Source organism: Terrapene carolina, unplaced genomic scaffold (assembly GCF_002925995.2).
Source record: "Terrapene carolina triunguis isolate 2854851 unplaced genomic scaffold, T_m_triunguis-2.0 Scaffold33723, whole genome shotgun sequence".
Classification (NCBI taxonomy): domain Eukaryota; kingdom Metazoa; phylum Chordata; order Testudines; family Emydidae; genus Terrapene; species Terrapene triunguis.
In genome coordinates this window covers 2096378-2240556 of record NW_020698074.1, presented here as the reverse complement: position 1 = coordinate 2240556, position 144179 = coordinate 2096378, and the positions used below count along the sequence as shown (strand labels likewise).

Genomic DNA, 144179 nt, shown 5'->3' with positions numbered 1-144179 from the left:
CTGCCTGAAGTTATTATAGATTCATAGTTTCAACTTTTTTGTAAATGCCATGAAACAAAACTGTCAATTTATGTCAATGTAATCACATTCATTAACAGAAAAAGATTGTGTCAAGTCAATTTCTATGGTTGCAGTACATATTGCAGTCTCCCACTGTTTGCTTATAATAATTCCCGCACCACCCAATCAAAAACTTTCTGCAATTTCATTTCTCGCCAGGGAAAGAAGATAACTTTAACTCATTTAAACAAGTGTAAAATTTCTCTTATCCCCTGCTGGATTTGTAAAAGGGTCTCTAAATGACTAGCTGCAGAAGAGAGGAATTTGCATCCCAGAACAGACCAATGGTCCACATAATCCAGTTTCCTGGCTCTGAAAGTGACCACTGCTGGATGCATCAGAGGAAGGTATAAAACCTCACGAGGATTTAATTGATGTGGACTTTAAATATATTATAGACAGAGAAAGTTCCTTTCTGATCCATGGATGGAGGTCAATTTGTGTTCTGATTATAAGGATTGTTAGCCTGTGTAATTGTATTTTACTGGAAACAAAAATCCTCCCTTCTGAGAAATTTGCATGTGTTACATGTTGAGTCAGAAGCTGGCAGTAGGAAAAAGAAGTACACATTTGTATGGAGATTGTACGGGGAATATATAGTCACCTTCCTGTTAGAGGAACATTGTATTTTCATTCTGGGTAAATCAAGAGATCCACCACACTGTGCAGTCATTTTAATCTTACCCCAAAGGTTCCTGCAACAGGGGTCTAGCACTAACAAAGGCAGGATTTTGGGCCAGGTACTGAAAATACCATCAATCCAGCTCACTGATATCAAAACATGGGGACTTTTGAGTCCTTAAATGTTACTCTGATTCTGCATTTTGTCTGCTTTAGCTTTGTTTTTTTTTTGCTGTTGCTTGGGGCAGGGGGAGACTGTGAAGGCAGTAGACTTGCTTCCCAGTGCATCACTGTGCATGTGGCATTCTTCTCTGGAGATGCAAATGAGCCGTGCGGCTCTGTTCTCCTTTGAACCATATCTCCTGCATCCAACTTTGTGAGAGACTCCCCCTTTGTTGGTCTTTCAGTCCTTTGTGGCCACAGTTGCAGTCTGTGAAGACAAGGTTTTCTCATTCATTAATTTTCTTGTTCTTGTTACCATGGTGTATTTTACTTGGCAGGCATGAAGTGCTGTTAGCAAGTGCATTGAAGTCAAATTGATCAGAATGCCTCGGAGAGTGTCCCTGAAAAGTAATTTTCATTTTTTTTTCACAAATGAAAGAGCACTAGGGAAAGATTATTTCCTGCTGTGCATTACCTGCTGTCATCTCAGTAAGCAAAAGGTTGCAGCTAACCCACCTCTAGAGGCTGGACTGTGGAGGGAGCAGGAGCTCTAGGATGGTGTTTTGAATCAGAGGTGCCCCAAGCATGCTCAAAGCCGCAATGGCAATCCAAACCCATTAGTATAAGTGGGCTTGATTCTATGACATCACTCCTCAGTTTACGAGCCCATTAATAGGGAAGATGGGGAAGGAAAGAAGACAACTTGTCATGCCGTGACACTGTAGGGTCTGGATACCACCTGAATTATGACTCTGGTCACAAATGTTAAAGGTCACAGAAGTTGACAAAGCTGCAGTCTCGTGCAAACTCCAGCTAGCTTGAGACATTTTTAAAATAAACCTAATAAATTATTAACACTGCTAAAAGCAGAATTCCTGTTATAGTTTTCTCTCCCACGCTGCCACATTCTCTCTTTGATCAGTTTGAGAAGAGCCATAATGTTTCTTTCTATTTATTATGCATGGCTGTAGACAAAGAACAGTTATATCCTCTCAGGCTGAATTACTTGTCTTTTGATTTAGTGGAAATCAACAAAACATGAGAGAACAGAAGTAAAGGCTGTAGGTGAGAGCACGGTGTGTGTGTGTATGTGTGTGTGTGTCTTCTCTTGCAGGCTACACCCAAACTGAATATAAAATGGCAACCACCTGATGGAGAATTCTAGGAAGATAAGAGGTGAGGGATGCAAAAACAAAGATAAGAAGTGAGGGATGCCACCTCTTGATGTAATGCTGTTCACTAGCTTTCAGAGAGGACCATACTAAGGGACTCAACCACATATGGATCCTGAATTTTTTTTTTCAGTAGATTACGAAATATGGTGTGTATGTAATGTCTGGTGCATATGAACGTACTGTGTATGAATGGAATATTCCTTCTCAAATTAGGAAAAATTTTCACCAGGAAATGTATTCTGGCTGTGTGTGAGTGTTGTGGGGTATGCCCGGAAGCTGTCACTTTCATGAGAGGTTCCTGCTTTTTACACTCGTGTCTTGGATTTCAGTTAAATCAGGGCTATGAAACAGCAAATATATGCAAACTGTCTATCTTAAATGGCCTGACTGGTGACTACTTTCTTGAACTTGATGGGTCAAATTTTCAAAAAGCCCCTAACCTCTAGCCCCCATTTATGGCTGCTCAAATTGCTTGTGTCTGCCATGTTAGTGAATGACCAAAATGAACAGAGAGTACCAATGGGCCTGATTTTCCTTTCACTTACACCAGTTTTACACCAGTATGGTTGATTTCAGTGGCGTCACTCCTGGTTTACACTGGTCTAAATGAGAAGACTCAAGTTCTATGTGCCTAAAACCTATTTGTGCTCAGTGGAACATATCCTAAGCTTGGTGCCCACCTCAAGTACCCAGGCACTGACTGGGCAGTTGTGGGACAGGCAAGGAATCCTCCCACCAAACCATCAAATAGCTGCCGTGTGGCGGCTACTTGTAGCCCAATAGCAGGAATAGCTCTGCACTTCCTGTATAGGAGAGGACCAGAGGATTAGCACGGCAGCTGATCCTGTGCCCTGCACTACCCCTTGCAAGTTGTTATGCCGACACTTCACTGGGTGCACACCCCCATTTCCGCATTCTCCTTGGAAAGTGGAATTGCATCAGTTCTTCCATCTGGGGACCATTCACAGACCCCGAGGCAAGGCTAGGATTTGCCCCGGTTTATGTATGTAACTGGGTATTCTGAATTGGTCTCATGGTATTCTTTTTATGTCCTGGCTGGTGTCTGCAACTCCTCCTGATTTAGTATCATTTGCATTGTTTTCTAATATGTCATTTACTCCCTTTGCTAAATCAATAACTATCTACTTATCCAACTAAACTTTTCAATCTTCTTACATGGCTCCCATCGGTACAGCCCAGTATCTGAGTTCCTAACTCTTCACCCAACATGTATCATTGTGGCACCTCCCTAGGCACTTCCGCCCCTCCCCCAACTTCATATACTGCCTTTGTTGATGGCTCACCGACCAGGTTTTAGTCTATGTGACAGTGTTCACATCCAAAGCAATTTGAATGAATTTAGAGAGTAAGATTTTGTGAGATGGTAATAAACGCTTTATGAAATCCTACTATATTAGAGCTACTTTTCCCCGCCTTTGTCCACCCATTTTGTAATTCTATTTACCCCCACCCCATGTTTGTCTGGCAAGGGCTTTCCTTTATAAACCCATTCTCGTGGTTGTATTAACTTCTAGAAATGTAGTGATATTCTTCCTCTTAATATTTATTCCAAGGCAGTGAAGTAGTGAGGGCTGTTGTATATACACACACATTATTTTTTTAATAAATATGCAGAATATATTGCTAAGCAAGCTCCCAATCCTGTAAAGCAACCATAAATTATGTTAATAATACACACACAAACAGTCCCATTGAAGCCAATAGGAGGTACTCATGTGAGAGAGGATTTCTCTTGTAAGTGTTTCAGGATTGGGCCTTAATGTACAGGGTAGTGAACCTAAGTTATGACACCATTCAGTATTAGTAAGCAAGGTGAATTTGGAGAAGATAGTGAAGAGAGAATGCTGGATAGTCATCCAATTGATACTATTTAAAACAATTATTCAGGGGTCTCATGAAGTCAGGTGGTCTTAAAATATATCCTGCAGCCCTCCTCTCTCAGCTTTTCAGCTATCCTGTGCCTACAAGCAATTTAGATTATTCTGACATGGAAGGTATGGTACAACTACAAGCACCTGGTATTATATTGTGCATTTACTTTTGATGTTTAAAAATCTGTAAATATATATGCAACTAGGGTGCTGACCTCAGGTCCCTGACAAGTTGCCAGCATCGCCCTTAATGACACAGAGTTTGGTCTTTTTGGTATGGAGCCCAATTCTGCAGTCCCTATTTTGGGCCAAATTCTTTTGGAAGTGAACAGTGATAGGCCCTGAAGAACAGCTTCTTCAGTTTTTCATGAAAAGACAGTTCTCGAATATTTCAAGTCGTGCTGGACCAAACTCATACCTGATGTAATTCCACTAATTTCAGTACGGGTTATTTTGGCCTGTTATGTATCCAATAAAGCTGCAAATCCTTGTGAAAAGTAGCAGTGGGGAAATTTTCCATTTTAGGTGTTATTATTTTAAACACCATTTAAAGAAATCTACTGCTGGTGGAAAATATGAGCCTGATAGCCCTGCAGAATGAAATTCTTAATTTATCCATTGGATGGGTTCAGTATGGACAGTGGCAGTATAAACTTGCCCTCCTGATGTACCATACTAACCTGGAAAGATGAATTTTAGGGGGTAAGTTCTGTCTTCATGCTCATTCAGATCTTGGCTTCTCTGGCTGTGTGGAAATTGCAGGTAAATTTTTTCATTTGATTCCTGTTGGTTACTAGATTTAGAACATCGCCTGGGTCTATTGGTCTGCATGTTCCGGGGGCCACTGGGCCTTAATTGGATGCCAACGGAAACTAAGAAAGATCACTAGAAGCCAGGTAACTTATTCTACTGCATCAGGTTATGAGTAATTTCTGTCAAAGCAAAGGGGAGTTACATTTATCTTGTGGTAGGGGACAATGGGGACTCAAAAATTACCAGTGGAAACCAAAAGAGACCAGGTGAGTAATTGTTACAGAGTCCATGGGAATTACAGATAGGAGTGATAGTTAATGACAGTTATTAGCAGCGGTTACACTCTATGATGGATTCATCCTATGCCCAAGGTTGCTTTTTAATCAAAACTATTTTTGAATGACCCAGGTTGAGAATGTATTTTAAATCAATAAATGTGTGTGATGTATGTATGTGTACTGTACATGCAGTTATGCCCCGTGCAACTCAATTGAAGTCAATTATATTGCATATAATTTGATGTAGAATTGTATACAAAATATATGTAGCAAATACATTTTTAGATAAAACCAATTTTTTTCTCAGTTACACCGGTATACCCCTATTGATTTTAATGGAGCTGTACTGGCATAACTGTGAAGAGAATTTGGCCTATATATATATATATATATATATCTGTGTGCAGTATATAGGCCAAATTCTCTTTTCTCTTTTTGTGTGTATATACACAAACCAAATTCTGCACTGATTTACTCTGTAATCCCATTCACTTCGAAGATTTTAAAGGGTGCAAGCACTAAATCTGCTTTATAGCTTGATTATAATTGAATGACTCAAAATGATAAATTAAAACTATTCAATCTTTGTGCAAAATGCCTAAAAATCCCCAGCCCTAGAGCGTTCCTTCCCTGAGATCTTGTATGTCAAGATTGAGTCTAGAACAAATATTTATGCCTCCATTATAATTTTAAACAACCGAAAATGCGCTTAACAGTAGGAATCCTGCCACTAAACAGTAGAAGACCATATTGTTGTATTAAATAAGAAGAGACTGAGTTTGGTTCTCCGAAAGGATCCACTGAATCAGACACTTGGGACTTTTTCAAGTTGAGTTGCTGGCTTTGAATGTTGTGGATATTTTGGTCATTTGAGATCTCATTTTAGCTGCATTAATTTTTCATTTCCCTTTGTATCCCTTTCTCTTTCTTTTGCGTAAAGGAGCCTAAAGAAAAGGTCACAAGAAGGCCTGACTCATGTTTTCCAGGAGGTGGACTGGATTAGTGACAGAGCAACAAAAGACTTCTACTAATGGACCATTCTATTTGGAAATACTTGAAAATTAGAAAAGGGGGAAGATATCTGTGCTTTTCAATGGCTGAATCCGAAATGATAGATTTCTGTCATGCCTGGATTGCTAGCATGAGTACGTACCATACTATACAGATGTCATGTTGCTAATACACTTTCTTTTCAGAACTGAGGCATACTATATACTTGCTTTCTGTTTACTGCTGATAGATGAAAATTAAGTCTTCAAATCAAGGTCTGTCTTGCATTTCATATGACCTTACCCCTCGGATGGTTTCGTTTATGAATTTCAACAGGCTGTACTCTGATTATTATTATTTGAGGCTGCCAAGACACTTAAACATTCAGGGCTGCAATTGCTTATCACAATGAAAAAGGGCTGTGTTCAGCTTCCATTTCTTTAGTGCTGTGTTGTGGATCACAATGACAGGTGTTTGAATATGAGACTTAGGGGAACAAAAGGCAGTGTTTACTTGTGGTAGGTCACTGAGAATGGGAAACGGGGCACTGAGAATACACAGTGTTGGAGGGATGAGGAGATCTTGCTATGTTGTCCTATAAGTATGTGGAAAATTCAAGTGTATTTTAGGAGTCGATGGGGGGCACAAATGTTTTCTAAAACTGAAAATTTAACCATCAGCATAAACAAGGTCATAAAAATGCTCTTTATATTGAAGGCCATATTTTCAACATCTAGCCACCATTTTCCTGCATGCAGATCATTTGTATATGTTATTTTTGTGCATATAAATCATAGAACATACCTGTGCAAAACCAATTTGCCCTCAAGTTACATACACAGAAATGGTTTTTTGCATGCACAAGTGACAGTGCACACAAATGATTTTCACAAGCATAGTTGTGTGAGCACAAACTCAGGCCACATTTTTGGTTTTCAGAGGTTCTGTTTGTTGCCACACAGACTCCACTGGCTTAAATCAAGCCATGCCTGGTTTACATCAGGGTGACCAAGAGTATAATCTGGTTTATAGAATCTTTACTACTGATGATAATGCATGAACTAGAAAAGATGCAATTTAACTTTCAAAATCTAGGTTGACTGTGCAGTGATGATGGCAGGAGAAGTGGGGCTGGTTCTCCAGGGCTTCTTCCCCGTGTGTCATGCTTTACATCAGTTATAAGAGGGTGTAAAATGTCACCACATCAGAAGGACAATGATTTATAACCCATTGGCACAGGTGTAAATGAAAACGCATACTGCAAGGCAGTGGAAAATTAGCCCTGCTACATTTTTAATTGAAATCTGATCTCGAATCTCAGAGAAGCAATAATTATGGAAACCCCCGCTGCAATTTTCATAGTCACTTTTCAGAGGCACTGTGCAGTAAGGTGGGGTTTAAAGTAAAGAGCTTTCTTTTCAATAGCTTTAACAAGGTAAGATCATGATAGCAAGAATACACGGAGGTTACAATGAACCAGGAAAATTCAAAGTACAGCCTTTAAAATAAAAATCTATAAAATATGCAGGGCCTGATTCCCTCTTGCATGTGCCAGTGTAGTAGATTGGGACTAACACCTCTAGAGTCAACAGAGCTCACCCATGTAAAACTGCTGTGTACCAGAGACCTGTTCTTATGATTCATGATTTTGAAGCCTGGCCAGTTCTATAATTCTCCAGCCCTTGCAAAGGCAAACAGCCTGCCCCTGCCCATCCTTTGATCTTCCAGCCTATTATTTGTTTAGAGTCTTTGCCCTATTAGTTGACTTACTTTGGTATTAATCTGGCATAATTATTCAGAGCCATATCTGATTATAAGAAATGGTAAGCGCTAAACAAGAGAATGCTTTTGTAAACAACGGAACAGTTTTTTCCATTACATCAACAACGAAGTCAAATGGGGTGCTAGAAAAAAGCAATTTGCAGGATAACTGTAAAAGATGATATTGTTACCTAGAGAAGGGGCAACAGCATTAATTAGACACTGATCTGGAAAGTTATGGATCATTTCCAGCGGACAACAAAGGTGCCTTCTACGATGCACTCACTTGAGACATATCAGTAGCTGCCTTAGTAGTATATAGCTCAGCCCTCCCATCGGGCTAGGTGGCTAGCACGGCCGTTCCCCAGAAGGAAGAGAAAATTATGAGGGAAACGAATCAAAGTCATTGAAGGTGCTAGTAGGAGTGTTGGTGGCCCTGTATACACTTTCTTTTGAATTATACAGTTATGGGCACTAGTCTTTAAAACTTTCCCTCATTTTCAATGAGAGAAAATTATGAGGGAAATAAATTGAAGATATTGTGCCATTCTCCCTGTCTGTCATATCCATCTAGGGCCTAATCCTGAAGTCGGCAAAGAATGGGAGTGTGAGAGACACATATGAGGATTAGTGTCATGTTTACTCCCCATCCTGCTTGGCACGTGTTACCTCAGGTCCATATTAACAGCTATCCTTGTCAGCATGCATACATAATATTTTGTTTTTTTATGAAAATGGTGACTGTGGATCAGAGTTTAACCCCAGGATTTGATATCAGGAAGTTTGCTCATGTTCACAGCTGTTTTCTCCCACATCACACCAAGTTCTTCCCTTTTTGGCAAAGATGAGATTGCTCAGGGACACAGACAGTGGCAGGATTTGTTACCCCCTGTTACACACCTTTCTTTCTGATTTTGTACACCCTTGCTGGTGTGCAAAATCTCTAAGTGTGCCTCTGAGCATCCCTTTGCATAGGCTGATGCACAGTCACCCCCCCAGCTCATTTTTGATCCAAAATTTCCATGGGATTATGTTTTCCTACAAGCTTTCCTTTTCCACCCAGCACATTGACATTGATTTGATTCCCGGGGGCTGATTCTGCTTTCGCAGGCTTTTTACACTACTGTAATTCCACTTGGCCATTATCCTTGGCTAACAAAAAGAGACTGGAGGCTGCCCATCACACGTGGCTTAGGAAGATACTACAGAAAGATGAAATAATAAATGCAAGAGGAAGGGAGCTGACAGAACAGCACGTGTTAGAAAATATCATAAAAGAAAGAAGGCTCAGGTGGTTGGGACATGTAACCTGTATGGAAGATGGGAGACATGCTAAGCAAACATCAAATTGGGTACATGAGGGAGGAAAGAAAAAGAAAGGAAGGCCAAAGAAGACCTGCCAGCAGCCAGTGGCACAGGATATTGAATGTGCTGCATCATGTGGGAAGAAGTAGCACAACTAGCGAGTGACCATAATCAGTGGGGGAACTGGACTGCCTGATGTGTCAGCGGCACAGGATGAACTAGTGTCTAAGGGTAATTCCACTGATTTTAGTGGAGTGACTCATGATTTACATCACTATGAGATCAGAATCTGGCCCCCATACACTGGCTGACTAATAATGGGTTTCAAGGTTAGGATTAACTTTGTTTAGACAATTGAAAACTGTAACTAATGCTGCAAACACTCAGGCAAAGTTTTTTCAAAAAAATAAATGCCACGTCTATAGCTAGGAATCATTTCCGCCCCTTGTTCCTGGATAGCACAATTGTTCCCTTTTGTTTCTCTGTATGCTCAGTAACGTTAGTACATAGGTACTTGTAATGAGAGGTTTCCCAAATATTTTCAATGATTTTTATTTTTCAAGTTAATGGCAATGATTTTCAGTAATGGTTTAACTTTCATATCTGAAGGGTACTCAGAAGGATGCCCTGTAGCCTTTGTCATTTTGGATCTTTTATTTGAGTAATTGACATGGAGAAGGGCTTTGAATAACTTTTTGAAGAAAGAAAATGTGTGTATGAGTGTGTGTGTGTGTGTGTGTGTAAAACTCCTAAAAATCTTTGTTGACTTTGACATAATGCTCCTAGAATGCAGCTTTCGCCAACACAAATTGTAAAAAGCAAGGAAACAAGCAGTTAAGACCTGCTCCAGAGCCCAATGATCTTTGGATTAGGCCCTTCATGCCCATCATTCTCCATCTCACTTGCCCCCCACTTCTCAAATTCAACTCCCTTCCACCACTCACAGGCCATGCATCATTTGTAAAGAACACACTCTTTTTACTGTACAGCAGGCTGGGAACATGGTGTTTTATTCAGCTACATAACAAACAGAGTGGGTGAACCCCACACTAACTAAACAGTGAGTTAGGGAGGGGTGGAGAATGGCTCCAACCCATAATACTCCAAGTCACCCAGTTAAGCCCTGGAGGACTACTTTACTACAATATCTTCATCCTCATCCTATCAGTAAAGTATCTACTGGAGTAGGATTGGAAATGTTTGTGATGATTTGGTCATTTCCCTGTGGAAAGTTGTGGGCTAGGAGCAGATGGGAAGGCCATGGGCCAAATCTTACTAATGCTATAGATTGAAGTCAAGAAAGGTGCTAGTAGAAATGTCGGTGTCCCTGTGATATAGTACTCTTTCTTTTGCATTATTTAGTTATAGGCACTAAATTTTAAAATCTCCCCTAATTTGAAATGGTTTCTGTCCAGGAATTTCTCCCATAAGTCTCCAGATGTTGTCAGATTCTCTTCCATTCAGTTCAATCTCTCTTCCACCCCATTCTTTCTTTCTTCCTAATTCCTTTCCTTAATTCCTTTTTTTGGACTCTGCTTTATTGACTCCATGTATTATAGGCCTGATTCTACTCACAATGGGAATCTTTCAATTGATTTTAATCAGAGCTGGATCACGGCCTATATAGCAAGGCCCTGATCCTGTAGTAAGCTCTGTGTAGGAGGACCCCTCTGCCCATACAGAGCTCCACTGATTTCATTGGGACTCTGTTCATGTGCAGCTAATTGCAAGATTGGGGAAATAATTCATAAAATGTGGAATCATATTTGTTTGAGTCCTTTGTGTATATATATTTATTTGAGATTTTGCACTATATCCTGGGCAAATAATAACCTACTGCCAGTATTGTTATGTTCCCATCTGTTTCATTGGTGATGTTGGTGATCAATGCCTGGGTTCTGTTTAAGTCTGTATAAATAAAGCAGTGGCCTTTATGCTCAGCTTTGCTGTGGTTCTCCTTTAATGAAAGATATGTACCAAGTGGGAGGAGGCGGAGGTGGGCCAATACAAAAAAGTGCCTTTCATAAGCACAAAAATTCTTCAGGTCTTTTTTGAGATGCAATTCAATAACTTAGCTTTGACCTTGGGAAAACAAAAAGCTCTGCCATGGCAGAACAGAAGTGCTTCTCTGCATGTCCCCCACATAGCTGAGAAAACACATGAATGGAAAGCAGTATATTTTAATCCATTTTTTGGTTGCATTATTGTGTGTATCGGAAGGCTTGTTTGTTCACTGATGGCTATTTTGGTGTAAAAAGAGTAACGCTGTACTCGATAAAAAGAGAAGTAAGACCAGATTAGCAAACCTTGTTCTTCTGAAAGGATATCTGTGCGATTTCTGTGTTCTGAAGGTCCATTATCAAGCTCTTTTCTTCTATGAATTTAAATTCAGACCATCCACTACTTTTTAATATCAACCTTTGCTGTATACTATTGAATCTATTTAAAATCTATTTTAAAAATCTTCAATTATTCACATACATACACTGATATATATGTATGCATGTGTATAAAATAATAGAATTAACACACACTTAAAGCAGAGCTAACTTTATAAATAGAGATCTATTAACTGTAAGCAACATTTAACATTATACATCATTGTAAGAGAAAACACTTGAAAGAAGCGAAATTCAAAGTTAAGGCTATAAGTTATGTTTGAAAATCAGAATTGGTCAGTAACTAAAATAAGTTAAAAAATCCTAAATCTAAAAGTATGGAAATACAGCTCTTATGCAGCACTTTATCTCTTATAGAGCACTTTACAAAGGTGGCATTATTGTTCCCGTATTAGAGATGAGAAAACTGAGGCATGGTTTAAGTGAATGACTCAAAATGAGTCAGTGACAGAGGCAGGAATAGGACCGAGGTCTTCATTGGATGTCATGATCCTTGAAGGTGTGGCAGTCCCTCAGGTAATTTAGGTAAGTCCGATGGTGGGCTTTGAAAATCAGGCATGAAGTCTTGAATTTAACCCAGTATTCAACAGGGGACTAGTGAAGAGAATGGAGCACTGGACTGATGTGTTCTCAGTGGTCTGTATTAACAGAGCAGACAGGCTGCTGAGTCGTGAACCAACTGTAGCTTTCATAGGACTGGCGATTTCATATTTAAGGACAGAGAATTTCAGTAAGCAAGGCTGACAGTCAGGAATGTGTGTGTAAGCAGGGGGATTTGTCCCACCATAGTAGGAGAATTTCTATATGTACACAGTACCCTGGCTGAACTGAGTGATAAAAGGATCTGAGTCCCCACCCTGATTCACTTCACCCTGGTACCTGCCTGCCTTGACTTTCCCTCCCAGCCTTATGTGAACAGGACTCGCATCACACAGGGCGGACTGAGCCCAGGGGTTCCTGGGTGTTTACTACAATCTTTCCATGGGCAACGCTGGGCAGGGACGAGGGTGCCCCTACTGCAGGATATGCCTAACTTACTCATTCCCCTTTTAACCTGTGATCACTGCAATTCACTTAAACACATATACAGTTTATTTACACCAAAACCCGTTTCTTTGCAGATCAAAGAACACTTCACAGCGTAAGCACTGGGAGGAAATGGCTTGGGGGAGGTTCAATGCAGCTGTCTCCACAGTGTAATAAACGTTTACAGTTACAACAAATTTACAAATCTGGTCTCTTCTTCCTGGACCTGGATGTGCTGCTGTGAGGCTGCTGGCATGACACTGCCCCAGGATAGGTCTGGGCTCTATGTGACAGAATCCATTCTCCACCTTCGGTTCTGGCCCTCCTCTTAGGCCAGGTCCTTCTCTGGCTCTCTCGACTGGTGACATCCCCCTAGGGTGACCAGATGTCCCGATTTTATAGGGACAGTCCTGATTTTTGGGTCTTTTTCTTATATAGGCTCCTATTACCCCCCACTCCCATCCCAGTTTTTCACATTTGCTGTCTGGTCACCCTACATCCCCCTCTGGGGCTGGCACTTAATGCCCTCTCGACAGTCTTTGGGAAAGGGGCCCATCTCTTTCTCTCTCCCTAGAGCAGCGGACACAACCCTGCTGTGAGAATGGGAGACTTCCCCCCCCCCCACTCTCTCCATTCTTCTCTGGCTCTAGCTGCTGCACTGGTTCCTTGGCTGTGGAATGCTGCTCGGGCTGCTGCATTCTCGGCTCTGGTAGCCCTAGCTCACGTGAAGGACCAGCCCTGGGTGCTTGACTCCCCTGTTGGCCTGTCTGCCCTGTCAATCTGCCTGATTTGGAGCACTGGCCTCTCCTTGTTGGCCCCGGGACCTGTCAATCCCTGGATCCTGACTCCCCTTCGTCCCTTCCCCTTTCTCCTGGTATTGGGAGTGGGCCAACCCTCCCCCCAAGTTTCAATAAGGGACCAGCGGCCCCTTTACATGTGGATCCTGTGTCTAGATTTGACTCTGACAAGAGTGGCTGCTTCTTACAGGTCATAGATGGAAAAGGACACTTACAGTCCATGGCTATCTCTGTATATGAGGAAATAATAAGGAGTCCAGGTGGACACCAGAGCTGCAAACTGTCTCAGTGATCTGAGGGCAGATGCCTTCAGTGAAGTGACGTTACAGAGGTGGCAAGTTCTTCAAAGTACTTCTCCCTCCCCTCCAGCATCAGCTCAGTCTTTCCAGGAGCTAGCTACAGCTAGTTGCTCATTGTCCAACTGCTGTACAGATGCTGTAGGGCTGGGTGACATTTTGTGTATTGCTGATATTTTAGTCCCTGCTGTTTCATGGTCATCCTTAGTAGCTTCATATGGAAGTGGCACTCGCTGAGGTACTGTTTGGCAGATATTGCCTCTTTTGTTCTTATTATACCAATTTGTGAGAGTATTAAAAAACAATGTGCCAAATGGTTTGAACCCCACGGGTGACTCACCACTGGATGCCTACAATCTGTGCATTGTGGTAGCAAGCCCGAATGCTTCACTTCTTGACAACCCAGAAACAAAATGGGCCGGGGAACCTACTGCACTAACTAAATCTGGAGAGCTCTCTCTGTCTACCATATTAATTATTTCTGAAAACTGTGACTTCTTTCCCTTTAATCTTAGTCTCCTGAAGTTCAAATGTCTTTAGCTAATAATGTGTGCGATGTATCATGAGTCATATCCCATATGCTGCACAATAATATCACACATGAATGCAATATTGTACGCTGGCATATCTGAAGAAGACATCATTTTCTGAAAGTTGATTCTGCCCTGTTGCAGCAGAGCATTCCTTATCTGAATGTGGTAGCCATCTTCAGAGACATACTTCGAACGTATGTCGCCACAACAGGTTGGGTATTTTGAATTACAACAGAATAATTTTTCCTTGAGGCCAGCAGGATTATAATTAGTTTAATGTCTACTAAATGACAGCCAGTGTCTGAACTAATCACTAATTGCTAAGCAACTGTGGATGCTTTAGGGCTTGGACTGTACCAAATCATGCGGAAATCGTGTTATTTAATTTTGTATTGCAAATATGGGGGCGGGATAGCTCAGTGGTTTGAGCATTGGCTGCTAAACCCAGGGTTGTGAGTTCAATTCTTGAGGGGGCCATTTAGGGATCTGGGGCAAAAATCTGTCTGGGGATTGGTCCTGCTTTGAGCAGCAGGTTGGACTAGATGATCTCCTGAGGTCCCTTCCAGCCCTGATATTCTATATGAGTCTGAGTTTATTATGAACTCCTCCAATTTCCTCATGATTGATGCTTCACCTCAACCCAGCTATGTGTGCTCCAGATAACGGCTAAGCAGTATAATTATGCAAAAAAATTATTGCGCCAAATATTGAACTTTGATTAGAATGCAAAAAGATGTATTAAAATGGCCTTTATTTAACAGAAATTGAAAAAAAGAAAAGCCATATCTGAAAGCGTCACACACATTGTGTGGGGATCACTTGTCGGTCTGGGAGGTGAATGGTATTTTATATCTCCAGCTTTGAAAGCGTACTCTTTAGACTGTGTAAAAGTGCTTTGTGGGGGTGGGGGAGGGGTTAATTTATCTGCAAGTCTCATGGCTAAAGTCAGACCTGCTGATCTGAAAATGTATTGCAAATTGCAGATTCTAATAGGCCCAGTTCTGCAGCTGCTCATTGTGCTGAACGCCAATTGAAGTGAATGGAAATTTTGTGCATGGAGAAGCAGCAGATTTAGTCCCTATAGATTCTTTCCCCCCAGCCCATAGTCAACAAATATATAAGAATAGACCTGGGAGGCACTGTGACTTGAGGACACATCTTTCTGAGGCACAATTCTGCTCCTTCTTCTCCTGTGCTTCCAGGTGCTAATGATTTACTGCTAGGCTGTACCAGCAATTAATTACTGAGGTCCCCCACCCTTCTTGCTCAGCTGCTCTGAACAGCCCCGTGGGTGGTAGAGCCAAGATTCTACCCACTCTCACGGTGTGGGAAGTATCAACAGAGCAGAAGCTCGGCTTTGCACTAGACCTGGGTCCAGGTAGGCTCAACAAGGGCATAAAGAGGCCTCTGCCGAGTAAGACAAGACACAGTCTAGCCCGAAGTGCACTGCAATACTCCCTAACCCTAGCCTGGTAGTGTATAGATAGAGAGTGGTATCCCTTTAAATAGTGTGTGAGCCTTTTTATGGTGCTCACTGCATTCTGTGTGTTAGACACTGCCAGAAAACAGCCATAGCAGTGGGTAGGCCTTTCATGTTTGTATATATTTAGTAAATGTGGTTATTTATTTGGAACCTTACTGTGTGAGTTCGTCACATGATTTTCCTTCTGCAAGGAACAAAAGACACAATAGGCGAAGAGGCTGGGGTTCTAATCCAGAAATACAGTGGGGGAGAGAGTGCTTGCAAAGGCCTAGTGAAAGTAAACTGCATCTTGCACCCACTGGGTCTGTGGGTAAACTGCTCATTTAGAAAGAAAACAATATTACCTTATTCCTACTCTACAGAGGTCCTGTGGAGCCCTTGTTGTGTCCTGTATGCGTCATTGGTAACCTTTGTGCATGTATGTGCACTTCCTTTGCTATGAAGTTTTTGAGCTTAGCAAAAACTAAAGACAGCCCATATAAAATATACTGTGCAAGGATCATATTTTGGCCAAATCAAAACTCAAAGGGCTCTGAATTAGGGCTATTTTAGAGCCAAATCTCAGTGTTCCATTGTTGGAGAGCTATTCCAAAGGAAAGTTTCACAGTTCCTTTTATTTGTAAAGTTTTCTTTTTCTCCTCCTGCCCGAGTGACTTGGCTTTTTCATTTGTTTGGGGACAGTTTCAGAAATTTCTGCCTGACTGAAAGGGGATGGTGGGAACAGATGCTGTTATGCGATGTATAGCAGTGTCTGCTGCTCCTTTTGTAATACTACTGAGTGCTTGGGGCCTGATCCAAAGAAGTCGATGGAAAGTATTGGGAGGAAGTCGTTTGTTTAAAGTGTGCATGGAGAAAGGCTTATTGGATGGAAGGGAAGTTAAGGCTATAGTATGTGGCGTATGGCAGTCATGGTAATGCTAAGGACTGGCGATCGATGGGAATGGAGATGTTAGGTGGCTTAATTTTCCATTTCCTCACTTTGGCCTGGTCTACACTGGGGAGAAGGGGTGGGATCGATCTAAGATATGCAACTTCAGCTACAAGAATAGCGTAGCTGAAGTCGACGTATCTTAGGTTGACTTAGAATCACTTACTTCGCATCCTCGCGGCGCGGGACCGATGGCCGCCACTCCCCTGTCGACTCCGCTTCCGCCTCTTGCTGTGGTGGAGTTCCGGAGTCGACGGCAGAGCGATCGGGGATCGACCCCGATAGATCAATCACTACCCGCCAATCTTGAGCATTTCTTTGAGGTGTATTGGGAAAACACTGTTTAGAGCTGGTTCAAAACTTCCCAGGAACCATTTTTTTAAAAAAATTGGAATATAGCTTTTCAATGAAATAGAAAACTTCATGGAAGGCTTTCATTGTTGTTGAAAATGTTCAGGCTTTAACTGAAAACTTGAAAGGTGAATATTTTCAGTTTAAAGCTCGCAAACAATTTTTTTCACACTTTGATTATAAACACAACATTTGAAGAAAAAATTAAATGAAAAAGCCATTTTTGTTGAAATTTTTCATGTGGGTAAAAAAGCTTCTTTCCCAGACAGCTCTAGAATTGCTAGACCCATTTTACAGATGAAAAATCTGAAGCAGAAAGAAAATTGCTTGCCCAAGATAAGAGAAAGTCTGTAGCAGGGCCAGGAATGGAACTTTCCAGACTAATTCTCCCAAGTGATGGTTAAGAGGAATTCCCAGTGAGTTCCTTATATTCTGTGGTTGAAGAATAGTGCCCCAGAATGCCTAACTCCCAGTCTGATCCCTTAACCACAAGACCAATATTAAGTGCACATGCACAGTGCTTTTAAAAACACGTTAAAGAATGGGATAGCATTGCCCATGTTATTCTTTATCATGCTAATATATACATCAGTGGTACACCCTCAGCTCAAATTCTGCATTGCATTTTGGTTGCCTGTTCTTCAAAAGGATGGAATCAACATAGAAAAGGTCCAGCCAGAATGAATGACAGTGCTTAAGAGCATGATGGGAAGACTAGGTTTCCATATAAGGAGGTGGGAAAGGAAACTGCCATATGAGGAGAGATTAAACAAACTGGTATATTTTAGTTCGGTGAGAGGGGATGAGACGGGGTGCATAAAAGCAACAGAGTTTAGTGTCAGCTAATGCATCTTTGAGCCTGGCAGAGTTGGAGGCTGCAAATAAACAGCCTCAAAAAGTATGTAGGCTTTTCCAAAGTCTAGCTGGGGTAGAGACGCCTCTTCACATACCTGCATAGAGTCATGACTGACAGGTCTGGTAGCTGTCGCCAGCATTCTTCTCAAGAAACCTTGTGGATGATAGGTGCTTGTTTATTACACCTCTGTTTGCTTAATATTGATATAAATAATGTGATGAGGAAGGAATACATGGCCAGAGGTTTCTGACTAAATGTTTTAAGACAATAAAGAAGATGGGATTATTAATATAAACCCGCCTCTTCTCCTCATCTGTTCTTTCATTTTATCTTGTAACTCGTTTGCTACTTCTCTTCTTCTAGTCCACTGCAATTTCCCCCTCAATTTTTCTTAATATTAGCCAAGATCTGTTACCTGTCACCTGCTACTTAGTGTTGAATCAGGCTCCTGACACTGCTTTACCCCTTTCAATTAATCACCATGCTTTGATGATCCTTTTTAATCCCTGCTAACCCCAAGGCAATTTCAATCTGCTGTTTTGAGAGGTGATTAATGACTTTCTGTTCCTTCAGCCAGCAGGACAGACAAAAGAGAAATGAAGCAACCCAGCACAGATTTTCCTTCTAACTTTCTTTACACCTCAATCATTTCAAGAAGAGAAGAGTAATGGATTTTTCACTGTTCTTCAAGGAACACCAGCCATGTTGGTGCCCAGTGTTAATTACATTAAATATGTAAATGAATTAATAGCATCAAAAGAGACTTTTTCTGTCATCAAGTGGGCCGGTGGCAAGGCTAGATTCCTTTAGTAACTGCTCGCAGTGCTGAACATCCTCTTCTTTCCTTTAAAGTCTGGCATTTTCCCTGACTTTAATCTGATCCCGTCACAGAGTTGCATCACTGCAATGGTGTGAGCATTTGCCTATAGATGTGCGGCTGTGGATTTAATCTAATCTATGGTATTTTATAGACTGCTAATTACTGCAACATGCCACTGCTGATAGTAATACTTTCTGCTTCTATGATGCCTTACATCTGAGATTCTCAAAGCACTTTACAGACCTAAATGAATTTAGCCTTTACATACATTAATGAATTTTATTACTCTCATTCATCCACTCCCAGCACTCAATGGCTTGTATGAATCTGGTTCTACACTGCAGTAATATACAGTGATTATGAAATTCTGCTTTATTCATATGCAATGTGATTGAGTCACATGTTGTTCCTCCTCCTCCTTGGGACAGAATCAAGATTCCACACTCCTCTTGTCTTCCCTTCTTGAGTAATGATCTGCCAGACTTTATTGCTCACACTTGACTGCGATTTGACACATCATTTTGCCTTTTATGTGTCCCAAGTTGCCTCATACATTTTCTACCACAATTTGAGCCACATCCATTCATCACTGTTTGTTTGATCATGTAAATGTCAACCGTGCCTTCCTTCTCAGTACAACCCGCAAGCCCAGGGTCTATTAATTCAACTCATTCTGTAGACCTCTAGGGAGGTCTATGTAAAGTTGGGTCCCTTCCTTGAATATTCACCAGTTAGTTATGAAATTTGCTGCAGTGTCCTGACTTATGAGTATTGCACACATACAGCAGTGTGCACTATTTATAGCTCTTGTATTTTGTGGGCCAGTAAACCAACTCATTTGGTTTACTGGCCCACAAAATACTCATTTGACAGCATATGAGATTGCCAAATAATCCACTAGTGAAATTCTGGGTTTGTTTATTTGCATCTAATCAATACATTTATTGCTGTGGTATGTATTTACAAGTAAGTATACTGTCGTCTTGGCTACATGTTATAAGGAAGAAAACAGGCTGAGTAAGGATCTCAGAGTTTTTGTATGACTGTATGCTCTTGCAGTACTGTCTATGGTATCTTGATTACATACATACCTGGTTTCTGTTCCTGACTGTGTCTAGCATGGCTGGAGGTATCGTGTATGATGGTCAGCAGTGTGACTTTAATAAAGCAGTGAACCATGCGGGAAGCACTGTCTGCCTCACCTTACTCTAGCTCTCAAACCGTAATTGTATAATTCACTCTGCATCTCAGTACTCTGACTGCTTCGCCTTTCCCCACTCCCCACAGGAGGGGAAGGTGCATATCGTAGTTGTGTCTGCACTGTAGTAATTTGGCTGGTATAATTCCATGATATGTCCCAGAAGCTACCACCCCACGTCAGGTGTTACTCTAGCCCAGGGGTTCTCAAACTTCTGTACCGGTGACCCCTTTCACATAGCAAGCCTCTGAGTGTGACTCCCCTTATAAATTAAAAACACTTTTTTTATATATGTATTTAACACCATTATAAATGCTGGAGGCAAAGCGGGGTTTGGGGTGGAGGCTGACAGCTTGAGACCTCCCCATGTAATAACCTCACAACCCACTGAGGGGTACTGATCTCCAGTTTGAGATCCCCTGCTCTGGCCACTCTGTCAGGCACGCCTGTGATTGGAATTCTGCCGGGGGCTGATCAGGACAATGCCCAAGTAAGGTGACACTGGGTGGAAGGAAGAAATCTTTGAAGAACTAGCTAGGATTCTCCCCTCCCATCTACAGCTTGCTAGGGAACCCTACATCCCAGATCAGGTTCTGGACATAATTAGCCTCATTCACATTTACAAAAAGAGCCTCTTTTACACCACCCAGGCACTGCAAATGGACTTGAAAGCAAGTGTCCCATGACACTCATTATAAGGCCCCTTTATAATGAAGTGTAAAGGGATCCTAGTGTAAATGAGAATTTGGCCCAATGGTCTGTGCATTCATCACCTCTGTACTTGATTACTGTGGTTGTGGGATTCTGGGACTGAAATGTGGGTGCAACAGTGAATCTCCAGCTTGCCGCAGAATGCAGCTTTCTGCCTTGTCATGCACTTCACCTCTCTGCTATGCTCCCGCCACAGACTCTCAGCTCAGTTTCACTGTCAGTCAGCTTTGGTCCTGATCTTCTTAGCCATCAATTCCTAGCTACATCAATTACCACCTCCTCATCCACAACTTGCCTAGCCAGCCGAAGTTCCTCTCTGAAAGCTTACAAAGCCCTGCACGACACGCGTGAGAGTCGAAGATAGATTATTCTCAGTCAAAGGGTTGTGGAACAAGCTTCCAGAAGAGAGAGACCAGTCCAGAACCTGGCTGCTTTCAGGCTGCAAGGCCCTCTTCTTCGATGGAGCAATTCCACCAGAACGAGCACGATGAAGATTGATGGGTGCTACAGAAAAGCCCGAGATGGACAGATAAAATGTCCTGGAAAGATTCCCTTTTAAAGGGCCATGTCTTTGGATCAATCATACGTCAGATTTGAAGGACAAAGTCTAGGTTTTGCCTGCGCACGGTGTGCTTTGGAAGCACAACCTATAGCCCTTACTGTGACCTCTTTGCACTTTGCTGTTTGAGTAATGTGGCCATACTACTGCTCCAAAAGGGCCGCTGAGGAGTCCCCCAGTTTGGGTGAGTATCCAGCAGGTATAGCTGGATCTATAGAGTCTCTTCTGGATATGGTGGCATAAGCAGCATGTTTGAGCACATGTGGCCAGAGCACACTGCAGTAGAGTAATTCCTGTCTGGCATAATGGCGCTGTGGGCCCTGAGGCTGCTCTAAGTTACCCTGGAAGCCAAACCAGCTGACAACAGACCTAGGGATTGGGGCATGTGATCGGGGAGCCCCTCTTGCTCCCTGCCACCCTCAGTTATACTGAGCAGAGCTCTTGCATGGAGCAAGATCTAGTTCAAAGAAAAATGTGTTGCAACAGTAGGCTTAGACACATTTCGCTGCTGAGGACTGCTTGGTCAACTGCATAAAGATGAAAAGCGCGAGGGGGGAGGGGGATGGTGCCACCTTCAATAGTTATGTAATCTCAAGACATGGATTTGTTGAGCTCCAATTTGCAAGCATTGTACAACATTGCTTGCTAGTGAATGAATTTGAATGGTTCAGTAACTGCAGAATTGGCTTGCCAAGACCCGGGCGTCTGCTCTGGCATCTGGTCTGACAGCTGATGCGTTACAATCATCTGTGGAGCGTGCTGGTGGTGTTATATAGCAGGAGTGGTGGGGCAGGCAGCTTTTCAAGGAAGAATAAACCCAGTGGGCTAGAGTGTGCAACCCTTCCTGATGTCAGTGGGGCTAATCATGTGAGTAAATACTCTCCAATGTGAGTTAGGATTATTCAGCCCAACCCACTGAGAGCTGAGACAAAATATCAGTGCTGTACAGCATGGCTTTGCTTATAGTTGGCTCTGACTGGGAACAGGAGCAGTAAATGTGGATTTATTTCTGCACATTAGTAGGTGCTATTAAAAAGCAGCCCATACCACATGCTAGTGTTTGACTTTGCCATGGTTTTGTTGGATTATTTCCAACAAAACCCAGGAAATCCTGCAGAAAAGTCACATACCAGAGGGTAGCAAAGGCTGCTTTGTTTTTTAATGGCATGCAGTCTCGGTCGGCCTTTTAGGTGCAGCCCTGGAACTTGCTGTAGTGGCACAGGTGCTCATTACAGGCCAGATTTTGTCCATCGCTGACACAGTTGCATGAAGCATTGGGGGCCTGGAGTGTGCAAAGCTCTTCCCAGTCTGGCATGGCCTGCCCAACAGCCTGTCCCAGTTGCAGTCTCTGTATTTGAACGGAGTGCAGGGACTGCTCTTCTGTGTGCTCTTGTGGTTTCCATCACCTCCACGAGGAGGGGAGAGGAGCCTGGCCTTACCCTGCCCTGGCACTGGCTCATAGAACAGGCCAGGCATGCTCACAAGGTGTTGTGGTAGCAGGCGCGCTCCTCTGGGTTCCTCAGAGATTTGAGCAGAATTCTCCCCCTCCCGCTGTGTGCCTAGAAACCCCATCCCTTTCCCTCCTGGGCCGAATGATTTGCCTGAACCCGAATGAAGGGCCATTCACTTTGGCTGTTCAGCTCTTCATTGAAGTGACTGTCTGCAGGGTGTAACGTAACGGGTAGCTGTGGGAGCGCAGTGTCCTCTTCTTTGTACTGCAGTATGATGGGCTTTGCAAGCCCCGTATGGACCCCTGTGGTGGGTGTTAGGCCAGAAGGAAAGGGCTGAAAAGAAGCTGGCTAGGAAGAGATGTACAGTAATGGCCCTCACGTGGCAAGAGAAACTGGGCAGGAATCCAGAGATGAGTAGGTCTGCTGCCTGATCAAACCTCCCTGCAGGGGGAAGGTAGGACCTGACAGGGGACTATGTGGCTGGACCTAGGACATGCTGATGGTCGTACGCCAGGCCACTGTAGAGGATATGTTACCTGACAAGACAGAATGGGGATGGAGAGCTAAACCCAGAGGGCGGATGGACAAATAAGCCCAGAGGGGCTGAGAATTAAGCTGATCTGGGGCAAAAAGTCCTTTACAATGTGTGTTTTGGACTGAGACGCCAGTCTCTGCTAGGGAATGAATTTTTATGGTGATCTGGCTGGAGCGCTGAGCCCCATAAATCACCAGAGTGGGTGGAAACACACAGTAGGAGAAACTGAGGCAGAGAGCCTGCAGCGCTGTGTCTCAACGCCAGGAGGCATACAGAGGGTGGTGGTCTGATCCTAAACAGTAATACCAAGATACCACAACACTGTAGAGACTCTTTATAAGAGGCAGTCCTGCTCTAAAGAGCTTAAAAGCTAAATCAACAGGGCAATGCAGGAGAGAAAGGGGATAGTTTTTATTCCCATTTAGATGAGGGGCACAGAGGTTAAGGGCAAGATTTGTAAAAGTATTTAGGTGCCTAATGCTGGAGATAGCTGCTTAGGCCCCAGTGCAAACAATGGTAGATGGGTGCCTAGGTGCTTTGGAAAATTCCATTAGGCACCTAGCTGTATCTTTAGGTGCCTAAATACTTTTCAAAATCTGGTCCTAACTGAGTGGCCCAAGGTCACACAGAGAGTCTGACAGAGCTGGAAATTGCTCCCAGATCTCCTGGGACCTAGCCCAGTGACTAAACCCCCAGACCCATCCTTCCCCATTTATGAGCAATCTTAAATGGTAAGGGCCCGATTCAGCCACCTGCAGCTGGTACACAGCACCTGACAGGAATGAGGCCTAAGTGGCTAGTCCAGTTAGCACTATATTAATTTGAATGGCTGTTTATAAGATACGTACCATGTGTAATATTTATGTCCTTAGAGTGTCACCCTAGCCTCTCCCATCCTGGTATAAAATGACACACCTTGTGGCTGTTTCTAAGCATCAAGGGATGTCATGTGATGCCAGTATGTGTGAATAACAGCCTGCTTGTATCTAATTTTACAAACCATCCATTCTGGTCAAAGAATTCTGCTTCGTTGGTGCCCATGTGGGCCAGCCAGGTCTGATTAACCTCACTGTATGCAATTAAAAACCAAACACAACACTTCCCACATACCCCTTCCAAATGAATGTAAAGTAGTGAATGCTAGTACATCACATCCCTTTCCAGTGACTGGCTTTGCAAACATGTGCTTCAACCGATGCTCATTGCTGTTGTGCTGGAGTTTAGTCACTTCACATTGTAATCTGATGAGGCACCACCCAGAAAATTAAGGCGCAAAAAACAAAACTCCCGCCCTTCCTGCCTGGGCATTTCTTGTCATTTCACATTGTGCTGCACTACTGGGGCCAAGGACATTCTCAGGGTACTTCAACAGGACCACTGCAGTGACACAGAAATCGCCAAAGGAGATACATCTTTAGCCTAAAAAAAATCCACAAAGAGGAATTCCTCGCAGTGACTTTAGTTACCATCCACAAGGCGCACAGCCCTTGGCAAGGGGGCAAGAGGAACGCGTACTGGGCAGGCCTTGGAAATGTGGGCTGTTTCCAAAGTGTAACGAATCATCACAGTTTTTTTGCTCAGACATGCAACCCTCTCCTGCTGCTTGGCCCCGTTTCAGATCAGCCCTTTGCCCCTACTCAGCTTTCTGGCCAGGGGCTGGTAGGGAAAGCATGCAGGACCTGTGTTTCAAGGAAATCGAGATTCAAGATTGAGTCGGTTTAGGGACGAGACTGAGTATTTAACAGGGCAGCTGCGATGCAGGCTTGCGTAAGCAAAAGGACGCGCCATCAAGGGAGAAGTGTGAGTGTCAATGCAACCAAAACACGAATGGATGGTGGGCTAATGGTGAATCAGGGCAGGCCCAGATGTTTAATATTAGTCATGATAAATGGCCCATGGCAGACAGACACAAGAAGTGGCGGGTCTGCATATGGCTGTGTAATGTGTCATTAAGAAGGCCACACTGTAAAGTTGTGGGCCTGCCTGTTGCCATTTTAACTGTCAGTTTTATTTGACTGTTGTTCCTGTGGGGACAAATCTAGCGCTTTCTCCAATGGATGCAGCCGACCCCAGCAGCGGAACTGTCATGCAGTCATTGCCGGTGGGGAGGGCAGACAGGATTTGGCAGCGCCACTCAGCAATATGCACTGCCTGTATGGCATATAGCTCTGTGCTAGGGTGTCTCCGGCAAGCCAACATAGCAAAGGGGGTAGGTGGGTGGGAAATTACTACTGTGATGGGGATAGTAGGGGAAGAGTGGGTGCCAAAGAGCTGATGCTACAACTGGGTGTGTGTATATGTGGGCGGACGAGGGGGGGGGGGGGGGGGGGGGGCGGGGTAGGGGTGTTGTCACTTCATCATCAGTGCTGTGTCGGAGACTTTGGGGGCCTTGATTAATTTAATGTTGGCAACTGAGATATATATTTAGGCAGACTATCCCAATTGTTTGTTATGGCCTCTCATTGCAGCTTGTTTCAATGCTAAAATAACCCTTGTTTATTTATATGCCACTTTCCTTTGATCACCAGGTATCAGTGACCTGGCAGGATACTTACTTAGCTGTACCAATGGGCTGTTTCTGTCTCATTTATGTAGATTTTCATATTGTGCCGTTACCATAGCATCTGTGCATTGGACACTTTTTAAAAAGAATCCATCTAGCCCCAAGTGAAGAGAGATATTTTGAGTGTCTTGTTCTAGTGAGAAAGCTCAGTTCAAGAGGTGAGTTTTACATATTGATCTGACTGTGGTTCTAGGGTTGGGGTACAGTACTTTTTATATGGTAAAATAACCTAATTGTGATTAGCTAGAGGCATTTTGGAAATGGAGCGTGTTTTGTTATGACTATGCCTACAATATTGTATGTTTGCAGTGCAGATGTGCATTTATATGGTAGACACTTTGTCTAATGCAGAGCGCACCCTATATCTATTTATCTTGCCATCTCAGGGTGCCACTTACCTGAGTCTCTAGAATCATAGAATATTAGGAGTGGAAGGGACCTCAGGAGGTCATCTAGCCCAACTCCCTGCTCAAAGTAGGACCAATTCCCAGACAGATTTTTACCCTAGCTCCCTAAATGGCTTCATCAAGGATCAAACTCACAACTCTGGGTTTAGGAGGCCAATGCTCAAACCACTGAGCTATCCCTCCTCACCTCTCCCAAAAACATTAAGAAAACCAGTCAATAAGGCTGGATGATAAAGGGGCTAAGCGCTTGCCATCCATTTGATGCTTGTGAGTACAAAGGACTAATAGCGTAAGACACATTGTTACATGCTGACTTGCAGCAACCCTGCTGTTCCAGCTCTGGGCCTCTTGTGAGCAAAGTCTGCCAAGTGTTTGTTCCCCAAGCATACTACTGATTTCTATATAAAGAATGGCTTTAAAAATAAACACTTGTGTGCCTCTTAACTTAGATTATCTTATTTTTGCCATGGAAAAAACTAAATGTGAGGAATTTGTTGACATATAGTCCCACTGGAAAATATTTAGGAGCCAGGCACTATGTGCTTTACAAAACGTATTGCACACATCTTGATGATGATTTGTAACTTCATACAAAATGTATAAAATGAACTGGTTTGGTTGGTTTATGATTATAAATAAGCTAGTGAAATATAGAATAATATACACGGTAATATCTTTCATACCACCATCTATTCCAGCTAGAATGAAAACTGACTTTTTGTGCATTTTTAATATTTTCCCCACTTTCACTGATGTGCAAAAACACTTGTTTAAGCATGAGACAAACTTAAGGAAAATATCTAAATGGAAAGACATACTATCTTGCATATGTGAATAAGCATACGGACAACCACAGTGTATCAGACCTGTGTTCCAGCCAGTCCGGTATTCTGTCTCTGACGGTGGCCAGGACTAGCTGCTTCAGAAAGTGTTGCAAGAAACCATGGTGTAGTCAGACTGATGGGTTTGGACTGTAAAACAGCGGTCTGAAAGAGCTAACTTTGACTATCCCAAATCGGCACGGATAAAACAAAACCTTTATTCTACACGGCACCATCCTGTATATACTACTATTTTACAGAAGAACTGTTTTAGAAATGTTTCAAAGGAGAAACTCCAGTTGGGACAGGAGCAAGCCCTATAGGGTTTCAATGAAAGTATTCAACAGGTCCTGTTGCTGATGCCTGCAGTAAGTGCTCCGATAACATCTCTGTAATGATAAAATACCCAATGCAATGAAGAGATTGATACACGTGTTCTCCATTCTCCTTCCAGCCAGCCGCTGCATGTTCTTTATTAAGCAAAATATAAAATTAGATATGAACAACCCTTATCTCCTAAAATACAATTTATCTGAGCAAGTGCCAGATAGGCCAGCCGCAGTGATGAACTGGACTTTATCTGTTTATTAATGCAAATATCTATGATGAACTGCACATGGCAGAAAAAACTATGGAATGCCAATCTGAAATCAAAGTAAAGCATCCAAAATTGATGAGTAAAGTGTTTAAGCAAGTGCCTGGCTTCAACCATATGATCCATTGGTTACTTTTCTGCTTAAAGCTAGGCACATGCATAAACAACTTGCTGAATCAGGGACAAAATACACATCAACCAGTGACAGAAAAGGAAAAAGTAAAAATAACCATGAAAGCTTTTATTTAGAAAGTAATGCTTGCTCCACCATGATGTAATCCACTTAGGGGCTTTTCAGTCACTTTATTATTTATTGCTTGGTATCAAAAGAAATCAAACTGACATTGATTAAAGGCCATTGTGAATTGTAGTTAATGTTCATATTATTCTTTGACTAGTACGATGCATGTTTTAGGGAGAAACTGAAATAATAGGAGAGTGACATAGGAGGGAATCACAGTATGATGCAATCATGTAAACAAGAGCATATATGTATAGATTAAAACAGATTTCCCTAGTCTTATGCATAACAGGCTGGACCAAAGTAAAGCAATAATTTTAGTTGTAACAGGCATTTGAGGTTTTTTAAAAAGTGGTGAATATCAAATAAAATAATGTTATAAAGCAGGATGGATTAATAGCATTTCTGCTGCTTTTCCTCTTGGTCTCTAAGCCATATCAGCATCTTCAGTCCCCCCATCCCCCACAGGAGTTTTCTGATTATCTTGGACAATAAGCTGAGTTAAAGTAGTTCATTGTTTACACTGAAAAAGGCCATTTATATATCTTTGATCTCCCCACTGAACAATGTCTGAAATGAAATGACATGTGATTTATTTAGATTACATTAGCTATGAAGAAAAAAGGTTGAGCAGCTGACACTACCACACTAATGAGAGCCAGACGAGAGCTACAATGTCTGGCTCTGATCTTGCACTCTGAGGCTGAATGGAACCCCATTGTCCTCAGGAAGCCTCTGCATGGACAGTTCATATAGGCCAATCTAGCTGCAGGACCAGGGCTTATGGATACAGATTCATAATTCTGCAGTGCTTGACTGCAGGATTGTGTGGTTCAGCCCATTTTAAAGAGTGTGGCCACATGTGAAGTTCAGATGCAGATCTGAAACTTCTCCTTTGTGTGGGAATATACGGATTTAGGATTTTGAGTTGGGTCTATCTCTAGTAGTAATCATAGGTGCTGGAACCAGGGGTATGCCGCACCCGCTAGCTTGAAGTGGATTTCATTATATACAGGATTTACAGTTTGGTTCAATGGCTCTCAACACCCCCACTATAAAAATTGTTCCAGCCCCCCTGGTAATAATATAGAGTAGGGTTCTGTCACAGGCTGGACAACAAAGGCAAGAACTCAAGTGGGAAATATTATGAGACCAATAGACCAAGGCCCTGATGCTGCCATCTGATCTGCACCGGCAGACTCTTATGCCTGCACAGAGACCATTGCAGGGGTTCATATGCACAGAACAGATTACAAGACTGGGGCCTACATGATGCAGACAATAGGCCAAACATTGCCCTGAAAGACACCTCTTGCAACCTCACTGGCATCAATAGGGTTTGCATGTGTGTGTGAAGGCAGAATTTAGCTTAGTCTGATTCCTAAAAGCTCCCGTCTAGTGAATGAAGCAAGAGACTTCGTGTTAATACAATTAAATGATACTCTAGTTTATTTCTCTCTCTCATTGATCCTGGAATGGGAGGATTCCTAGCTTCACCAACAATTACTGCAATTCTTTAGTAGCGTTTTCACTCTAGAAGGAGCTTGGTTGATTATCTACTACTTATAAATAGGATCAATATATAAAATCTCTTCAAACTTAATACTCATGGAAAAATAGAAAACTTTTCGAGCATCGGGCTCTCACTCAGCTCTGTATTTCTGACACTTCCTCTGCCACCAGATAAAGGAGCAAGGAATCACAGAGGAATACTTCTAGCTTGGCCTTCTGAACAGGAGGGACTCTAAGTTTGTCAGCGACCAGAGCAGCAGTTACATCCCACGTGTGCCAAGAGTTTTGTTTGTATACAGAGAAAGCAAAGGACGTAGAAGTTGGCTGCTCTTTTGTACAGTCTGAGCACAGAGAAAGAGAAAGCCGTTGGCGTCCAGACAATGGTGCATTAACTTCTCAGACTGACGTTTACACAGTGCCTCCAAACTGCTTTGTTAGGAGACTTGACATCGGGATTAAACGCTATGCTGATTGGCTAATACTGTGGACAAAACTCTAGAATCACAGTCACACTTTACTACAAGATCAGACTGTACTACAAGGACAGTTTGAACCTCGCCCCCATGAAATCACACTTCAAACAAAAACATACTCCAACAGCTTTTTTTAAGACAGATGAGCAGGTATGAGGTTAGTCCTTCAGAACAGCTGTCTGTCTGTGTCTGTCTGTCTCCATCAGGATAATTAATAGCCATCTTGCACTGAAAATGAGCTAGTCCAGCCATTCCTTACCTTATTCCTTTTACTTTCCTTGGCCCCTTTTCCCCTAGAGGTTTCCTGATGTATATTCTTTTAATCAACCCTCATCTTTTTATTTCTTGTTGCTGTAACAGTCTAAGTGTCTTTTTTTTGTTGCTGTGGTCGTCTCACTAGTCCCTGATCATCTGCAAGACGGCCCAGCGGGGTTGACACAGTGTGAGATGAGGCAGACAGGCATTGCCAGCAAAGCTTTCCTACTGCAGCAAGTGCAGTGCTGAAATCAGATGATTTCTAAGACGTCTAGGGGGACAAAGCCTTTCTTCTTCCCACAGTACACTTTGATAAAGCCATCATGTTCCTTTTCAGAAGTCACGCAGATCTGAAGTTAAAGAGGAGGGGAAATAGTCAGATAAACAGCCACTTTATTCCATGAGCAAGTACTTACTGTGTGGGGGAGACTTTGTGCTTATAAAGCCTGTATATAGAACTGTCTCCTTTATATTTCAACTCCAAATGTAAGAAACTCCACCTCCATATATAAAGTGATCAAGGGTTTCTTTTTGAAGTGCCAATATACACTTGCAGTTTTCTCTGGCATCAGTGGGAAGTGTCTTCTATCAAGGGTTTTGAAGCAGGGACTCTCACTTTGCGTGTGATTGTATAGTGTCTCTGACAATGGGAGCCAATCATGAGTGAAGCATCTGGACTCTACTACAATACTAAGGTTAAAGAATATATTCTCTGAAGTGACTAGTGATTTTAGGTAGTGTAGTTTTAGAGGGCCCAGCTAGAGACACCATTAAGAGGCCTGCCTTTTACACATTACTGAGCAGCTGTCTTCTAAAAATCTGGCCCTGTAAAGTTTATCAACTGGGCAAGCAACAACAAACAACGCATCCCAAATCACTTTAATAAATGTAAGCCAACATGTACAATGTGGTGCTAAGGATCCGTACACTTCCAGAAAACAAGCTATTGAAATCAAACAGCATTCCAAGGTTAGGCATAAAACAGATGCATCCACAGCAGTGATGTGGGGCACTGAACGGTCTCTCTGATGGACTCTTGCATCCTTGACACCATGCCAGCTGAACTATCACTTCATGGTGTTGTCTCTGAACAGGGGAGAATATGCTGCCAGTATGTGCAATATTTAGCTACTCAGAGGACATGCCACTAACACATGGCCCTAAAATATATCTAATTGCATAATTTTCAGATGGATGATGATTTATATTTATTACATTAGTACCTAAATGCCTCATCTTAGATTAAGGCCCAATTCTGGTAGGTATTGTACATATGTATAGGCTCAGATCCTCCAAGTTATTTAGATGCCTAACTTCTAATGGGCATAATTCTTCATGGGTCAAAGAATATCACTTATTCACATAGTCACAAAAGTCTCGTTTCATCCCCCTCTGCAATAACTGAACAATGGCAGGCTGGGCTTTCAAAGGGTTTTTGATCTTGCTGCTGATTCCCTTCAGAGCTCCCACTGCTGTCAGTGGTAACACCCTCTATGAAACTGTGGCAGATTTAGTTCATAATTAGGTGGGAGGATCTAGTTTCATAGAAGTAAAGGGAGCATTAGGCCACTTACTCTGGCCTCCTGTATATAACAGGCCATTAAATTTCATCCAGTTACCCCTGTGTTGAACCCAGTAACTGGGATTAGACTAAAGCATTTTAGTCCTCAGACTAAAATGTTTTGTGCCAGACTGAGATGTCACCTGCAACCCAAGCCCCCTGCAGGGGAAGAGAAATGATTAGGTAGGATAGACCCAAATGATCCTAGCAGGTGATCCACACTCCATGCCACAGAGAAAGGCGAAAACAATCCAAGGTCCCTGAAAATCTGACTTGGGGGGGAAAATTCCTTTCCAACCCCAGATCTGGTGATCAGTTGGACCCTCAGCCCATGAACAAGATTTACCAGCCAGGCCTCTAAGAAAGAGCCTTGAGCACCTCAGAACCCCTGTCCAGTGGCCTGTCTTCAGCTGTGGTCAATCCCTGATGCTTCAGAGGAAGGCAAAAAACCAAAGACAGAATACATTTGGCCAATTGTGCATTGGGTAAAAATATTCCTTCCTGATCCCTGTAAGGAACGGCCTGTCCAAAGACATTTCTCTTGCAAGCTTGTAATACTCTAGTCCTTGCCTGTGGGAACCTCCAGCTGGCATTCTGCCAGACATCAGGTCTTAGGAGGCTGTAACAGCTGCAAGAACTTAGATCAGGTGCTCCAAGCTGTGCAGCAGGCCAGATCAGCCCCTAGCTACCTCAGGGATTGGGGGAATGCAAAGGTGGCTTTAAGCTGGTTTTCTCCCTTCCTTCACCTCTCGGGGGTCCTGCATCGATCAGAGCTTGGCCAGCTTCAAGCATTGGCCACAAGCTGTAATCTTTGGACCTGATTCTTATCTTGCTCAGGGGTAAATCAGGAGTTACTCTGTTAAAGCACTGTAAAGGGCATCTAAGTTAATGGAGACTGAAGCCCCTTATTGCTAACTGTTGTCACATTAGATTGGGACCCTGCACAGTGCCTCAGCTACTACGTGGAACTAGTGCTGCTGATAAATGCAAAACAATATTGTGGCTTTGGGGGGAGGGCGGGGGAGTGAGAGACTACTGCTTTTGGGCACTTACAGCTTGCTGTATCCAATTGGAATCTGCTTAAAACAGCACCTACTCATGCTGACATGTTCATGCATGGGAGGCTGCCATACTGCCAAAGCACATGAGTAACTGGGAAGCAACTCCCCAATAAATTAGCAACACAGACACTGAAACACTGCCGCTGGTTCATGAGGTTAGAAATGGTGTAAGTGACCATTTCTCAGGCTATTTCTAAGATAGCGGGTGGTCCGAGGAGAGAACTGGAGGCAGAAAACATGATCTAATATTAGAAAGTCACTTCCCAATTCTTTGTTTCTATTCTATTTAAAAAAAAAAAAAATTGCTGGGATCCTGACTGTTCCCTGAACTTGGCAACATATTCTGACCCTGAAGAATTCTTGTCCATCACTTTTCCCTTAACAGATGGGCAAGATGAATGATTAGGAAATGATCTTTTAAACTGCACAATTATTAATAGTCTCCAACTCACATGAGTCCTATACTTTGCATTTTGCCATCAGAGCAAAAGGCTCAAGTGGAAAATAGTCAAACAACAACTCTGAGCTTTTGCTGATTTTCACTGCTGTCTCTTATTTTCACCCCAGAATGTTCCCCTGGCTCCTGCATGTCTTAAAACACCATTTCTCATTGCCATGCCATGCCTTGGTTTCCATCAAATCGTAATTTGGATACAAACTCACTACAGTTTTTAGCAGGAATTTAGAACTTTAGAAAGGTGTCAGATTGACAGTCCTGGAGGCTGATGCCCTCTATGTAGCTGTAAAACTGGTGTGGCCATGTAAGCGTCCCTAGGTTGTCTTGCCAATTCATTTCAATCCTGGCCTGAAATCTCCAACTCTGGGACCTGAGGGTAGTTCAATCGCCCCATTCATTCTTTTTGCTTCTCGATTGAAACTGCCAGCCAGGATGGCAGTTGTGATGATGTATTTTGTGCCCACTAGCGCCCTAGCATTTGGACTGAGAGCACCAGCTCGTTCCACACAGGTTACCAAAGAACGTTCAGATGGTGATGACTACCAACCGGGCTGGATTTGACTCACTAACAGACTAATGCAAGGCTCCAGAGTCCATTCCCAATCCGCTGTGTTAGCCAGTCCCTTTAATACAACAGGGATACAGATTTCAAGTCGCCAAGACATTGATAACTTCAGCTCCAAGAATGGCATGGAGGAAGATCTGCCCTCCATTGATCTGAGGGAAGTGAGTTTGGCCTAAATTTTCAAACATAATTAGTGTTTTTTGGGGGGGGGAACCTCAATTTTAGGTTCCTAAGATACCTTAAAGGGGCCTGGTTTTCAGACAATGCTGAGCAACTATCCAGGAAAAATCAGGGCCCTTTACAGTATTTCGGGATGGGAACTCAAAAACTTGCTAGGCTGGGAGCATGAGTTTCAGTGTGCTTAGGGACAGCAAAGTCTAAAGCTGTGTTAGTACAAAGCCCTGAGAGTCTATCCAGTTATTGGGCTTGGGTGTTCTAACAGCATGTCAGTACAATATTGCGATGTAGCAGTGTCCAGTTATAAGCACAGAGGCTAGTTCTGTAGTTGTAGCAATGTCTCTTTCCTGGGAGGTTCTTTATGTAATAGAAACAATTTACATTGCCGTGTTTTGATAAATGCGTCGATCCTTCTGCTTAGTTTTTCAGGTCTCTCTAGTTACTCCTCTATGATTTGCTGCACTGTACACTATGGAAAATTACAACTCCCCTTTTTGAAGGCATCTGCTTATCCAAGAAGCAAAAGACTGGATTAAAGGACTGACTGTTAGCCTTGGGTATGAATTTCTTTGCCACCTTGGACCTTTTGGATTACAGTAGTTCAACTTTTTGGAAGCACAGGGGACCAGATCCTCAGCTCATATAAAATGGTGTAGCTCTATAGACTTCAATGGAGCTACTCCAATTTACAGGAGCTGCCGATCTGGCTCAAGGCTTTTTTTCCAGTGTTCATTTCCTTTGTTTTAAATTAGGGAGAATAATAAACAGAGGTTCAAACAATAGATTATTTAGAGTCCTTGAAAGGCCATTATGGTCAAAATGTTAATTTTATTGTTAGTTATTTTTCAACCATAGCTCATATAATGATATATATTTAGATATGTTTCAATATGCAGATTTCTTTTTTTGAGCAGAGTTTCACTTAAGACCTGCTAACGTATAAAGGGAGGGCTGTAGAATCTGTGTTATTGAACTGATATGCTGGGTCAGACATTTCAGGCTAGAGAAAGATTTTCACATCCAGGTGAGGACACAATCTCAAATGGGAAAGTTTACACAACTAGTGGCATGCAAGAGTTTTGTTTCAAAATCTGAAAACCTGCAAAAGTTGGCTAGCTTTGGTTTCAAACTCAAAAATAAGGGCCTGCTCTTACTCTCCTGAAATCAACAGCAAAACTCACGTTTTTTTCTAGACGGTAATATCTTTTATTGGACCAGCTTCTCTCACCAACAGAAGTTAGTCCAATAAAATATGTTACCTCACTCACCTTGTCTCTCTAATATCCTGGGCTACAACACTGCATACACATTTTTTTTTTAGGCGGCACAGAATTGAGCACTATAGAGAAATTTTTCTTCTGAACCAGTTTCAACCTGCACAAGCCTGTCACTGAACCCTAGCATGAAAAATGTTGATGTCTTTGAAGAATGCTTTTTTCCTAGGCTGAGTTTCATCTTTCATAATGAATTTTTCAAGAGCTCTTATGTGAAGTGGAACCCTTACATAATACAAGAGAGGGAGGAGCAAAATGTGCTGTTTCCCTTCTCCTCCTTAGCATAATAATAATATATGGAGATATCCTATCTCCTAGACCTGGAAGGGACCTCAAAAGGTCATTGAGTCCAGCCCCCTGCCTTCACCAGCAGGACCAAGTACTGATTTTGCCCCAGATCCCGAAGGGGCCCCCTCAAGGATTGAACTCACAACCCTGGGTTTAGCAGGCTAATGCTCAAAGCACTGAGCTACCCCACCCTGTCTACACAGCCTAAAGAAGCAGGCCTCCCAACCCAAATCGAGAGACTCCGGCTAGAGTGGCTTGTCCTAGACTCTAAAACATAGTGATGTAGACAGTGCTTTGCAGTTGTGGCTCAGGCTCTAATGCCCACCCCACTCCCTAGGTTTCAGAGCTCAAACTCCAGCTCAAGTTGCAATGTCAACGTGCTGTCTATAAAGGTATTTTTAGAGTGCTAGCACAAGCCCTGCTAGCCTGAGTCTGCTGATCTAAGCTCAGAGGCCTGCTTCTGCGGGCTGGGTAGACATACACTCAGCATCAGCTTTGCCATAAAGGTTTGGATGAACCTGAAACTCAAAGTGTTTGAAACTGTGCAAAGCAAAGACACAGGCAGACGTGCTCACGGTGCCTAGGATGCTGAAAATCTCTTTGCCTGTATTTGAAAATAGCCTGTATTTTTGTCTATGATTATGAATTTTTGCTGCCGATTTGATATAATATTGTGCATACAAAAATTTCCTCATTTTCTGCACCGGGCACTTTAAGGTTTGTATATTCTCTTCCTGACGTGCATACATAACACCCACTAACGCGGCAGGGAGTTATGTTCAAGCATCAACAGGAGCATCCTGCAGTATGAAAGCCCTTGGTGACAAGCACTGTATTTGAAAATGAGAAGCTCACATTAAACTCAATGGGCCAGGTCGCTGTTGGCGTAACCCCACTGACTTCATTGTCACATATGCTTTTCGTATGACTTCTGGGCCAGCACAGATTTTGACCCAGTCAATTTACATCCATGTAAAATGAGGAGAATCTGTGCTAATATAATTTACATTAATTTGTTAAATGAATTATGCAGTTTTCCTAGCTAAAGAGAAGCCTGAGCTCTATGTTTGGGACTGAAGAATCTCTCCTTTTCCTTCAAAAGCTAGGCTGGCATGAGTGGTGAACTGTGTAAAGCAGGTATATTAGCCACACTTGTGTCCAAAGCTGAAAAATGTTAAGTATTTTCCAAAAAAATATGTCAAAAGGAATGAACATTTTTCATTTCATTCAAAAATTTCCACTGAAATTTTTGGGGTTTTGATTAAACCAATCTCCCTACATGAATCTTTCTTGTTTTTCATTTTTCTTCCCCTTTTTTCCTTTCCCATTTTCTATTTCCAGTGGCAAAATAGAAAAGAGGAATGGAGAAAAAGAGAGACAAACAAACATTTAAAAATTGATTTTTGAAAAGTAAACCTTTTAATGAAAAACCATAGCAAAAACATAGTTTTTGGTGAGGAAAAATTGTAATGGTCAAAAAGCCATTTTTTGTTTTAAAAAAAAGTTCAATGATCCAGACTTGTGCCAGTTAAGTACAGCCCTGTGTGGGGGTCAGACCACCTCAGGGATAGTCCCAGGATGACGAAAGGGATTCCTTTGTGGAAGTTGTGCCAAGTGGCATGGAGGTTCCTTGCACCTCCCCTCCTGCATCTCCCTGAAGTGGGTGGTCATAATTTGACCTCCTACATTTATTCCTTCATTAGATTTTGTTCTCAGTCTCTACATCTTTTCCCCAGATCCCTCTGAATTTACTTGTTCACTCTGCCTGATCTCTGTGCTCTATTTTCCATTGAACACATTTTCCCCTTCTTCACTCCCTTTCCCCCAGCTTCTCCTAAGCAGACAGAGAACCCATAACATTCAAGTTGAACTTCAGTGTTTGCATGGGTTTGGAATTAAGCAAGACAAGTTTGCTCGTCCTTACTAAAAGGGAACAAAGGGGTTGACAGACAGGACGAATTAGTCCACCTCTGTTCATCTCATATATTGAATTGAAACAATGAGCTGCTCCTGATGATAGCTCCCATGCAATCCTATTATGAAAGAAGGACAATAGGATGGTTTCATGTTTGGAGACAAGTGCCAGACTTTATATCAGATCTTTTAGAAATTATAGTTTTATGGGAAATGATACAAGAAAACTGATCCATAGCATTTACAATGGTAGTCATGTTAACTGACAGGATATCATGTGCTTAACATTATAATCTGATTTAATCACACAAATCATCTGTCAATCTACCTTCATGTTGCCACATCACATTCACAGCGCTAGATTCCCCACTCCCTTCCCCCTTACCTAGTCATTCACACCAGTGCAAAGTGGTTTAAACCCCTACTATACTGATTGGATCATGTTTTTCCCATCCTTTTGCACAGATGAAAATAACCACTCAAGGTGCAGGGCAGTGGAAAATCAGGCTCACAGTGAAGACATTTGCATCAATTTACTGTGATGGTAAAATACTTCATGCAGCTTATCTCACTTTAACAGCTTCAATGCTGCCTAATGTACTTGCTGCAGGAAGGCAGTCAAACTATATAATCCAAGTACTGCTCTTCCAATATCTTATTTACAGGGCTGATGTTGCCACAAAATATTAGCACTTAGACATTCTTCTACATCAAAGGGGTGAAATATCCTAACCCATCATCAAACTGAAGTGCTAACAAATGTCACAAGCAAATGCTACATTAAAGAAACATTAGGGGCCAAATTCTATGCTGACCTAGACACCCCTCCCCCCCACATTCAACCGCATTAAGGTCAGTTGCATTGCAGAGAGTGCAAGTTAGCACAGAATTTGGCCCCTAGGGATACGAGATGTGATGCAAATCTCCAAAGGAAAGAAAAAGCCCCATGAAGAGGGGAAAATAATTAGCTCTATCAGGATGTACTAAGAAAGATTTCAAGCTGATGTCCCTTTGTATCAGAGATCCTAGGCTATATTTTTTCCCTTAGTTGTTCGTTTCCTTAGTTATGTTACTGTGTTTGTCACAGTGTTGATGTTCTTTTAATGTAGAATGGGCTAAATTCTGCTTTCATTTATGCCAGTGCAATCCCATAGAAGCCCTCCACTGACTTCAATTGGATCCATTCAGTATTCAGGAAAAGTAGTTACAAAATCAAATTTGAAATAAGAACACACCAAAGGCGTATCCCCAGATGAAAGATATGCCCATCATTTTGTGTGCGCATTTAAAAACAATATGAAAGAGGAGGATTTGATCAAAGACCTTCAGAGTGAATAGATTGTGTGAGTTCAGTGAAAAAAATATTATACAGGGGTGTTTTTAAAAAAATCAGTGTGTAGGAATGAGAGGGAAAGGGAGGAACAAGGAGTTATGGAATGATAAGGCATTTAAAATGATAATGAAAAGATATCTAAGGATGGTGTTATCTTAACTGCTCCCTTTGAAGTCAAGCCTTTGGGAATTGGCATTGGTGGGAGCAAGGTCAGGCCCAATGCAAAGCAGTTTTGAAAATCCCATCCTGAATTATTTGGATGCCTCTAGTTGTTCACATATTGCCCCATGTATCAGCATTCCCGTCACTATTACCCTCAACCTCCCCTTCCCTCTTATTGTCTGTTAAACACTTTTGTTGAGTCTTGTCTTGAATTAAGCCCCAGTTCTGCAACAAACTTACATATGTGCTTAACTTTATGCATTGTTTGTTGTCCCATCTGAAGTCACTAGGACAATTCACAGTCTGTAAAATTAACCATGTCCATAAATCTTTGTGGGATTGAGGATTTAGACCATAAACTCTTTGAGGCACAACCTGTCTTCCCAGTGTTTGGTACAGCTGGTCAGAATTTTCTGACAAAACATTTTTTCCGTGGAAAATGTTGATTTGTCAAAATCAAAACTGTTTGCAGGAAAGGGTTGGTTTTCACGAATATCCTGATTTTTTTTTAAAAAAACAAAGTGTATAAAAGGTTGAAAAATCTTGTTTTGAAATTTTCAAAACAAAAAGTTTCATTTTCTGGTTCAAAATGACTTTGTTTTGAAATTTGAGTTAGTTTATATTAAATAAAGGTTTTAAAAGGCCAATATAAATGAAATGTATCAAAATTGTTGAAAAGAAACATTTAGATTGGCCTGATCTGAATTTTTTTTCAGATATGTTCATGAAAATTTTTGATATTTTGATTTTTCAGCCTGAGTTGGCATATGAAGAAATTTTAAAATCTTGAAAACTATCAGGGGATGAAAAAACAGTTTCCTACACAGCTCTAGTGTACATACAATGAGGCCATGATCCTGACTGGGGACTAGGTATTACCACAATATAAATAATATTTACTGAAAAAAATTCTGTGTGCTGTGAAAGTCTGCTCATGGTTTCTTTGCACACCCAAAACGTCTAATGAAATCAAGCAGATTACTGGATACACTAGTATCAGAGGGGTAGCCGTGTTAGTCTGGATCTGTAAAAAGCAACAAAGAGTCCTGTGGCACCTTTAAGACTAACAGATGTATTGGAGCATAAGCTTTCGTGGGTGAATACCCACTTCGTCAGACGCAAACTGTGTCCTTAATATACAGTAAATGGTGTACTTCACTTACTTGGTTCTCTTTCAGAGTAATCTGTCCTTGCTCCTTGCATCCGATAAATGTTCTGACGCACTTGAAAATCTTTTCGTCTTGTTGCACTCTCTGAACAAAATTAGCGGGAAAAAATCCTATTCTGTCCTCAATTCTCCCCTGCAGAGCAAGCACATTGACAGAAGAATGACCTTCATACTCATTATAAATACCATTAATTTATTTTGTTAAAGGATATAGAGTATTTGGCCCATACCTTCCACCAGTCTTCATTAGAATCCTCCAGCAGTGTGATCATATCACCTGGTCTATAATTAGAAAGGACAGATGTCGGGAATTTCGATTAAGATGTGTCTTAATTGCAACAGCACATCAGCATTCATAGTGAAATTCTCTTAGAAGGGTAACCCAGCCTTGATCGTTATATCTCATTAATCACTACATGTGGATCCATGAAGCAATGAGAACTTCCTAAGTCAGATAGGAGTACAGAAGCAAAATCTCCATCTGCCAGGTGAGAGAGGGTCAAACTCTGCTCTCAGTTATACAAGTGCAAAGCTCAGTGATGCCAGCATAGTTGGACCATTGTAACTGGGTGCAAAATTTGTCCCATTGAATTCTCCTGTGCATTTTGATGCCAAGGTAGAGCTATCAGGTCCCGCATGGCTCTGCTGATACTCCCACAAGCTGTAACATTTTTTACCTGCAGCTGAGTGGGGACAGAATGAAGTCAGTGGTGCTGTGCCAATAAATACCAGCTGAGGATTTGGCCCTGTGTTCTTTGCACTGGCTCATGTTAGCGGCAGTTTGGCAGGTACAATACCAGGGTGAACACACTGAGGGATTTTTGCCTCACAAGCATAATCTCTGGCCCAGCAACCTGACACATGGAAGGGGAGAGTGCATGTGACATCATTCTATAGAATGGGACAGTCTTCTCCTTTCTGTGTTCTGGCCGGTGAGCCACGGACTGGTGAGGGTTGCATTAGGTGGAAGTTGAGGGGCACATGGCCATGACCCCCATTTTCCCCCATCCTCTTTGATGTGATCCTGTGCTCCCTAGAGTGGAAGGACTACTATTGTGCCTGGCTAATGCAGGCACTTGGCAGAGAGAAGGCGCCTTTAACCCTCCCCCAACGTCATCCATTCTAGGGCCCTAAGGTTTGGCCCAATATGGCCCTAAGGTTTGATCCACACAGAGCCTGGGCCCTACTCCCATTCAGTTTTGCTGCTGAATTCAACAGGAGCAATAAAGGGCTGTGAAAGTGGTGGGTGATATATTAAACCAAATTTCACCGTACCTCAGCAATTAGAACCTGACATCCCAGTTTAGAATACACAATCTCCTCCCCTCCTTTTTATAGAAAGACCTTTGTTGTAAGATGGCAAATCCTATGTGATGTACTTTGCTTCCAATTTAGTCTGAAACTGCTTAGAAATACCCATTTGTAACAGGGATCACCATGTTACATGAAGGCATTAAATATTGTTGGGACACAGAATCTTATCAGCCAGGTTCTCGTGCTGTTACTGCTAAAGGAAGGCAGCAGGAAAACAGTTTTATTTAACTGACAAATATAATTAATCAGCAGGGATGTAATTCTACACAGAAATGTCTTTTTGATTCAAATGGGACGTATTTACCTTTATAATGTGTGGAGTCATGCTGTAATTGCTGAGTATCAGAAGGCAGCTGACTAGTTACAGCCTCAGGCTGGGAGAATAATTTGGCCAGAAATATTAGCCTACTCCAACTTGCCATATTTGAGTCTGCTGGGCTCATCCCTAATATTGCAGCATTAGTGCAGCAGATATCTGAAGACCCACTTTGGTGCTGCATCAAGTTGTTACACAAACATGACACACTGTGCTGTTGGAAGTAAGTTCTGCCCACTTCCCAATGTGACCGGCTCCAAGAATTCTGTTCTGCTGGGTGTGAGCCTTTCCTTGGGGCAATGGGGGTTCTGAATTCACTGAAATTAATGGGCAATAGCTGAACCCTAATTTCTCCAGCTTTCCCCACATCCTATCTTGAACTCCTTGTACAAGAGTGATGACATCACAGAACCATAAAGCTTCCAGTCTTCTTGGAACATGTCAGGAACTGATTGGACAGCGTGCACCAGTGACGGCACATCAGACCTGGGTTTGATTCCTAGCTACGCCACTTAAAAGCCAGACCCACTCCCATTAAAGTCAAGGGACTGAGTCTTTATTTTCTCTGGGCAGGTCTTCACTACGGGGGGGGTCGATTTAAGATACGCAAATTCAGCTACGCGAATAGCGTAGCTGAATTCGACGTATCGGAGCTGACTTACCCCGCTGTGAGGACAGCAGCAAAATCGACCTCCGCGGCTCCCCGTCGACGGCACTTACTCCTACCTCCGCTGGTGGAGTAAGCGCGTCGATTCGGGGATCGATTGTCGCGTCCCGACAAGACGCGATAATTCGATCCCCGAGAGATCGATTTCTACCCGCCGATTCAGGCGGGTAGTGTAGACCTAGCCTCTGTCTTCCCCTTTATCAAATGGGGATAATAATGCTTGCCAACGATTTTAAAGTGCTTTGGGCCATCTTTCAAAAGGTATTTAGGCATCTAAAGATTCACACAGGTGCCTAGTGGAATTTTCAAAACGACCTAGGTGTCTTACTCCCATTGGTTTAGACAAAAATCTAACCCGTAGTGACCAGTGTGAATCCAGCCCAGGTCAGTAGCGACCAAACAGCATTGCTATCTGGTGATTATTTGATGCTCTTCATTGTGGTGGCTTTGGGCCACACACAAAAATCTACCACCATAACAAGTGGCACTAATCGAAAACTTAGCTGGCATCTCAACTGAGAAGGCAAGTCAATCCAAAGCAGTCCTCGTTTATCAACCATCAGGACGGACTGCGAGGCACATTTTTATACCTTGTTGTAAGGGTGTGGGAGGACTCTGGCAGGGGATGAGTACGTGGTTCAGCTGCTGGGTTATTAGACATCCTTGGGAAGCATGGTTACATTACATTTTAAGATGGTGCTCCTTTTTAATCGAATGAGTGAGTGCATAAACCAAAATAAATCAATAATGCAAAATGAGAGTCCAACATGCAGAGCATTTAGACATAGGGGCTCTGGATTCCTAGCAAATGTCATCCTGCATGTGGCTATTTTCTATCCAGTTATCACACCTGAAACAAAGCAGTCATGGAAAAATGCTAGCCATGCAAAATGCTAGCTCTATCTTGAGCAAGGAGAGGGCACAGTTGAAAACTGGGAAATAGAAAGATGCTGAAGAGTGGGACTTTTCTTGAGTGACTTTGTAAGCATATGTAAGCAGAGTCAGAATGAGCTCTACCCTGACATCTGGTGGTGAGCTGTGGAAAAGGACTTCAGGGGCTGATCTCGTTTGCATGGGCACATCTCCCGCCCCGCCTAGCATGATGGACTGCTTGCCCAAATGGTCATTTTGGTGCTGTGGGATCCCCAGTCTCTTTGTTACTGGGGCAGGAGTAATAAAGTGTTGTTATCCTGGTTATGTGAATCAAGGACAGTAGAACTGTACTTGGCATTTTATGATGGAGGGACTCACCCTCAACTAAGTAGCACTTGCTAGGCAAGGGACATGGGTTCCAAAGCCCAGTGAATTGAGAAATGCTGGGGACAGGCATATGTATCTAGTAGTGTGGGGCTGCAAACACCACTTTGACACCCCCTGCCATGGTGTAATAATAGAGTTAATTTTGACTCAGTTAGGAGTCTTGTTAGGTGCTGCAGAGCTGTAATCACTAATTCCTAGGTCTAAGCATTAGACCTACTTTTGACTAGTGGTTCTGAGTGTGCCACACTGAGGCTCCTCCTACTAACAGCAGAAATCATCGAGAACTGAAAAACACTAAAGAGCTGAAGTTACTAAGAGCTGAAATCACTAAGAGCTGTGTTAAGTAGAGGGGGGCCTGAAGACAAGTTGGTGAGTGGCTAGCAGGATGGCTAGCAGAGAGGAGCGGCTAGCAGGATGGTTGGTGGAGAGGCACAGCTGGCAGTGAAGACTGTAGCAGAACCCCAGGGAGAGACGTGGCAATCGGCCATCAACCCGAGCAGCGGAGCATGTAAGATGCCCCCATACCTTTCCCCCACTTCCACCCAGGCTGGGAGATAAACTCTGCAGATGAACTTCTGAACTCTGGGAGGCTGCACTGACCAAGCACAGAAACTGTGGGTGGGGTGACTGTTGGGTTGCTGGACTTAAGACCCTGAGGGGAAAAGGACACTGCCAAACTTACTTGGGAGCGGGTCTTTTGCTCATGATTTGTGTTATCAATCCTGTTTGTAGTGTTTCCCCAACATAATGCCGCATTGTTTTCCTCCTTTATGAAAAGGCTTTTGCTACGCTCAGCCTCTGTGCTTGCAAGAGGGGAAGTATTGCCTCTTAGAGGCACCCGGGGGGTGGTATGTAATTGTCCCAGGTCACTGGGTGGGGGTTCGAGCCGGTTTTGCATTGTGTTATTGAAACGGAACCCCTAGATACTGAACCCGGCCCTTGTTGCTGCCAACTCTTATGGGCAGAAGGGTTACATATATTTTATTGGAGTCAGCATCTGACTGGTTTGACCTTGGGTAAATCATGAAGAGAGATGATTTGTTTTGTGAACTGTGCCCAAAGCAGCCAGCACTCCTAGAGCCTATTAAAGTCTCTGCAACAAACTACTCACTGTGGGCCTCTGTCAAAGCCCAGGGTAGTCAATGGAAAAATTCCCTTTGACTTCAGTGGGGCTTTGGACAGGCCCTGTTAGACTGGACAAGGCAGCACTAGTGCAGGGTTAAATGAAAAAGTGCTAAAGAAAAGATATTTGAACCAGAAGATTTTGCAGTTCAAACCAACCTTCCATATATTGTACACGAAAACACACTAGCAGCCATTCACCACCTTGAGAGCCTCCTCATTCCCCTTTTCTGAGACAAAATCGCTGTGTGGGGGAGGGTAGGAGGGGAGGGAGCAATCAGTTATATAACACTTAGAAGTTCCGACCTTGTCACTAGATCTGGTTAGAAAATGGGATTCTTTTTCCTGTGGAAATTTTTTTGTCAAAACCCCCCAAATTTAAAACCTGATATTTTTTCAGTTTTTTTGGTTGCTGAAAATTGAATTATTTTTGGCCAAAACAAAACAAAGTTTGTCGTTTTCTGATTAAAAAAAAATCTAAAATTTCAGGGAAAGCAGATGCTGCAAAAATATGTATTTAGCTGAAAATCCAATTTTCTGTAAAAAAATTGTCAACCATCCCAAAAGAGACGTCAGCACTTAGGAACCTAAGTCTCACTGAAAGTCACTGAATGGGACTTAGAGCATAATTATCAAAAGCGCCCAACACACTGGACTTGACTTGAAAGTTTTAACCATTATTTTCTTTGTAAAAAACTTGTCCTCAACTCTGTAGCATTTTTCATAAGTGGAAAGAGGGAAAGAATACATAATTAAATAGCTGTGAGACCATGTTTATATAAATAATATAATACAAATATGCATAGCAAAATTAGAATTAAAAGTACAACACTAATTTAAGTCTGCACCATTCTCAGTTTTCTTGGGTCAAATCAATAAGTAAATATGTCAGCACTTTACCTCATCTCCAAGTCTTCATTCTCTTGTGGTACAAATTTGTACAAGGCAACGTAGGTGTGCATTTGTAATGTGTCTTTATAAAGAGGTCCCTTTAAGGGGGGGAAAAACAGATAAGAAAACCTGTAAGTTTCTGGCTGCTAGAATTGCCATGCCCTCGATAGAGATGGGTCTGAGATGTAATATTTGGCTCCAGATCTGAACTTTATTGAACTCTGGGGCCTTTCAATCCAAGATTTTGGTTCATCCCATTACACACATAGGGACAAGATGCAGAGTTGGCTCTAAATCAAAGAAATGTTTAAGTTTTAAGAGGGTATTAGGGGATAAACATGACTTCTGAAGTTTGCAACAATTAGACCCTCTAGAACCACAGGTTCAAGTTCTGTCAGAGCTGACTCAACTTTTCATCCTCCAGAAGCAGATAAAGAGTGCTTTGTGCATATTTTGGGTGAGATCTTAAAAAAAACCCATGCTCTTTGCTGTATGCTAAAGACTGCATGATATGTGCCTTGCAGTTTATTACTGTCATATAGAATCATAAAAATGTAGGACTAGAAGGGACCTCAAGAAGTTATCAAGTCCAGCCCTCTGCGCTGAGGCAGGACCAAGTAAACCTAGACCCATCCCTCACAGGTGTTTATCAAACCTGTTCTCAAAAACCTCCAATGATGGGGATTCCACAACCCCCTCGGAAGAATAGGAAGCTTTTCCAAATAGTTAGCCTAAAGCTCCCATGCTTCAGATGAAGGAAGTAATGGGCTTAAATAAACATGGAGAACAATTGATCAGAGTCCTCTTTATAACAGCCCTTAACATATTTGAAGACTACTATCAGGGCCCTCATCAGTTTTCTTTTTCTTTTCTCAAGACTAAACATCCCCCGTTTTTTAATCTTTCCTCATAGGTCAGGTTTTCTGTACTTTTATGATTTTTGTTACTCTCCTCTGAATTCTCTCCAATTTGTCCAGATCTTTGTTGTGCCCAGCACTGGACACAGTACTCAGCTCTGGCCTCACCAGTGCTCAGTAAAGCAGGACAATTACCTCTTGTGTCTTACATACAACACTCCTGTTCTTACACCCTGAAAATATCAGCCTGTTTTGCAACTGTAGCACATCATTGACTCGTATTCAAGCTGTGATCCACTGTAACCCTCAGATCCTTTACGCCAGTACTACCACTTAGCCAGATATTTCCCATTTTGTAGTTATGGATTTGATTTTTCCTTCCTAAATGAAGTACTTTGCCCTTATCTTTACTGAATTTTATCTTGTTGAATTCAGACCAATTCTACATTTTGTCAAGGTCCCTTTGAATTTTAATCTTGCCCTCCAAAGTGCCTGCAACCCCTCCCAGCTTGGTGTCATCTACAAATTTTATAAGCAAATTATCTACTCCATTATCTAAGTTATTAATGAAACCACTAGATACATCCTCCCAGTGTGACAGTGAATGATTTATAACTACTATTTGAATACTGTTTTTCAACCAGTGATGCCCCCACCTTATTGTAAATTCATCTAGATCGCATTTCCCTAGTTATGAGAATGTCATGTGGGACTGTGTCAACAGCCTTACTAAAATCAAGATATAGCATATCTATTGCTTTCTTTCTATCCATTAGGACAGGGATCCTGTCAAAGAAGGAAGTTAGGTTGGTTTGGCATGATTTGTTCTTGACAAATCCATGCTGGTTGCCCCTTATAACCCTATTAACCTCTATTGCTTATTTAATAATTTGTTCCAGTATCTTTCCAGGTATTAAAGTTAGACTGACTGGTCTATAATTCCTGGGGTCCTCTTTGTTCCCATTTTTAAAGATAGGTACTATATTTGCCATTCTCCAGCCCTCTAGGAACTCACCTGTCCTCCGTGAATTCTTGAATGTAATTGGAAATAGTTCTCAGATTGCTTCAGCTAGTTCCTTAAGTACTCTAGGGTGAATTTCATCACATCTTGCTGACTTGAATAATCTAAATATTCTTTAACTTGTACTTTTTGGCTTGTGTTCCTTCCCCCCTTGTTGTTCATATTAATTGTATTACGTATCTGGTCACCATTAGCCTTTTTAGTGAAGACTGAAGAAAAATAGGCATTAAACACCACCGCCTTCTTAATATCATCAGTTATTAGCTCCACTTCCCTTCTAAGTATAGTACCTATGCTTTTCTTTTTAATGTATTAAAGAACCTCTTCTCATTCCCTTTTATGTTCCTTGTTAAGTATAACTCATTTTGTGCCTTAGTCCCTCTGCTTTTGTCCCTACCTACGTGTGCTGTTCTTTTATACTCGTCCTTAGCAATTTGCCCATATTTCCGCTTTTTGTAGCATTCCTTTTTGATTTTCAGGTCATTAAGGAACTCCTGATGGAGTCATATTGGCCTCTTACTATTCTTCTTATCTTTCCTTTGCATCAGGGTAGTTTACTATTGTGCCTTTAATACTGTCTCCTTGAGAAACTGTCAGCCCTCCTGAACTCCTTTCCCCCTTAGATAAGGTCCTATGGGAAGAGAATCTATCAGTTCTCTGAGCCTAACATCTGCTTTTTTGAAGTCCATTGCCCCTATTCTGCTGCTCCCATTCCTTCCTTTCCTTAGAATCATGAAATCTATAATTTTATGGTCACTTTCACCCAAATTGCCTTCCTGCTTCAGATTCACTACCAATTCCTCCCTGTTGGTCAGAATCAAATCTAAAATGGCTGTCCTCCTGGTTCCTTCCTCCATTTTTTGAAACAAAAAGTTGTCCTCAATACAGTCCAAGCACTTATTGGAAAATTTGTGTTTTGCCATCTTACTTTTCTAACAGATGTCTGGGTAAAGTCCCCCCATCACTAACAGGTCTTTTGTTTTAGATATTTCTGTTATTTGTTCTTGAAATGCTTCATTCACCTCCTTGTCCTGATTTGGTGGTCTATAATAGACCCCTACCATGATGTCACCCCCATTTTTTTACCCTTTTGATCTCTACCCAGACACTTTCAACTGGCCTGTCTCTTACCTCCTCCTAGACTTTAGAACAGGTGTATATATTCTTGATGTATAATGCAACACTTCCTTCCTTTTGATCCTGCCTGTCCTTCCTTAAGCCATAATCTAGTTTCCAGACTAATACTTTCAGTTCTTTCTGTTTATTCCCCATACTCCTTGCATTTGTGAATAGACATCTAAAACATTGAGCAGATTCCTCCACTGGTTTCCTTGTTATTGCTCCTATGGCCCTACTGTAATTTTCCATGTCTCCTCTCCATCCCCCTTCCCCGCCAACATCTAGCCCTCTGTTAAAGTCACCTTTTTTATATGATGGGTATAAATTACAAAGAGCTAGCCTGTGCTGGTCATCCACAGTGCTGAGGAGGGTGGTGCATAACCATGAAAGCCAGAGCTCAAGGAAGGATTGGGCACTCTCCCACCTCAGGAACGTTTGCACAGTGTGCTCAATGAGGGAGACCACTCCTTGCATCCCCTCTCTCCATATATGCCCTCACGCAAGGGCCAGGGACAATTTGACCAAAAGAAACTGCAAAAAGACCAAGATCCTTTTCAAATTATGTCAGACTCTGGATTGTGCAGTGTCATTTTTATGCTGTCACAGCTGTAAGACTGCTCCATTCACATCGCTCTGGCTCACCTGTCATAATGTTTGTGTTCACCAGGCCAATTTATAATGCTCACCCAAGTGTGCTTCTGTAAAAACAAACCTCTTAAATCAATTAACATTTTCACTATACGCTCACTAAATCTTTGCCCATACCAGGGAGTTTATCCTTTTTGATTCTTCTCCGAAGTCTTCTGTTCCATTTTCTGAGTAGGTAAACACTGAAATAAAACACAACACATGACATTTTAGGGACAGCTGAAGGCCATTCACCTCCCGAGGCCCACCTTATATCTCTCTCTCCTAATCCTTCCTTTCTAACTGTTCCCTACCGCTCTCAGTAATGTTCTTCTTTTGTTAATCAGGCATTTGTATTGCAGTAGCACTGATAGGCCCCAACCAAGTCTGGCACCCCATTGTGCTAATTACTGTACAAATAAGTAGCACAAGACAGTCCCTGCTTGAAGAATTAACAACCAGAACACATAAAACAAAAGGTGGGAAGGGAAACAGGAGAAATTCCCAAGGTCATGCAGCAGGTCAGTGGCGAAGTTGGGAATAGAGCCCAGGTCTCTTGACTCCCAGGCAATGAGATTCTGGCAGCCTTACTCACACTGAGTAACACCTCACTTTGTGGGTAACTCCATTGAAATCAATGGGTCTACTCAAGAAGTAAGGTCCCACTCAGGATTAATAAGGGTATCAGAATTTAGCTTAATCTACTGTAATTGTTTCATTAGCTGATTTATACACCATTGCTTCAGGTGCCTTCCCTGCTAACATCAATTGCTTTATTACATTATGTTCCTTCTTCACTCTCTAAGAACAGTTTCCTAATTTGTAGAGAATAGTGTCCCCTACTTTTGGACAAAGCCCAGCCATGATTTTAGTAGATGGAAGCCATCAACTGTTCTGGGCCTAAGTCACTTTTAGAAAAGTTTAGTCCCAGGATTGGCTTACATTTGTTGTTAGAAAAATAAGAAGTAAGTCAGAAGTCTCCAAAAGCAGTCTGAGCCAGTTATTAGTGGTTGTTCTGTGTATTGTTGTCTCCCTTCTCTGTGATTTAGTTTCATACTTTCAGAATAATAAAAGCCAAGAAGCCAGTGCACTCCCGCTGAATCGCTCTCTGCTTCCCCAGTGGTATAGCGAGACAAGCTCAGTAAGCTAATATCTGTTATTGGGCCAACTTCTGTTGGTGAGAGAGACAAGCTTTCGAGCTCACGCAGAGCTCTTCAGTTCTGGGGAAGAGCTCTGTGTAAGTTCAAAAGCTTGTCTCTGCCACCAACAGAAGCTGGCCCAATAACAGAAAAGATGAGTGAGGTAATATCTAGCTAGACTTACACCATTCATAACGTGAAAAGGCTTTATAAAATTTTAGAGTGCATTTCTGACCTGAAAAGTAGATTATCTAAATGTAACCTTCTTGTTCATCAGATTGTGTATTCAGGGTAATTTCTGATTTCTCCATTGACAAAAATAAAATCTTACTACTATTTTTTACTCTGGTTAGCAATGCAGAATCAACTGAGTGCGTGAGCTGGGTTCTATTCCTGGTGCGTTGACAGAACTGAATACTAAGTGTGTTCCTACATGGAGATTGTTTCCTATACCTGAATCAGTTATATCTACGCAAACTCACTGATGACAATGGGACTGAACAGATGTCTTTTACAGAATAATTTGACCTGCAGAACTTTTATTACTGGTAACAATGCATGCAAAGTAATGAGCCCAATTGATTGGTGGAGACCAGGGTGAGTTTACAGAGTTGGCAGTTGGAAAAGTCATCTTTTTATTTGTAAACTAAGCACATTTGATATTGTCTGTGCTTTAGCACTGTAGAGAATTAATTTCCCCTTGAAATTATCTCAATCCTATTGACATGTATAAACCAGCCTCTGTTTGTTGTGCCTCCTAGACTTCTCCATACTGTGTTCCTCTTGCTGTTTCCCTATTGCATAAACAGACACAAATCTGCATTTTTCTAAAACATTCCTTGAGGAAGTCAGGTTTCTCTGGGAAAAATAAAACACCAGGGGCCTGATTCATTGCTGTGTTACTCTAGCTTTATGGTGTAGTAACACCATTTAGAATCACCAGAGTTATCCCGTGTAAAGCTGGAGCAATGCAATGGTGAATAACGCCCCAAGAATATTTTTAAATGAGTTCATTAAACTTTTAATCTCTGTTTAGCTCATGCTCTCTGAATATTACTGGGAGACATGTAAAAGTAAAGGTCATAGCAAGTATGGGGTTCATCTCTACACAAACCAGAAATCCATCTGTTTGCCCTTGCAGCGGCAGGAAAACCATGTGGGAACTCTGACAGCATGAAAAGGGTCTTAGCATTTCCATCATTAGTACAAACAACACAGGCAGTTTATTAAAATCTACCAAGAGGAAATATTTGGAGCAATTGCTGCATAATTTATACACTAGGCCTCTGAAGGATGGATCGAAAAAGAAAGCCAATGCCGATCAAAGGAATCATTAATGTGCTGAGGAAGTTATTTGGAGGTTTGGCACATGCTGAGTTCTTTAAACTGATCTCTTTGAGTAAGTTTCTTGATGCCTCTAAGTCATGCAGATCCCATAGAAAAGTTTCTTACTGGCTCAAAAAAAAAAAAAAAAAGGAAGTAAGTGATGGAAAAAAAAAATCCAACGATCTGAACACCTCAGGGGAAAAATGAAACTCAGGTTGACCGGATGCTTTACCACTGGCCAGGTTGAGTTACAGTTCCAAGTGCTCAAATGAAGTTGAAAATCCCCTCTCAGCATGTAGCCCATCCATCAGTCAGTGCCACTGATGGGTGGGCCACATGCTGAGAGGGAGGAAAAGGACTGAAAACAGATATGTGAAATGAAAAGGTCAGAATGAGGAGCAGGGAGGAGTCTGGGAAGGAGGTAAAATGGGGGGTGGGGGTGGGAAAAGACAACTACAGTTAACACCTGACCACTATAAAAATTACTAGCCATATGCCAAGACCAATGGGGATCTGCAGTGTGGAGGAGGTGGATGTTGGGGTTCAAAGAAGGGAGGTCCATTCACTATGGCTTGTGTTTGCCTCAGATCCGACCTGTCTGCCCCTGCCTGAAGTTTGGGAATACTAACGCTTCTTGGTGGTATTGGTGAGCCTCGGTGCAACAACAACTCCACTCCTAGCTTAGAGGTTTATTGGGTGCCCCAAAGTTCTTTCTACACACAATCCTTCTATTGCCAGGACTGAACTGGAGCCCAATGGACACTGCAATTTCGCTACTCAGTGTTCCAAGCTCCTGGCTAAGGCTCCCTCACTGCACTCACAAAAGTCTTCATCACTGGGCTGCCAGTGATGGAGTTACCTCATAACAATTACAACAGTACAAGAACATTACATTCAGATGCCAAAAGAGGACAAAAGGTTTGGACTATTAGTGTTATTTATGATTTGTACTACAGTAGCACCAAAAGGCCACAACTGAGACCAACACCCATTGTTCTGAGCTTGGTATGGAACACATCCTATCCTATCTCCTAGAACTGGAAGGGACCTTGAAAGGTCATCAAGTCCAGTCCCCTGCCTTCACTAGCAGGACCAAGTACTGATTTTGCCCCAGATCCCTAAGTGGCCCCCTCAAGGATTGAACTCATAACCCTGGGTTTAGCAGGCCAATGCTCAAACCACTGAGCTATCCCTCCCCCCATGTAGCAGACTGTCTCTGCCCTGATAGTCTAAGTAGACAAGACAGACAAAAGGGTGGGAGGAGAGGAAGTATTATCACCCCCATTTTACAGGTAGGGAATTGAGGCGCACTGACATTAAATGACCAGCCTAAGGTCTCACAAACACACAGGAAGTCTGTGCCAGAGGCAGGGACTGAGCCCAGATGTGCTGAGTGCCTGTCCACTGTCACCTAAATCTGGTCATAGTGGGTATGGAAAATCAGTCCCCATAGACCATTAGGAGCCAAGTAAATATGCAACACTGGTCAAGAGACCTTCCCAGACTCCTGTTCCCAACCCCTTGGCCAAAACTCTCCCCCAACTCAATAAACTCCCTTGAGGACATCAGAAAAGTCAACATTGGGCCAAATTCATCCCTCATGGATTCCACTTGTGTGGGCCAAGGTAGTGGAATAATTACACCACTCATTTAGAAGAATATTTTTGTGCATCTGAAAATACTAGATGGTACAGAACTCACCACTGTTGCTGCGTTTCCTGTTTATATCAAACATGCTTCCTGAACCATCCGCTTCCTCAGGAACTTCTGCCAGGTCTGAAGTCTATGAGGAAAGAGAGGATGAATGGTACTGAATAAGGAAGAAAGTGGATAATGAGGTGAAATAAAATCACACAAGAGCATTAAGTGAAAGCAGCAGCTTGGTGTTTTGAGTGTGGAGGGAGTCAACATGAAGAGATTTGCTGATAACATGCTATCCAATGGGGCAGTTCAAATTCTTAATGGGAAGCAGCAGGAAAGCCAAATGAATGCCAGTTCTAGTGTACAACAGGTTTCTGGGCAGCAGATGAAGTTGGGGGGTTAGGCGTTAATAAAGAATGGTTGGTATCTGTACAGAGCAGCTGTTTTTTGGTGCTTGTAAATGTTTATTTGCAGTTACACTTCATAACACTCTATAACAATTCATTAACCGTTTATTAAAAGAGATATAATTTCTTAAAATTTTAGAAACACATCCTTAATATGAAGTGTGACCTTAATTTCTCCAATTTGCTATGGAAGCAAGCTCAGGAGTGTGAAAGACCTACTGAAATCAGTCACATAATCACGGCACCTAATTTCTTCGCTGGTATAATTAAAAAATTGAAAGCTAAATACCTTTGTTATGCTTATTTTATGCATTAGTTGTACTGCAGTAGTGCTTAGAGGCTCCAATCAGGATTAGTGCCCCCACGGTACTAGGTGCTGTACAAACATAGAGGACAACACAGTTCCAGGCCTCAAAAGTATATAGTCTAAGGGCCAGAGTTACTTGTGTTGAGTAGCACCTTTCTCCATGAGTAGTTACATTGGAGTAAGGAGCTGCTCCAAATAAGGTTATCAGAATCTGACCCTCTGAACCCTCAGATTCTGAGTTCACACCCTGCTCTACTTTTTAAAATATCCCTATAAACTCAGGAGTTTTCTGACGCATTTTCTAGTCTGAAAACCTATTTCCTTTTATATATTCCTAAGATTTGTTTATTTCTTGTTAACATCTTTTTAAAGTGCTTTTGAGGATTTCATCCTACCATTTAATTTCTTCATGTTACGGTGTAATTATACTGTAAACACAAGTAAATCAACTGCTTTGCAGGCCTACACTTGCATTGCGAAGAAAAGACAAAAAATTTACTCCAGCTATGTTTAAAGGTCACCATCAGTGATGTGGCTTTCTTTAACAATTTTCTAAATCTTGTTTTCTGCTTACTCATAGGCTCATAGACTTTAAGGCCAGAAAGTACCACTGTGATCATCTAGTATGACCTACACATTGCAGGCCACAGAATCTCACTTACCCCCTCCTGTAGTAGAACCATAACCTCTGGCTGAGTTACTGAAGATCTCAAATAATGATTTAAAGACTTCACGTTAAAGAGAATCCACCATTTACTTTAGTTCAAACCAGCAAGTGACCTATGCCCCATACTGCAGAGGAAGGCAACAAGCACGCAGAGTCTTTGCCAATCTGACCTGGGGAAAAATTCTTCCTGACCCCAAATATGGCGATCAGTTAGACCCTGAGCATGTGAGCAAGACCCACCAGCTAGACACCTGGTAAAGAATTCTCTGTAGTGACTCAGAGCCCTCCTTATCTAGTCTCCTGTCTCCAGCCGCTGGGGCTCCTTGCTACTAGCAGTCGCAGATGGGCCACATGCCATTGTAGGCTGTCTCATCATGCCACCCCCCTCCATAAACTTATCAAGCTCAGTTGTGAAGACTACTAGGTTTTTTTTGCCTCCACTGCTCTCCTAGGGAGGCTGTTCCAGAACTTCATTCCTCTGATGGTTAGAAACCTTCAACTAATTTCAAGTCTAAACTTGCTGATGGTCAGTTTATATCCATTTGTTCTTGTGTCAACATTGGCCCATAACAAATAACTCCTCCCCACTCCAAAACCAGTGGGAGTTATGCATGGAGACAATGGGGGGATTGCCCAAGTAGTGCAAGACTGGACTTTAAATACATTTCTTGGTTTTTAAAAGTTAGTAGTGTCATGAGCAATATTTCCTCATAGGACGAGGATTTGACCAATAATTTTTAGGATCATTGTCTTTTTAAAAGATGTTTCTTTAATTTCCTTTAGCAGAAATTTATAGTAAAAGTTGGGCATCCATATTTGAAAAGCCAGGCCTTAGCTTTTTTGGTCTTCAGTTTTCTAAGTTGTAACTAAGGATAAAACTGCTTACTTCTCCTACCCACAGCTCTGGATATGTCAAATCCAGTATATTTTCAGATTTTGCCCGAGGGCAAATATCAGTGCTCCTATTTTCCCAACTTCCCCCTTCCTCAAGGATATTGAGGGGCCATGGGAGTTAACAAGAAGCTGGCGGGACTCAAAATCATTTTGTCATCTTGTCTCCCCTGCCACCACCCTGCCCTCCTGTTTGTCCCATCCACCTCTTATGGCTTGTCTTTTAGACTGCAAGCAATTCTGGGCAGGAGCTGTCATTTATTATATATTTGTACTGTGCCTTGCACAATGGGGTCCCAACCTGGTTGAGGCCTTTAGGCTCTATCACAATATAAACGTTAAGTGATAATAATACTGTGTAAAGCAAGGCAAACTATGGGGAATGTCACAGGCTGAACATGGACTTCCTAGCTCCTAGGTGGAAAACAGACATCATTGAAAGAAACCCCAGATCACAGTTATTTTTCAACAGTTTGCAAAGGCCAGGTCCCTGGGTTTCCCATCAACGAGCTTCAAGACTTAACCTCCAGCAAATATAACGCTTCATTTTGGCTCCTTCAACACCAGACTCCTGCATCGCTGTAATGATTAAAAAGTAAAAAGCCTTTGGCTCCATACCTCAGGTACAACACAGTCAAAGTGTGAGGATATCCTGCTATAACAAAATGTTTTGCTGAATATTGTGTCAGTGCCATAACAACCCCTGCAGTATGGGCCTGATCCAGAGCCCGCTGAAGTTAGTGTGAGTCTTTCCACTGACTTCAATGAGCTTTGGATCAGGCCCTAAAGGACAAAGATTCTCATTTTGAAATACAAAGTGTCACTTGGAAAGAATTGATCCATCAAACCCTGAAGGAAAACTGGTGTCATGTTTACATTACCTCAAACAATCTCCCCATATAAACATGGGCTAGAGGGTTACATTTTGAGGGAAGCAGTGACGTGGCAGGTGCTCAGTTTGGAGCATATGCCTACCTTCCATTTATGGTCATTCAAGACACCAGGCTAAAATCACATAGAGGGACATGCAGATTCTAGATGGTATTGTGACATTGGTCTCAATAAGGTCATAAAGGGTGTATTCCTTCCTACTTTGCATCTATTACCTGCTTCACTGCAGCATAAACACAGCTGGCACATTGGGCAAACCAGGTACATCATTCACTACCTCCACTGTGATTGTAATGAAACAATGGCTCAGGGATGTGGGATGAAAGGGACGTGGGATGGAAGGACCAACAGTGAAGAAGTTTAGTTTCTGTATTTCTGTAACTGCTCACCCATTGCTGAGTCAGGATTTAACTGTGAGAAATTAGGATTTCCCATCTCTGTCTCTCCATCTTATGCTTTTCTATATTATCTAAGCACAGACATGTGCTACGTTTAGTCACAATTTGACTCTCTGGGAGACTAGCTCATGACAAACTGGCATTCTATACTTTACACCCACTCCCCATCTTGTTATGATCAAAAGTCCAGGACAAGCCAACAATGCATTTGTGTTTTCTACGCCTGAGTAATCATTCATAATTTAACATAATGCTTTATTGATTTAGCAGGTAATAATTACATTTGTAGAACTCCTGTTCCAGTATAAATTAAATAAGAGAAAGAAAGAGCTGTCATCACAAACCGTGAAAGGTGTTAAAACTGGTTTTGGATTTTAAAAAGGTGGAAAATTATTAAGTTTCTTTTAAAAGAGAAAACACTGGATGAAGGGCATGTCCTTTACTAACTCCTGTGCAGCTTTCACTTAGGAATTGTAAGTCTCTAGTTTGAATTTCTCTGTGTTTGCCTTTCTGAGTTAAATTAACATCTGTTTAAAAGGCCATCTGTACCATTTAAGGCCCTGATTCAACACAGCAATTAAGCATCTGTTAATGTCCCAATGAAATAATGGTTTAAGTGCTGTGCTGAACAGGGATGGATTGAAGCACCAGTTTAAAATTAAGCATGTGTTTAAGTGCTGTGCTGAATAGGGGCCTAAATCCTATGAGTGCTTTCTTACAGTGATGGCTTCACTCTAAGGCGGGAGTTCCCTTTTTCAAGTGCAGACAACACCTTAGAGAGATTGTCTGTTGACCACCTTCCTTCTCATTCATGATGGAGGATCACTCCGCCCACCCACATAATGTATTATTTCCAGCCATCTTTAATGAAATAAGGACCCAACCTAGCACCATGTGATCAGCCAGGGCTTAAATTCAGCTGGAGCCCTCCGGAGCAGAGCTCCAGTCAGGGGCGGCTCTAGGCACCAGCGCACCAAGCGGGTGCGGCAGTCAGGGAGCCTTCGGCGGCATGCCTGCGGGAGGTCCGCCGGTCCCGTGGCTTCGGCGTGCCTGCTGCCGAAGCCACGGGACCAGCGGACCTCCCGCAGGCATGCCGCCGAATCCACGTTACCAGCCGGACCTCCCGCAGGCATGCCGCCAAAAGCCTCCTGACTGCCGTGCTTGGGGCGGCAAAATACATAGAGCCACCCCTGGCTCCAGTGAATATTTTCAAACCCGTGGGAGCCCTGGCACCTCCCCACAGGGTAAAGCCCTGAGCCCAAGCGCCTCCCTATGGGGCTAATGCAGAATTTAAGCCCTGCAGCCAACTATTCCCAGACTACTACTACTATCTAGGTCCTGATTTTCAGAGATGCCAATCACCTGCAATTTCCACTGAATTCAGTTAGAGTTGTGGGCATTCAGCACCCCTGAAAAAACAGCCATCTGCTGCTTCAGTCATGGACTGGTCAACAAGCCGAGGAATGGAAATGAGGGGATGTAAGGTGCTACCTTAATGACCTGCATGGTCTACTCAGATCATGGATCCCAGTGCCATTGGGCTGCTACTCCCTCTCCTGTGCACATGGGCAAAGAGTGGGTGGAGGCAGAATTCAGTACCAGCCCTGCCCCTAGAACAGTGTGACTATGCACTGCTGGCTAGTCACAGCTAATTGCAAGATACCAATGCGTCTTTTAAAGTCGGTGCGGTGCCCGTGCAAGTCACTTTTCAAATTTAAACATTTTTGTTTATTTTCTGTTTTTACTTCCCCTCCTCTCCCTCCCAAATGATTCTGGCCTACGTGGTTTGTTGAATTTCAGCATTTTCAGATCAAAGTGAAACAGGAACGCTCACCTGTTCAACATCTATTTTTCCTTCTTTTTAAGGTTATTTACAAGATTTTTAAAAACTGAGTTTACAAAAAAGAGTTTATAGGCCCTGTTCTAGTCTGGAATGTATTTTTTTAATAGCCTGAAATTTGGGTTTTCTGATGGAAACTGACAATTATTGTGCATGGATGTGCTGTGATCCTGCAAAAGGAAAAGGGAAGATAAAACACAAGAATTACAGAGTTCCGTTTGGGTGAATCAGATCCACTTCCAGAGCTGCCCCTCTTGGTCTTCTGTGCTAAGGAGGTTCCAAAGCGGAGGGTTTCATACACAGGGTCGACTTTGTTGCCACAGGCTGCAACAGAAGAGGCAAAACAGAGATAAACACGTGAAAGAAAGTACCCACCATTATGTCTCCTTCACTTAGAGACTTAACTGCCCATCCCGTCATTCCATTCATTCTTTGCTCCCCTTCCTATTGACTGACCTCCCCCCCGCAATTGTCTCCCATTGCAACTAAAATCACCTCATCTGTGAGAAACTACATGATCTACACCCATTCCCACTGTCCCACAGCCTCTCCCTTCTCCCACTTAGGATAAGTCTATGCTGCAATTGGGATGGCACGTGTAGGCATATCCATATTAGCTTTGATTGAGCCAGCTTGCTATAAGTAACAGTGTAGGCATGGTGGCATGGGCTAGCTGCTCGAATTCGTACCTGGGGTCTCAGGTGGGACTGTATTTGGGTGGCTAGCCTGTGTCACTAGGTTGACCAGACAGCAAATGTGAAAAATTGGGACAGGGGGTGGGAGGTAATAGGAGCATATATAAGAAAAAGACGCCAAAATCGGGACTGGCCCTATAAAATCAGGATATCTGGGATATGTGCCACTGCCTGTACCGATGCAACTTCCCTGCTATTTTTAGCAAGCCTGCTTGAGTATGCCGATGTGTGCTGCAATTGCATCATCTATTGCATATATATTTATAAGACATACTCTTAGGCCATCGATCTTGCTCATAGACTCCTTTTCTCTGCTATCTTGATCCCTCCCACCCACACACTCTATGACTGGCTCTTACTTCCTTTGCAAGAGAGAGATGGGCCTTATCTCAACATCCAGCAAATTGTGGCCTTTGTTTTGAATGGAAGATATTTAAAATATATGTAAAAGGACAAAAGTCATTAGCAGTTCACGAAGGGAACTGGATCTTCTCATAAGAGCTGAGCTCTACTTTGTGTCTTTGTGGGTATTTAAGGACCTAGCTGAAGCAATCTCGGAACCATTACCAATTATCTTCACAAACTCATGGAGAATGAACTGGTTCCAGATGACTGGAGAAGGGAAAACATGCTAATTACTTTAAATGGGGAATGAAGAGGACCTGGTGAATTATAGACCAGTCAGCCTAACTTCAATACTTGGAAAGGTACTAGAACAATGATTAAATAATCAGTTGGTAAGTACCTAGAGGATAATAGGATGATAAGTAATAGCTAACATGAATTTGTCAGGAATAAATCATGCAAAACCAACCAAATTTCCTTCCCTGACAGGGTTACTGGCCTAGTGGATAAGGGGAAAGCAGTAGACATGATATAACTTAATTTTAGTAAGACCAGTGCCATATGACATTCTCATAAGCAAACTGGGGAAATGCAGTCTAGATGAATTTACTATAAGGTGGGTGCACAACTTGTTGAAATACCATGCTGAAGGAGTCATTATCAGTGCTTCGCTGTCAAACTAAGAGGGTGTATCTAGTGGGATCTCATAGAGGTCAGTCCTGGGTCTGGTATTATTTAGTATTTTCATTAATGGGCAATGGGGTGGCAACTATGCTTATAAAATTTGCAGATGACATCAAGCTGGGAGGGATTGCAAGTACTTTGGAGGACAGAATGATAAATCAAAAGGACCTTGATAAATTGGAGAACTGATCTGAAATCAACAAGATGAAATAAATACAAATGCGAAGTACTACACTTAGGAAGGAAAAAGCAAATGCACAACTACAAAATTGGAAATAACTGGAATAAAGGATCTCGGGGTTATAGTGGATCACAAATGGAATATGAGCCAACAACGTGATGCACGAGAAAAAGGCAAATATCATTCTTGGCTGTATTAAGAGGAGTGTTGTATGTAGGAGACTCTACTGAGCACTGGTGAGTTCTCAGCTGGAGTACTGTGTCCAATTCTGGGCACAAAACTTTAAGAAAGATGTGGAAAACTTGGAGAGAATTCAGAGGAGAGCAACAAAAATGATAAAAGGTTTAGAAAACCTGACCTATGAAGAAAGGTTAAAAAATTGGGCATGTTTAGTTTTGAGAAAATAAAACAGAGGGGGGACCTGATAACAGTCTTCAAATATGTTAAGGGTTGTTATTAAGAGGTCTGTGATCAATTGTTCTCCGTGTCCACTGAAGGTAGGACAAGAGGTAATGGGATTAATCTGCAACTAGGGAGGTGTAGGTTAGATATAGGAAAAACTATCCAACTGTAAGCATTGAAACAGGTTACCATGGGAGGTTGTGGAATCCCTATCATTGGAGGTTTTTGAGAATAGGTTGGACAAACACCTGTCAAGGATGGTCTAGGTACGCTTGGTCCCACTTCAGAGCAGGGGAATGAACTATATGACCTCTTGAGGTCCCGTCAGCCCTACATAGCTATCGTTTTATAAGAACTGAGCACTTCTACCGTATCTCAAAACAGCAAAAGTTTCAGTCGAGTAAAGAGAAAAATGATGCAAGTTAATGAATATGGGACTCCAATCCTACATTGAGAACCACAGGAGAGGACCCTTGTCCCCAAGCTGAGCCCCAGTTAAGTCAATAAGGTCTGTCCACACAGTTCTCAATGTAGGATCAGGGCCTTACATTTGACTAGCACTCTTCATCCCAAAGCGCATTCAAGAACTGTGGACCTGATTTTCTATCATTAGAAATTTTAAAATCAAGACTGGATGTTTTTCTAAAATGTATGGTTTAGTTCAAAGAGGAATTATATGGGGCAAGTTCTGCAGTTTGTGTTATACAGGAGGTCAGTCTAGTTGATCACAGTTGTTCCTTCTGGCTTTGGAATCTCTGAATGTACGCTCTCACTTACACTGGTGTAAATCAAGGTAAGTCAGTCGAAGACTATAAATTTACAGCAGTGTGATTGAGACCAGATTCAGGTTCTACATAACACATAGCATAACAGAAATGCAGCCTCCTCTGGGGTGAAGGGTGGTAACCAGCTAACCTACATAGCAGGGCGGTGAAAGATACTGGGATCTTTAATGTCACAGAGAGCAAGACAAACCTTGTTTTTACAGATGAGCTGCTCAGAATATTTTGAACAGAAACAATTCTCATACTAAAAGGGTCTTTTTTTTAAAATGGAAATTTACACCCAGCCATTTAATTTAAAAAAATATTTGATGGAAACTACAGGCAAAAATATTAGCCCATTGGCTGTTCTCAGACATATTCTTTCATGTTAGTTATTTTCTTGGTTTTCAGTTTTTGCATTGCCAGTTTTGAATGGTCAACTTAATTACACGGAGGAAGTTTTTCAAAATTGAATATTTTTTGGTTCAAAATTTTCATTTTCAGAATAGGGTGTAACAGAGAGCAAAATCTGGCCCAAGTATCTGAAGAAATAATAACTAAATCAGTAACAATAAAAAGAGAACAGAAAGGAAGGTGAACAAGAGAGAATGGAAGCATAATTCATTCAAGATCCTGATCAGTGTTGAGCATAGTTCACTGTTATTTTAACATACAACTCTTGTGGTGCTTCTTCCCAAATCAGGCCTGGCTAGCAGCAATGCACAGGCTCCTCCTACTTTGAGCACAGGCATTGGTTTGATGACAGTGAGCATCTTATTTGTATTGTGCCTTTGAATCATGTAATATTGAAAATAAAAATAAACACATTTCTTTCGGTTACAGTTTTGAAGGACTACTTCTCTGAGATGGTGGAAGAACACCTGGCCCCTCACTGGCAAAGGAGTTGAAGGGCTGCTGAGAACAAACACCACTTCTGAAAGCATAGTGCAGCCCAAGAGAGATTGAAAGATTAAAACTCACCAATCGGCATCACTTCTTTGATGCAGCCAAACTGTTCATGAATGAGTAGTGGGGAACTGTAGTAACGCCGAAACCCCTTTGGCTAGAGAGAGGAAACATGTGGCGTGTTGTAGCATGATATGACTGATGTAGCATCATGAAGCATCAGAAATAATCTCAGCTGTTCTGCTAGACTGATTTCCCACTAAATAAAGTCTCGAGAGCAGGAACATACTCTCTGTTACAGACCAGCAATTTACCTCCTTCACTGCAGGGTGCTGAGAATAGGGGTTTATTTTTTTGCCTGCTGGAAACATCTCATTTCTGTTTCTTAATATTATCTGGAATGATGGCCTTCATTTTCAAACTCTATTTTACCTTCAACCTTACACAAATTTAGTGTTAATAAGTTTAAATTAATTACAGCAGAAATGCTGGATCATAAAATAGAGGTTTTGCAATATTCGATGCTAAGGAAGCTATTGCCACACTATTTAAAGTTTCGGGAATTGCTGATTTTCTTGTGGCTCTCAGTTTGGGTCTTTATCCCATATTGGGGTGACCCACTTCGGAGCCTTGGGAGGTAGAGACACATACCCATAAATATGGCTTTAAGGGTGAATCATCTTTCCTTATACAAAGCCAGAGTAAATGGGCTTTGCTCAGCAGTTCTCTCCAGGAATCATACCTACAGGATGCAACACTGCTCCACAGCCTGTACTACAGCCCATTGGTTGCAGTAGCCCTCAGGGTGGCTCAATCTTTCCTGTCCTATGCAGTGAGGAATTTTCAATCCATTAATCTGAAAAAGTGGGTTTTTTACCCACGAAAGCTTATGCCCAAATAAATCTGTTAGTCTTTAAGGTGCCACCGGACTCCTTGTTGTTTTTGTGGATACAGACTAACACAGCTACCTCTCTGATACTTGTCTCCTATGCAAGAGTATTTGGCCAGTGAATGTATATAGTGATGGATCTATTAGCAATGCCCCCATCCGGCCCTGCCCTAACGTCAAATCTCTGTGCTGCCATGCACAGAGCCTATTAGAGCACAGTCTGCAGTGCACAAAGGGAATAGTCTGCCCATGCGTGACCACTCCCTGTGGGTCCTATGCACTTAGAGGTCGAAGGAGCAGGATTTGGGCCTATGTACAAAAGATTTCAAACAAAATAATCACATAGTCCTCAGATGTTCTTTCTAGGGAAATATGGTATAACAGCCAGAGCCATGCCGCTTTTTTAGCGCAGTTCATAATGAATGAAGTACTTTGTTAACTCAGTATTTACCATATCTTGAGATAAGACATTCTCAGCCTAAGGCCAAAGGCTCAGGAATTCACTAGCCTGTAATATGGCTGGGGTGAAAGTAAGCCCCGCCCATTCTGCCCGAGGCCCCGCTCCTTCTGGGGGCCAGAGCCGGCCCCCGTACCGGTAAGTGTTGAATGTTACTTTCACCCTGAATATGGTTGTTACCATGTACATAGTTTTGATTAGTTATAGTTCATAGCTAATCAGTGCTACCTGCATTAGGCTGCTGTAACCTGTGGTACATACAGGCTCGCGTCACAACAAGAAGTGTAGAAGTCTCATGACTGGGTGACTTCATTTAACAGTGGCATTTTCCAAATTGCCAGTAAAGAAATGTTTAGGGAGGATGTGTATAGCTACAATATCCAGATGGGTAAAGTTGCAGGGAGTAAAACCTGCTGCTATTGTGCTTCCATATAAAGACACAAACGGAGAAGGAATGATGGAGTTGACAGTTGTGATGCCTGTGGGGAACAAATGCTAGTGATTTACAGCCTTACTTTCCCAACTACAGGCCAAATTCTGAGTGCCCATAGGCCTGTAAAACTCCTGACTTAAATGGAATTGTGCCTGCTTCTGACAGTTCTGAATGTGGCCTTTTTTCTTTTGCTCCTGTATAAAAACTAAACCACCACCAATACAGCTTTAACTGGCAATGTATATAATGACACAGTACCCTCTCCTGAAGTCTGAAACAATTAATATGAACTAAATATTCAGCTTACAACAGACCAGCAATTAAATTCTTTAATACCCATCTATTCTTAAGAGCTCAGCTTTCTGCACCAGAAAGACCCAGGCTGCGACTACAATTCTGGTTAAAACACATTCTGTTTTACCTCATGTGTAACTTCCATTCATACTAACAGGAACTACTGTACAAACACATGAAGAGAGCAGGTCCTGCAAGACTATGGGTGGATTTCCTAGCCCCTTTCAAATCAATGACGAAACTTAGATTGACTTCAGAAGGGCTGGGCTTCAACCTATTTGTTCCTAACTTGTGTCTGGTGTAAAGCTTTGATTTCCCTCTTTATCCTTCAAAACTAATGTGTGTGAAATATTTGCAACAAAACTCAAAATGTCTGAAATGCGAACATTTGTCCATTGAGTTGCAAATTCATAATTGGCTGAATTATACTGGGCCTTCTTGTTTTCACTAAGAAAGCATGAAACACAGCAACATAAGAACATTGTAACTGCCAGACTGGATCAGACCCAGGGTCCAGCTAGTCCAGTATTCCCTGTCTCCAACAGTGGCTAGTCAAAGATGCTTCAGAGGAAGGGGCAAGATCCGTGCATAGGCATATGTGGGGTAATCCACCCCCCGTTAGTAGGTCTTATCCTGATCTCTAATAGTCAGTGTTTAGCTTAAGCTCTGAAGCATGATATTTACTATCTTTGTAAAGTGTTGGGGTTTTGGGGGGGTTTTGCAGCTAAATTATTGTTTTCACAAAATTTTGAGGGCAGAAACCAGTCAAATGAAATTCACAGGATATTTATCAACAGATATTCAACTGCTTAAACCAGCCCTAATTTTAACAGTTTTATTAATTCTGTGCAGAGATCCGTACTATATAGCATATTCAATTAAAAAATAACTAATTTAGATTAATTTGACCCATGTGTAACCATATACCCACATCCCTACAACAGTACAGAAACTGTATGTGTTTCCTCAGCTCTCAAGTCATAATTGCCACAGTCTAAATGAAAGGAACTTGATTCCAGATTAGCTAACACACCAATCGGCTACATTCCGGAGGTAACCGCTAACAGGGCAGAGTTTAGAGAGCAAATGCGAGCTGTGTAGCATTCTGTTCAATTTGTACCGAGCAGCTTGCTTACCAGTTTGCCCATGCAACGCTGTTGTCCAATACCGTCTATGCACTTGTGGTGGATGCTCATCTTACAAGCCTTACAACGCAGTCCGTGTTTAGCATTTGTCCCTGTCAAATGCACAGAGATAATTTAGTTAAACAAAATCAATACTTTCCATGCATTTAACAAGTGACCTAAATGCATCACAGAGAAGGTCAGTTTCAGTTTGGCAGGTATTGGTAATAACCTTTTCCCCATTCTTATTTGTGTACAAACTCCCTTTGGCTTTTCTGGGCTTCTCCTGTTTAGGAGAGTCTCTCTCAGGCTTCTCCCTGTTTTCCAGGATAATACTGACCTTGGTTATAAATTGGATTATTCTTTGGTTTACCATGATTCCTGTCCATGACCTCATAACCCCATAAATGCTATCACACTGGCCAAATCCAGGAACCTAGTGCCCAGACCAGTGAGGGACTCTAAGCCCCAGGCTATGGGAGCCGCTCCACAGAGGCTGCTTTAGTCTAGTGGCTGAAGTTAGGCTTTGTGTCCCAAATGTGCCTTCAAAGAAGTGATGGGTGGTTGTTTGAAGATCTACAAAAAGATGGATCCTATGGCCTGTCCTGGTCAGATTCCAGGGCACCCAACAGGCCCCCACCTGCCTCTGCACGCGGAAGCAAGAAGCTACCTCCCCGTGTCTTTGTGCAGTTGCTGGGTACGTCTGTTGTCACTAGTCTCCTGATGCATGCAGAGATTTTTCTCTCCATGTGTTTTCTGAGGTGCAAGACTCCCCAAGGGGATGGGGAGGTGATGAGGCCATGGCCCCGGCCCTCCTGTGCACTGGGGCAACAGTGCTTGTTGGACATACTGTGGGGAGTATGCAGCACCCCTGAAGGAGCAGAGCAGCAGGCACACTTCGCTTGCATGCAGGGGAACTCCAGGAGGGAAATTTTGCCTTCCTGGCACAATGCTGGGTTCAGCTCTGCACGACCTGCAACATGGAGCAGCGCCTTATGACACAACTGAGCCCACTGACTGCAGGGCAGGAAACATCCCTCTTGTTTATGTATCCACCCACATCCAGAAACCGTACTTAAGAATTTAATGTGAATCAACAGTTTAATTTTTAGGAAAATATAGAAGAGCTGCAAAAATTTGCTCTGGGCTGAAACTTTGTTTTTCTGGGCCCATACAGATATTTCTTTTTTAATGGAATGAATACATTGAACTCCTGTTCATTGTTATCTACTCCGATAAACAGACTGTTGTGTGCAAGAGTTGGATTCATTTGCAGCCCGAGCACAGCAGAAAAGCTCTGAGATCTTCACATAGTGCGGGAGATATTAGAGCCTAACGGAGGGGAAGAACCGCATAAAGCCGTTAACAGAGAAAACCGATCGCTATTTGGATTGAATTTTCAAAAAGACATAAGGGAACTGAGTTGCTAACTTACAAGTCAATGGAAGTTGGTTACCTAACTCCCTTAGGTGCATTTGAAATGCCCACTCCCTAAATGGAACATACATTCACAAGAGGGCACATTTCTGCCAGGGAAGCATAGATCCAGAAACAACAGAATGATTTAGAAGGCGTTTCTATGAGCTAGCAGGTCCCTGTGCTTTGAAAAGAGTAAAGAGGACTGAACATCTTGAAGAGAAATTTGTCATGGGCATCTTAGATAGGCAACTTTTCCATAAACTGCAGTTAGGTCTTCAACCTCACACTTATAAGAGTAGTGAGATGAGCTATAGGACAGTCTGATCAGGCTGGTAAAGATTAAAATCCACGATCACAAAGCCTTTCAAAATGTTATGATTTGTCATTATTATCTGCCGAGCTTAGTACAGTTATTCGGTGGGTGAGGGTTACTGCATTTCTCAAACGTTTCTGCATTTGAAAGTACGCATGGGGAGATTGGTTATTTGGCTAGCTAACCTGGTGAACAAGCTGCTGTAATAAAAACCTGAGTGATCGTGATTTCCATTGGCTAGACAACTTAACCTAATGAGGTACTGCTGCTGAAGGAAGTACGGCTGGAAAGGATGTTATTAAGAAGATGACAAAATATTAGCCTCCCCCAGATGTTACTTTCAGTGTCAGTCCTTTCTGAAGTGTCAGATGTCAAGATGGTGATCCTATTGGGATCCAGGAAGTGGGCGGGTGGAGCCTGCCCACTGCTAAAGGACTTCCCCCCAGCCTAAGGGGAAGATCCACTGGGCCTGGAAACCAAATGATTCTGGGGGACAACTAATAAAATAACAGGAACAGGAGTGCGGTCAAAGGGTTAAACGAAGGGAACCTGACTGGTATGATGGTGATGGTGGGTACCAGATATAACCACAGGCAGTACTGGGAATTTTATGGAGCGTGCAAGCGATCAGATGGGCCAGCCATTTCAATACTGGTCACGTCTTAATGTTATGGATCAAATTCTTCCCTGGATCACATACTGTATCTCCACTGGAATTGAATAAGGCTGAAGTGAATAGGACTGCACAGGGCGTGGGTCAGGATAGAACTAGGTCCAATGTAATGTCTGACAGGGAGAGCATTTTCTGGTATTTGGAGACTGACTAGAGAAGCTGAGGGCTGCAGTTAATCCAGGTGGTTATAAACTGCTAGGTAATGCCCAATCCTGAGATCGTTATTTTTATTAACATCATATAGGAAAAAATCCTTTTTCCTGTGTCGTAGTTTTTTGAGTACGGTTTGTGTGACTATGGATTTTTTTTAAATTTACACATTGGGCCAATTTCAATCACACATGTACAAACCAATTTTGACTTCCAGCTTGTTTTACTGAGAACAGAATGTTGACTCACCTTTTCTAGAAGTGAATGACTGGTGTAATCAATACAAAAACAGGACTTTGTCCTCACGATTCTATTAGATTTATTGGGTGGAATAAAAATTTCAAAATGACAAGCTATTGCACTTGCAAGGAATAACTACCATGCATATTTGATACAGTGTCTACACTGGGTCTGATTTTCCTTTCACTTACATTGTATAAAACCAGAATATTTTTACTTGTGCCTGATTTTCACCAACGTGACAGGAGAATCAGCCCCCTTGCCTTTATTTTTCATTTGGGTTGCTTTGCTAGTCCAGTCATTTTAATATTAATGTTTATTTGAATGTTGGTATTTTAAATGTTTTTCTGATGATAAAAGCCTCGTAATAAAATATCAGATCTTAGACATCTATTGCTCTTATATATAATTATAAACCTAAAAGATGTGCTAAATACATGCACTGTATCTACATACACTCTTTTCAAAACCAGAAGCATTTTCTCTTCAGGAATACACATCTGTGCACATTGCCTGCAATCAACTCAACAGAACAAATTATAGAAGGGCAAGCACTTTATATTTTTATTAGTGAGTGTCATTTTTCACCGATAGGTATGTAGGTAACAGCTTGAAAGAGAGGAAAGTTATTTCAGGTGCACATTGGCATATAAAGAGAATCCGTAAATTAAAATGGAATTTCCTTTAGCCACCCAAAACTTCAATTTCTATTTTGCTGTCTTTTCTAACCTCACAATTTATTGTGTGAATTAAGCAATCTGGGAACAATTTTGCACGTGTCTACCAGGCTTCCTTTGTGCAATAGCCGGATTTAGGAAAGAAGAGTTTACTTTGTGTCTAATTGACATTTCATTGTGTGACAAAGCTTTGTTCTTGTCTCAGTGGGTCCCACGCTTTCTGGCGGATTTCGCTAGCCTCAGAGGCTCACTGTGACCCTCCACGTAGCCCTTCTCTCTCTAGAGACAAGGGTCACAGCCTACTGAGCCATTTTCATCAGAAGCCAGCAAGGGAGGTGAGGAGAAGCAACCCTCCCTCGCACAGTCTCTGTTGTCTCCCAATCTCAGTGATTAATCGGGGAGGAGTGGGGAGCCCGGGCCCACCCTCTACTCCGGGCTCCAGCCCAGGGACCCTAATAATAGCAGCTATGGTAGCTGACTTTTTGGAAATAGGACGTGTACAATTCCCTGGGCCACTTCCCCACAGCAGCCCCTACTCAGTATTTTCTTCACCATTACCTCAGGGCCTCTTTTCTTGCACCTGATATGGATTTGTACTGCTTAGTTCTTCCAACAGCGTGGCTTCCTCCTACAGCTCTTGACACGCACACCTCACTGACTAAGGGTACGTCTACACTACCTGCCGGATCGGCGGGTAGTGATCGATCTATCAGGGATTGATTTATCGTGTCTAGTGTAGATGCGATAAATCGATCCCCGATCATTCTGCCGTCGACTCCTGAACTCCACCGTCGCGAGAGGTGGAAGTGGAGTCGACGGGGGAGCGGCAGCAGTCGACCCCGCGCCGTGAGGATGTGAGATAAGTTGACCTAAGATATGTTGACTTCAGCTACACTATTCCACACTACCCCCTTTTTTTTTTTGTCTTTAGAACTCTTTTGGAGCATAATTTTCTTTTTATCCTGACAAGATTATATTTTGCAGATTTCCTGGGCACAATTTGCACCAGCAAATCTGGCATGCACATTTTCATATTGCAGTTCAATTGCAGATGCAAATCAGCCAAGTAGCGAGGCAAGTGCTCTGATTTGTATTTCATTTTGCAGGTTGAAAACTGCAAGTGCAAATTTGGTGGGCATAATTCACACACACAGAAAGGGAGAGACTCCATCTCGTCCTTTTAAAGAAAATACCCCCTGTGATGCTTTCTTGCGGTGCCCAAAACATGAAGTCACTGTGTAACCCCCTTGCCTCAGCGAGTGAGAGTTTTGCTGGTGCTAAACTGAGGCTTGGTCTACACTTACCCCCCAAGTCGAAGTAAGGTACGCAAATTCAGCTACGTGAATAACGTAGCTGAATTCGACATACCTTACTTCGAACTTACCGCGGTTCAGACGCGGTCCACACGCGGCAGGCAGGCTCCCCGTCGACTCCGCGGTACTCCTCTCGTTGAGCTGGAGTACCGCAGTCGACGGCGAGCACTTCCTGGTTCGATTTATCGCGTCCAGACCAGACGCGATAAATCGAACCAGGAAGTTCGATCCCCAGCCGCCGAACTAGCGCGGTAGTGTAGACCTGGCCTAAGTGACAGGGAGCTGTCACCCCTCTGGTAGATATCCCAGACAAACTTCTCTGGACTCTGCCAGCCCTTAGTTTGCCTTGCAGGTAGCACTTGGTTCACCCCAGTTCCTGAGCCTGCTAGAAGTGTGTTCCTCTGGAGTGTCTAGCCACAGTCACTGGACACTCACAGAAATTGCCAAGTGTACTATCTCCAAAGAGAAAGTGTAGACACCAACTTGTTTGATTCAGCTAAGAATTCACACTTTGTTTAATATTACAGCACTGAGATCTACTTATGGTAAAACAAAGAGAAGTGTATTAACAACGAGAAAATCAAGTGACACAGAGTAAGGACATTGGAAACAGAATTGGTTACAAATAAAACAGGAGTATGATACGTGTCTAACAGATGAAACATAAAACTTTAGCAACCTACAATTGTTTGGCTAAAGCAGTTCTCTAACCCTTAAAGTTATTCTGTAGAGTTTACTGATTTTCAGTCAAATTAGGATCCAGATTTTCATGATCCCCCCATGCCCTACTAGGAGTCTCCTCAGCAAGTGGATAACAAAATGTCTTTTCGCTTTACCTTATATTTCCACAAAACTCATTGTTTTGATCCCAGAGATAAGACAACCCCTGTGGCGTTTGGTCTCCTATGCTGATTTCAACCTGTTTTCCTGTCGACTTAATATGCAATTAGAGCTTCTTTTATGTTGGCTTATCGGCTCACTTTACATCAGAGATTTAGGAAGATAGCTAGATCAACATTCCTGTGTCTGGGAAAAACTTGATCAACGCTGCCTGGTTACGTGATTTAAACATATTTTTAGTGCGAACTTGCAACTTCTTGCATGATACCCCTACATACATCTCGCAATGCTTATGATGACCAGTGTGATATAAGCTTGTATTTGATACCTTGCATCACATTCTTTATAGATGAGATCACTGGTCCTTTTAGTTCAGCCTCCTGCCTCCTGCAGTGCCTAACCTGGTGCTTCAAAGAAAGATAAATTGCACTCCCACCCCATGATGTTCCTGTCCAATTGTACAATGCTGTACGTGGAGAAGAGCAGTTCTCCTTATCCCCCATGCAGGTCGTTTTATGTCCTGCATTCATTCTGTATACACCCTTAGAACCATTCTCATGGCTCAGTGTCTTACTGCATATGGCTCATGTGTCAGAAACGACTCAGGTTCATGAGTCCATCCCTTGAAGAATGAGCAAGGTTCCTCTAGTCCCTCAGCCCTCGGTAAGCTTAAGCACACACACACAACTCATGGAGCTTTAGTCAGCTGATTAGTTCACAGCGAGAGTGATTGCAAGGAATGCTCAGCGTGCCAATTTCTGCCTTTAGCTACTTCCCTGCAGCTTCAGTGAAATCACTGGCATCCAGTGTATAGTTAAACTCTCCCCTCAACTTCCTGTTCTGCATAAGCAGCCCGCAGACTCTAGCAGCTGACTAAGGTCTGGTCTATACTACCCGCCTGAATCGGCGGGTAGAAATCGACCTCTCGGGGATCGATTTATCGCGTCCCGTCGGGACGTGACAATCGATCCCCGAATCGGCGCTCTAACTCCACCAGCGGAGGTGGTAGTAAGCGCCGCCGACAAAAAGCCGCAGAAGTCGATTTTGCCGCCGTCCTCACAACGGGGTAAGTCGGCTGTGATACGTCGAATTCAGCTACGCTATTCACGTAGCTGAATTTGCGTATCTTAAATCGACTCCCCCCTGTAGTGTAGATGTACCCTAACACATTGCTTAGGCTCAGGTTCTCTCTTACTCTCGGGCAGGAGCACAGAGTCTCCTCTCTCTTCTTGCACCTCCAGGCACTCAACTCACCCCAAAGGGGGTGCAAACTAGGTGGGGCCATGGTGCCTCTCTACCACGCTGACTCAGCTTGCCAGGGGAAATCAGATTGTGCCATCCTGTCACTAAAGGGATTGTCCCCTGAACGGCACCATTTGACGCCACAATAGGTACACAGGTTAAAGGAATTGCAATCAAATCTGGGTTTTATCTCTGCCTTACTCTGTGGACTAACTGAAGGTTAGAGGGATATTTTCACCTGCCTCCCACTGCTCACGTGGATGTGTTTGGAGCACCTGTTTGAAATGAAAGACTCCACCTCTGTGCTTGTTCCCATTAGAATGAACTTTCTGAACAGCAATGGAAGAGGTGAATATTATCCTTCTACATTCATATCTGAAATGGCCACCTCATGGCCTGGAAGATGCTGCTCCCAACAGAAGTGGAAAAGGCCTATATGTGAGCCTGGCCATTTCTCTGTTGACTTCCTTCTGTCCCTGACCTCTAAATAGCTGACAGTCTGATTGCAGACTACTATTCATCCCCATCAGCAGCTGTTCCACTAAACCAGCCTTAAAGCACAGCTGGAAGTAATCACTGTAAAGTGCTAAATAAAATGTTCTTGCCAGTCAGGATCGTGACAGTAACTTCCATTTAGGAATGATCAGCAATGTAGTAACTACTGTCCTTGCAATTAGACGTCAAATACTTCAGGCGACTTCAAACACAGATATATTGATCTGGGTTTCTAGAGACAGCAATAATACAATTAACCATCTTGTTGGCCTATTTACTATTACATTATAAAAGCTACATTAAAAGAATGTTATTAAAGTTGGAAAGTCAAGCACGTGAAAGTTAGGAAATGCCAGATTTAAGGTTGTCTGTGCAGCCTTAATTCAGCCTCCTATTACATATGCATTATGATACAGTCTTTAATTAAACGATCACATATTACTTTTTCCACATTAAGTGTATAGGATGGACAGTGCTTACTGAATAGATAGCTCTTCAATATTTCTTTTCATCTTCATCACTCAATATGTGGTCCCACACATTATTTATTGCACATTTTCAAAAACTTACTCTTCAGATAGAATTATTAATTTCTTCCAGGGCTTTCCTGTGGTGCACTCATCATGTTATCTTAGTGCTTTACAAACATTAGTGAATTTCACAACACCCCTGTGAAGTAAAGTGGTATTATCCTTATGTCACACATGGAGAACTGAGGCAGATTACAGTCAACATGTCAGAAAAGTCAACTAATTTCAGGGGCTAATTTGAGAATAGTAGGGCCTGATTTTTCAGAGGGGTCCAACCAACAAGTCTCCATGCACTACAAAACCTGGATTCATTCCCAGAGCACTGCTCCATAGCTCTTGCTTTCCTCAGCTCCTAGCCGCCCCTCTCCCTCCCACCCATTCTTATTCCTATCTCCCCATCTTCTGCCCCCTTTGCTCCTACCCAGTCCCCGCTGCAAGCATTTGCTCCTAACTCCCCTTCCCCACTCCCCTCCTTGAGTTCCTACCCCTGTCCTCCATCCTGCAGCTCTTTCCCCTGTTCCTGATCCCTCTGCAGTCTACTCAGGTGGATTCCTTCTCCTTGCTGTCTGGGTGCCAGCAGGGGGATCACAAGACAGAGAGTCTCCTTGCACTCAGTTCCCGTTCCAGGCACAACAGAGGCTGGGGGCAGAAGCTGGAGAGAAAGTCCTTCTCCTTCTCTCAGCTCCTGCTTCTCTTGGATGGAGCATGCTCAGTGCAAATGAAATCTTCAGAGAATTTAGCTGCCAAATTCCAGCAAGTCTCTAACTAAGCATGTGCAAACTGAGATTTTTTTCAGAGACTTTTAACTTGGCCAGATTTGGGTGAATTTTCATGAAGATGGAAAAAAACATATCCCTGACACCAGGCTGAGCCCTATGCCACATTTCAAGCTCCAAAGTATGAGGTATTAGATCTTCTCATTAAAATGGTGGTAATTTTTTTAACATGGGCAAAACTACATGCTTTCCCCTTAATACCATTCTTTGAAACAGCAGGATCCTTTTAGTTGAAACTTCCCCAAAACACTCAGCCTGAGGCAGACACCTGGCATGGGAAATGTCAGTGTGAACAATTTAAGTTTGGAAAAGTTATAAGCAACTGGAAACAGGGTCTTATAATGGAAAGTGTTAGGCAGCCTTCACTACGTGTAACATATCTGTCAGTTCAGAAAGTGGTTGAAAAGATACTTGGTTTTAATGTCCCTTAATTATGATAACACAGACATGCATATAGTATCTCTCTCTCTCGATCTCTCTTGCACACACATCCTGAGGGAGAATAGGCATTTCACATCTATTAACAGGAAGGCCACTCTGTCTCCCAGTGTGTGAAATACGACACCCTTGCAATGTCATTTTGCTGAGGGGAATCAAAGAAACAATCATAGACCGTTATATTCCATGTGACTCTTCTGATGAAAACAATACATGAAATTCCATGTCAAAGTTCCAACTAGCTTTTAATAAATTCTTTTAAAATGAGATTATGCATGGTTTCCTGTCTTTCAGTCATTTTTCTCAAGCTCCAGCGACTGCATCAACAAGCTTGGGACTGAAGGATGTAGTTAATACGTTTTTTAAGAAGCAGGTAAGTTTATAATGCCTTGGTAGAAGTACTCCAGAGCTGGAATTTTTAGCATCCATGAAAGAAGACAGGACTGAATTGAAAAGAGCACAGCTCCTGTATAAACACTCAAGTAGATGGCCAGATCTTCACAAGAGCTCAGCAGATTGGGTGCTGAGACCAGATCCTCAGATGTATTTAGGTGCTTAACTCCCATTGATTCTATGAGAGTTAGAAGCCTAAAGATCTTTAAGGGCCTGGGCTTGTGCCATTTTGAAAATCTGGTCATAGGTGTTACAACTGGAGGTGCTGCAGCATTTATTTAAACCCTTATTTAGAAGACTAGATGGGAACAGAACATCTAACCATAGTTGTGTAACAAGTTTGGGAGAAGAGGCGATATTTGATTAATCCTAGATCTCTGGCCCTGGCCTCTCTCTCAGTCTCTCCTATATGTAACATACGGACAAACACCGTGCTGCAGGAAAATAACCTGCACCCCAGAGGATGAAAATACATGTCATCAAACAACCCCGTCCCGCCATTGTTTGCTCAGTCAGTAAACTCATGAACAGAGCTATCCACAACAGGATAGCTTGGCTTTTTGTAGCTGTTGTTTTAAGACTGTTATCAGCTTGGGAGCCACTGAGAAAGAGCAAGAGTTTTCCAACCTGAAGAAAGTCAAAAACAAAACATACAATTTAGTATTTGGGAATAACTGGATTATAAATGGCTAGTCGGAGGTAAATATATTATTATGCCTTGGGTGAGTGTGCATGAGAGACAGAGAGAGAATTCACTGAGAGTTATTTGGTACAGGAGAATCAGGACCTTGATCAGATAGGACTAAGGAGAGATGCTAGGAGGTTTTCCACCTTGAACTGGGACCGAGTCTGTGAATAAGAGCCAAGCTCCAGCACAAATATAACTACGCTGTCAAATAATGAAACATGCAACAACTCCTTTTCAGAAGAAACCCGGGCACACACTGCTGTTCTGTGTGAATCTACTGTGCTCATGTGCACTACAGCATGTCACTGAGCTTCAAATGTAGTCGGCTGCTTTCACTGCTTCAGAGGAGGCGTATTTCCTGTTGTTCCTTTCTAACAAAATGGACTTGAAATCTGCCTGGAGGGCAACGCAAGCTACAAATGCCACTTACCTCTCTGCAGCCATTTGTTCTGCCCAGTAAACAAATGCATGGTAATGAATCTTAAACATCATGCAGATTTGACAGCAATATAAAGAGTGGTGGCTCTAGTTGTCAAACACTTTATTTTGACAGGTTTCAGAGTAGCAGCCGTGTTAGTCTGTATCCGCAAAAAGAACAGGAGTACTTGTGGCACCTTAGAGACTAATGCTCAACTTTATTTTGAGGACTCATACAGGAAGTTTAGCTCCATGACCTCGTGTAATCACATTTTTTCCTTATCTCAATAAGAATGGAAGATGCTCTTGGATAGCTAAAGAAAATAGATCTTGGGCCAAATTTGGCCTTGTTTTAACTAAACCAGCTTCTGTGGAGTTATGCCAGGGTTGAATTTAGCCCCCCGTGCATGGTCTTTATTCAGTGACTGATCAAGGCAGCACTGTGATATCCAGGCCCTGCATTCCAAAGAAGTGCCCTAAACTGGAAACATTTGGTGTTAGTGCAGAAGACGATAGACAGTCTCTCCTTCCCCATCTGCTCAAGAAATATGCAAAGAACTCGCTGGGGGAAAATGCAATCCATTTGGGGTCCTTGCTTAATTCATTGCTCCAGCCCCCATTTAGCTTGAATCTATCCCTGGGTTGATTAAAAACTCTTTGGCTGAAATAGTGGGTGAAGTAGCCATCATTCCACAACGTTTTCTGAGGCCAGCTAGCAAAGTTTAGATTCAACAGGACACAGCTGTGCAGTGTGGTAGAGGTATGTTAGTGGAAGATGATAATTTAGAGATGCTCCCTCGTAAGGGACAGTATTATGAACATAGGAATTTAGAGATGTGCCTGGAAGCTGGGTGTTAAGAACACAGTGTGGGTGTGCACAGCAGTTCACCACAGAAGTGCTCTAGTTTGTTTTATTAAAAGTTTTATTCCTTTCTCCTGCACCGTTTTTGTTGTTTAATGAACCCCAAGATTATTACATGGTGTCAGACGTGTTGAATGAGAAGGAAACTGCAGTCATTTTGAAGTTAATGCCTGTGTTTGCAACTGAAAGCAGAGGCACAGGGAGCAAGTGGAGCAGCAAACAGACAAGAACAAAAGCTTTGGTATGTATTTTATGAGCACAATAGTAACTTGACTAGCTTAAGAAGGGGGAAAAAAGCCAAAAATGGTTGTGTTGCAACCTCCATCCAGTCTTCAATTGTCAGGCAATACTGCAGAGAACTGGAAAAAATTCAGACAGAGATTTCAATTGTATTTAGCAGCCATAGGGCCAGAGGAGAAAAATGATAAAGTGAAATAATCGATCTTTTTGCATGTTGTTGGGGAGGAAGCATTGGCTATTTATAAAGAACTTTAAGTTTGAAGAAGGTGAAAGCATGAAGTTAAGTAAAATGCTGACTAAATCTGAGGAACATTGCATGCCAAAAAGGAATGAGACCTTTGAGAGGCACAAATTTTTTACATGCGTGCAAAAAAACTGATAACACCTTTGAGCAATATGTCACAGAATTAAGGAAAGTCAGTAAAACCTGTGACTGAGTAGACAGTCTCTAGTTAGAGGGAGAATCATTTCTGGCATTAAAGACAATGTGTTAAAAGAGAGACTACTCCATGAAGGAGATTTAACTTTAGAAAGAACTCTCCAGATATGCAGGGCAGCAGAAACTGCGAAAACACAAGTCAAAGAGCTGAATTCACCAGAAGGGGATATCCATGTACTGAGTACAAAAGAATATAGCCAGAATAGGTAAAATCAAAAGGTGCAACCACCCAGTACAAAAACCACTGCCAAGGGGAAGACTGGATGTGGAAGGTGTGGATCACAGCATGGTCCCAAACAGTGTGCTGCCTTTGGGAAACTCTGTCAGAAATGTGTGAAAAATAAACATATTGCAAAATGCTGCAGATCCCAAATGCAGAAAAGATAAGTGCATTCGGTTGAAGACAACCTGGTTGAGGAGTTTTTCATAGACGTACTAGGATCAAGCAGTCCTGATAAGAGGGACTGGATACTGCCCATGAAAGTGAATGAAACAATTATTCCTGGACAGAGGAGCTCAGGTTAATATTCTGTCTGAACAAGATTATGAGAGACTGAAAATAAGACCAAAACTGGGAACAACAAAAATAAAAGTAACTGGTTATTCTGGTACAAATATACCAGTCAAGGAGAGGTGCATTGCTAACATCCACCATAAAAACACCATGTACAAGCTCCTATTCATTGTAGTGCCAAAGGAGGTGACACCAATTTTAGGCCTTGATGCATGTGAAAAACTCAATCCGGTAAAACAGGTGCTCTCACTATAAGGTCATACTGAACCTGGCTATGAGGCACTCATTTGGGAATATCATGATCTATTTCAAGGGTTGGGTTGCTTGCAGGGTGAACATACAATCCAGATAAACAAGCAGGTCCCTTTAGTTATCCATCCATGTAGAAATGTGCCATTTGCACTCCATAATAAACTCAAGGTTGAGCTTGCAAGGATGGAAGCGATACAAGCAATACAAAAAATTGAAGAGCCAACAGAATGGGTGAGCTCCCTAGTCATTGTGGAGAAAACTATGCACATTTAATACCCTAGTTGGAAGGTACTGATTATTACGCTTACCCTTTGGCATAGATTTAGCACCAGAAGTGTACCACAAAACCATGCATATGATTTATGAACATATTACTGGTGTTGACATCTCAATGGATAACTTCATCATCTGGGGCGCAATGAAAAAGGAGTGTGAGAGTAGATGTTGGGAAGTTTTGGATGCAACTAGAGCTGCAAACCTCAAACTAAATAGGGAGAAATGTGTGTTACGGTTTACAGAACTGGCTTTTGTTGGGGACTTTATTTCCAACAAAGGTGTAAAACCTGGTAAGAGGAAGAGTTCAGCCATTGAAATGATGCCACCTCCCCAGTTAAAGCAAGATGTTCAATGGTTCCTGGGAATGGTTAATTATCTTGCAAAATTCATACCCAATCTATCTACCAAAGCAGCGGCTTTGAGAAAACTTGTAGAGAATAGAAATGAATGGTATTGGGGTGCAGAACAGAAGGAATCATGGGAAGGCTTAAAATAACAACTGATACAAGAACCGGTACTGAAGTTCTATGCACCAGGAAGGCCTATTAAAATTTCAGCAGATGCTTCACTGTCTGGGTTAGGTGCAGTGATTTTACAGAAGCATGAGGATTGTTGGCAACCAGTGGCATGTGCATCCAAATCACCGACTGAGGGAGAAAGCAGATACTCACAGATTGAGAAGGAGCTTTTAGGAATATTGTTTGCCTGTGAGAGATTCAATCAGTATATTTATGGCCAGACAGCGGAAGTTGAAACGGACTGCAAGCCCCTGATAGCATTATTTAGCAAACCTCTAAATGACTGTACAGTACCTTAAGGATTCAAAGAATGATAATAAAGCTGCAAAAGTATGATTTGGCTGTTCACTGCAGATGCACTTTCCAGAGCAGTCACTCCCACTACCAAACCAGAGAAGACTTTAGAGATAGAGATGAAAGCCTATGTGAAGTCAATTCCTGTAGCTAACAGGAAACTTAAACAAAGAAGAGGAGAAATGGAGAAAGATCTATTGTTGGGGATCCTTAAACAAGTGATAAAGGGTGGCCTGAAGAAATAAGCAGTTGCTGTCCAAGTATAAGAGACTATTGGAACTGCAGACATGAACTTACTGTGAAAGATGGGTGATTTTCAAGGGCAGCAAGGTTGTAATACCAATGAGTCCTCCCCCACCCCCCAAAAAATACTACAGAAGATCCATGAGGGTCATTTAGGAATTGAGAAGTGCAAACAGAGTATGAGAAGATCATTCATGGCATCACTAATGTGGTAAGAAACTGCTTTTTATGCTTGAAATACAAGCCATGTCACTGGGCTTGTCTACACTGGCAATTTACAGCGCTGCAACTTTCTCGATCAGGGGTGTGAAAAAACACCCCCCTGAGCGCAGCAAGTTTCAGCGCCATAAACCTAGACCTTCCCCATTGCAATTTGAGACCATTGCTCCTTGTTCTGTTATCTGCCACCACTGAGAACAGCCTAGCTCCATCCTCTTTGGAACCCCCCTTCAGGTAGTTGAAGGCTGCTATCAAATCTCCCTTCACTCTTCTCTTCTTTGGACTAAATATGCCCAGTTCCCTCAGCCTCTCCTCATAAGTCATGTGCCCCAGACCCCTAATAATTTTTGTTGGCCTCCGCTGGACTCTTTCCAATTTGTCCACATCCTTTCTGTAGCGGGGGCCCCAAAACTGGACGCAATACTCCAAATGTGGCCTCACCAGTGGCAAATAGAGGGGAATAATCACTTCCCTCGATCTGCTAGCAATGCGCCTACTAATACAGCCCAATATGCTGTTAGCCTTCTTGGCAACAAGGCCACACTGTTGACTCATATTCAGCTTCTTGTCCACTCTAATCCCCAGGTCCTTTTCTGCAGAACTGCTGCTTAGCCACTCGGTCCCCAGCCTGTAGCAGTGCATGGGATTCTTCCTCTCCTGCCCTCGATCCTCAGGGCATGTTGCATTCTGCTAGAAAGGAGCTAGTCTAAGCCCCTTCCATACTTGGAAGCACACTGCTTCCCTGTGTGACAGAGTTGCAGGAATCCTCACCCACCTCAGTGGTTTCTGAGATTCCCTCCCCCTTCTCTGGGCTCCCCTCTGGGACACATTTCCCTATGCTCCCTAGAGCGAGGTTTGTCTCTGGTTCAGCTGCAACTTGCTGGCAGCTAACAACCTTGACAATTCTCTCCCTGGCAGGCATTACGTCCCCCTCCCTTGCTGAGGTGGTGTTGCCGCCAGATGCAGTTCAGGAGTTGGTTTCACTCTCCCACCTGGAAGCATTTGGCTTCCTCCTGCTGCAGAAGAATCAAGGAGACTCTCTCCCATTCTCTCAGCAGTTCCTGAGACCTTACCCCTTCCCTCGGAGGTCCCAACATGAAACTCCTTCCTGTGCAGGCAAATACTTTAACTCTAACCTGAGCTACATGGAAAAAATCATTACCAAGAAGCAGGTCAACTAGGAGGTGTTCCATTATCCCCACAGTCAAAACACTTTCCAAACCTTCCCACACCACATGGATTTTAGCTAGTGGTATGAGGAATCTGCTTTCATGCACCCCCACAATCTCTGCCATTTGGCCAGGTAATATGCTGGCCTTTGGGACCACAGTCTGCTTAACCAGAGAGATCTGGGCCGCTGTATCCCTCTGCCCCAAGCATTCCCTGCCATTAATTTGGACAACCTTAACATGCTCCATATCTGGTTCTGCAGAGGCTACAATATGATCTGTGTTGAGGACAGCAGAACTAACATGAGTTATTGGTTGCCTGCTTCCTCCTACCACAGGGCAATTATTCCTCAGATGATCAGTGGAATTGCACCTATAGCACCTTTTGGGCTCTTCTGTTTTTACAGGTGGTTTGGGATGAGGGCTAGAGGAATGGTTTTGGGGAGATGAGTGCCCAGCCTCCCAGCCACCCTCCTTCTTGCTAGAGATAAAATGGTATCCTCCCTTCCCACCAGCTTTAAACCCCTGTTTTGGCAGTTTGCATTCAATAGATGCTTCAGACTGTTGAAAAGCATCAGCCAGAGATTTTGGCATCAGGGATTTCATGCACTGCACACAGCCTTTCAAAGGGAGTCAGATATTCAGCAATATCGTCTGCCTCATTGTATGCAGGATATAAATGGTCCCAATTGTGGATTTTTGGCATGATGGGAATCGCTGGGGTTGGTGGGTTCTGGTTCTGCTTCTCTAGCAGGTCCAGTTGGTATTTCACTCTCTTTCTCCCCGCTCTCTTTCTCTTTCCTCCCGCTTCTCCTTTATCTCCAGTTCTTTCATTTGCAATCTTGGATGTTCTCTCTCTTTTTCTGCAACCTGTAGTCTAAAAAGCTCCAACTTCGTAATTGCTTCATTGCTTTCATTCGTTTTCCTGCTTTTCTGTCCCCACTTCCCTTTCCCGAAATAAGCAAACTGAAAATAACAAACCAGTAGCCTCCTCCTGACTGTCCTTGGCCACCACACTTAAAGCCTCACTTAAAATGTTTATACCAGTGTATGAACTGCAAATCTTGCTCGGTTCACCAAGGTGTGTATTTCACCCTGCTTGCTGCGCCACTGTGACGGGATCCCCAGTGTGCCGCTTGGGACCATGGGACCACTGTGCCCCCTGAACTCTCTCCAGCCTGGGCTGTCTCTCACAATGCCTTGCTAGTGACCAGCAGCAAACCCCTCCAGGTGCTGTTATCATTCAGCACAACCACATGTGGAGCCCCACACCCAGCTATATTGCATGAATGCTCCCTCCCAGAGCCACTCATGAATCAAACAGAGAAAGGCACCGGCCAGCTCCCAGTGCTAATATCTGGCTGAATCCCTAATTTACAGTATGTTTTAGGGACAAACATACAACACAATTATCATAATTTCCCCAAGGTACAGAATGTCACAGGGAGGATGTGGAAGTTTATAATTGAGAGACATTCCCTCATATGGGCCAGTATTTTGAATATAGGAATTTAGAGGTGAGCCCTAGAAGCTGGGGTTAACAATACAGTGTAGTTAGTAGCTGTGTACAGCAGTTGACCCCAGAAGCGCTCTAGTTTGTTTATTAAAAGTTTTCTGGTTTTGTTGTTTAATGAACCCCAAAATCATTAAAAGTATTGTCGGAGAAAAACCACAGTATCCTGGCAGATCTTGCAGTTCACATGCTTATAAAACCTTCCCTTGGAGTTGTTTGAAAAATGCAGACAGATTTTTGTGGTGTTTTCAAAATTTTGCACAAAATTTTCAGCCAAATTTAAAATTGTCCAAAAATTCTCATCATTTTATAAGCTTGTTGATAAAACACACATTTTTGGGGGGGAAAAATCCATTGAAATTTTAAAAATTCAGAAATTTCCTACCAGCTCTACACGTATTGTTTCTGAAATCTGGTTCAATACCAAAGATAATCAGATGATTCAACCTGAATAAAATGGACACGGAAAATATTTAAAGTCATCTACATTGAACAAGCACATTTCCTTCCATAGATTTCTAATAACAATCCACTGTATTTTTCATCTTCTCTGCTGTTTGCTTTTTGCATTTCTCTCGGTTTGGTCAATGAAGTCATTTTCATTTATAGTCATTTTTAATATATCTGTACATCATTGTATACATTTTGGAAATGCCAAATTGAAGGTTGCTTGCGCAACTTTAATTCTGTCCCTTTGTGTGTATGTATTATGATACAGTCTTCAATTAATTATACTGCCTAGATTTTACATAGTGGTTTTCATCAGCAGATCTCATAGCACTTTGTAAAGGTCAGTATCATTATTCCTGTTTTACAGCTAGAGAAACTGAGACACAGGAAGGTTAAGTGACTTGCCCGAAGTGACCCAGTAGGTTAGTGGCAGAACTGGAATATAGCCCAGAGTCTCCTGCATCCCAGTCCAATGCTTTATCCACTAGACATACACATATTTTTTCCCACAGGATTGCTGACAACAAATGATGCAGAGGACCTACAGAAAGCCTCATTCTCTCTATAACCAACCCAGATTCCTTCACTGTGCACCATCTAACTTGTGCACTGAATGAGATGGGGGTATGTGTGCCTCATTACCTACTTATGCAATTAAAGGCTGGATCCTAATGCATATGCACAAGGAGCCTGACTAAAGCAATACGTAGGATTTGAAACTTTGCATGGTGTCATGGTAAGAAGGGAAGGTTTGAAATGAGCTCCACTTGGAGTTTTTGGGTTGTTCATACCTGAAACTCAAAGCCAAATTTGGGGATAGGGCCCATGAGCACCAAAGCTGAAGGAAAGAGCTCTGTAAGCTGAAACCACCACTTTTCACGCAGTTCTACAAACAAGATTCTTCCCCGCCTCTGATGTGCATGGTTCACTAAAAGAGCAGACTCACACCACAATACGCTAGCATTAATCAATAGCATGCCACTAAGTGGCTGTTCATGACTAGTTCATTCTCAGTTATTGATTATTTGTATTATAACAGCACATAAAAGCCGCTATTAAGACTGGAGCCCTATTATGTTGGACACTGCTCCTGGGGATGTTTCTGAGGGATGGAATTAACATAAATACATAATATTTGAAGACACAAAAACAAAAGGGCCATATCCTGTCAACTTACATCCAGTGCAACCCCATTACATCAAACCTGGGCTGTAATTCAGGACCTAATGTGACCTCTCTCTCCTGAAGGTGTCATTTCCATTCTCCTATCAACAAGAAAGGAGACTGTTGCATGCACCTAAGCTGATTGCAGCCTCGACATTAGGTTTATTGTCATTCCCATGCAAAGGATTATGCTACTCACCAGTTGGATTTTTTCCCCTCCTTTTGCTAAAAACACCCAACCCACATACTTTCCGTCAAACTTGAACTTCTGCTGTGGGAAGCTGATGAAAGCAACATATGCTCCCCCCCCCATTCCCCAAGCACATTTGGAATTGTTGCAGGAGAGCTGCCTGTGAGCTGGAATTGGAGAGTTGAAGTTGACAGGGCCAATAATTTGTCAGCAAGAGATTTCCAATGTCACCTTGAAGCACAAAGAAAAGTCCATCAGATGACCTCATTGGCCTCTCCTCATTCCTCAACCTCTCAGCCCCTCTTTGCTTGCATTGTTTACTTTTTGCTTAGTTTTAAAAATAATATTCATTATTTCTAAAATTTCTCTGTGACCACTTCCTGTTTCTGCTGCTGTCCACCAGTGGATAAACTCCCTCCCGCATCAGTGCTTCAGCTGTAGAACTGGATGGCTCCAGGACTGGTATTTGGTAGATGGCATTGCCAAGCCCAAAAGTTCAAAAATCCTGAGTCAGACCCTTTCCCCCAAAATCACGAAATGGACTCAAAAATCACAGGCCACTTCCCTCAGATCCCACTGAGGAATACACTAAGGGCAGGTCTTCACTACAGGGGGGGGTCGATTTAAGATACGCAAATTCAGCTACGCGAATAGCGTAGCTGAATTCAAAGTATCAGAGCCGACTTACCCCGTGAGGACGGCGGCAAAATCGACCTCCGCGGCTCCCCGTCGATGGCGCTTACTCCCACCTCCGCTGGTGGAGTAAGAGCGTCGATTCGGGGATCAATTGTCGCGTCCTGACGAGACGCGATAATTCGATCCCCGAGAGATCGATTTCTACCCGCCGATTCAGGCGGGTAGTGTAGACCTAGCCTGAGAAACTGCACCATCTACTCAGGACACTCCCTACACTAACTCAGGAACAAATCAACATACCCTTAGAGCCCCAACCGGGGTTATTCTATCTACTACCCAAGATCCACAAACCCGGAAATCCTGGACACCCCATCATCTTGGGCATTGGCACCCTCACTGAAGGACTGTCTGGATATGTGCACTCCCTACTCAGACCCTACGCCACCAGCACACCCAGCTATCTCTGTGACACCACTGATTTCCTGAGAAAACTACAATGCATTGGTGACCTTCCAGAAAACACCATCCTAGCCACCATGGATGTAGAGGCTCTCTACACAAACATCCCACACACAGATGGAATACAAGCTGTCAGGAACAGTATACCTGATGATGCCACAGCGCAACTGGTTGCTGATGAAAGTTAATAAAGCATCTAACTTGCTGTACCCGTACAAAAAGTGAAAACTCTGTTTTTCTCCGACACTGAGCTCTGTGACTTTATCCTCACACACAACTATTTCAAATTTGATGACAATATATACCTCCAGACCAGTGGCACCTCTATGGGCACCCGCATGGCCCCACAATATGCCAACATTTTTATGGCTGACCTGGAACAACGCTTCCTCAGCTCTCATGCCCCTTCTCTACCTATGCTACATTGATGACATCTTCATCATCTGGACCCATGGGAAGGAGACTCTGGAAAAATTTCACCATGATTTCAACAGCTTCCACCCCACCATCAACCTCAGCCTGGACCAATCTACACGGGAGGTCCACTTCCTAGACACCACGGTGCAAATAAGTGATGGTCACGTTAACACCACCCTATACCGAAAACCCACCGACCGCTATGCCTACCTTCATGCCTCCAGCTTCCGTCCCGGACACACCACACGATCCATTGTTTACAGCCAAGCACTGAGATACAACCGTATCTGCTCCAACCCCTCAGACAGAGACCAACATCTACAAAATCTTCACCAAGCATTCTCAAAACTATGATACCCGCATGAGGAAATAAGGAAACAGATCAACAGAGCCAGACGTGTACCCAGAAGCCTCCTACTGCAAGACAAGCCCAAGAAAGAAACCAACAGAACTCCACTGGCCATCACATACAGTCCCCAGCTAAAACCTCTCCAACGCATCAGCAGGTGGGTATTCACCCATGAAAGCTCATGCTCCTATACGTCTGTTAGTCTATAAGGTGCCACAGGACTCTTTGCTGCTTTTTCAAAAATCACGGTATGTTTCAAATAGATACATGTGGGTTTTGGTCTGTCATTTGGTTTTTGCAGACCTCCAATGTGCCTGATGGTGCAGAGCCTCCAGCTTCTTCCCAAACCCAAACACTTTAATTTATTAATTCTGTGTCTACCCCATCCCCACATCTGCCCCTCTCTCCCTCCAGACCAGCACCTAGACACATCCAGCCACTTATATTAATTCTGCTCCCCTCAGCTGCACAGCTGTTCCCTTGCCCACAGCACACCTCTGCTCCTCCCACAGGCTGCGGAGTAGGGTTCTCTTCTCACCCTTCCCAGGCCTTGGGGAGAGCTTCAGGGGGTTTTCACCCCCTCCCCCACTTCCTCTCAGGCCTGGTGTTGCAGCAAGGGAAAGGTGTGGGGGAGGAGCAGGAAGCAAACTGACTCTTTTCACAGGAGCAAAGAAGGGACCGGAAGAGCTGTTACACTTTAAGTTTCCTCTCCCCAATTCCCCTCCCTAACCCCCCACATTTTTTTGGCTGCTGAGTTGAGGGTGGAAAGGAGATCTCTGCATTCCTACTTTAGTGCCTCTGATTGATGGTTCCTTCCCAGGGCTGACAATCATGTGCAGGAGCGGCGCCAGGGTTTTGCCGCCCTAGGCTGCAGCGCTCCTCCTCTGAGCATTCGGCGGCAGGGGTCCTTCCGCTCCGCGTCTTCGGGGCACTTCGGCAGCGGGTCCCGGAGCAAGTGAAGGACCCGCCGCTGAATTTCCGCTGAAAACCCGGAGCGGAGGGACCCCCGCCGCCAAATTTCCGCCGAGGGCAGCAAAATGCTGCCCCCCAAATCCTGCCACCCTAGGCAACTGCCTAGGGTCGCCTAATGGAAGCGCTGACCCTGATCATGTGACAGATGGAACTTCTTGCTCCATCCCAGACTGGCTACAGCAAGGGCTAGAATTGCCCTAATTGCCCACTGGGCAACTCCCTCCCCCCACAGCTGGTGTAAATAGGCATAATCCTATTGAAACCATTTGCACCAGCTGAAGGTCAAACTCAAAGCCTTTCCCATCTAAGTCGAGAGTTCCAGTAGTCCTGCTTAAGTTAGTTGCAAATGAAAGTTGTGATGTGATGGCCACAGGGTGGCCTATGTAAAACAAATGGCTCCTGGTCAGATATCCACATCACATAAAATCATGAGCAACCCCAGGGGCATCCTCAGCAGAGGGGGCCAGGACTGAATGGGCTGATGAAATATCGTCTACCAAGCAGAGATAGTCCCTCGATGTTGGGAGCAAGCTACATTGGTGGGCGGGTGAAGGGCCAACTTGTATTGCTCCTCCCTGTGCTGTAGATAAATAGTCTGGCATAGTTCATAAGGATCAATTTCTCTTTTCTTTGTTAAGAAAAGAAATAGCACGTCACAAACAGCCCTCTCTATCAAAGGTTCTGCTACTGCCTGAACTCAGTGGAACAGGGGTTCCAGATGTGAGGGGCAGATATGTAGGATGGAGGATTTAAAAACCTCTACATATAATTTAAAAACTGACAGAGTAATGAAAAGAGGCAAAGAATTTATTTATAGTGATCTGCCTTAAAAAAGTGACAGTATTGGTCTGACTTTGATGTGTTGTGAAGTTTACACCTTTACTTTTTTGTTTTTTTGTTTTTTACACATTTCTGTTGGTTGTTAAGGATAGAGAACTTCAGCATAGCCTTGAAATCACTCTTTTCAATGAATCGTGAAATACAGTGTCAAACTGTGTACAAACCTCCCTGAGCATAATATATTAGCAACTTATCAATCAGCAGAAGATAGGATGTTAACGTTTTAGGGCAGGAAATTCATTTCTGCTTGAGTCACCTTTAGTTCCCATGCATCCAGAGCTGCTTAAGAATTTCAGATAGCTTTTTTTAACATGTAGAAATAGACTGGGGGAAAAAAAGAGTTCTTTTGTATGCAGGCAGGCTGGAAAACAGAGCATAAAATTAGAAGTGACTTCCCAGTGACAGCTTTCTTTAGAAATATTGTGTTAGGACAAAATTAATGATCAGGCAAGTTTTTCTTCAGGGATTGGTCCAAAAAAAACCCCTTCACCATTAAAAGTGTCACACAAGTTTATTTTTCTCTCTCGAACATGCATTGGTGAAAACACACTTGTTCCATCTGTAATTCAGCTCCGTAATGTCTACAGCAGTAACACCATTACTCAGTTATTAGGTCATGAATCGATCCTTGAAATAGGGCTTAAGTGGCACACTGGCCTTCTGTACGGGGCGAATTTCACTCTAGACCTTTTAATGTTATGAAGATGATGAGCTGATTGCCTCACCGTGAACACATAAAGCCAGAGTTCTCCCAGCATTCACTTATCAAATATTCAGCAGCTTTGCTAACTACTTCTGTCCTTGAAAGGAACTATCCACCACCGCATTTCTTAAAATATCACCTCTTGTTGATGATTATCTAAATGTTGGTTACGATGCAAGAGCAACATGATAAATAAATTAACAGCCAAATGTATTATTAAAGCCAAAACACAAATGGAATAAATCATCTCTAATTTACTGTATTTTAAACAAACTGGCACTGATGTCTCAATAGCAACTCCTCCTCCTCTGCAAAACAATGATTGCCAGCGTCAGGTGAGCTCTTTGCAAGCCATATGCAACAGAACTTTGTAGAGGGTTGTTTTATCTGAAAGGCAGATAAAAATTGCCTAAAGAAGCACAGTACTAATATTCAGATTTATCACCGCTGCTGGAACTTGCTAAACAGCAAGAAGCAATAGGTCTGAGACAATATTTTTAACACGGAAAAGTGGTTCAGATAAAATAAGCAACACAAACATATCTTTAAAAACACTACAGGATACTACAGTAGAATCCAGATTTAGGCCAACATTTTTAAGTTGGGTTTCGCTCAACGAACACAACCTAAGTTTGTGGCCTGATTTTCAGAGTCTGAGCACCTGGATTGCTCATGAAAATCAGGCAACATTGGATGCCTAACTATGGATTTCAGTGTCTTTACTTCAGTCACAACCATACATACTACAGCAGATGTTAAATAATTAAATGTTTAAAAAAATCTTCCTATAGAAGATTTCCCGTGGAGGGTAAATGGCAGAAAAGGGGAGAGGTACTTCTGGAAAGCACTCAGATACTCTGGCGATGAGGATGGTATAAGAACCTGACCAGAATAGAATGAAGAACAGGAGAAGCAGCAACCTGGACCAGTGGCTGAAGTAAGGACCAGTAAAGGCCAAGGGTTTGGGCTTAGTTTGGGCAGATAAACTTGCCAGAAAGTCCAATCAAATGAGATTTACAGTTCAATTCCTAGATCAAAAAGAGATTTTTGATTCGGGAAGCCAGATTTTCCGATAATAGCCTCTATTTGTGTAGGCACAAGTTATTTGCACCTGTCTTTTCAAACCTGCAAAAACGTACACCTGGTTTAAAAAAAAAATGGCTCCTGAGTATTTTATGAGATAAGCTTCTCAAAAGTTCAGATGCTTATCTGTACTAAACCTGCAATCTTCTGAGGTCTACAACCCATGACTAGGAACCTGGAAGGTGAGAAAATACTATCAGACCAAAGCATTGGCTGCAAAATGTAGAGCAGTGCATTCGCTATACTGAGAAGGGGGAAAGGAACCCCACGCTGGGAAATAGAAGAACAATCTGTTCTGAGTACATCACAGCTAGGGGATTTTTCATCCCCTCTGTTCTGCTAATAACTGTTTAACGTTTTTGTTGCTTGTGGCACTCCATTACCAATGAATCTGAAGTGAAAGAGAATGCTGTGTGCCAAAGGATTAAGACAATTTGACTTAAAAAAAAACCCTTGATATGTAAACAGCTGATTGCCCTCTGCGCGTCTGCTGTTCCAAACTTCTTAAAGCTTTGGCTGTTTCCTCTTGTGGCACGAACACTAATTTGTCATACCAACTTCTCTGTTGTGTACCTGGACTTTGTCAATGCAGACAGAGCAGCAGAGCTGATTCTGGAGCCGGCCAAATGAAAAGACAGATATCTGACTTACTTTTGCAACCCCTCCCTCCCTCCATCTTCCCCCCATGTCACAGAAGCTGCCCAGGAGGCAGCAGCAGAGGATAACTACACACACGCGCCTAATACTTAGTCTGCTCTCAGAATCTGGCTACAGGCAATTTTCTAATCTGAAGCCAAATTCTGCTCTTGGAGGCACATTCAGCTCTAACTGACCTGAGCTGAAGCCACAGGTGTGTGCGGGTGGGCATAATTTGGCCCTGAGTGAGGATAACCCCAAGTATCATATTTAGTAGAGCTGTACAGGAACCATTTCACAGGAAATTCAGCGATTTCAAGTTTTAAAAAAAAATTGGTTTTGAGTCAGCTGAAGCATTTCATTTTGATTTTGATTTTTTTTTAGGGCTGTCAAGCAATTAAAAAATTAATCGCGATTAAACGCATTGTTAAACAATAATAGGATACCATTTATTTAAATAGTTTTGGATGTTTTCTACATTTTCAAATATATTGATTTCACTTACAATACAGAATACAGAGTATACATGGCTCACTGTATATTTATTTTAGATTACAAATATTTGCACTGTAAAAAACAAAAGAAATAGCATTTTTCAATTCACCTAATACAAGTACAGTAGTGCACTCTCTTTATCATAAAAATTGAACTTACAAATGTAGAATTATGTACCAAAAAACCCTGCATTCAAAAATAAAACTATGTAAAACTTTAGCGCAGACAAGTCCACTCACTCCTACTTCCTGTTCAGCCAATTGGTCAGACAAACAAGTTTGTTTACTTTTGCAGGAGATAATGCTGCCCACTTCTTGTTCACAATGGCACCTGAAAGTGAGAACAGGTGTTTGCATGGCATTGTTGTAACTGGCGTCACAAGATATTTATGTGCCAGACTCACTAAAGATTCATATGTCCCTTCATGCTTCAATCACCATTCGAGAGGACATGTGTCCATGCTGATAATGGGTTCTACTCGATAACCATCCAAAGCAGTGCGGACCGACGCTTGTTCATTTTCATCATCTGAGTCAATCAGATGCCACCAGCAGAAGGTTGATTTTCTTTTTTGGTGGTTCGGGTTCTCTAATTTCTGCATCAGAGTGTTGCTCTTTTAAGACTTCTGAAAACATGCTCTACACCTCGTCCCTCTCAGATTTTGGAAGGCACTTCAGATTCTTAAATCTTGGGTCGAGTGCTGTATCTATCACATTGGTACCTTCTTTGTATTTTGTCAAATCTACAGTGAAGGTGTTCTTGAAACGAGCAACATGTGCTGGGTCACCATCTGAGACTACTATAACATGAAATATATGGCAGCAAGCAGGTAAAACAGAGTAGGAGACATTAAACTCCTTGGGGGAGAATTGTATCACAAATTTAGTTAATGCATTATTTTTTTAACGAGCATCATCAGCATGGAAGCATGTCCTCTTGAATGGTGGCCGAAGCATGAAGGCGCATACGAATGTTTAGTGCATCTGGCAATGCTGGCGACAAAAGTGCCATGCAAACGCCTGTTCTCACTGTGAAGTGTCATTGTAAACAAGAAGTGGGCAGCATTATCTCCCATAAATGTAAACAAACATGTTTGTCTTAGCGATTGGCTGAACAAGAAATAGGACTGAGTGGACTTGTAGACTCTAAAGTTTTACATTGTTTTGTTTTTGAGTGCAGTTATGTAACAAAAAAAATCTATTCTATTAACAGTGCAATTAAAACTGCGATTAATCACAATTAATTTTTAATCATGATTAATTTTTTTAGTTAATCACGTGAGTTAATTGTGATTAATCGACAAGCCCTAAAAGCCCTACTTTTTTATAATATGAAATACATTTTGAAGCAAAAAGTCATTTTGAAATGAAAAATCATTTGAAATGGAGTAGTCATTATCTAGATGCTTCATTTCAATTTTTTTTTTCCAGAATAAAATTTTGTTGAAATAGATACTTCCCACAGAAAGTTTTGGTTTTGATGAAATAGTATTTTTCATTGGAAAATTTCTGACCAGCTCTCATATTAAGAAATAGGTAAACTCTGCCATCAGTTACAACCTTTGAATAGAATTTGTTCCTGGATCTATGGTTTACTCAACACAGCAGTGATAGCTTAAAAACAACTCTACACAGTAGCTGCAAAGGACATAATTTTTTTACAAAGAAGAAAGCCTCTCATTTGCTGGAAAGATCTCTTTCACATGATCAATACAGGACTTCACTCCATCTCTTCAATGTACATGAAAGGCACTTTTCTTCCTTTGGGTCAATCTTTGGAGCAAGATAATTTGACTGGTAAATAAAAATTTCATTATATTTCATAGGCTTTGGTCATTAGTTCAGCCAGATGAATAAGGCCTTGTAGATATTTGGGAATAGCCTTCATTCAGTGTTCAGTAGCTGCCCTGCTGCAAACTCCAGATGTAGATTTCAAGAGCCATGATTTGCATTGATTGAGTTTACCCTGGATTGAAGCTGGAGTAAGTTGAACCAGTGCAAATTTTGGCTTTCCTTCTCTACACTTGGGCTTTGCACGAGAGCAAATATACCAGTTTCTGGTCTGATAGGTAAATCCCAAGCCTAGACAAGGCCTAAGTGTACTAGAGACAGGGAAGGAAATTGGGAGAGTTATAATCTAGTGGTTTGTATTTAGGATCCAGTGGAGCCGATCAGGTGAGCTAGTCCCCAACAGCATAACTTCAAATGTAAGGGGACTTGTGTGTATGTTTCAGAAAGGGACTTGTTGAGGGGCTGGCTTTTGGAAATCAGCAAAGGATTTTATCTGAACCAATCAGAACCTTACAAAAATTCAGGTTTGGTTTGTAGAAAGGGGTGAAGTTTGGCCTGTATCCACCCCTAATGATAACAAATGCTATATCACAAACAAGCTCCCACGCAGAATGGGAACAGGGCTCTCCCTCCTTAGGTACGACAGAGCTCAAGACTGGTTGTTTCAAAAGAACCTAAGGGAGTTAGGTACCCAAATCCCACTCAAATTCAGTTAATCCCCGTAGGCTCCTTCTAAATTCCCAGTCCTAGACAATAAATGGATTTGGTGCTTACTCTCCCAAAGGTGCCCCTAGCTGCAATGGTGTTTCAAAGGGAGTTAACCAAAAGGGCCTGCAGGAGCAGGAAGGATCTCGCTGTTGGATGCAAAGCACTCCTAAATAGTGTAGTCTTCTTGGAGCCAGACAACAAATGTTTTTCACAGGATGACTCAAATCTGCTGCACCTGCAGAGGCAGCCTTCCTGTGCCCTCTTTTCTGGTGCCCTTTCAGATGTGTTACCCTCAGTGGTTGCCAGTATCACCTACGGCTACAGCTAGAGCAGAACAGGGTAAATATGAACTTTCATGCTGAACAAACCAGAAGATGACTGCTGACCACTGCCAGTAACTTTAAGACATCCCATAGCACGCAGCACCTCAGTATTCACCCGTAAGCATGTATATAGCTTGCACCCCATACTGCTGCTAACAATACCCTCTCTCTTCCCAGCAAGCTCCAGGGAACTATTCTGTGTGCATGCTTAAAGAGGAATGCAAGGTGTTCTCCTTTCTGCAAATACCTGATGATTCTTAAAAGATCTAGGGCAGCACAGGATCTATTTTGAGCTTTCCATGTGTCATTGTCCTTGGTGTGTGTGTGAGACACATTAGTGCTAGTGAAAGGTGCTGCATCAAGAGCCCTAGATACGGAAGTTTGCTGCATTCTACACTGGCCAATGAATATGCCTCAACCCTGGCCTGGAACTAAGGACCAGCTGGCATCTTCACATACATTCAGTCCATAACCTCGCTACTGAGTTTATCAACAAGGGAGCCAGTTATATCTATTATGGAAACACTGGTCATGGCTTTAAAGTTGAGTCTTGCACACTGCTTCATAGATGCTACTGGAGGAAGATGATGTCCAGGCCCTTTTTCTCCCTGATCCCTCACATTAATGGGCCTGGTCAGAGCTCCACTACTCCAGTGCATACTCTGTGGTGTGAAACAGGGATTAAATGGGAGTGCAAGCGGGTCCTTTTAAAAAGAGAGAAGGGTGTGTTCCACCACATGTCCCCACCCAGTCCCCTCAAGCCATCCTTCACTGTGCTAGCTGTCTGGCTTTGGCATCCACTACACAGCTGCCACCGCTCTGCTCCAGCACAGTTTCACATAAAGAGGTCAGGATCGCGGTCGAGAGTGGTTCCTAATAAATTATTTACTTGATGAATTTTGCTTTTCTTTTCATGAATTGGCTGCAAACAGATTGGTTAACTCCTTATTCAAAATTATTTGATAATATTTTCCGCAAATAATTCCTGGCAAATAATTAACTTGAGTCCAAAATCAATTTTTTGTGTTGCTTACACTGGAAAGATAAGTCACCTGCTTTGTTACCTTCTCTTGACCAAATGAGCATAACTCTACCAAAGGCACTTCAAAGAGGATCTCAGTGAAACCTGAAGCTTTACCTGAGTTCTCTCAGATAAAATTCATTTACAGGGACTTAAATTTATATGGTTCCTTTTACAATAATTGGTCTCAATGAAATGTCATAGCACAAAATGTCATGAGACAGAACTGTGGTTAGAGCTGAGATAAGAAACATACGGTACTTCTACAGTGTAATTAGACACCCACAGTTGGCCCATGCCAGCTGACTTGGGCTTGAGGGGCTCAGGCTAAGGGGCTGTTTAATTGCAGTGTAGATGTTTGGGCTTGGACTGCAGCCCAGGCTCCGGGGCCCTCCCACCTCACAGGGTCCCAAAGTCCAGGCTTCAGCCTGAGCCTGAACGTCTACACTACAATTGAACAGCCCCTTAGCCCAAGCCCATGAGCTTGAGTCAGTTGACACAGGCCAGCCATGGTTTTTTAATTGCAATGTAGACATACCCCTAGAGTATGCTTTTCAGGTAGTGACCAAATATTTTGTTTCCAAGTTACCTCATGCAGATAACAAGGGAAACTCCCAACCATAGACAAGCTGTAATCAGAGTCGCTGTTAGCAGGAAAAAAGATTTATAATCTAGTCGTAAGCATCAACTATCTGGTGTGTCCTCGTGTCAGGCTGGGGTGTCAGCAGGTGTATAATATCCTCTGCACCCACACATATAAAATAGACTTGTGTCAAAGAAGACAAAGACTTCATCGTTTGTTTATACTGGGGCACCTCAACTTCATCCAACGTAGGATCCAGAAACACAATGGTCACAAAATGGAGCTGTTGGCATCCACTTCCATTTGTAATATGAAAGTATGGCCAAGAGTAGCAATGGGTCACATCACGCAGTGCTGCATGTTGGCTACTAGGATCATCACATCTCTAAGCCATGCTGCTGTCTTAACGATAACGATAGCCACAAGCTACGCTGTAGCTTCCTGTGTGGGGCGCTTTTGCCATCCTTGCTATATGCAGCATTTTACTTTCTTGAAAAAGCAGCTCCATTAATTGACTTACTTGATGGTTCCTGCAGTCCTTAAGGTGAAACTCCCATTGACTTGGCCCTTCATCACACTTACCAAGCAAGCAGCAACCGCAGTCATCTATATAATTGCAATATTTAGATGGCCTAAAAAGACAGGTCTAGAGGTAGAAAAATAAACTGCTTCCTAAAAAGGTCAGTTAGAAGAAAGTCACGCTTGACAGCAGCATTAGCCTCAGGAAAGTACTTTTTGAAAATGGTTTCCCCCCCCCAACCCGGTCCGGTGGTGCATTTGAAGTCTAGGTTCTCCCCACAGTCTTCTGTTGTATTGGTCGATGCAGCAATGTCACTGCTGAGCAATCATGGGGCCGTCAAAAACACATTTAGAGAGAATTGTTTCAGCGGTAGTGGTGTTTTCACAAGTAGTCTGGGTTCGAAGTGCCTTGACAACGTACTTTTGAAAGTTTTGCCCACGTTCCTGTCTGCTAGGCAACAAACTTTACCCAGCTGCTTGAAAGTGACCAACTGGAGATTAAACACATTAATTTTCTAAAATTTACAGTCAGTTAAAAATAATAAAGTAACAAATGTGAACTATGCTTGATGCCTTGCAAGGACAAATTAGAATTTGAAGTGGGCTTCCAAGCTCTTTTCTAGGCAATTTAAAGATAAAATTCTAACCTCATCTCAGAGGAGCAAGTCCTCCCAAAGGATAAACAGACCCAATATTTGCTTTTCAATATTCACTTTAAAGTATGCTTAGATCCCTACTACCAAAGAGAAATATTAATTTCACACAGAGGTGCTGTACATTCCTCTGTTTCTTTACAGACTTATGGCTGGATATCACTGGGCACTCTTACAACCAACAGGAGAGGTAGCTACAGGGCTGGAATCAATTTCTGTTCTTTCATGGCTATATTACAAAAGGCCCAGCTGATTGCCTATGGACTACTGCAGTATAACTAGTGCCACATTTAACTGTGTTACATTATCAGTGGTAGGGGTTAGTACTTATCGATAGCCAATTTTAACAAAAAAAATCAAAGCCTGTTACAATATTAATTTCAAGCTAACAGGTATTTTTAAGTTAAGGTTTTATACCAAGTTCTGCTGCTGCCTTTTACGAATGCTTTATGTCTGTTTCCCACTAACTCTTCACAGAAGAGACTAGATGAAGCTAAAGTAAACATTAGGCTGGGATTTTTAAGAGTGCCTCAAGGAAAAAAGTGCCAAACTCCCATCAGAGTCAGTCAGAGTGAGCACCTAATTCTCTCAGGTGCTTTTGAAAATACACCTAAAGGGATAAGGGAATTACTCTGTCCTCTTGCAATAATAATATATGGGATACCCTTTGAATAGAAGAATATGGCTCAGTCCTCTAAGCCCTTACTCACACAAGTAGATCCATTGGGCCTATCATGCCCCCTATACCCACACAGAGCAGAACCATCACATGTAGACCTCCCCCATTCTGTATAGAAACGGGTTTATCAACATCTGTGGCAATATTCCTCCCACTCCCCCTAAAACAGAGTCTCTGCCAGGGGATAGTGTGGAGACTGGGAAGAAGGCCATGTCTACACTTACAAGCTTACAGCAGCACAGCTCCCATCGAAGTAATAAAACCAGCTCAATGAGTGGTGGATGCTACATTGGGATGCTCTTCCAATGACATAGCTCTGTGCACGCAAGCACTTATGCTGGCAAAACTTGTGTCACTCAGGGGGAGTGTTTTTTCCATACCCCTGAGCAACAAAAGTTTTGCTGATATAAGTGCTAGTGTAAACATGGCTGAGGAGAGACTGGGAGTGAGCACAGAAGGAGGGCAACGCACATGATTTTTCTTCTGATCCTGAAAGATCTAGTGAAAAAGTTAATACAGTCACAAGCGGTATTATTCTTTGCACTGAGTCTCACAGGAGCCTTAGGAACTATCACAGCCAAGAAGTGGCCCTGGAAAGGAGCCAGCTGGGACTTCTGGCTGGGCCCAAACCTCATGTGATGGCACAGAGCCTCTCTGTGGATGGCCTGGTCTCATTCGGATTCTCGTGGACCTGCCAGGTTTCAGTGCTTTTCCTGTAAACTTTCCCCACAAAGATCTTCTCCACTAGAATCCACTCCTGCAGGTTCCATCCTCCTCAAAAGGGAACAATCTTGGTCATTGGCTTTAGGGGACGATCGTGTCAATGAAGACTACTCAGGCACGTAAACAGTTTGCCCCATCGGGCCTTCAATTAGGAAGCTTAAATTCAGCAGTGATACTCAGTACTTTATCCTAATTCTGAGGCACGAACCCTAGTGCACGTGAATCCTGTGATGGATTTTTCCATGGGCACACTTTTGGTTACAAAGTACTTCAGTTTCAGAAAAAGCAGTGAAAGGTACTACAGATCATGCATATAGCTTAGGAGTTTCTCATCAGCGATAGATCCTTTAGGTCAATTACAGAAAAAAAACCCTAAACAGCTGAACAGATACTATATGTAGCAAAACCCCCCCTGCCCTACTAAAAAAACAAACCCACGTGATTTCACCTGAAGGCTTCATATCAAAGCCTTGGCAACAGAGGCCACATTCAGCTTTGGTGTCAATGGCCACAGTTCCATTAACCTCAGTGCAATTGAGTTATACCTGCTTACACTGCATCTGAGTTTGGCTTGTCAGTGTGCTCTGTTTTATCGTTGGAGGGATAAACAGGATTACTAATGCATGAATTTTGTATTGCACTTTATTAAAACTTTGTGATTTTTTTCTGTCTCTCCTCTTCCAGCCCCCTCCAGTTTTCTTCTTTTTTAAAAACTTTTCCACAGGAAAAATAAAATAAAGTGTGTTTTTTCCAGATTGGAGAAAGTTATGATAACTCTGCAAGGAGAGCATATTGCAGTAATCTCTCTCTCAGGTGACAAAGGTGAATATCAGAATGGTAAAATTCTACATAAGATTAGGATTGTTGCAGTCACAGGACCATCCATGAATGGATATGTCACAGATGATCAGCATCTAGACAGACAGATCATTTGCCTTGTCCACTTCCCATTTTTGCAAGTTCTGAATTCACTATCTATTACATGGGCTGCTGATCCCAGAATACCCATTAAATCCTCACACTGGCTTTATGTAGGCCAGGGTGAATTGACATCTATCCAGAAGGTATTATTGCTTTAATTTATATTCAATGATTTAATGAAAGTTAGTTATTCATGGATTTATAGCAGTTGTAATATACATATCACCATAAGGTGGGTGGACGTTATGGGTCAGAGTTAAGGTGGGCAGTGAAAGTCAACTGCTGTGTTTTCAATTAAAGAAAATAACTAACTGTTATAAGGTTGTTTTAAATGAATGACTATTTACTGACTGGGAACACTGAAAATACATTTCTAAACAGATTTATTTTCATGTCAGATATTTTAAAAACCAAGTTGGGTTAATTTGTTGATTTGCCACTTATATTTGCCTTAGACAGGATGTATTAACTACATGCAGTCTGCGTGGAATGTGTGGAAAATAAGATTTTTTTGCCATCTGAGTCATTACGGGAAATGAACCGTAAATGAGTAAAATGTTTAGAAGAGGGCCACAGATGGAGCAGGGTTTTTTAAATACACGATGTTTTCTTCTAAGTGTGAAGTACTGACACAATGTTTTCTGCTAAGCGCAAAGTACTATAGTGATGAGTGATGACACACCATAGACTGGGAGAAAAGAGAGAACACGTGGTTTTGATCACCCTATCTTTTTTAAGATTCTTTTTTCTGACGTGGCATTACATTTACAGTTCCTGTCTTTGCTGGTGTGTAGATATTAAATGCTGACAGACTTTTTCCTTCACCTCATACTGAACTGAGTTATCACATTCTGCCTAAAACAAGTGAAATCTTAGAAAAGAAAACAAAAAACGGGAAGAAGCATCTGAAGTTGGGTGTAGAACAGGTCCTTGGTAATAGTGACTATAATATAATTAAATTTAACATCCCTGTGGCAGGGAAAACACCACAGCAGCCCAACACTCTAGCATTTAATTTCAGAAATGGGAACTAAACAAAAAGGAGGAGATTAGTTAAACAGAAATTAAAAGGTACAGTGACTAGAGTGAAATCCCTGCAAGCTGCATGGACACTTTTTAAAGACACCATAATAGAATCTCAACTTAAATATATACCCCAAATTAAAAAAACATAGTAAGAGAATCAAAAAAGTGCCACGGTGGCTAAACAACAAAGTCAAAGAAGCAGTGAGAGGCAAAAAGGCATCCTTTAAAAAGTGGAAGTTAAATCCTAGTGAGGAAAATAGAAAGTAGCATAAACTCTGGCAAATGAAATGTAAAAACATAATTAGGAAGGTCAAAAAAGAATTTGAAGAACAGCTAGCCAAAGACTCAAAAAGTAAAAGCAATTTTTTTTTAAAGTACATCAGAAGCAGGAAGCCCGCTAAACAACCAGCGGGGCCACTGGACGAACCAGATGCTAGAGGAGCACTCAAGGACAATAAGGCCATTGCGGAGAAACGAAATGAATTCTTTGCATCGGTCTTCATGGCTGAGGATGTGAGAGAGATTCCCAAACCTGAGCCATTCTTTTTAGGTGACAAATCTGAGGAAGACAGGATACTGGGCTAGATGGACCTTTGGTCTGACCCAATATGGCCGTTCTTATGTTCTTAACGTGGCCTGAAGTTCATCTTTTTCGGTGTTTGTCCCATGTCCCGACAGATCTCTGGTCGGGACACAATTTGTCCCGATATTTTGCTCTGCCGGCAGCACTTGACTTTTTTTTTTTTTTTTTTTTTTTTCTGCCGGCCGCACTTTTTTTTTTTTTTTTTTCTTTTTTCTTTTGCTCCCCCTGGTGTCCCGATATTTTGTTCCTCTCATCCGGTCACCCTATTAAACACTCACGACTGGCCAGTGTCAGCTGACTTGGGCTCGGGCTACAGTGCTATAAAATGGCAGTGTAGACATTTGTGCGCAGGCTGGAGCCTGGGCTCTGGGAGCCCATGAAGGGGGAAAGTCCCAGAGTGCAGGCTTCAGCCTGAGCCCAAACATCTACACTGCAACTTCATTGCTCTGCAGCCTAAGATCAGCAAGCCCAAGTCACCTGACATGGGTCAGCTGGGGGTGTTTTATTGCAGTGTAGACATACCCAAAGAACTACTGCAAGAAACTGCCCTAAGATGGGAGCTCCCTTTATCCTTTAGTGCTCCCCTGAATGTGGAAGGCTCTCCTTTGTTTGGTCTGACAGGCAAGAACTGCCTCTGTGACAAATGCTCATTTTGCCACTCTAGCACAAGGGAATTGCACCCAAAAAACTGAGAGCAACACTTGGCCTCCCATCTTTAAGCCCAAGCTTAAAGCATATTATTGTTCCATGTCCTGGTCATTTCCACAGGAATTTTACCTTGTGAGTGCTTTTGAATGGGTTGTAATGCATTTTGGGATACACTATATGAAAAGCACTAAAGTAGCTTTTCATTGTACCCATCCTATTCTGTATATCGAAACCAGTTATATGTATTTGACCTTTATCTCCTGACTCTACATCTGTAAAAGGAACAAACTGAGACAATAAGGGAGCCCACACTGAAAGGCAGAATTAGGCTCATTGTACTTGATGACAAAGAGGGATCTGATACGCACATTTTCTGTAGGATGATGATGTTTCATGTTCCATCACTTTAATTTTGCCTTCAGTGAAAAGAGCAGCATAGAGAGCCTGCTGTCTGCGTTGTAAGTTTCTTGTTAGCTCTTAAGCTACGGTAAGATTTTGACACACTGGCAGGATAGAAGAGCATGCTGTGCAGAACTCATCATTCAGCACCATACCCAACTGTGCTGTTCAGTTCACAGATCAGCGCTCCATTTAAAGTGAGCCTGGAATCCTTCCGGATGACAAAAAAATCAAACCATCTGAAGCCAAGCGGAGATTTTCCTGGACTCTTTCTCTCAGTGACCTTTACAAGTCTTCAAAACATATTTCAGCCTTTCCCTTCACTCCAATCAATAAAGAATTTTGAGCCATACACTCATTACCCTTAAATATCACAGCTGATGGAAAATATGAATGGAAAGAATGAAAGGTGTTATGTTACTACATTGAAAATTCAGAATCACAACTGAACAGGGCAGAAGTGGGTTGGCACAAGCTTTTTCGTTTGGAAGCAGGAAATATGATGAGATTTCCCCCCAAAGTGCCTGTTTTGTTTCAACAGCCCTATGGCCCATAGTTACACAGCTTATCTGGAGTAATTGAGCTATATCAAATATTAATATTCAGTTTCCACAGGCAGTCCATAATACAATGCTATAACAGACATGGCTATGGGAAGAAGAGATGGAGAGGACTGCTGTAATAGAAGCAGTTCCATACGTCACTTTACAGGGTGTCTAGACTGTAGAGTACCATGTGGTAAAATAAAACTCGAAACACCTTTTCCTTGCACCTTCAAGTGGAAGATGCACCAACAGCTGCATAGCAGAGGTCTGAGCAATTCACCTGACTCATCCAGGCAGCCAGAGAAAGTAGGTCACATTAGCTTCAACTGAGCAGGGATAAAAGGTTTCTTTCTGTAGCAAAAGGGCTAAAGTGAGGGGTGGGAAGCCCTTCAAGGGGAAGCCCTGGGGAGATCCAGCTCAGGATGCAGGTAGGGCCAAACTGATGTTTTGTAGTATGCCCTGCTTCAGGCCTCGCCTGTTTAAACTGTGTCATGGAGGAAGCTGAAAAAAGGCAAAGGGTGTATAAGAACTGGACTTCCAGGAGCTGTGCTTGCTGCAGGGAGTTGGCCCCACCTACCTACAAAAGAGCAATAATATTTTGGAATTGTATTGGTTTGCAGTCTTACTAATCTACATCATTCACAGCATTAGTGAGAGACAGTTAAAAATGTGAAGAGTGGGAAGCAAAGTTGTTCTGAGCTTATATTCTCAGCTGTATACATTTTTGAAACTAATACTTGAGAACAAATCCACATTGGCCTGTTTGGTTTAAATAACCTGTTGTCCTCAATCAGACCCACGCCAGCCATACTTCTTTTGCTCTAGGCCTCTAGTATTCCATGGTGTTAATACTCTCTCATATCCTCCTGGCCTCTGATCTCAAACAGGAAACTATTCTCCTCCTCTCAAGATTTTTTAAGGCTATAAACCTTATATATAATAGTACTTGATGACCTGTCCCCAGATAGGGCTTAGTCCTGTGTGCCCAAGATCAGCAAGTAGCACTGTCTTCAACTCCCATGTTATATTTAAACTTTATTTAAAATACATTTTAATTTCAAAGGCTTCCTTTTTAGCATAGGTGTGACCCCAGAACCTCTTCTGCAAGGAGGTATAGAAGGCTTACTGGGACCTCCTAATTCTAGTACGTGCATTCTAGTTCACCAAAAAAATGTCATGTGAGGTCTCAGATGAAAGCCGGTGTCCCACTGCTCACCAATATCATCACAAAATACATGTATGGATGTTGTGCAAGGAGTTATGCAAATACACTGAAAATCTGTTGAGTCTGTATCAAGGCACTGGTCACCAGCGAAGGTGAAAAACAGGGTCTGTCAGTCCAGAGATGTTTATCCATCTGTTTACACATAAATTGGTTACTGTCTCATTCAAATTGGGTCTCCTATCACCAGGCTGAACTGAATGCAAATGAAGAATTGTAAGAATTTCAGAAAGAAACTAACAGTAAGAAAAAGACAGCTGCTGGAGAGAACCATATCTTGAGATGCACATCAAAGGTTTGCTTCAGTATATTTGGGGGAGCAGGAAGACAAAGGAGATGCCTGGGCATCCCTCACCAAGGAAGTAAATGGACAGCAAATTTCTTTCTGAAAATGAGGTCACAACCAGGCTTGGTTGAAAATGCTGGAGTAGACTTTGGGTGAGATAAACTTCTTTAGAGAGAAGGTTAATCTGTTATTTCACTGCAGTCTCTAGAAAGCATGTCATGATTTTGTTTTGTATGTAGCCATTTGTTTCCAATATTCTTACTCTCCATCACTGGAATCTCTGTTCTTTGATAATAAACTTATTCTTATTTTCACCATAAATACATCTCAGTGCTGTGGTGTTAAGCAAAATAAATGGCCTGAGTTGAATCTTACAAACTGGTGTGCGCTGTTCCTTTGGGAACAGCAGGCCTAGGTAATTCAGTGGGTGTTCATTGGAGAAAGGGCTAGACACTGCAGGTAATGCTCTGAGGACTTGGGAGGTGGTGTGTACCTATCGCTACCTGTACAAAGAGAGCAAGCCCTACAGAGGCCTGGAAGGCAGTGCTTGTGCTGCCAGAGGCTCGTGGTTTCAAGAAGCTGACCCACAGCAAGCACAGACAAGACTCCTTCATGCTAAGGGCAGGTAGTGGTGAGGTGCCTCACAACACTGAGTACCCTTAGAGAGCGTCACAATAGGAATATCACTAAATACAGCTGAAGTCCAGGGCAATGTCTTCTGTTGGCCCACCATCCATTTAAAAATTCTGCAGGAGGGCCCCAGGCCCTAGAAACACTGGAAAAGCTAAGACAGGACACCACCAACGCCGCAAACTGAAAAAACGAGCATACTAGCATCTTCAGATAAGGGAGCCAGAGAACCTCACAACAGACAAGGGGCCACATCCTCATCAGCTCCCCAGAACTCCATGGAGTTACACTAGTTTGCACTGGTCCAATGTACAGCTCAGAAAACAAACATATTTTCTCACATCACACCTGGCATTTTGAAATCTGCCACCATACTGAAGAATATGCGCTGCTGCAGGTTTCTGTCTAATACTTGAGCCAAGGAAGCGTGTCACTTTTTCTACATGAAAGTATTCACTGCCCCACTCTAATTTTTCCTGAGGAATAACATGGGCCCGGTTCTCCTCTCACTTACTCACTTTTACAGTGATATAACTCCATTGATTTCAGTGGAATTGCTCCTGCTTTACATCATTGTATGTGGGAGGATAATCATCTCAGGTGAAGTGAATCATTTGCAACACTGAGTGTGCCGGCCAACATTCTCGAGTAACAGCCTCCCTGTTGGCCTATTGATGGCTGGCATGGACCCCCACCCCCCATGACATGTAGAGGATGCAGCCTCTGTGCCGCCATCTTGCCTGCACCCCTCTCTCTACCTCTTCTGGAGCACTATTGCAAAGCTGGTGTGGCAAGCCTCCACACTTGGGCGAATTTACACGTAATCTCTGTAGGATGAATCAGAATAGTAATTAACACTTTGGAATGCAGTGAAACAGTGTGGGACTTTCGTTCTATTTGATTCATTATAAGGAATGACATTTTACCATATTTTCTAGCAATACAGCCAACAGGAACCAATGTTCATCAAAACCCAACAGGGCAAAATTTGGCTCCATAGCTTCTGAGTTGTGATACCTACGTGTCATCATGGGGAGATATCTGTTATTTGGGTCAAGCTGCAACCTATGTTAAGTACACAGCTTGAAGTGTGAGATCAAGGAGTCCATGATCATGTTAATGGGCTGGTTGGTGTGGATCGTCAGTCCAAGTTCCTTTGGACTAGTACTGTCAAGAACATCTCTATGGTCACATATGGTCTGGGAAGGCCACTCTGCATATTCTCTCTCACACACAAACAAAATAATTCTTACCAACAATCATGTGGTTGCAGACATCACAGAAGGTGGGTTTTTTGAAGATGTACTCCTGGAAAACATGAACCTGGTTGCTTTCAGACTGCTGTTGGAGTTTGATGGGTGTGGAGGTCTGGCTCTCTGAGCTGGGGAGCTGGCCGGTGCTGGTGCTCACCTCAGGCAGCAAATCAACTTGTAATTTCACGTCACTGTTAGTCCTCTGGAAAAAGTTGTCTGCGCTTTTACTCCGTAAGCTTTTGGTCTTGAAAGAGAGTGATCTTTTCAGTTTCTGGAGCTGCAATGCAATAACAGAAGAGTTGGTCACTTTTTTTTAAACACACAGCAGGTCAGGGTCATGTTGTGAGGTGTATTGTTGACTTTGTGCATACATGTAAATTTCCATTGATATTAACAGTATGTTGGGAATGGGTTATCCCAGAGATGGGACTGCAATGTAATGACTCCACTCCAGTGAGCTACATAATCCACTCCAAAATCCAACTAGCAACTTGAGAGTTAAGACAAGAGCTTGCAAGGAGAAAACTCATTAATCCTGTAGGCTCTAACAAACAACTCTATTGCTGCCTTCTTAATAGGTGCAACAACAAAGTCATTACAGAGTATTATGCACATACATCCTGGGGAGAATATATGCTCCTTTGTGTTCAAGCCTGACAGAAATTAAAGTACCACACACCTATGTACAGTCCTTGAGTAGCAGGTAAAGCTATTTCAAGAACAGCTGTTAAAGGATGCTGGAAGAGGAATGAATTCAGTGAGGTAGGTTATGTATTTTTTTTAGACGTCTTCATTTACAATTCAGTGCAAACAGACACAATATTTACTGGGTTTTGTCCTAGAAATCCTGGTTTTAAAAAGAAAAATTAGTGAAGATGAAGAGTTACAGCACTATACGTTTTATCAGAATGACTATGTAATTTTCCTGTAATTCGGGGTGGCTCTGGTACTGCGTCAGTGCTCCCGCAAAGAATTAGCAGTGCTATGAAGGGCAGTGGGTGAGGTCTGGTACCTATCGTGGTGTGAGTTACAGAAGTTGGCAGATTTGACAGGCTCTGAAGTCTAAAGAGGGCAAACAGTCAGGGGAAAGAAAAGCATGCTGGGAAAACCTAAGCTGCATCTCCTTTCATGTTCATTTATCTCTGACATACAGCATGTCCGTTTTGCCTATCACACAGTATTATTTCAACTACAGCAACGCTGGGCATTATTTTCTTGGCCAATGTGGTGTAGCATGAAATTTTCCATGCCACATAGAGTCTGTCTGTGCTAACTAGGAGCATTTGTTTAGACTAGAAACTATTTACACTGGAAACAATGGCGATTGGAAGTGATAATTCAAATTAATGGAAGGGAATGAGCTTACATACTTTCCTGAAAGTGCGTGGTACAGGTCTGTAATCCTGGCATGAGACCTGATGTAGTGGCCTTGCGGCTCTGTTATAACCACTTTCCACCTCTGCTCCTCCCTATTTTTTTTTTTTTATTATGAAGCCTATAGCAGATATAGTGGCCAGGGGCTTCATAAAATGGTGTGTCCCCCTGTTATGAACGGGAGGCAGCCTCTACTCTACACCAGGCAGCCATATGAACTGGCACAAGGGATACTCAGGCCCTTTTCCTATATTTCTCCACAGTAAATTCCATTGGTCCGATGAACGTGCAAGGAGATTACGCTGCCTTAGCTCAGCTCTCCAGATTGACAACACTCCAGGTTGCTGTGTTGTAAAATTCTCAGCACTCCTGTTTTGCACCCTTCAATGTAGTTAACTTTTTCTCACTAGTGACTTCTACATGGAGGCTTCGTGCGTGGCAAGCCCAGGTGCAGGGCTGCCGAGAGCTGGTTTGGGCCCCGGTGAAAATTTTTTTTCGGGTCCCCCAGCAAGGACGGACCGGCTAAACAGGGCCGACGAGGGGGGGGGGGCGAAGCCGGGCCCCCTTCCGGACTGCCAGGCCCCGGTAATTTGTACCGGCTTCCCCCCCCCTCGTCAGCCCTGCCTGGGTGTGAACATACAGCACACTAGCCTGCCGCTCACTCTGCAACTGCACACTAAAAGTTCTGGAGAGTGTTTTGATGTCAGAGTCTCCATATAGATAAGTCCTTCCTGGGAGAGATCCTGACAATCCCTAAAGTGAGTTGTCAGATACATTTTTTTTCTTGGCATCAGGGGCGGCTCTAGCTTTTTTGCTGCCCCAAGCACGGCAGGCAGGCGGCTTTCGGTGGCACGTCTGAGGGAGATCCCCGGTCCCGCGGATTCGGCAGCATGCCTGCGGGAGGTCCGCTGGTCCCGCGGCTTCGGCGTACCCGCTGCCGAATTGCCGCCGAATCCGCAGGACCGGCGGACCTCCCGCAGGCACGCCGCCGAATCCGCGGGACCGGTGTACCTCCCGCAGGCGTGCCGCCGAAGGCTGCCTGACTGCCGCCCCCGCAGAGACCAGCAGGCTGCCCCCCGTGGCTTGCCGCCCCAGGCACGCGCTTGGAGCGCTGGTGCCTGGAGCTGCCACTGCTTGGTATGCAGAAAGAGCCCTGAGGAGATGTTCAAAGCAAATGCTGAAGTGTTTGCTAAAGACTCACTTACTTCCATTACTCTCCAGAAGAATCATTACCAAACAGAGATTCATAGATTCTAGGACTGGAAGGGATCTCGAGAGGTCATCAAGTCCAGTCCCCTGCCCAGTTAACTACCAAGTACAAGGACAAAGTAGCTGCCGATTTCCACAGCTACATCAACTGAAGCTTAATACTTAGAATTTCTCAGCCTGAGAAACACTATACAACAGCACCATTAAAATGGGTCATATCCCCCCTCTTGGGTCTTAAACTGTTGGCCCCCACTAACAGAGTCTCAGCTGAGGTTACTTCATATCCCCAGTGACAGACATGAGATCAGCAATTAAAAAAAATAATCTCCTGGTTGCTATTGAAATGATTCTCAAAGAAACAAGACCTCATTAGTGCAACCAAACACAGAGAATTATAGCAGCATAAGGTGACTGTAATGGCATTCATTATTGATTTGCTACCCATTTCTGCAGTGCCACATGAAGTTAATTAAATCTCAAACATTACTATGCTTCCGCCATGGGCAGAAGACTAAGCTGTACAATAAAGTGTTTTGGCACAAAAAACAAAACAAAACAACCCCCTCACAAAAAACCCTGACTAGTTCGACAGATTAAGATTCATTGAATATTATTTGCTCAGTCTCAGATACAGTATTGTTTACCAGAGAAGAGCTCCACTGAAACCAAGACAGAGAGGCCCAAAGTTTTCAAAAAAGCCACAACCTGAGTGCCACTTGTGTGTGTGCAAATGTATGCATGCAAATGCTCTTGAATGTGCAATTTGTGCACACTGTTACCAAAATGATAGAATTTGCACATTCAGATCCCATTTGAAATTGCACTTGATGAAATAGATGAGTTGTGCACATCTAAATCCTGTAACTTTATATGGAAGTAAAAGTGCAAAAATTGTAGCCTGAGTGGTTATATATGCATAGTAATGAACACATTTGGAAGCCCTAGATCTGATTCTCTATGGTTTTGCCCCTTGTGTAGTTAATTACACACGTGTGCAACTTAAGTGCAAAACCTAATACGGCAGTGGTTTTTTTTGCCCACTATGCATAGATATAAATGACAGCACCAGGTGCATATGTAACACTGACAGACCCCAGTCGTTGGCAGGCGGAATCGAGCCTGGGCCCTCTGCTGCTTAGTGCATGAGCCTCTACTGCATGAGCTAAAAGCCATGTGGCTCTTAATGAAGGCTTTAGACAAGACTCATTAATCTCTAAGTGGTCTTGGTGCCACTACATGGGACAGAGCACCACACCTAGGAGGTGTGTGAGTTACACATAGGCAATGGAGAATCAGGCCCCATGTTTTGAAAGTTTGACTGAAACTATTTATCTGTAACTACATTGTGAGGAGAAATTGGCCCAGTAGAGAACCCTAAGTATGTTACTGGATGTGAATGCATATCTTTGCTTCTGGTTTATCTTAATCTACTAGAGCAGGGGTTTCAAACACGCAGCCCGCAGGGTTATTTCCTGCGGCCCGCCAAGCTCCACCCGCCAAGCTCCCCACGCCCCCCCGGAGTGATTTCCTGCAGCCGCCAAGCTCCCCTCCCCCGCTGCCCCCCCTCCTCCCCAGCGCGCCACGTCCTCGCTCCTCTGCCTACCTCCAGGCGCTTCCCGCCGCCAAACAGCTGTTTGGAGGTGCTTAGCGCTTTCCAGGAAAGAAGGGGAGGAACGGGGAGCCGCATGCTCAGGGGAGGAGGCAGAGAAGAGGCAGGGATTTGGGGAAGGGGTTGGAATAGGGGCAGGGAGGGGGCAAAGTTTTGGTGGGGACTTTGGGGAAGGGGTTGGAATGGGGGCGGGGAAGGGGTGGGAAGATTCGGGGCAGGGGCAGGGCCTCATGGAAGGGGTGGACTGGGGGGTCTTTTGTACCTTTATATGAAAAGGTGTCAGTGATGCAGCCCTCAGGCCAATGTACTAGTCCTCATGTGGCCCTCGTGGTGATTTGAGTTTGAGATCCCTGTACTAGAGGGAGGATGATGCAAGCAACCAGCTAATTGGGGAGAGTTGAAGACTTTTGTGAAAATGTAAATGGCAAAAGATGTAAAATATAATCACATATATGATTACATTGCAGTCAAAAGAACACTGATTCTTTAAACAAAGATTTCTGTTTTCCATATCTTTGCAATTGTTTAAGCTAATTCATTTTGTCGAACACTGAAAGAGATCTTAAAAGACATGTCATGAAACATTTACATACACGGTTTGCCTGATTTTTATCTCTTTTATATGAATTTAATGCTGCTGTGAGGCTACTGACATACTGAAGCTAATATGTTTAGCTGGTGTAAGTGAGATCAGAATCAGGCTCTGTACATTTTCTCTCATCAGAGCAAAAACGTACAGTTTCAAGATTTTTAATCTCTCTCTAGAGACAAGCCCACAACAAAACCCCAGATCTGAACGCCTAAGAATTTTGTCTTAGAAATGCAAGCGGCCAACTGTTTGTTACTTCTCTGGTTTAAGATACACATGGAAAGTAATTTGAGCTACAAAGTTTAGACCTAGATCTTGATCCTAGCTCAGTGTTGCTTCTGTTGAAGACGGCAGCAACCCAAACTTCTAGTAGTACTAACCCCAACAATTTGAAAATAATGAGTCAAGGCCTGAAACCCCTCACCCCCCATTAGATAACTTAAAGACATCTCATGATTTTTAAGCCAATAAATGTGGGATACTTTTTTGGTTTTAGGCTTTAGATTTACTTTTTTTTCCTGCAAGCATAAGAGCTAGAAACTTCCACTTATAAATAATATAAAAAGTAAGCTGAGATACTCATGAGTTCAGAAACTGGGGTTTTAAGACACCTCCCTCCCCAACCAAATATTGCAAGACTTACAATAAAATCACACATATGAACCCTAGAAGGCTTGAGTTCACTGTCTGATTTGAAACCTAGGATGTTTCTGTGCTTTTGAAATTAGGCACAAAAGTTTGCCAATCCCTAGTTAAAAGCATTATATCATCCAAACAAACTCTGACTGCACACACTGTACCCTGAGGGCAGGACACAGATAACTGCAATAGCAACTTCTAAGAGCTGATTAACCTTTTCCTGGGTATCTTATACCACAATCTCTTCCTCCCCTACTGTCTCACTGAGTTTTCCCACCCCAAAGATTCTGGTAGCTCCACAGAAATAATATTCTCACATTGTTTCTTCTGTTCCTTATTCCCTATAGATTTACTGTGAGTGTCCTGATACCTCTCTGGATTTACTGGCGATCTATTAGAAATAGTGGCATCATTGTAAGCATGTGGGTCCGCTTGGAGATGCATACTCTGCTCTAACTCTGGGGCCCTAAAGTTGGCTCCTCTCAAATAATAGAGAAATAAGTGGTAGCAAAACTCCCTCGGGTAAAATTGTGCCCTGGTCGGAAAAGGTGCAATTTCCACTGGTTTCAATGTGAGTTGTGCCCGGTTGTACCAGGGCTGAATTTTGTCTTAGAAATGCAAGTGTCCAACTGTTGGTTACTTCTCTGGTTTAAAATACACATGGAAAGTGAGAGGAGCCCAGAGATTTTGGTTCCTTTTTAATTCTGGTTTCATGCAACTAAGAAACAATTTTGTCTGTCCAGGCTTTTATCTCCTGTCTCGCTTGTTGTAACCACCACCTCCTCCTCCACCTCTCTAGCACCACCCACATCACCCTGTTCAGTCCACTTCAAAAATATTCCATGCTCACTTAACTGATGGTGTAACCCCACTCTGAATCCCTCGGCTGGCTTCTCTGCCTCCACCACATCAGTTTTAAGCTTCTTGGGCTCACCGTCAAGGTCCTGCTTTACATTTCATTCACACTCCCCTTCCCATGGAATTTACTTTATTCCCAGTCAGATTGCTCCTTGTCTCCTGCTCTCCACCAGCAATGGCAGCAGATTGCACTCCTCTCCCTGGGGCCAGAGGGAGGGTTCTCCCTGGGGGAGGACTGTAATGCTTCCTGGGGGGTGCCCAGGGGTTGTGAGGCACATGGCTACCACCTACCCTCAGTGTGAGGAACCCTCGTCTGTGTCTGCTGCGGTTCAGTTACTAGCCACAAACCTCTGGCAACACAAGCCCTGCCTTGCAGGCCCTGCTCTCTCTTTACAGGTTACACCAACCTCTGAATCCTACAAGTGTCACCCTAGAGTGCCCAGCTCCTGTTCCACTGGCCACTCACAGAATTCCCAGAGGAATTGCGTTCCCAAAGGAACCGTTCAATGCAGCTTATCGGTTACACCACAGAACACAGCTCTGCTTAACACACAGCACTTAGATTTGTTTATAGGGAAACCAAGTATACATTTATTTAACAAAGAACAGAGATTCACAGGATAGCAAACAGAAGTACTGGAAACAACAAGTTACATTCAAAAAAACCATAACAGACATACTGAAGCCTAAACTTAATGAATAAGACACTCATGTCATAAGAGCAAAAAGCTCACCCCAAATCCTGCCAGCATATTACAGCCAGGCTTGGCTGGGATCTTCTGTTCATGAAACAAGCACGCTGTCCTCTTGCCTCCTCAGTGGAAAGACCCAGATTTTTCCTTTGTCCCTACAGGTATATTCCAAAAATCCTTGGCCTGCACTTGTAAACAGGCTAACCGCGGCTGCTTGCGCTTTCCTGTCTAGTGGCCTCCCTGCAGACTTTGCAATCACTCCACTAGCATTCTGCTCAGACTGTAAATGGATGCCCATTGTGAACCAAACAGTGCTGAACTAACATGTAAACAGGTAGATCAAGATCTCTTGCCTGAGCCTAACTTGTTTCTCACCTTTTCTGGTGGCCAGCCCTAAGCTGCACCCCTTAAGTACAACATTTTCAGTATATACCCAACTCCTTACATATTATCCGTACATACATTTCACAATGAGTATGATGACCTGTGTGACACAGACTTTCATCACAGACTTTACCTGACACTCTTTGGTGAACTAGTATGTAAATACTAGTAGGGGGAACCTTGAAAGCCTTATGTACCCCTGTGCCCTCTGCCAGTTGTCACCAAGAGGTCCCTGGGTCACAAGGACAAGCAGGGGTACCAACGCTGCCCTCTCCTGGAAGTTCTGCTTTACAATCTGGAGCAGCATTTGTGAAGGTTGCCCAAGAGACAGGGCAGCCCAGTACATTTCCCAGCCTGCCTAGCTCCATCCTCTACCCAAGCGCCCCCACTGTCAGTTTTGGAGGCTGGCTCTGCACCTCCCCGTGCAGGGAGGCCAGTAAAGGGCTTGTGCCACTACATTCCCACTACAAGAGGGCAGTGAGTGAATTCACTGTATGACTCTCCAAGGCCAAATAGTTTAGCCCTTAGCTCTAGCCATCTCCTCTCCCACTACACTGCCAAAAATAAACCAACAAGAAAAAGAAAGCATGCTTCCTTTCCCTTTCCCTTTATTTAGTCAAGTGCTACTGATAGCATGGTGTGAATTACAAATAATGAGGGATATTGAGGAAATTGGACTGAATCACCCACACATTTTTTCCGCTGCAAATTTTACAAAAATGCACCAGTTTTGCTTAACTCTGTTCACTGGCAATGCAGAGAATAAAAATGCAGCACTGACAGACCCCACCAGGTAAACACCCACCCTGCCCTTCCTGACAGAGCCAATTTTTTCCTCCAGCTTTTCAGAGTCATATTCAAAAGCATTAGACTCTTGCTTTGCAGCAAGGGGAGGACTTCAGTGCACGAGGCTCAGGCAGCATTCTCCAGACTCACCAAACAACATGTCAGGTGTATTATCTGTTACCATGAGGACTACGACCAAAAGCATGTCAAATAAGGGGAAGAACAAATGGTTGACAAACAGATGATCTTCTACCGAGTACACTTTGTTTTCTGGGCCAAGAAGCATTCAATTCACATTATCATCTTCTGGGATGCATTAGTGTATATTGATGTTAACAAGATTTGTTCAAGAACTGCATGTTACATATAGGGCCAGATTCCCAGCTGGTGCTGATTAGCCTAGGTGAATTTGTTTCAACAGAGGGGTATGCTGATCTACCGCGAGTGAGGATCTGGTCCATGATGTCAGTGAAGTGCTTATGGGACGTAAGCATCAAACATGTTTATCTTTTTCAAATTGAAAAAAATACAAAGACAACTGATTTCTTCAGCCTGGATACATTATTTTTCTGGCTTTGATTTAAAAAGGCACTGCATCAGGATTTTAATAGTTTTAATCATGAATTTGCCTATCTCAAAGCCTACATCTCCTTTCACTAATATTACAGATTTCTGACAGTTTAATGGGACACAATCTAGACCATTGGCCAGATAAAAAGATATTTTAAAAATTCAAGTTAGTTATTTTTGTGTGCGCAAAAACTCCAGGTTAAACCTGTGAGCAAAACAGATTTATTTTCAACATGTACACACCATGGATATAAATAGGCCAGATCCTCGACTGATGTAAAGTGGTGTAGCTCAACTGACTTCAACTGATGCCAATTTACAGCAGCTGAGACATGGCCCAATGCATTTGTTCAAGGGTTGAATATCCAGCTTTCTTGGGAAAACACATCCTTATCCATCACAGTCAGAGGGAGTGACCATCCCTATAGAATCCGTTATGGATTATATTTGTGTGGTTTCCCAGCAGATTAGATAGACGACATTATAACTAATACATTTATTTTTGTTTAAGAAAGTCATCAAACTGCCTGCCTGGATACTGTATTGAACTAGTCAAAGGCAAAATCTTATACACCATGCCTAATGATAATGGCCAGGCAGGTGGCCTGTTAGCGATTCATTTACATCTCTTGTTCAGTTATCTAATTTAACAAAGAACAGATGACTACAAAGCCTCCAAATTGTACCCTTCGCTATTACATGAAGCTCTGTGTTCATGTTACTGTCACCGTTAGCTTCCTGCTCTCTCCTGACTTTGTGTTCCACACAGCTTTTGAATTGTGTAAACTCTTTAGGGCAGGGCTTATCTTTTATTTTGCCTTTGCACAGTGCCCAACACAATGGAGGCCTGATTTGGATATTACTGTAATGCAATTAGCCATAGTGGAAAAGCTTAAGGAACTCAGAGGGCCAAATCCTAATAGATGTTGAACACTCAGCACTCCCAGTGAAGTCAATGTGAGCTACAATGCTTAGCCCCATTCCAGGTTTGATGAGCATATCTGATCAAAATATCCAAACCAAAGTATCCAAATCTTGATAGGTATCCAAACTGTTTATCTGCTCATCCAAACCTTGACGGTACCATATGAACCTCTTGATAGCTCAGCATAACTAGGCTGGAAATCTCATGTTCCCTAGTACTTCCTGCTCCATTTGGGCTGGAAGCATTGGGGCACTGCAGTTTCTGATCTTAAAAAGAACAAAGTGCCCATGTATGTGAAAATGCAAAAGAAAGGGGGAAAAGGGGTTTGTGCATGAGAATTTAGTGCCAGTGAAAGATGTCAGATTGATAGTCCTGGGGAATGAAATCTTTTGTCTATTCTGGGAACAAATTCAGCACACAAATTGACAGTACAAGCGTTCCCACACTCCTGTACCAGTGTGCCTCAAACCTTGTCTTTAGGGTGAAAGGGTAGTTCATTCTTCATGCCCATTCAATCCTTGGCCTTTGCTGAGGTTGAGAACAAGGGTGCTAACTGTGGTGGTGGTTAATGTGATGTGGACACGTACCCAATGAGCACTTGTAAGAGAATAATCAACATGCACATAGGCAACTGAACAGCCTTGTGATTAGAGCCAGTCAGAAAAATAGGACTTTTTTTCCATGGAAAATTTTGAATTTTCAGTGAAAAACAGAATTTAAAATATTTTGAAATGCCACTAAAGTGCCTCATGGAAGCTGTAGCTCAGGTGCGTCCTGTTCTCATTCTCTCATATAGGCTGAACTCCCTGGTTGGACACCTCCCACGATGCACTACATGATCTCCCCTCTTGGTGAGAGGAGGCAATGCATCATAACAGTCACAGGGCCATGGTGCATCACAGGAGATGAAATCTATCTGGAGAGACCATCCCATAGTAGAATGGAAGCATGAGATACCCAAACTACAACTACATGGATATAAACTGACCATCAACAAGTTTAGGCTTGACATTAGATGAAGGTTTCTAACCATCAGAGGAGTGAAATTCTGGAACTGCCTTCCAAGGGGAGCAGTGGGGTCAAAAAACCTAACTGGCTTCAAGACTGAGCTTGATACGTTTATAGAGGGAACGGTATGATGAGACTGCCTACAATGGCATGTAGCCGATCTGCGGCTGCTAGCAACAAACATCTCCAACGGCAAGTGTCTTCCCTAAGAGCTGCAGTAGAGCCACTGCCCCAGTGCAGCTCTGTGAGTGTAAACTAGCCCTTCTTTCAATAGTCCTAAAGCCCTGGTGTGCAACATTTCAACCTCATCTCTCATCAGATCGTATGTCAGAAAAGAATTCATCTCTTTGATTCTATAGCTTGCCATTCAAATCATGAAAATTACATTAAAAGTCTGAAAATAAATAACATCTGCTGAGCTCATAGCACTCTGCCCAGTGACTGTCAATTCTTCTTCCTTTGTAAACACGTGTATAAGTCACAACACGTTACAGTTTAAACTAAACACAGAACCTCCATGACCAAAGCATGTTGTTTGTTTTACAACAGGGCTCGTGAATGCATCACCCTCTTCTGCCTCTTTTCACGCATCACCTAATGAAAAGAGCTGCTGGTCTCAAGAACAGGGAGGGAGACTGTAAATCTTGTAGGCTGTTGAATGGCTTGTTTAACACATGTGGCAACAGTTGCAGCACATCTTCTGCAATTTAGCTTGTAAAAGAACAAACTAAAAAAACCCTTTATGACTCATTTTGTTGTCACTGTGGGTCAGCTGACTCTTCTTTTTGCTCAGAAATCTAATATGAAAGCTGACACATTAAGTAACAGAAGGTTGATAGTAACTTTCTCATTTTTTCCAAACATTCCTGCAACTTTGTTTAAAATACATATATTTGTTTACACCTTCTGGTTTTGTACTTTGGGTTTCACCTCAGTCATCTGGTTGCTAAGCAGCCAGTCTTTGCCATAGTTGGTCCTCATTATGACGGTACACATGATTAGTATGTCTTTTGCGTCTCAATATGCCCTGAAGTTGCACTGTTATCTTTAAGGTCTCGTCTGGGAATTCATTATTTCACTGCCCCGCTTGGATTTCTCTTTTCTAAATGGTACAGTGATTTCCCAGTTATTTAATAATTATTACTGTGTAGGTACTGGTACAAGGTGGGTTTTTTTCTTTTCTTTTTCAGAATAAAGGGCCAGATCCCAGGCTGTTGTAAATCCATATAGATCTACTGAAGTCAACAGCACTATGTTGATTTACACTAGCTGAGGGTCTGGCCATTGAGAATTTTATAAAAAAACAAAACTAAACAAACACACACAAAAACCAAGTAGGGGGCTACATTTTGCTCACCTTACTCTCCTGAGTAATCCTACTGGAGTCAAGATTCTACTAGTGTAAGGTGCCAAGCCTTTGACCCTACATAATATCTGTATACTGATGATGTGTGTGACATTACTTTCTACTTCAGGTGTACTTTGCCCATTATAAGTTAAAAATGAGTAATTAAACATAAGCCCCATATACACCTGTGCTTCATGACACCCTTCAGCTAAAGAACTCTGGCCCAGCTACATCTGAAAACTTCCAGTGGATTTTATTTTGCTGATGAGTTTTTTTTTTAATCTTAGCCATTTTATAATATTCAAATGTCAGCCTGTTGAATCAATTATGAAAACGTATTTAGCATAGAGGCTGATACACATAACATCAGCACCAGATCCCACATATAATCTCATTTGAATTGTCTTAGAACATAAAAAGGAAGGTCCAGAAATCCCTGGGAGTTGTTACAGTTAATATGCTATCAGTGTTTCCACTCTTTAAGGGGTTAAGAACTTGCCTGTTAAAATTGCTTCAAATAAAAACATAACTGCTCAGTTCTGCAACCACACTGTCACTAGGCCAAATCCTGAGACCTTTGCTCATGGCTTACTCCCACTAACTTCAGCAGGAATTATGCCTGAGTAAGGACTTTAAGAAAAAAATAAACAGAACTAAACCCTAGAGTGAAAAAAAAAATCCTTTTAGTATCTTTCATTGTTCATAAAAATAAGATCTTTGCACCAGGAAAAGGCCAGCTGGCTCAATGTACTTTCCCTTATCTGGATGATCTTAATTCCAGCTTCTTGATTTTTCACCATCTCTGTAAATCCTCTGCTTCTTCAGCACCAAATATAGGTGTATCTTGCATTTGTCTGTACTTCCTGCTTACTGTGCCTCTCACAGTCACTTGTTTTTATGTGTATTAGTTCTATCTAGGTTTCCTATTTACTTGCCGTGCATTAAACTACGCTAGAGATGGACCTGAACCAAAATCTTGGAAATCCCCATGCTATGCAGAAGTTTGGAAACTGAGGCCTGGTCTACACTAGGCGTTTATGTCGAATTTAGCGCCGTTACATCGAATAAACCCTGCACCCGTCCACACCACGATGCTATTTAGTTCGATATAGAGGTCTCTTAAATTCGACTTCTGTACTCCTCCCCAACGAGGGGAGTAGCGCTAAATTCGACATGGCCATATCGAATTAGGCTAGGTGTGGATGGAAATCGACGCTAATAGCTCCGGGAGCTATCCCACAGTGCACCACTCTGTTGACGCTCTGGACAGCAGTCCGAGCTAGGATGCTCTGACCAGCCACACAGCAAAAGCCCCGGGAAAATTTGAATTCCTTTTCCTGTCTGGGCAGTTTGAATCTCATTTCCTGTTTGGACATCGTGGCGAGCTCAGCAGCACTGGCAACGATGCAGAGCTCTCCAGCAGAGATGGCCGTGCAATCACAGACTAGAAAGAGGGCCCCAGCATGGACTGATCGGGAAGTCTTGGATCTCATCGCTGTGTGGGGAGATGAGTCCGTGCTTTCCGAGCTGCAAAAGACGGAATGCAAAGATCTATGAGAAGATCTCTAAAGCCATTGCAGAGAGAGGATACAGCCGGGATGCAACGCAGTGCCGCGTGAAAATCAAGGAGCTGAGACAAGGCTACCAGAAGACCAAAGAGGCAAACGGACGCTCCGGAGCCCAGCCCCAGACATCCCGTTTCTACGAGGCACTGCATTCCATCCTAGGTGCGGCCGCCACCACTACCCCACCAGTGACCGTCGACTCTGAGGATGGGATATTGTCCACGGCCGGTTCCTCGGACATGTTAGCGGACAGGGAAGATGAGGAAGGAGATGAGGAGGACGAGGCAGTCGACAGCGCTTGCAACGCTGATTTCCCCGACAGCCAGGATCTCTTCATCACCCTCACAGAGATCCCCTACCACCCGTCCCCAGCCGTTAACCAGGACACAGAATCAGGGGAAGGATCAGCCAGTAAGTGTTTTAAACCTCTAAACATTTATTTTTAACAGAACAGGAATTTTAACAATACCAACAATGGGCTTCTCATGATTACTTTGCCATAGGCGCTTAACGTTTCAGTCCCTGGCAGTGCAACTATTAAAAACAAATCTAACAATGTCCGGTTTTGCATGATTGTTCTGCCCAAGCCGCTCTACTGTTTAGTCCCTGCCACTGCAGCTACAGTAAAATGCGGTCTACATGTCCGGGGATAGAGCAGAAATCCTCCTGGGACATCTCGACGAAGCTCTCCTGGAAGTAATTGGAAAGCCTTTGCATCAGGTTCCTGGGGAGAGCGGCCTTATTGGGTCCTCCGTGGTATGAAACGTTTCCGCGCCAGGAGACCATCAGGTACTCCGGGATCATTGCCCTGCAGAGCATGGCGGCATACGGCCCTGGTCTTTGCAGGCTTTCCCGAAGCATTCTTTCTTTATCTCTGTCTGAGATCCTCATCAGGGTGATGTCGCTCATGGTGACCTGCTTTGAATTAGGTAGGGGAATGTTAGTATTGGGACTACTTGCCCGTTCCTTTACAGAACTGTAACCGCCGGTTTACAGCCACGCGGTGGAGGCGGGAGAGGGGCGGCATACAGGGATCTTTCCCTGGGACAGCCGTGAGGGGGTGGGACAGGGGCAGAGTTGATGCTTGCCGGATTGCTGGCAGCAGGGACTAGCATTGCTTTCAATGTGAAAGGAGGCCAGTGCTACTATCAAAGTTTTAAGCAGCCACAAGTCTACGGCTTACCATGTCTGCCTGCTACACAAATTCCGGTGTCCTGCCCCACTTTTCAAATCGGCAGTGCAAGACCCCAGGCACTGAATGCGAGGGCCGAAAATTCGACCTTGTCCTGAGTGCGCATGTGATAGGTACAGTGCATGGTCTTGTTCACAGAGAAAGACTATGTTCTTTGTTCACAACTACATTTATCTTTCTGAGGAATTCACTCCCTTTTTCCCATTCCCACAGCCACATCTGCGACTGTCTCCCAACCCAGCCTGGCATCACACACCCAGAGGCTAGCGCAGATTAGGCGGAGGAAGAAGAGGACACGGGAGGACATGTTCTCAGAACTAATGGGCTGCCTGGGCTCGGGCAGACAGACACAGTGGAGGGAGAACTTGTCCCAAATGCACCGGACACACATGGAACGTGAGGAGAGGTGGCGGCAGGAAGACCAGCAGGCTACTCAAACGCTGCTTGGACTTATGAGGGAGCAAACAGACACGCTCCGGCACCTTGTTGATGTTCTGCAGGAATGGAGGCAGGAGGACAGAGCCCCGCTGCAGTCTATCAGTAACCGCCCTCCCCCGCCACCAAGTCCCATACCCCCCTCACCCAAAGTCCAAAGAAGGAGGGGCGGCAGAGTCCGTGAAAACTCTCACTCCACCCCTGCAGACTGCTCAAGCACCAGAAGGCTCTCATTCCCCAAAATTTGAAAAGTCCTTTCCTTCCCGCCTCACCCAAGCCCCCGTCCAAGTTTCACCCCCCAGTTTCATGTGTGGTTGTTAATAAAAAATACGTTTCTGTTCATTACTGTTTCCATCATGTTCTTTAGAGGAGAGTCTGTGTGAAGGGGGGTAAGGGGGTAGCTAATTGGACAGGACAGCAGCAGGGCACACACACAGTCCAGTCACTAGTTACCCTGGTCAGTCTGGGAGGTGGTTTTCATGTTCTGGGGGGAGAGGGGGGTTGCTCTGTGACTTTGTGGCGGGGGAGGGCAGTTACAAATCTTATGCAGCGGCCCTTATCCTGGATCACAGAGCCACGCTGCAGGGGATCTGTAACCCTCCTCCCCCTGCCACAAAGTCACATAGCCACCACCTACACGCAGTCCCCATCAGGAGGGCTGGCAGGCTCCGTTGAAACAAGCAGTCCACCACTGTGGAGCCTGTCATTCCTGCAGTTTAGAAGCGCCATTTGCATCAGTACACTACACCCGCTCCCCACCACAGTCTGCGTCCCAGGTTTAAAACATTCCCGCGAAAACAGTAATAAAGAAAACGGTGTCCATTAACAAAATAGAAGTCATTTTATTTTTAAAGGTGTGTTGGAAGGGGGTGAAGGGGGTATGTAACTGGAGAGGATAGTCAACATTGACTGGGTAAAGAAACGGGGGCAGGTTCAGCTTCTCTGTACACAAACTTAAAAGTCACAGGTTACCCTGCTCACTCAGGAACCTAGCTTTCAGAGCCTCCCGGATGCACAGCGCGTCCCACTGGGCTCTTCTAATCGCACGGCTGTCTGGCTGGGCGTAATCAGAAGCCAGGCTATTTGCCTCAACCTCCCACCCTGCCATAAATGTCTCCCCCTTGCTCTCAGAGATTGTGGAGCACACAGCAAGCTGCTATAACAATGGGGATATTGGTTTCGCTGAGATCACAGCGAGTCAGTAAGCTTCTCCATCTCCCCTTGAGACAGCCAAAAGCACACTCCACCACCATTCTGCACTTGCTCAGCCGGTAGTTGAAGAGTTCTTTTTCAGTGTCCAGGGCGCCAGTATAGGGCTTCATGAGCCAGGGCATTAGCGGGTAGGCTGGGTCCCCGAGGATCACTGTAGGCATCTCCACATCCCCAAGAGTTATTTTGTGGTCCGGGAAGTAAATACCTTCCTGCAGCCGTCTAAACAGACCAGAGTTCCTGAAAACGCGAGCGTCATGAACCTTGCCCGGCCATCCGACGTTGATGTTTGTAAAACGTCCCCGATGGTCCACCAGTGCTTGCAGCACCATTGAAAAGTAGCCCTTTCTGTTAATGTACTGGCTGGCCTGGTGGTCCGGTCCCAGGATAGGGATGTGAGTTCCATCTATAGTCCCACCGCAGTTTGGGAATCCCATCGCGGCGAAGCCATCTATGATGGCCTGCGCGTTTCCCAGGGTCACTACCTTTGAGAGCAGTACCTCAACAATTGCGTTGGCTACTTGCATCACAACAACCCCCACGGTAGATTTGCCCACACCAAAGTGGTTCGCGACTGACCGGTAGCTGTCTGGCGTTGCAAGCTTCCAGAGGGCTATGGCCACTCGCTTCTGGACAGTCAGGGCTGCTCGCATCCGGGTGTCATTGCGCTTCAGGGCAGGGGACAGCAACTCACAAAGTTCCAGGAAAGTCCCCTTCCGCATGCGAAAGTTTCGCAGCCACTGTGATTCATCCCAGACCTGCAGCACTATGCGGTCCCACCAGTCCGTGCTTGTTTCCCGGGCCCAGAATCGCCGTTTCACAACATCCACATGACCCATTGTCACCGTGATGTCCTCGGCGCTGGGTCCCGTGCTTTCTGACAGGCCTGTGCTACTCTCAGACTTCAGGCCCTCACCGCGGTGCCATAGCCTCCTCGCCTGATTTATCTGCATCTGCCTCTGGGAAAGGTGGATGATAAGCTGCGAGGCGTTGACAACGGACACAACTGCGGCGATGGTCGCAGCGGGCTCCATGCTCGCAGTGCTGTGGCGTCCGCGCTGTCACTGACCAGAAAAGTGCGCGAACTGATTTCCCACCGGCGCTTTCAGGGAGGGAGGGAGGGCGATAGTGACGGACGGATGACGACAGTTACCCAAAAGCACCCTCGACACATTTTTTTTACCCAGAAGGCATTGGCGGCTCGACCCAGAATTCCAATGGGCAGTGGGGACTGCGGGAACTGTGGGATAGCTGCCCACAGTGCACCGCTTCCAATGTCGACGCTTTCCCCGTTAGTGTGGACTCACAAAGTCGAATTACTGTCCTTAGTGTGGACACACACGTTCGACTTTGCAATATCGATTCCACATATTCGATTTAAGTGAAATCGAACTACTCTCGTAGTGTAGACATACCCTGAGCCTGGATCTGCATTTTATGGCTGAATTATCCACCAGATCCCAGTATACAAATCTCTATTCCCCAGCCTACAACTGTTCTTTCCCATAAAACTGAAATCACACAGCCAAATACTGCAGCTTGTCTCCATCACTTTGTTTTAAGCTCTTATCAATGTGAAAATCTCTCTCCATTTTTGTTATCCTTTTCATAATTTTAAATGTCTTTTAGGTGATCTCCAAGTCTCAGCTTCGTTTGCTCCTTTATCCTTCCTTCATAACTAAAATTCTTCCAACTTGATATCATATTTGCTGCCTTATGACCTACCCTCTTGAGAGTAATATCTTTCCTGATGTACTGTGGCCAATACCGGGCAAAGAGTTTTGGGGTGGGGTGGGGTGGGGGGAGGAGGAAGTCTAGTGCTTCTTTATATAGCAAATGTGTCACCTTCTTAGTTTTATATCTACTGCATGGCTAATACAACCCTGCATCCGGTTTGCCTCTTTACTGCTACTGAGCCTTATGCTGATGGTTTGAATGATTTTTCCACAAAAGCTCCTATATCTGGTTCAGTGAGCTAGATGATTGTTCTATTAGTGAGCTAGATGATTGTTCTCTAGCTTAGTTTCTTGTTCCTAGACCAGTTAGCAAATAATTGACAAATGCAGGGTCACCTAAACAATTCAAAACCTTTCCAATCTGATTGCATATTCCTCACTATCTGTCCGGTCTCCAATTTTAGTATTGTCTGCCACTTGGAGATATCTATTTTTCAATTCCTGCTTCAAAATGGTTCAGAAGCTTGGAGTAGAAGTGCTGAAAACAAATCTTAGGGTTCCCCACATCAACCTATTTCCACTGCAGCAAATCTGTATTTTGGCTCATCTGTATTGGGCCATCAGTAATGCTGAGTGCTCTACAAACATAGCCAATGTTCCACCCACAGGGGCTTTCAATCTAACTTGGTGGGGAATTATTATAATAATATAAATCCTGACACTTTATAGATATGTAAGAAGGCATAGTCACTGTGCCAAGGAGCTTACAGTGTAAATATATACAACGATATCTGATAAATTCACTTATCCCATGACTGCACTTTATCATATACCCTTGACTGCCTCACTTGCCCTCTGGCCACTAATTCATCTCTTTGGTGTTTATTCTAAGTAGAGCTGTCTAAAACTGGTTCATGGGAAATTGTGATATTTCAACATTTGTTTTCATTCTGATTTGGAACAAAAGCATTCTTTAGAAAATTTCCTTTGAACTAAAAGGTCCGTACATTTTTAATTTGGGAAATTCTAATGTTTCTGAGAGAAAATCTGCTCTCTGGACCCAGTAGCTGCTGACTGAAATTAACAGGATTGTCAGTTTCACACTGCCCACCACTGAATAGCAGGGGTGAAACTGACAAAATTCATGTCAATGTCAGTCAGCAGGTGCCAAGGCTTCCCAGGTTTGAGGGTCTGGGAGGGTCCCACCACACAGACTGCCCTGGGGCCAAGGACCCCAAGGCTGCCAGACTGCTGGGCCTACTGCCTGTCCAGGCTCTGTGGTGCTTGGGGCAGCTAGCTTACCATTTGGTGTCAGACAGCCTGGGGAGTCAACTGGCCTGGGAGTCTAGAAGCACTGGGCTCCCCAGTCCCTGGGCAGGCTGCCGGCTCTCAGAAAACACATGTTTTTCTCCAGTGAAGACCCAGCTCAAGTGTTAGACTAGTAACAGCTTTTTTGTAAACATTTCACAGCTTCCATGTCCATTATCATGCAGCTCTGCAGGGTTAAAAATGTGGAGTTTTACTTCACAGAATGGGGAGATTCTGAGTTTCTTAGTGAGTCACACGTAAGGAGAGGATAGGATGCTCAACCAGTGCACCAGAGACCTGACCCAGCAAAGCAGTTAAGGACATGCACGACTTTAAGCATGTGAGTAATCCCATTGAAGTCAATAGGGCTACTCAAATCCTTAACATTACACACAAGCTTGAGCACTTCGCTCGGCCCAAAGACAAGGAGGGAATACCAAGCACTCAGACTGTCATGGTCAGAGGTGCATAAATGAGTGAGAAATTAATCAATAGCAAAACACCCATTGACTTCAATGTGGAGAGGATTTTACCCAGGATATTTTGGGCAGAGGTGGGCAAACCTTTTGGCCTGAGGGCCACGTTGAGGTATGGAAATTGTATGGTGGGCTATGGATGTTCACGAAATTGGGGGTGGGAGGGGTTAGGAGGGGGTGAGGGTTCTGGCTGGAGGTACAGGCTCTGGGGTGGGGCCAGAAATGAGGAGTTCAGGGTGCGGGAAGGGGCTCCGGGTTGGGGTGGGGCTGAGGATGAGGGGTTTGGGGTGCAGGAGGGAGCTCCAGGCTGGGACCAATGGGTTCAGAGGGTGGGAGGGGGATCAGGGATGGGGCAGGCTGTTCGGGCACAGAGGGGGTGAGGGCTCTAGGGTTGGGCTGGAGATGAGGGGTTTGGGGTACAAGAGGGGGATCTGGGCTGGGACTGAGGGGTTTGTAGGGCGGGGGGGATCAGGGTTGTGGCAGGGGATTGGGGCATGGCGGGGATCAGGGGTGCAGGCTCCGGGTGGCGCTTACCTGCGGAGGCGGCTATGGACAGGGCAGCTCACAGAACTGCCTGACCACGCCTCCACATACTACGTAGGAGCCGGAGGGGGGTCATGCCGGCTGCTTCCTGGGAGCCATGTGGAGCAGGGCAAGCCTCCGACCCCACTCCCTGGCTGGAGTGCCGGAGTGGGGCAAACCCCCGACCTCACTTCCTGGCAGGAGCTGAGGCCGGATTAAATGGTCTGACGGGCCCGATGTGGCCCCCGTGCCGTAGTTTGCCCACCCATTGTAGAGGGTTGCATAGAAGGAACCTAGGGAGCCAGAGGCAGAAATGAGAGAGAGACGTGGTCAGGGCAGAGCTATGTCCTGACCCTCGAGGTGCTGAAAGAGTACGAACTTGATGCGAGTGAGGATTCTGCTCCTCTGCCAGTTTGCTATGAAGCACCTTACTCTACCCTCCTCCTATTCCATGACCCTTTCCCCTTAGCCATTCATCGCCATCTCTGCTGAAATCTTTTTGGAATATTTAAATGAACAACAGCCCTTAAATTTCATTTATCTATCATGGCAGAAATAGCTTCAAAGACCTCCAGCTGAGGAATTAAGCATGAACTCTCCGCTAGCTGTCTTTCAAACTACACTGTACCATTTTCCAATCCTCGGGAATCCTTCTTGAATCTAGTTAGCTTTTAAAAAATACATATTAAAGGCTCCCAAGATTTTCACACGCTCTTCTTTTAGGCTTTGTGCTATCTACACCTGGTCCTTTCTCTACATAACAAATAATAAGCTATTGTACTGTACCTAGCTGCAATGGAATGATTTAACAAATAACAATGTTGACAGCAAGATTGTCAAAACTGGACTTCTAAAGTCAGGTTCTTGCATTCGCAACTAGGCACTGTAACACGTGGCTTGATCTTCAAGAGTGCTTGGCCCCCAGTAGCTCCCAATGACTTCAGCACAGGCATTGACAGTACAATGCTGTGTGCTCAGTACTTGAAAAATCAGGCTGATCACGTAGACCAGGAAGGAGCACAGGCCTGCTGTCCTCTGAAGAGACTGGAGGTGAGGATAAAGGCAACCAGCACTTCCACCCCGAAGGCCACAGAAAGGTATAAGGGAGGAGGAGAGGAAACAAAAGGTTGATTTGGAATGATGCCCAAATGACTGAATCCAGGTTTGTAGCAGGGCTTGTGCCAGACTCTCAGGTTGGTTATGAACCTGAGATGGCACTTTTCTGAGCTTAACACAATATAGTCATAGAGCCAAATTCTCTGCTGACAAAGTGGCATAGATCCAGAAACAGATCTGTGTTAACTGCTCTTGGGAGTCAATTGATGGCTAGAATACTGGACAACAAGTGCAATGTTTATTACTTTGTGTTGGGTCAATTATTTCCTAACTGTAGTCCTGCTTTTCACATACTGGGGAGGCTACCAGTTTTATTGACCATGAGGTATGATACCTTGGGGAAGGGGATCTTTTCAGGGGCTCGGCCGTTGTTGGTGGTGGTTATTGCTTTTGGTGGAGTATATTTGTTATAAATTGCTTACATACAGAAAGAGTTAGCTTAATTTTATTACCTTCCTTTTTCAAGAGGTCTGAATTTCTACACTCTTGTATGGATTGTGGGACTAGCTAACTCCTGTGGACTGAGTCTCCCAAACTGCGTTCTCTGCGTAGTGCAGCTCCGAGAAGGACGGGGCTGTTCCATTTTTAAAAACTTGCCATCGGATGCTGAGCCTTTTGTGGCAAGGCCTTAATTTATCTATGTTAGAGCAGCTCTGGTGGAGCTGTTGCCATCAATTCCCCCTTTGCTGATCTCTAAATAATCATTTGTCAGAGGTCTGTGCCATGGGTCACTTAGACCAGGTGGGAATCACTGCAAAAGTAATAATTATAGTCTACACGCTAGTGGATTTGCTGACACAATAAGTCTGAAAGAAAATCCCACCCAGCAATTACACTAGCCAGTTCCCCACTGGATGAGGTCCCTCCTGGCCAGCTTGGGGGCACATCAGAAAGCTTGTACGGCCACTACCCATACTGTACCTATTCTGTTAACATACAAATAACTTTGGTCCTGAGGGTTGCAAATTTGGAACGCTTTTACAATCACAATGGTCACTTAAATAAATAAATTCCACGTAATGTGCAGGGATTCCTGGCCTGTAGTTGTAGCACTCTGCACTACCTTGGGGAGACTTGGGTTTGATTTCTGTTTTTTTGATTCCTGTGCTTGAACAGGCAGGGGCTGTGAATGCCTGGGTGGGCAGTGCATTTAAACTCAAAGGGAGGAAACATCCCCTTCAGTCCCATTACTTACTGCCTACCAAGGCCCAAATGCCAGGAAGATACCGCACATGAGGAAAGAGATCCATTTTGTTAGCATACCTAACATTTTCTATGGCCTGCTTGCCAAGGTTCCATTTTCCTGTTGAAAATAAGGTATAATACAAAAAAGAAAAACAACATGAAGTTATACCAAGAGAGAAACAAATTTACATCCAAACACGGTGGACAGTTTGTGATGCTTAACATTCCAGGGCAAATAAAAGGGAGCACATAGCAGGCCGTAGAGGAGCAGCAGCAGTGTATTTCTTGTAAAGAAAGCAGTCATGACTCATTTATAGAGGAAATGGAGGGTCAAGCCTCTGGAGTTTGCTTTACTGCAGCAATACTTATGACTTGAGCTCCACAGTTCTAGCAGCACTTATAAACCAGCTCCCTCCCACGCTAAAGGATTATCATCCATTTTCATTATAGGCAACTTTTAACTTGACTAGGCTTGACCCTGGACGTTTTGTATGTACAGAAAATCTAAGGTCTGGCTCTGGCTTCTGTGATGAAAGCACTTGGGTGAGCTGAGGAACAGAGAGGAGATTGAAGAAGACTGGAAGGCAGAGATTAAATGAATGACTATTCATCTAGACCCATGCAACGCCTATGAGAAATAAGTATATTTGTCATTAGGACCAACTACTGAAGATAGATTTAACTGCTGCCAAAGGGTCCTCTATGCCCATATTTCATTAAACTGTTGTATGATTGATCGAGCACCTTGGATAGAGTCATATTTCTTTCTGTTTTTGTCATCAATGCATAATTTTCCACTAGAGCTGGCCAGAAAACAACAATTCTGTTTTGTGAAAAATTCTGGGATTTCAAACTTTGTTTTTATTGTGATGTGAAATGGAGCCAGAACCTTTCACAAAAATACCAAGTGCAAGAGACTGACTTTATAGCTTGCTGGTTAAGGCATTCAATTAGGATGTTAGAATCACAGAATCATAGAACTGGAATGGACCTTGAGAGGTCATCCAGTCCAGTCCCCTGCACTCAAGGTTCAAGTCCCTGCTCTGAATTAGGCAGAGTCGGGACTTCAATCATGATCTCCCACATCCCAGGTGAGTGCCTAAAAGACCAGGGAGACCAGCTGAGATCTCACCAGCACCTTGTACAAAGGTAATAATATGTCCTTATCTTTATTGGAAATACCTCACCTAATGCATCCTAGGATTGCACTAGCCTTTTCCCTGGCTGCATCACATTGGCAGCTCATAGTCATCCTGTGATCAACCAATACACCCAGGTCTTTTCCCACCTCTGTTGCTTCCAACTGGTAAGTCCCCAGCTTATAGCAAAATTTGTTGTTAGTCCTTAAGTGCATGATCTTGTACTCTGCGCTATTAAATTTCATCCCATTTCTATTACTCCAGATATGGACGATCCTTGAAAACTGGGGTAATACAAATGGGATGAAATTTAGATTTCCGAGTCTCTCACAATAAAGACCAGTTTCTCTCTCAGCTAGACCATGTAATTCTACTGAAGTGAATGGAATCTCACTAGAGTAACTGAGATGAGAACTTGGCCCTAAAACCCTATTCAACATCATTTGCTATAGGTACACCTACTGGCGTTTGCTCTGTCCAATGAACCATAGCCCTATATTTCTTTGTCTTACTCTGAGAGATGGCTGGGGAAAAAAAAGGATTATTTTCTGTATGTGGAATTTATAAGTCTAAAGTGTGCCAGTGTGTAGCATTTTGCTCCTATCTGAACCAAATCTAATTGGCATGTACTGAAGGTCAGCTGTATTCTGCTTTCCATTCACAACAGTTGACTGCTAAAATGATCCTCATTAATAAAGCAGTGCGTGTGTGGTGTTTTAATAATGCTCCCTTTCTAAATGCCATTTAGAAACTTATCTGTATCAAGAAAACTTACTGAGCTGTCACCGACACTCATCTACAGGACTCAGTTAGGAATTCCATTGGGAAGTCAAGCTCCCATGGCTGGGAAACAGCCCCATTATTACAATTGTTAATGAAACAGCGACAGTGTGACTGATCAATGACAAAAGCCTAAATGATAGGAATTCAGTTTGATAAGGTCTGGCACAGCACTACAGTTGGTTAAAAAGCAGATCAACTGTGAAATGACCTATATACAATAAGAAAACTTTGCAGCCTAAACAGGGGGAATGATTGCACATGAATTTAGACGCAATAGCTTCATTTCTCTAAACAGATTTGCAAACTGTTTACAGTGTCTGAACGCTCAATGCCAACATCACAAGAACTTCATTTTATATTCATCACAGATATGGATTGGAGGTTTTCAGAGATGAATACCCAGCCAAGGGTCCTTGGTCTCCTATTACACTAGTGTAAGTATTGAGGCTCAGTGGAGTCACTCCTAATATATGCCAGTGTAAAAGGAAAATCAGCCCCATTGTTTATTCCAGTCATTCAGTGCAGATTGTCATTTTCAAAGTTGGATACCTGTGATGCCACACCTGCAAAATCGACTCATGCATCAATTGGAAATGGACTTTCAAAGGCATGAAATGGATAATTCCTTGCCCCAAATGGCTGGTTAGGTATGTTCACTATTGCCCATTTTGCATGAATGCCCATTTGTATGTGCATACGCAAGTTTTGTGCATGGGGTAGGTGCACTCGCAAATCAAGTGAGCCCAACTCAGACACCCATAGCTGAAAAACTGGTCCGACATCTGAAGTATATCTGGGCAAACCAACCAGATTTTGCTCTATGAGCATTCACATGAAAAAAATGATAGCTTTCTACCTGCAAAAACTGCTTATTTTGTTTCAGTAAAATATTGCTTCTCTTTTGGCAAATCTGTTGCTATTGCTGGCACTGAGTTTTTTTGCACAGAAGGCTAGAGTCAAGTCATTACTAGCCGGTGCTAACTCAGATGTGCCTCAAGAGACAGTAGGCATTTTTCTTTACTCTGGATTGCAGGGTGGGTAGGTGAAAGGAGAATAAACAGATTGACTTCCCATTTTACTTCGGATATTCTGATGCCCCAGAAGGAGCCACAAACCTAATTATAGAGAGAGAAAATAATGCAGTCCCTGAATATTTGGTCAGCAGGTGAATAGGTGAGAGGTAAGAAAGAAAAGGACAAAGACAAAAGAAAAAATATATATATATATGTATATCAGTAGAGGGGAACCAAAAATGTAGTTATTCATAGAGATAGAACACCACTGTCTTGCCTGCAATTAAAATTTCTTCTGAATTCTTTTATTAAAATACTCCCCCAAATAAATGTGTTAGCCCAATACCTTAGCTCATTTTTTCCCCTTAGCACTACCAACTTTAATTCCTTCACAATTTGTACTCACCATTTTATGAAATGGCATGTAAAGCACCTGTGGGGAAGAACAGAAAATGACTTTTTTTCCCTTAGGTTCTCTTTTTAAGTTGTTTTTTATATTCCCTTGAAGACAATCATAGTAGCAGTTTGCATATTAGATATTTATTCAGTAGTGTGGAGGGGGGAACAATAACTGTATGCTATATTACCTGCCCCTTTAAAATATTCATTGACCAGTAGCCTATCCCTCATCTATGAAGCTTCATAAAGTATTAACTCTTTATGCAGGAGAGATCTCCATTAAACACCGTAGACCAAATCCTGCAAGATTAAAACCATGCGCAATCCTATTAAGATCAATAGGGTTGCAAGCCATTTAAGTCAGCTCAGAATTTGCTACTGACATCTTTGTTTAGAAACGTTATTTAGTCATATTATTACTTGTATGTGGCCCACCGTGTGGTAAGTAGTGGGTTCTGGATTGCTACTGTAGAAACCGGTACGAAGACCAGATCCCTCTCTGGAAGATTCATTGTACTAAAAAGGTAGATTTTTAGTATCTTCCATTACATGTCAGTTATGCTGATACATAGAGAGTGCATAAATGTGCTGTATATCTTTAATTGCTGTCACTAACCTGGGAGAGAATTGTCTTTATTTACCTGTGAGCTAGTCACTGGCTACGCAGTAGACAGTAGTTTTGGCCTGTGTAAATCGCTTGTACTTCTCTGACTCTTTAGCCCAATGCCAAATTGATTTAAAGCACTAGCTATTCAAAGCAACAATTCTTAGATATTCCAAACACCTAGATCTCCACAATGCCAGCGGTTCGATGTGCAAGTCAATTTGGGGTTGTTATGCAAATATTTCAGCTACGGAGCACATTCAAAGGTGTGTGACTCTCATAACAGACCTGTACTTTACAAAAGTGGATGGAAATGGGCATACCTATGAAAGAATGAAACTTGAACAGTGTAGAAAACTTGACTAATCATAGTTTAAGTCACGATGTGGATTCAGTTTTCTACATTTGTAGATGTAGATTCAGTTAGGAAAGTTCCACTGAATTCAATAGGGACAGAACTAATCAGTGTCTATACCAATAACTCTAAAAAATCTATAGCATTTAATGGAGAATTATCTCCTTCTCGCAGGCTTTTTAATCATCCTATCAAACATTATAGCGGGGATTAGAATTCTTTATTGAATTCAATAACACGGTGCAAAAATTGAAATGTTATAATTTTCTATTACCTTCCATAGGATTTATCCAAAGGTGCCTAAAAGGCACAAGTAACCATAAGGGCTGGAACTAGAGGTGCTGGGGGTACTGCCGCACCCCATCTTGAAGTGGTTTCCATCATATGCAGGGTCTACAGTTTGGTGAAATGGCTCTCAGCACCCCCACTATACAAATTGTTCCAGCACCCCTGCAAGTGACAAGATCCCAGAGAAATAAATTCTCTTACAGAATACATTAGTCAATTCCTTCCTTTTTTTTAGCTGCGGAACTAGAGGACCCTACAAAAACTGGCCTTTTCCTTCTCACTAGATCTGCGGGGTCAAATACACAGAAGCCATAATTTACAAACATATGCACATAGTATAATTTATAATTATTACAAATTATTATTAATTTTGAACCCATTTAAGGTTCTTCTTATTATATATCTAAAGCACCCATTTCCGTTGTACTTAGGTGCCAAATAAATGCTTGTAATACCTAATAAATTACTATTATCATCACAGTATTTCTAACCATTCAAGCTGCAGACTTTTGAACAGAGCAGGAATTTATATTCTGTTACAAGCAGGCCTAGTTATATTTATTGCCCTTTGAATACACATCTGAAATAACAATATCTACAGTATACTATTCCCTCAGGTAGCTCATTCATTAAATTAAGGGCAGATAATCTGAAAACTTGTGTTTATATAGAGTAAAGCAAACATATTACGAAATTCCTTAACATAAAGTCGTATGTTCTATGCATATGTTTTTTGGTTTATATTAGGGGCTATACAATGTTTCATGTATTCAAACGCAATGACCCAAAGCGTAAAGGATCATTGACAGCATGGTTGAGAGGAATGAGGCTTGATCTACATTTAAAATTTAGGTTGACATTGCTACACTGCTTAGGGGGTGTGAAAAATCCAGCAGGTGTAAATGCAGCTAAATCAATGGATCCAACAGGTGTAGATGCAGCAAAATCAATGGAAGAATATTTGCATTGACCTAGCTACCATTGCTCGCGATGGTGGTGTTCTTATACCAACAGAAAAACCCTGTCCGTCAGTGTAAACTGCATCTGCAGTATGGGGTTATACGATGCCATAGCTATGCCTCTATAGTCCCCATAGTGTAGACGTGGCCTGAGTGTGGTGCTGGGAGTTAGATTCTCCTGAATTTTCTGGGCAACATTCAGACCTCATTTAAATGCATCTCCAGCTGGGTGTCCTTGAACATATCATTTAGGGTTTGATTCAAATACACTTACCCATGCTGAATTGTACCTTACTCTGTGAGCAGTTCCACTGAAACCAATCATTAAGGTGCTAGTCAGTATGAGTGAGGGTATCAGAATCTTGTATTTATCCTTTCTGTGTATCAGTTTCCTCATCTGTAAAATGGAGTTCACAATACTTACTCAGCCAATGCAGGGTTTGTGAGGAGTACTTGATATTTTTACATGGCATTGCAGTTTACTATTAAGTGGGATATACTTCCATATAAGGAATGTGATTCAATTATGAGAGGCTGTCCAATTAGAAATGCCCGATAAACATCTTTGAAGACACTTGCACAAAATTGCATGGCAACAAAGTTAGATTTTCACCAACCACTCACTTCCTGCCTGCTAGATCCCTCCAAATTTCAGCTGCTTTTCTGATAACCTGAAATTGTGCATCTCAAAAACATGCTAGTCAGGTATTGCAGTATTGCTTGGCTATCTTCTTTTTGAATACAACAGTTTGAGTATGCACATTTCAAGCCAGCTTTCTGAAATATGGCCCCATGAGTCTTTATTCCTCAGAAGTTTTTATATTGCTGAAGAGCTCCCTGTTCATCTTTAAAGTGGCTTTTTCTATACAATGGAGAATACAATGTCCTTTCTGATTGCATATAAAATAAATACTCAAAACATAAATATACACATTACATGTGTTGAAGTTTTTATATGCAAATAATAGCATTGACTGATCAAAACTGCACAGACATCCAGGCCTTTTGCTTGTTCATATGTGGTGTGAGACTGGCAAAGCTAATAATTATTGTTCGACTATAAGTCATTTAGCAGTATCATGACCTCTTGCCAGATGAGCCTAACTCCCATTGGCATTACTGGGAGTAGTATGGATGTATGACCAGGAGACGAATAATTTTACAGGTAATATTTTGCTTGATCTGATTGTAGGATTAAAATTAGTCCATTTTTGTTGTGCAGAAAGCATTTTTAACTTATCCAAGACGCACTTCATGCACACAGTAGTAGCAACGTCTGATTAGATGAATGGAACCTAAAGTTTTATAACTTTTTGCTTGGCCCTGCCTGAGGACAGTATCATACAGCACAAGGAGCCATGGCCCAGCACACACGTTTATGCACCTCACCTTCATGCATCTCATCTGTCCATGGGGTAGAGTGCTGAGTGTCTCCTGTGAGGCACTTTCAATTCCCACGGACTTCTCTGGGAGACAAGGTTGCTCAATACCTACCAGGTAGGTCCTGGTGGAGCTGGGCCCTCAGTGAATAACTGTCTCTTTTTTCATCTCCTCTAAAAATGTGTTTGTGTTCTACAGTGATGTCCCAAAGCCCTACAGTTCACAATAGTATTGAGTCATTATTGCAGAATATTGATGGTGCAGGGTTTTTTCTTTTAAATATAAAGGTGCGCCTTTACTTAAAGAATTCTCTAATTCTCTTCCTTGTGGTACCAAAGAACACTCTCAGCATGGCCTAAAGCATAGGTGCTGACTCTATGGGTGCACCCACGGAAAAAAATAGTGGGTGCTTAGCACCCATCAGCAGCCAGCCCCCCGGCGCCTCCCGTTCACCGGTGCCCCACCGATCAACTCCTCCCCCTCCCACCCAGCACCTCCCACCCACCACAATCAGCTGTTCTGCGGCGTACAGGAGGCACTGGGAGGGAGGGGGAGGAGCGGGGATGGAGAGCGCTCAGGGGAGGAGGTGGAACTGGGTGGGAAGAGGCAGGGTGGGGGTGAAGTGGGGACAGAACATGGATGGGAAGAGGTGGGGATGAGGGTTTGGGGGGAGGGGTGGGGGCAGAGCCTGGTGTGGAGCAGACGGTTGAGCATCCCCAGGGCCCGGAGGAAGCTGGTACCTGTGAAAGAACTGCGGCTTATTATACTGTTACTACAGTGCTTAGGTCATTATTGTGGAATTCTGTGATATACTAGAATATATGTATACTGTGGGCTAAAGCAGCCATTTGACTTAAATCCAGATACAATGTGCCCCTTATCAGCTAAACCAGGAGTGGGCAAACTACAGCCCGGAGGCCGCATCCAGCCTTTCAGATGTTTTAATCTGGCCCTCGAGCTCCCGCCAGGGAGCGGGGTCGGGGGCTTGCCCTGCTCTGTGTGTGCTGTGGCTCCGTGCAGCTCCTGGAAGCAGCAGCATGTCCCCCCTCCGGCTCCGACACATAGGGGCAGCCAGGGGGCTCCACATGCTGCCCCCGCCCCAAGCTCTGCCTCCACAGCTCCCATTGGCCAGGAACTGTGGCCAATGGGAGCAGCCTAGCCGCACCTCCATGTAGGAGCCGGAGGGGGGACATGCCACTGCTTCCAGGAGCTGCTTGAGATAAGCACCAACCGGAGCCTGACCTCCTCCTGCGTCCCAACGCCCTGCCCCAGCCCTGATCCCCCTCCTGCCCTCTGAACCCCTCGATCCCAGCCTGGAGCACCCTCCTGCACCCCCAACCTGTCATTCCCAGCCCCATCCCAGAGCCCACACTCCTAGCTGGAGTCGCACCCCCATCTGCACCCCAACCCCCTGCCCCAGCCCGGATCCCCCCTCCCATGCCCTGAACTCCTCATTTCTGGCTCCACCCCAGAGCCTTTCACCCCCAGCTGGAGCCCTCACCTCCTCTCATACCCCAACCCCCAATTTCGTGAGCATTCATGCCCCGCCATACAATTTCCATACCCAGATGTGGCCCTTGGGCCAAAACATTTGCCCACCCCTGAGCTAAACTGCCATTAGGTCCTGTGGTTTCTAAATATCTATCCGGACATAAGCAGTTAGGGTCAGAGACCATCTTCTTGTGATGTTTTTGTACAGCGCCTAGCACAATGAGGCCATGCCTGAGGCTCCCAGGCACAACTGCAATACCAATAAAAACATAAATTGTGAGATAAATGGTGCAGAAAAGCACCATTTGGAAATCTGCTTTGTTTCATATACTTTTCTCTTCCTAATTATACACAGATCGAGCCAGAAACTTTTCGCAAGTACATCCATGAAACATTTAAGAGCACAGAAATTAGAGATGAGTGGCTGTTTTTTTTTTTAGCAAGGTAAGTTGAGCCAGATAATTAAAAAGAGGCTGGGGAAAGAAAATCCTCTCTTATGAGTTTTCTTATGGGTAGGAATTCTTGCACCAGAATGACCACTCAGGCCCTATTTCAAATACTGATGTATTTAAAAGGGAATGCCCAAGTTCCCTGAAGCATCTGTCAGGAAATAACCCATGACTGTTTCCTGAACCTGCAACACATTCAGTCATTCCAGCCATGAACAAGTGAAAAACCTTGGACCTATTCTCATGCCAAGTATTAAAAAGTCTATTGAAAGGGAGTGATTCCCCCTCCTCCTTAAGAATAAGAAATCTCAAAACCATTTCTCCCCCTCAATTCAAACTCTAGGGGTCACCCAGATGAATGGCAAGAGTTCTGAAGTCTGGCCATTATAAACCTGTAATAGGGTTAGAGCATTATAAGCCATAACAATAATAAATCACTATTTTAAATCCTCGTTCAGAATTTCAACGTAAAAAAAATATACCTCCAGCACAGAGTAAAATTTGCTTTTTTTAATATACCAAATGGATTAAATACCTTTGATTCCTGGCTGGTAGTAGATGCTGGAGAGGGGGGTTGATCTGTGTTCTCCAGTTCATTTTCTTTCTCCACATTATCCACACTGACTTCAGTAGTGTTGCTTGGAGGAATCATTTTACCTCTAAAATAATACTGTTGCTATCGGGAGGAGAGCTCCAGTTCTCTCCTGCTTTTGTTTATTTAATTTGCTCTTTCTTCTCCGTTCCTGCAGAGCAAACACACTCCTCTCATTCTCAGTTTGGCTATATGTGAAGGCTAGAATTCTCTGGATTTTCTTTTTCTTCTCCTCTTCCTCCCTCCCTTCCCCTCCCACTGTAATTCTGCTGCAAGGGAAGTAAGTTATTGATGGTTCTGTGGGTCAGTTGTGTGTCTGCTTCTGTGTTTTTCTTGCTCCTTCTTCCCTCAGAGTGAAGCCTGGAGGTGTAGAACAGAGAGTCGTGACTGTCAGCCCAGTGATCAAATGGGAGTGAGCTGAAGCAGAAAGCCTGAGCGGCTCACACACATGGGGCACTGGAGGGAGGAGTTGTATTTCTAATGCCTTGAACGGCTTTGCGGGAGCATGTGCTGTCATAGTAGTGAAAGAAAGTAATGCACTCACACACGCACGCAACTGCACACGAGGCGTGGAGGAGCTGTTTTACCTTTTAGTAAGGCTCAAGATACAGGAAGGAGGCACCGTTTGAAGAAGTGCAGCTGCTCATTTATGTTCTTGTAAATCGTATGGTGTGTGCGTTAGGGGGATTCCAGAAACAAAGAGGAAAACATCCCCACCAAATAGGGACATTACAAACCAAAGCAAGCTGGCACTTTTAGACCAGGAAGTTTCCTCCCAAACTTCTTGCTAAAAGGGGACATGACAGGCACACAACCCCCCCCCCCCCCGTATTACATGCCCCTGGGTGAATAGAAAATGTTGGCAAAACAGCATTGCCCTGAGTGAGGCACATGGAATCGAGCATGGCAGCAGCTGTTGAAAGGTCAAATGAAGCATCCCTGAGCTACACAATTCCTACAGGTGGAGGTTGCCACGGTGATAATGCTAGATAAGTAACTAAATGGTGGTGTCCAGTGAACCAGTGGGAAATATCTCTCCACACAGCTGAGAATGGTGTTGCCACACCAGGACCCTTTGGGGGATGAGCCAGTGCTGGGGACTTTCACTTAGTTAGTGGATCAGATACTCAGGGTGTGTAAAAAAAAGTGTCGCTGCATTGTCTTTCTGATTTACACCTGCTGAGGATTTGGCTCAGTACATTTACAAAGCTACTTACTCGCTGTTTCATCCTCTGTGCCCTTGCACACAAGGTTGTGTGTATAGCATGTTCTTTAAATGGGATTCTATGGGGCATTTTTGCTTTTATTCATGCAGCCTTATTGTGGGACATGTCTCACCTCCTTTCCACACTGATTTACGGGCTAAGTGCCTTACAATCATCAACCTCAGCCTAGATCAATCCACACAAGCGGTCCATTTCCTGGACACTACTGTGCTAATAAGCGATGGTCACATAAATACCACCCTGTACCGGAAACCTACTGACCGCTACACTTACCTACATGCCTCCAGCTTCCATCCAGGACACACCACACGATCCATTGTCTACAGCCAAGCTCTAAGATATAACCGCATTTGCTCCAATCCCTCAGATAGAGACAAGCACCTACAAGATCTCTATCAAGCATTCTTAAAACTACAATACCCACCTGCTGAAGTGAAAAAACAGATTGACAGAGCCAGACGAGTACCCAGAAGTCACCTCCTACAAGACAGGGCCAACAAAGAAAATAACAGAACACCACTAGCTGTCACCTTCAGCCCCCAACTAAAACCTCTCCAGCGCATCATTAGAGATCTACAACCTATCCTGAAAGATGATCCTTTACTCTCACAGATCTTGGGAGACAGACCTGTCCTTGCTTACAGACAACCCCCCAACCTAAAGCAAATACTCACCAGCAACCACACATCACTGAACAAAAACACTGACCCAGGAACCTATCCTTGTAACAAAGCCCGATGCCAACTCTGTCCACATATCTATTCAAGTGACACCATCATAGGGCCTAATCACATCAGCCATACCATCAGGGGCTCGTTCACCTGTACATCTACCAATGTGATATATGCCATCATGTGCCAGCAATGCCCCTCTGCCATGTACATTGGCCAAACCGGACAGTCTCTACGCAAAAGAATTAATGGACACAAATCTGACATCAGGAATCATAATACTCAAAAACCAGTGGGAGAACACTTTAACCTGTCTGGCCATTCTATGACAGACCTGCGGGTGGCTATCTTAAAACAGAAAAACTTCAAAAACAGACTCCAACGAGAGACTGCTGAGCTGGAATTGATATGCAAACTAGACACAATCAACTCAGGGCTAAATAGGGATTGGGAATGGCTGAGCCATTACAAACATTGAATCTATCTCCCCTTGTAAGTATTCTCACACTTGCTTCTTATCAAACTGTCTGTACTTGGTTACCTTGATTATCACTTCAAAAGTTTTTTTTCTCTTACTTAATTGGCCTCTCAGAGTTGGTAAGACAACTCCCACCTGTTCATGCTCTCTGTATGTGTGTATATATATCTCCTCGATATGTTTCACTCAATATGCATCCGAAGAAGTGGGTTGTAGCCCACGAAAGCTTATGCTCTAATAAATTTGTTAGTCTCTAAGGTGCCACAAGTACTCCTGTTCTTTTTACAATCAATAGGATTTGAGAGTGCTTGGCTCCTGGCAGACAGGCTTACCATGTTGTGGGGTGAGCCCCTTCAATTATAGGGGAGCATATGACCCTTCAATATTAATAAAATACTTTGAAAAGTAGTTTCTCCTTTAATCCGTGGTTCTACCCTGATAAGTGGCAACTGGTAAAAGTGGTAAGAATGGTAATTTCTTACTTGGCTGATTTGCTACCGTGATATATTTAGAGGTGGATCCGCTGAACTTAGAGAGAGAGATACATTTTGACTGCTTTCCACTCCCTGTCACTATGGGACAGTGAACTGGATTCTGTGGTGGCCCATGCCTCAGCCACAGGATTGTTAACTAAGGTTCTGTTGCAGGGCCATATACTGCCCCAGGTAATTCACTGAGGGTTTCCACAGGCGTAAATGAAGGTAGAATTTGAAGACAATGGAGTTGTACAGGTTTAAGGGAGTGCAGAATTAGGCCTGTGGACTTCTTATTCTTTGTAATGTTGCAGGGTGCAGGGAAAAAGCCCTCAGCCTTACTTTGAATCCCCAGGTGAATTTTCAGGGCTCTCGGGAGGGAGGGGGGGGAAACCTTTTTACTTTTAAATGGAGCATTTTGGATACCAAAATCATTACCAGCCAATCAACATGGACCCTATGGAAGCTCTTTGTACAGTCCCTTCGGAGCAGAACTGTACCTGTGAACAGAATTCTTTGTTTGCCCTGTTGTAGTTAATGCCATTACAGCCATCAAAAACGCCCTTGGGTCACTCGTTAAGGGCTGCAATGAAGCTAAGATGGGGGTGGGAGGGGGCGCGGAGGGGAGCGGGAGGGAGAGGACACAGAACTCACAGAAGAGAATTTGGCAGGGAAGCAAATTTCAAATTCTGTATTTTAAAAAATTCAAGCGGAGTCCTAGACTGTGCCTCTCTGAGCCTTGGGGCCCTCCATCCATGTGTGGACCTCACCCCTCCTGCATGGAATATGAGGGCCAGGTGTTCCATGGCACCATCCCTTCAGAGAGTACCTGAGGTAGGAATGGGCCAATAGCGGGGCCCATTAGGCAAAAACTGGTCAGATCTGAGGACAGGTCATTGTCTCTCCTTCTAGCCCTGTGGAGACAAGTTTAAAAATAAAGATAACCTAGATCCAGACCTGAAGAAGAGCTCTATGTAAGCTTAAAAGCTTGTCTCTCTCACCAACTGAAATTGGTCCAATGAAAGATCTTACCTCACCCACCTTGTCTCTCTGATATCCTGGGACCATCACAGCTACAACTACACAGCAAACTGCAGGCCCTCTCCGTTCAGGGGACTCAGGTCAGCTGTGGGCATGGGAGATCCTGCCAGGATGATGTTGGTGGAGATACATGGGCCTCTCTGTGGATGGCCCTGGATTCCAGGCAGTTTTGGGGCACCACATTGGGTCATTCCATAGAGGGTGGATCTCCCAGCCCAACAGAGCAATTTTCCTCCTCACCCAGGAGTATTTCCAGCCCATACTTCTCAGTTTGAAGCCTGTACCTGTGTTCTATTAATGGTTAGGGAGCTCAAACATGTCTTGTATAAAAAGATTTGCCGTTCCTCTCTAAAATAAACATAAGATCCTTTAAAGAAGCTGAGTAATACTTAATGCTCCAAGTATTGTAAAATCATGCACACATTTTGTATTAAAAGCATGTAACGTCATGAATGTGAGAGTGAGTCTCATGCCACACTCAGTACTCAATTCTTTTTGTTTTACCAAATTAGTACCAAACACCTGCTGCACTCCCTTCCTTCTCCCAATTACTCACTTGTCAGCCATGACTGATCTGCCAGTTACTTGACAATTAGCCTGGGAAAGATGACTCAAAGCTCAAATCTTAAAAATGCCTCTCCCCTCCCCTTCCCCCATCAATAGTGATTTATCAAAAATCAAATATCAAGTATAATAAAACGGAGTGATCCCATTAAATAAACCTACAAATCCTCTCTTTCCCAGTCATTCTTGAAAAAGTTGGCCATGTGATTGATGCTGATCATTCTTTGGATGAAGGTTCTTGCCTGATATGCGAGGTACTACCGTATGGCACTAAATGAAAGGCAATGAAGCAGATTCTCAAATGAAAAGATGAGTATAGATTCTGGAGCAGGGAAAGGAATTTTAATGAATAAATGTAAGAGATTCTCAACCCCCAACTGTGGCTGCTTAGCTGCGTGAAGCAGTTGTAAAGTCACAGACAAGAATTCCCCTGACAGGGGGATCCTCAGGTGATGAAAAGCCAGTATAGATGGCTCCATGCCATCTGCTCCTCCCTCCACATAGAGGGAGAATTAGGGGCAGGGATGGGGAGCATAGAGGAGCAGTGCACTGTGATCCACTGAACGCCGGCTGGCAAAATGCTTCCTGAAGGACTACTGCAGCTAGCATAGTTTGGAGCAGCCCAAAGATTGTTCTAAACTACACCTGGGCTGTTTCAGCTCCCAGACAGTCCAAGAATGGGGGAGTGAAATGGTTGCACAGGGTATGTCTACACTGCCAACAAAAAAAATCCTGTAGCAGTGAGTCTCAGAGCCCAGGTCAACTGACTCAGGCTTGTGCTACAGGGCTAAAAATAGCCATGTAGATGTGCTGGCTTGGGCTGGAGCTGAGGCTCACTGGGTTTCAGAGTCTGGGCTCCAGCCCAAGCAGGAACATCTACACCACTACTTTTAGCCCTGTAGTGCAACCCCACGAGCCTGAGTCAGTTGACCTGGGCTCAGAAACTTGCTGCTGCAGGATTTTTTTGTTGCAGTGTAGACCCACCTTTAGAGGCACATTTCTCCCCACTTCCTTCGACTGCACTAAGGGTCTATCTACACGATGGAGATTATATCAGCAGAGCTGCATTGCCGTAGCTATACCAGCATAACCCCATGGTGTAGATGCAGTGCACGCTGATGGAAGGGGTATTTCTGTGGGTGTAGGAACACTACCTCCTCAAATGACAGTAGTTATGGCGACAGAAGCATTCTTCCATCGATATTGCTGCAGCTGCACCGGGGGCGAGGTCAGCATACCTATGGTGGTCAGGGGTGCGGATTTTTAACATCCCTGAGCGATTTAGCTATGTCAGCCTAGCTTTTAAGTGTAGGCCAGGCCTAAGTCTGAACTCAGTGTAGCTGAAAATCTTCCCCAACTTCCCTATTCTATGCCATTCAGACACGAACCTCCTGACAGACATTTAACGTTCTTTTAAAGGAACAGGTATGGAATCTATTTACATTAACATAAAAATTAAAACAAATGCATTCAGCATTTATAAAAGGGTTTTAGATTGACAGACTAGGAGACCAACATCTTCTGATTATTAATGGGGAGGGGATGGAGGAGAAGGGGAGAAATTACAGGCCTGATTCTTCACTTGTACCCTGTGCAGTTATGTACACCAGTGCAAAGTGGGTATAAAATGCTGACAGATCACAATGTTAACATTTTGCACAGACTTTGCGCAGGTGTACAAAATAACTACCTAAGGTGCAAGGCAGTAGAGAAGCAGGCCCTGGACAATCCCAATCTCTTAGGGCTGGTCTATACTTACCGGGTAGTTTGATGGCTGGGGATCGAAGTTCCGGGTTCGATTTATCGCGTCTGGTCTGGACGCGATAAATCGAACCAGGAAGTGCTCGCCGTCGACTGCGGTACTCCAGCTCAACGAGAGGAGTACCGCGGAGTCGACGGGGAGCCTGC

The 144179-nt window shown here is 43.2% G+C and overlaps 1 protein-coding gene across 1 annotated transcript; it reads right to left on the bottom strand.

Annotated features, from left to right (window-relative positions):
- Positions 1-29213: 29213 nt before the first annotated feature.
- Positions 29214-137961, bottom strand: LOC112109101 (SH3 and cysteine-rich domain-containing protein). Its single transcript, XM_024203491.2, has 11 exons — positions 137762-137961; positions 105692-105968; positions 65655-65755; positions 62521-62602; positions 58677-58792; positions 53128-53209; positions 49100-49164; positions 45347-45435; positions 39998-40049; positions 39763-39900; positions 29214-30157 (listed from the first exon to the last, which is right to left on the bottom strand). The coding sequence occupies exons 1-11, from the start codon at positions 137876-137878 to the stop codon at positions 30059-30061; spliced, it is 1218 nt and encodes a 405-aa protein (XP_024059259.1). The 5' UTR covers positions 137879-137961; the 3' UTR covers positions 29214-30058.
- Between the last annotated feature and the right edge of the window lie 6218 nt (positions 137962-144179).

Excerpts from the sequence above, each read along its gene's own strand:
- LOC112109101 (XM_024203491.2), bottom strand. The coding sequence starts at position 137,878 with ATGATTCCTCCAAGCAACACTACTGAAGTCAGTGTGGATAATGTGGAG. Across the intron at positions 45,436-49,099 it reads CAAAAAGGATAAACTCCCTG|GGACCTCTTTATAAAGACAC; the intron begins GTATGGGCAAAG and ends CCCCCCTTAAAG. Across the intron at positions 40,050-45,346 it reads AATGAAGACTTGGAGATGAG|ACCAGGTGATATGATCACAC; the intron begins GTAAAGTGCTGA and ends TTCTAATTATAG.